This window comes from Salvia miltiorrhiza, chromosome 6 (assembly GCF_028751815.1).
Source record: "Salvia miltiorrhiza cultivar Shanhuang (shh) chromosome 6, IMPLAD_Smil_shh, whole genome shotgun sequence".
Lineage (NCBI taxonomy): Eukaryota > Viridiplantae > Streptophyta > Magnoliopsida > Lamiales > Lamiaceae > Salvia > Salvia miltiorrhiza.
Window position 1 is genome coordinate 40229487 of NC_080392.1, and position 144179 is coordinate 40373665.

Here is a 144179-nt window from a genome sequence, read left to right on the forward strand (position 1 = left end):
GTAGGCCTTGAATTGGTGGACGGAGGGAGTATATTCTATGTATATCTCTCAATAAAATTAGGAATAATGATGATAAAAGAGTTCTAATTGTATTAGGAATCGAATTAATAATAATAATAATAATAATAATAATAATAATAATAATAATAATAATAATAATAATAATAATAATAATAATAATAATAATAATAATAATAATAATAATAATAATAGTCTACATAAAAATTAATGGTGCATATCTATATATATATCATGTAATTATCTAAAAATAATAAGCTATACACGAAAATACTAATAATTAAACTTATATAATAAATCTAAATATTTGGGGTGTTACAAAAATAATATCATTTCTTTCATCAATAACCCGCGCAGGCATTTTATATCATTAATAATCATATCAGTAACTCGTGCCGAGAAGGAGGCCTCCCTCTACGGACACTGTGATCGGCCAACCCGCTAGATGACTCACGATCACAAAGGTGTACACTAATTCCGAAGGGATTTGCGGTCCCATCCAGAATCCGAATTCGATTAACATCAGATAGGCAATTAATAATGAAACATAAAGCATTTGGGCATTGACAATATCATTTAAAATCATAAGCATAAAGTCTTAGCAATTATATAATATGGTTTTAGTTTATACGTAAGAAAAGCCCACCTGATAGTAGACACTCACGGCTAAGCTTTAACTCTTGTGCTTGACCTTTAATTCGAGAAAATAAGGTAAGATTTTAATTCGAGGAAATTCTCAAATAATGAGGATGCGTAATGTAATTATGCATGGCTCATATTCCTTTTTAGTTTATTATTCTGAGATAATAATTAGGGAAACTTTATCACTAGTCCTTGTTATCATATAACAAATAACCTAACTAAGCTTCGTCTCATGAAGTCAAGTAATTAACTATAATAATCCGTTCGCCTTAGGGTGCTCTAGCCCGCCAAATAAATTAAATCTTGTTCGAGGTAGTTTCTTAAAAGTGATAAGTAATTCAGTTTATTCGCTATATACCTTCGCAAGAATAATCGGCTTACAAATAAGAACGGAAATAATATTATGAAACCGAGTAATTAAAAGGCTCAACATAAGATAGCCTAATAATTAATAAAATGAAAGTTGGTAAGATTAAAATAATTAGGAGTGGGCCTGAATATAATAATTGAAATAACTGGGCTCAATCAAATGATAGCAACCCAACTGAAAATTAATTATGGACCCAAAATTAATACATAAGCCCAAAGATTTAAAATAAGGCCCAAAGGAATAAAATATAGGGGTTATTGCCCCTAAATACCTAAACTATGACCAAATTCTAGTTTATAATACCACCTTCAGATTCTACCTCACAATACCTCACCTTTCAAATTCTTCTGAAATCTCCCATGTCTAAATTATGGATATTCGAAAAATTACCCCATTATAAAAATTATTGCATTTGGACCCCTAAAACCTTTGTTTGAAGACATTGTATACCTAAAGGTAAGCTTGAATGGTATATCGGCTGGAAACTTTCCTCGTGCCCGATAGATTACTTTGTAATCTGGGTCTGGACTGTGAGACAATGCCACGTACTTTTAAGCAAAAAACAGTTTAAAAGATCCTTGTTGAAAATGGTATCAGAGCGGGTTTTTATAGAGGAATTATATTATTTTTAATTTATTTTATAATTAACCTATATGGGAGGAGACTCCACTGAAAATTATGGATTTGGACGAGTGTCCGAGATGTGTACGATACAGGAATTCTCTCCAACATTTGGAGGAAGAAACCAGTCGTCTATTAGGCGACCTCAACTGGAACAATCGAGTCCTCGTTACCAACCTACGACGAGGAGGAGATATCGAGTTTATTCGCGAGATTATCGCGAGTATCCAATTCTACCATGAGAACCTCATGAGATTCGCCGCAACCAGAGCGGCGATTGAGCAAACTAGAGACGAGGCCCATCAATCGCACGATTGATGGAACCAAAAAACAAGGCAGGAGTAGCTTATCCAAGCTACCACAAGATCGAGCCAGACTCTTCCGAGAATGTCAACCTACGGGAGATTCAAAAGACGGTGGAGTATTACGGCAACAAGCTGTATGAGCTACCAATGGAGATGAGCAAAATATCACTCAAACAAGAGGAAATACTAACCCTCTTGCGTGATATCCAGAAAAGAATGGAGGAGATCGAAAGGCGAAAACCATGTTCCGGAAAAATTCGGAATCAATGGTCCAAAGACCCAACGTATCCATCTCTATTTGAGGCAACACCCAAGGAGTTGCAGCCGAAGGACATAATCCGAATCATGAAAGGCAAATATCATGAATAGCCTTGACAGAATCGGATTAGAGGATCTACAGGAGTTAGCAGAATCTTTTGCTAACCTCAATATGGTTGATCTAAAGATGAACCAAGGAGATGAGGTGCCCAAAACCGAGCCTCAAGAAGGAGAACCGTCAAAGAAGGGACCAGCTCAAGAAGAAACAAGCCAGTTCCAACGAACCAAACGACGGAGGCCTCGGATGCAGGATACTCCTGTAGGAAAGGTCACCTTAGAACCAATCCATCCATACGGATTGATTCTCAACCTCGACGAAGCCAGTTTCAAAGAATGGGAGGGTCTCATCGACGAATGGGCTTCATCATTAAAAGTCGTGATTGCCACAATTGATTACGACAAAAAAGAATTTGCCAGAATCTTCGAAGCCAGCTTGGCAGGAATGGCAAAACAATACTGGGATAAAATTGAGGTCCCGGCAAGGGAGGAAATGTTTAGTAGCTCGTCAATTTATGATATCATCGATGTAACTACTAAACAAGTTAAAATCCATTTCTTGGGAATGGGATTTTTCGAAGGATCCGCAGAGGAGAAGCGCAAGAAATATCAACAGGCACTTTACAATCTAAGATTGATGGTGCTGGAGCCAAAAGCTCTCGATGAACTTTTGCGCCTATACACCCTATATGTCCATATGTGTCACACCCCAATTCTTGAAGGAATAAATATAATCGAGGTGTGAATAATTCATAGAAATAAACAAGGGAAATACCTTGTTAAAACCCGAAATAGGATAGAAAGTCAGGCTAGGCCCCTTTGGATCACAAGTTTTGTTTCATGCTTCTGACAACCGACGTTCATTAACATAAAACTATAAATTTTAAATTGAAGCTCAAATGAAGTCATCTTAAGTTGAGAAAACAAAAGATGTATAAGAGTAATTGCTACAGCGGAAGTCTAACATAGGAATTTATCTCTAGCCTCAGCTCAGTCCCGTCAGCACCGGCCAGCCAACCTGAAAACATTTGAAAGTATTTTTGGGCTAAGTACTAATGTACTTAGTGGGCATGCATTTTCTGAAACATCTCATATTTTAATAAAGAGCAGTTTATCCAATTATACTTGACATGACTTAGAAGGTTTTAAAATGAAATAACTTCTAAGCATGTTAAAACATTTTTCATTTGTGCGCACATGTCACACTCCCTTTCCGTTACTCGCTGTGATCCCGGACCTTTTAGCCACCGACGGATCCATTACTCCTGCTTTACTTGGACTGAGGGCGTAACCCAGCCAAGTTCCCATTTGGGACCCAATGCTCCGGAACACATCCCGTCGAGCACCCTTATAACGCCTCATACATGATTAGTGCCCGAATGGAGATCAACCCACCGAGTCAGCTAATAGGTGTACACAATTCTCAAATAACGTGTTAGGTCAAGAGAGAACCTCGATCGATTCATTAATGCGAGCCTTAAACGGAGCAGAGTGCACAAAATATTTTATTGGATAAACAATTTGCATTTTACTGAATAAATAATTTGCATATCATTGAAACATTTAGAGCTTAATAACTCAATCATACTTTATACATTTGGAAAGTAAGCCCACCTGGATAGGCAAAGCCTGAAGATCATACACATAAAAACCTGTCTTGGGAAAGCAGCGCTAATCCCCCTGGTCACAAAGCCTACAAGAAATTCTATTCTTAATAGGTCTCGTGAAGCTAATCTTAAGTCATGGTGTTGTGCTTATTATTTTATGATTCACTTAGCCGGGTTTTCAAAATTTAATGAATAAATAATTAAAAATATTTCTTTTGAGTTAAGAACACCAACAATATTCTTACTCGACTTTCTTTAATAATTGATTATAAATAATACCAATTTAAATCATGATGCAAATGCATAGCTCATTTCATACTTTAATAATGTAATAAGTAATTATTTGAAAATATGCACTTCATGATGCTAATAATATTATAATGCAAATCATCTTTAAAATAATTTAATCAAACTAATTATTAGTCTAATTAAATAAAATAGGAAAGCCATTTAAATAGATGAAATAGAGCTCATGCTTAAATAAATAATAGCCCATACCAATTAAAAGATGAGGCCCAATTCAATAAAATAGGGATGGCCCAGACTGAATAAAATAAATCGGGCCCAGCTAAATAAAATTAAAAATCGACCCAACAACTTAAGCTCATTCACTCTTTCCTTCTCCATTTTCCGGCCCAATAGCCAAAGCCCAACAATCCAGGCCCAAAACCCCAAACCCTATTACCTTTCTCCTCCCTCTCTTAATCACACGCACACACACACACACACACATTCAGAACACACACAAAACAAACACACGCACACAGCACACAGCAGCTGCGCTGCAAGGCACCCCCCTTCGCCCTCTTCTCTCCTCCGGCGGTAGGCGTCGCCGGTCACCCCTCTCCCGACTCCCTCGACTTTATTTCACTCAAGGTTGCCCCCACACACACAAACCAACACACGCCGCCCCTCTCTCGACGCCCCTCCTCTTCTCCCTCTCTCTCGGACTTCACGGCCGCGTACCACCATCCCCGGCGACGAGCGCCGCTCTGTCATCCTCACCATCACCCTCGACCCCTCCATTCTCTTTCCTTCCGGCGACTGCAGCAGCAAAAGCCGCCGCCGACCGGTGACTCCGACTCCCATCTCTCTCTCTCCTGGGTCTGATCGGCAGCAACTGAGCCGCCGCCGATGCTCCTCCCTCTCCTCGGCTCAACCTTGGCCGATGGTACCGCCATCGCCGCCCTCAAATTCCCAGCGAGTAGCAGCCACCAAACTGCCACCACCGCCGCCGTCGTTCTCCGCTCAACCCTCCACCCAGACCAACTCCGACCAGCCCACCTCCTTCTCTCCAACCGTGGCCGGGCAGCAGCGGCACAGCCGCCGTGCCCTGCCTCCCTCCACTGAACAGCCCCGCTGTCCAGCCGTCGTCCACCCCCATTTCATCTCTCTCCCTCTCATCTCACGCACACACCAACTATGAGCTCACGCCCAGACACCACCCCTCGTCCGCCTCCCTCCTTGGCAACGGCGAGGGCGCCGCCACCTCCCTCTCGCTCTGCTGCACCGGACGGACAACAGCGATGAGCCGCCGCAGACCGCCGTATCACTCCCCAGACTCGGCTCACACACCCAACAAACATATAGCATTCTTCTTCTTCTCTTTTATTCATTTTCGATTTTAATCATTGTAAAACATTTGATATGTTTGCTTAAACACATATATGAGTTTGTATATATATATAAATGAATGTATGCATATGTGTTTCTCTGTGAATGAACGAAAGGAAACATTACAATTTATAGAGTAGAATTTGGAAGTGAAACTTTTATAAGGATTCTCTGGATTAGTTTCTGTATATGTGTGTGTTTACTGCTATGAATTGAAGAAAAACCTTGATAGGAAAGGCTGAGCTTGTTCTTGATGTTATACCTGAGTGTTCTACTAGTTTGAGGAAGGGCTTTGAGTTGAGCCGTTGAAATCTGAAATGGTTCGATTGCTGAAATGGTTCGATTGCTTGATTTGTGAGGAGAATGAATTGCTTTCTGTCTCAACTTGGCTCAGAAAAATAATTTGTATGTATTGAGTAAAGGAGAGCTTGGATATGGTATACTTATGGATGCAGAGGAGTTATGGAGCACTTGATTGCGTTAAAGTGGTGGTAGTAGGAGTTATGGAGCACTTGATTGCTTTAAAGTGGTGGTAGTGGGTGACAGCTTATTTTGAGGGAGGTAAGTGGTGTATGTTAGGTGAGTAGTAGGTGGATAAATAAAATATAATAAAATAAAGTCTTCCGGGTTGTATTATGAAAACTGTAATAATCGTTCAGGGTACGCTTAAATAAATAGCTCGTGAAAATACTTGAATGCTAAATTAAATAAATATGCAATGCATATAAATTTAATAACTAAATTTATAAATGTTTTTGTAAATCATTTTTGTTGGAATTAAAATAAATTCATTTTCTTTATATCCGGCGTGAATCATCCTGACTTCTAAGTTCAAAATAATTCTAAATTTAGCTAAGAAATAACGGGGTGTTACAATATGGGGATGGTTGAAGATCAGAAGGCCATGGACCTCTTTTTCCCAAAGTTTCCAAGTCCATGGAGGGAGATGCTCATCAATGAGTATGTATCACCAGGAGGATATCCACTTGATAGCGCTTCAAGGAGGATGTCTTATGTCCACAAGAAGCTGTCCGAATGGTGTCAAAAGGCAGCAGATCAGAGGAATCTCAAGAGATTGAGAAGACTCAATAAGAGATCCCCATTGATGTGCGACAACATTGATCTTCCAACAGAGATTGGTGCTGACTTGCTATATCAAAAGAGGAGCCGAAAGAAACATAGGTACCAACCCTATGAAAGAAAGTCTAGAAGAAGTTCTTGGAAGCCAAGAACTATGTGGACCAGACAAAAGGCACGCTCCTACAAATCAGGCCAACGGAGCGGACCATCAAGGAACCGTTTCTCTTCTCAAAAGAGAACCCCGACAAGAAAAACTTTCAGGCGTACTCAAGCCAAAACAAATGAAAGTTTTAAGGATTGCAACTGTTGGACGTGCGGTGCAAAGGGGCATATTTCTACCAATTGCCCAGATAACAAGGAAAAGATGATAAGATTCGAATCCATACCGGATATCGAAGACGCCATCTACCATCAAGAATTGATACCCGTGTATCAGTTCGAAGATATATCCTCTGATGAGAGTATATACGAACAGGAAGAAGTCTTTAGTTCTGAAGATTCGGAAATGACCGATGGATCAACCGGAGACGAGTCAGACTAAAGAAGAACACGAGGTCCACCACATCCAGAAGGAGGATCAGAATGGATTCACTAGCCATTTTCTGATTCCACAGAAAGAAGTGGTAAAGAAGCTCGTGAAAAAACTCAAGAAGGAAACCGAAGAGGTACAAGCATACCAAGGGTTTTCCAATGGGAGATTGAATCGAGTCTTACATAGCTTGATTCCAACCAAAAGGAAGCATCATGTCTATTTTGGCGTTACAAGCCAAGAAATGGCGCTTCCAATTGAGATCACAAGTAATCAGGTGGAAATCCAGCTGGTTCCAGCTGAAGATATCAAGTAGGATCTCAAGAAAATGAAGCCAGAAGTCGCAAGTACGATGAAATGGATTCATATTGGAGCAATTCAATTGGTAATCAAATCCTCCCTCTTCCCAGGGACAGACCAACCAATTGACGTTGCACTTTGCGACAAAAGAATCAGAGATGCCAGAGATTCAATTCTTGGAGCTTTTTCAGGCAATCTCTATGCCAAGAAGATTATAACCGAGTTCTATCCACAAATCGCTTATAATCTGCAAGATTCATCCTTCAGCCGAGCCCTGACTCTCTATCAGGACTACAAAAAGAAGGAATTTATGACGGATAGAAATAGGCCATACTCACTGACTTATCAAGTCTCGTATGCCCTATCAAATTCCCATCACACGGAATTATTTCTGGGAAAAGAATATATTGAAATTCCAGAAATATTCAAGGAGGTTGCCAATGCAGTCAATCCAAACCGAGTGGAGATTCCTAAGATTAGGGAAATCGACATCGACATTGGAGACAAGCCGGTGCTTAGCCATACCCAGAGTCTCAGACTAGGAGCACCAAGGCTATCATTCCAAGGAAATAGGCTAACTTCAGGGCCTATAACAAGGAGTTTCTCTCAGTCTTATGAGAGAAGGGCGATCCAGGAAACACCAGCTCCGGACATAAGAATCAAGCTCAAATGTCCCGAAGGATGGAGACAAGTTTCCACAAGATTTGATACAACAAACAGGGAGAACAAGTTTCCTTGTAGTTCGTTGTATTATTTGGCGAATCCAGGAGATAACCGATACATCGGAACTCTGGAGGTTGGAGGCTTTGAAATCCAGACTGAAGGCCAAGCCGGACAAGAAGCGGACGTCCTGATCTTAGGACGAGATTTCCTTGACAAATATAAACCATGGTCATGGAAATTAGGAATAATGGAGGTTACAATTGGACGCCAAAGATTGATGATCCAATGACAAGTCCATTCTCGATATACATCTCTGTAGGGATGTTATATGAAAAATTCAAAGCAGAATATTTTGCTGCTTACGTGGATTCGGGAGCAGGAATCTGTACAGCAAAATGAGGAGTCTTTCCAGAAGAAGTGGAAGAAGATCTACCTCGAATTGCAGGAAGGGATTTCTCCAAAAAGATCTTACTTCTATCAAAGGGAGTAAAACAAACGGAAATATTGATCGGAGGAGCAGGACAGACACCTTGGTACAAGGTTAAGACTCCACCAATTTATTTCCATGATACCGGAGCAGATATATTATTCGGAAATAATTTTCTGCAAAGCTTCAAGCGGTACATACAAGACAATGAAGCCAGGAGGCTAGTGTTCACAACCAATTGTGACCACAAGATCATTGTGCAAAGGCTCAATGGAGCTTTTCATCGCTCAATGCCAATCAAATTCCGCAGCAAGCGTGGTGATGATGGCAGACTCCAGAGGCCCCAAATGAAGGATCAAAGGAGATTCAGAGAAGCTTTGCTTAAATGCAGAACTGAGGGATTCCCAGATCTCTCCGAGGAAGAAACTCAAATCCTCAAAGCATCCCTGATATCACACAAAGATATCAAGGAAGAAGAACAGGTGTCCATTGCCGACGTCAAAAGGAGAATCCAGAAGTGTTACCACGAGGATCCGTTGGCATGGTGGGACAAGAACCAGCTCAGAGCAACCTTGAAAGTTAAAACTGGAAAGGAGCATGAGTTTGTAAGGTTTAGACCTATCCTGATGAACCCTCGAGATCAACAGGATATGATGAGTATAATCAAGGAACACCTTGATTTAAAGCTGATCGAAGAAGGAAGATCACCCTACAGCAGTCCTGGATTTCTGGTAAGAAATCATGGGGAGATCAAGAGAGGAAAGCTAAGATTAGTCATTAATTATAAAGGGATTAATGACATTCTTGAGTTTGACGGATATTTCATCCCAAGCAGAGAACACCTTATCAACTGCATCAGAAGTGCAAAGGTATTCTCAAAGTTCGACTGCAAGTCAGGTTTTTACCAGATTCGCATGGAGGAAGGGAGTAAGAAGTTCACAGCTTTCTCAACTCCACAAGGACATTATGTCTGGAATGTCATGCCAATGGGGCTAGCCAACGCACCTCAGATATTCCAAAGAAAGATGGATAATCTTTTTAAGGATTATTCTTCGTTTATGTTTGTTTATATTGATGATATTCTCATTGCATCAAAAAACATTCATGAACATGTCAGGCATCTGGAGATCTTTGCGGATGTTTGCCAACAAGAAGGACTAGTGCTGTCTGAAAAGAAGGCAGTCATAGCCACCCAGAAGATGGAGTTTCTGGGAATTGAGATCGATGAATCTGGAATTATTCTACAAGATCATATTGTGGAAAAGGTCCAGAATTTCCCGGAGGATCTCAAAGAAAAGAAACAGCTCCAAAGTTTTCTAGGAGTCGTTAACTTTGCAGGAATGTTTATAAAAAATCTTGCAGAATACCGGAAAGTCTTCAGTCCGTTATTGAAGAAAGATGTTCCATTCATTTGGAAAGAGGAGCATCGGGAGGGTATGAAGAAGTTAAAAGAGATTTGCAAAAATCTCCCAAAACTCTCAATACCACAAGATGAGGATGATCTGATCCTATATACAGACGCAAGTGACTTCTGGTGGGCAGCTGTGCTCGCAAAGATCACCCCCTATGGAGAAGAACCTTGCAGACATTGTAGCGGTCTTTTCTCCGATAATGAAGTTGTGCGATGGCACATCAACGAAAAGGAATTCTTTGCAGTGCGAAAGGCGTTTAAAAAATGGCCGCTTTTCTTACTTGTTAAGAAATTTGTTTTGAAAGTAGATAACACTAATGTTAAAGCTTTCTTAACAAAAAAGATAGAATCTAAACCTGAGAAGGCTAGATTGCTTAGATGGCAAGCAGAATGACAATATTATGATTATGATATTGTCATCTTGAAATCTGATCAAAATGTTCTTGCAGATTTCCTAACAAGTGATGGAGCTCCCTGAAGTGGAGGCCATCGAGGCACAACAGGCGCAGCTCTTTGAAAGTTTAGAGTTGCTACAACAAGAATGGCAAAAGTGTGTTCTACACACCAAACAAGCAGGGAAGATACAAGCAGCTGATGAAGCTCAAGTATCTAACCAAATCGATGCATGCTTCATAAAGATGTTCAATCTTCAAGAAGCAATCAACAAGCCGCTCTTGCGCGCTATCCGAGATAATCGGATTAAAGCAATGCTTTCCGTACAGGGCGGATTACCTGTAGCAGGGGATTCAAGTACCCCTAGCCCAAGTCCTGAGGTAATAGCTTCACAGCTAGACCCTCGAGGAAAAGATGTTGTTAAGGGGTCACACCCTGAATCAACATGTCAACCCTCCACCTCTGGGGTAAAAGAGAAAGAGATCAATCTTAGGCCAATGACAGGCCAAGTTAAGGTTGATACTGATTTTATTGAAATTTCTCATTCTTGGCAGATGTATCAAGACAGGTGGGAGAAACTTCTCACAAGAAAGGGCATTAATCCAGGAAATTGCCGGATTGATGTTGCAGGAAAATATCCTCGCGTTTGGACAACTCTAGGAGCCAATCCAAACGACGTCAAAGAGTGGTATGAGTTTGGGGCGTTGGCCTCAGTTTATACTACCTCTCCAGCCTTCACCGAGATCAAGGGTCTACCCAAATGGATCCAAAAAACGGTGTTTGATGCATGGGAGAACAACGAGTCCCTCAAACGGGGAGATGTTCTGGAATTGTACTTTTTCAGTGCAGCACCAGAGCCAGTTGGAAAAGGAATCCGTGAAGCTTTCCACTTCATCAAGCTTCGGAGACCTGACACGGGAGCCCTGAACCGGATCAAAGTTCCCGATTTTCAGTCCACAATCGTCTCAACATTCAAGGAGGATCAAATCTCCACTAGACGAGCATGGGGCCTATGGGTCTGTCTCACAGAGATGGACAAAATGAAGTCCAGATTCAAGTTCTACCAAAGTTCAGATCTGGGAACGTTCCTGGTTAACACAATGACAGGAACTACGACCCCTTTTGCCGAAAAATCTTTCGAGAATAAACGGCAAATGCTGTGGGAAAACAAGGTAGCGGGGAGCAAGGAGACTCGTCGCAAATTTTGCAACATGGCTCATCTGAGCCATTGGATTGAGAAAGTCTGCGATCAATGTTCATCGCAGAAAGAGCCGGAATTCGGCAAAGGATTCTTCCCGAAGCCTGACAGAAGGAGGTTCCGGTCTGATGAACATGATGAGCATCAGACTCCAAAGGGAAGAAACCCTCGGGCACCAAAAAAGTAAGGTGGCCGACAAAGAAAAGTGAATCATGTGATTCACAGCAAGGATCGCACCCACAAAAGAAACGACAAAAGTGGGTGGAATGACAGAAGGACCACTCACCAAACGCTCCAAGACAAACGTGAGTGGAAGGAAAAAGCAGCCGGCCCCTACCAGCATTATCACAAAACGATAAAGCAAGGGACCAGCACCATGTGATGACACTAACAAGTGTCGGCAATCAAGGCCGACAAAAGAAGGTGGATGTCATATTCAAGAAAGCTGGCCACGAAGATGGAATCCAAGGCCAACAACCGAGCAATTATAGAGGGGATCAAACCTCTATATAAACCTAAGTTCTGGAGAGAAGAAAGCATCTGAAAATTACAACACATTTTCACAAGCACTTTCTCTCTCTAAAAATTATCTTTGTAATCTTTTAATTTTTTGTTTTCAAAGTTTTTCGTTTTTAGCTTTAGTTCCTTTTTATTTTATGTACACAAGTATTAGCTACTATGAGTAGCTAAACAAGTTAGTCTCCTCCCTTGGGGAGTATTTTATGAAATAAATTAATTATTATATAATTCCTCTATAAACGCTTAGTTTTTGTCCAACTATTCCGGTTGAGTAAAAATATTTTCTTTATTTTTCCAACAAAGTATTGAGTCGACACTTAGTGAAGGAGAAGGGTTGCAACCATCTCTTGCGAGAGTGTGGTTGGTGCGTGCCGGGTGGGCAGACGAGCCGTAAAACGCAACAGAACTGACTCCTGAAGAAGACCAGTCGACAAAGGTATAATGTTGGTTTAAATTTAAGATTTATTTCGAAGTGTTACGGAAGCATGTTGGGCCTCATTATTTGTTAAACTGTTTTAAAAACAAAATGGGGTATTCTGTCTTGTTTAATTGATGTCAGGGTTATTATGCAATTTTGATTATACTTGGGGTAGTCTTTGAATTTTCAGAAATATTCAGGGTGAGAAATTAGAAGAATCACAAAAGTGGTGTATTATGGAGCAGAATCTAAAGGTGGTATTATATTCTAGAAAATTGGGAAAGTTAATGTATTTATTGGCCAATACCTCTAAAATATATAAGGTTTCAGCCCACTTTGATAATTAAAGGAATTCATTTATAATCACAGGCCCAATAGCAAAATATGAAAAGGCCCATTCCCCAATCCCCCCAACAACTCGGTTCTCTCTCTCTCTCAATTATCAGAAACGCCTATCTCCCCCTCTCAAAATCGGACGCCGCTCAACATCTCTCTCTCTCTCTCGCTCCGTCTCCTCACGAGCTCCACCGCGAATGGTTCCGGCTAGGGATGCCACGGTTCAACCGGGACCGGCGGGCCGACCCTGAACCGGCCCGAAAGTCAACGGTCCGGGCCCGGACCGTTGACCACGGGCCGGTTCCGGGACCGGCCCGTCAAGGAGCTCGGTCCGGTTACAGTTCAAGGGGAGGGTGGCCCGCGGCCCGCCGGTTCGGCCCTGAACCGCCGGGCCCGACCAATTTTTTTTTTTTTTTTTTTATATTCAAATCTTAATAATTTTAACTAAATGTAGTTTCACTATTTATAGTGTACTACACATGGTAAAGAATCCTACATTTTTCAATGTGGGATAATGTAGCTTCACTATTTATAGTGTACTAAACATGGTAGAGAATCCTACATTTTTCAATGTGGGATAATGTAACTTCACTATCTATAATGTACTACACATTGTAAAGAATCCTACATTTTCAATGTGGGATCACTCAACCTAACTTATAAATATGTAACTTATATTCATGTAATAACTTATAACTTCTAAATATATAACTTATAAATATGTAACTTATAACTTATAAGGTCTAGGGATCAATTAGTTAATATTAGTTAGTTTACTTATTCGATTTTAAAGATTATGTAATTTGTATCCTTGTAATATTTTTTAAAAAACAAAACATATATTTAAAAATTGGGTTAATAGTGTTTTATGTCCCGAACTTTCAGCGTTTTCCACAAAATGTCCCAAACTTTCATTTTCTCCTAAAAAACCCTGAACTTTCAATTTTTTCCATAAAATGTCCCGCTATACAAAATTCAATGACGAAAAGATGATAAAAAATTCCGAACTTTCAGCGTTTTCCAACAATGGTGGTTTCCAATATGATTTTCCAACAATGGTGGTCCCCAAAATATTTCTTTCGGCTAGATAATTCATCTTTTTTTCATCGAATTTTGTATAGTGGGACATTTTATGGAAAAAATTGAAAGTTCAGGGTTTTTTAGGAGAAAATGAAAGTTTGGGACATTTTGTGGAAAACGCTGAAAGTTCGGGACATAAAACACTATTAACCCTTAAAAATTATATATTTATATGACAATAGTATATAAGTTATTAAGTAATTTACGACTTTAAGTTGAGTAATTTTAACATTTTAAGTTTTTAACATCATAATTTATAAAACTATATAGTATAAGTTGAGTAATTTTCATATTTTTTTCAACATTTGTAAAGTAAAAACTATTACATGAATATAAGTTATAAGTTACAAGTTATATTTTTATAAGTTATAAGTTATATATTACATGAATATAAATTATGTAACTTATAACTTATAAGGTCTAGGAATCAATTAGTTAATATTAGTTAGTTTACTTATTCAATTTTAAAGATTATGTAATTTGTATCCTTGTAATATTTTTTGGTACATAGAATAAATTCAATAAAGATATCTATTTTTATGAATTCATTTGAATTTTTGGTTCTCAATGTGTTAATTATTTTTCCTTTATTTTATTTCAATTCAATTGTCATTTAAAAAAAAGATGACATAAAAAATATTATTATATTATTAAGATTTTTAAGTTGAGTAAATTTGAAAATTATTTTACTTGGTAACTTGAGTAATTTCAAGCTTTAAAAAACAAAACATATATTTAAAAATTATATATTTATATGACAATAGTATATAAGTTATTAAGTAATTTAAGACTTTAAGTTGAGTAATTTTAACATTTTAAGTTTTTAACATCATAATTTATAAAACTATATAGTATAAGTTGAGTAATTTTAATATTTTTTTCAACATTTGTAAAGTAAAAACTATTACATGAATATAAGTTATAAGTTACAAGTTATATATTTATAAGTTGTAAGTTATATATTACATGAATATAAGTTCTATATTTATAAGTTAGGTTGAGTGATCCCACATTGAAAAATGTAGTATTCTTTACAATATATAGTACACTATAGATAGTGAAGCTCCATTGAAAAATGTAGGATTCTCTACCATGTGTAGTACACTATAAATACTAAAGCTACATTTAGTTGAAATTAACACAAATCATTTAATTTCATTAAAAATAAAAATAATACAAAAAAAAAGTGAAAAACCGGGAACCGCCGGTTTTCGGCCCGGCCCGGAACCGCCGGTTCAGGGTCCGAAAACCGGCTCTTCACATTTCATCCGGGCCGGTTCCGGTCCGCCAGATTCTTGACCCTGAACCGCCGGGTCGGGCCCGGAACCGGCAGTTCCTGAACCGGCGGCAACACTAGTTCCGGCTAGGCTGCAATCTCTGCCTGAAAAAGTCGTTGCTGCTGTCTCTCAAAATTTAGGGGAGGCCATTCAAAGATTGAGCCCTAATTCTCCTTCTTCCCAAATCGAGCCCTAGCTCATCTCCTTTGTCGAAGTTCCGCCGCCGCTGCAACAGGATGACCGGCGAGATTCGCTGCTCCGTTGCACTGTCTGGAAGTGTCGCTGCCTCTTCGGCGTTCGGCTTCTCTTTTCCTTCTCCGTCAAGCTCCGACAAGCAGCAGGGTTCTGCCTCGTCGTCCTCCATGGTTCGCCGTCATCTGTGAGTTGCCGGCTAGCGCGACGTAGCCATCCTATTTAGTCGACGGAGGTCTAGCCGTCGTCGTTTCGGTCCTGGTGTCCGACAGTCAGCCACCCCCCGTTCGAAGCTAAGTCTAAACTACTCTACTGTAACCTTGGTTTTCTTTTTAAAAAAAAGGTTGTTCAAGTGATATAGTAGAGCTATATACTAAGTCCATTGATGTGTGCATATGATTCATTCCATCTCTTAAACATTTCATAATCAACGTGTGAGGTCCGTGGTTCTGCTTAAATGCATGATACTTACATGACTCTAGCTGTAGATCTAAGTTTTAATGTTATAGTATGATGACAGCATGTGTGGTTTGAATAAGTAGAGGAAAAACTGAGGTAGCATTAGATAGTTTAGTTGGCTGTTGTGGTTGGATTAAATGGTGTCACTGTGATAGGTTAACATATATTGTTTCATCAATCAATGCAGGAAGAACACGTGGAAGAGCTTGAGAGAGAGTTAAAGCATGGCTCACCTTTGAGACCTGGCAGAGTAATGAACAAAGGTTCTTCTCCACTTCTTAAACTTTAGAGGTGACAATTGGGCTGGATAGCTGAAGCAATCAATGGTTGTTGTTCATCAATGCAGGTGAAACATGAACATAAAGGTGGAAGCATTAAAGTCAAGGATTACCTTCTTGAAATTCTTGGCAGAGATGGAGTGAAGGTTCCTGTTGTTTCTGCTGAAGATTCTAAGTATTGAATGGAGGAAGTGGTGGCTTGAGGATTGAAATGTGAAGTTAAACTAGAAGGGCTCGGTTGATGTGCACTTGAGTGTGCTAAAGGGAGGGCATGGTTGTAGTGTGGCTGATGGAAAGCCTAGTTGTACCTTTGGTAAAGCTGTTGTTGACTTGGTTGTAGAGAAGGGTAGCTGATTTGAACCTCTTGTGTACTAAGGCATGGCCTTGAAGTGATGGAAGAGTGGCTGTAGAGGAAGGAGGGAGTGCAGAGTGTAGAGAGGAACTGTTGGGAATTGTAGCAATGGCTGCTTCATGCCCAACGTCCCCCCCCCCTCTTTTTCTTTTCTATTCATTTGTTGCAATTGTGTAATAGAACTGTAGGGAGTACTTTTCCCTTTTTCATTTTCTTTTGTTGCAGATGGTGAATTTGAATAAGCATAGGTGTGTAGGGTTGTAAAGTTGATTGTAAGGGACTAAAAGTTGTGATGTGATCTAAATAAAATCCTTCAGTGTTGGTTGCCCTGTATTTGTAATATCGTTCATCCGCAGTCGAATACTGGTCGCTCTAATAATGTGCTTTTCGATATCTAATTTGTATTGATATATCGATAGATTGCTAAATTAAATCCATAGGTTTAATTCATTCATCGTTCTAATATTTAAATTAAATCCGTAGATTGAACTAGCTTCAAAGTCGGAAGTAATCCACGACTTAAGTAACAATATGAATAAATAGAAATAAACTCCATCTTGATTAATAAATAACACAACTTCGCTAAGTCGGTTATAACTTTGAATAATAATTATTCATCGACTCAATGATTCACGTCGCGGTCTTAATCACGCGAAAATAAATGCATACTGCTAGTGTAATGACTCTGTCTCCAATAATACATAATTCAGAATCATAACTGAATTCATAAAGTGCTTCATTTACTAAAAGATAGATTAATAAACACGCAATACTGGATTTAAATAATAATAAAAGAGCGGATTGTTACAGATACTAAAGTCAAGTATCAGTTAACATTCTTCCTCGGACTGAACCTCCAAAGTTAAAAGGAAGCCACGCACTTCCAAGTACAGCCGCATTAAAAGTAGAGATTCAGAGGATCGTCATTTCTCTTCAGAGCATTCTTTTTTGGTGATTACCTTTTCAGAGGCGCCTTACCTTCTGTACCTGAGTAGCCGTTTCTCACCAAACAAGGAACCTCGAAGATTGAAGCTTCAACAAAATTCGAATTGCTCTCCAACGGATGAATTCTTGAAGACCATCTCCGCCAACGGATCTATTCAAGACCTCTTCTATAAATAGAGCTCGAGGATCACTTCAATCTTTACCGATTTAAATACACAAGCTGAAACGCTGCCGAATTTGCAACTCAACCAATCAAAATCTTCCAAAGTTTGAATCGAAGAAGAGAATCACAAAGCCAAAATCAGTCAATTGTTGATTACATATATTCTCTTAGAACCTTAGGCATATATTATTTATCCAAAACCTAAGTTACTGATTACAGAGAGACTGTTCTCTATGATCTAGTTGGTAGTTTTCGAACCTCATTTCAACTTAGCGAAAAGAGTGTTTGAGTCGAGAGGAGTTCAGACAAGTGTTCTGACTCCAGAGAAATCTTACTGCCCAGTGTGCGCTAAATGTGTTTGAGAAATCCAACCCAGTGTGTTGGTGCTGAAACATGTGGTTTCAATTCAAGGTTTGTTGTGCACCCGTAAGTAGGGATGTCAATCGGGCCAGCCCACTCGATTTCGGGTTATTTTCGGTTCGGACTAGTCGGTTTTTTTATTTTTCGAGCTAAAATTTTTCGACCCTAACCCTAACCCACTCGGTTTCGGGCTAGCCTGTTCGGGCCCACAAGTTTTACGATTTTTTTATATGTTTATTTTTTTTATAGATAATCATATACTTGTAATAAAAATATGTTGTATTTTTTAAATCAAGACATTTCGCTTTATTTTAGATACAAAAATTAGTGTTTTTTTAACATAAGTTTACATAATATCTAACTTTAATTTCGGTTCTGATAAAAATTGTATATAGATTTAACATAAATGGCAATCTTTCTATGACTTTTATATCATAGATTTTTATTATTAACCATTGGAAAAAATCAAAACATATTCTACAAGCATCAAAATGTTATTATCGAATTAAAAAGTAAAGTATTAAAGTTTAAAAATCAATTATTAAGAATGTGTTCGGTTAATCGGGCCAACCCACTCGATTTTCGGGCCAACCCTATCGGGCTCGGGCTATTTTTGGTTCGGGCCATTCGGGCTAAATTTTTTTCGGGCTAAAAAATTTCAGCCCTAACCCACTTTTTTTATCGGTCTATTCGGGTCGACCCGTCGGTTTCAGACTTTTTTCACATCCCTACCCGTAAGCATAAGCCTAGAGTGTTTGTCAGTGTGATCAACTGACCGTGGATGTAGACTTGGATTCTGAACCACGTAAAAATCCCTTTGTCGTTTATCACTTTCAGTTTTACTTTCTTATCTGTGCACAAACGTTCTTAATTGAAACTGGGTAATCGCAAAGTGAAACATAAACCTGACAACGTGTTAATCACAAAGGCTTTTTCAAAAGATAAAACTTTCCGTTGTGTGTGTTATTAGTCTCACTGATAAATCTTTGGATAATCAGTAAGATTCATAACACTTCTCTGTTCAATCCAAGCCTGAAGCTCTACGAGTGTATCAGTTAAAATCTTGACTTTAACTGATATCTTTACTGAAGCGTTTTTCAGTATCAGTCTTCAACCTTTCATTAACTGTTAAAGGTTGTATTGTGTTTGTTGTTTTTTGAAACTGCCCATAGGTGTATTTCCCCCCCCCCCTCATACACCTATTCTAGACCTTTCGGGACCTAACAGATTTAAAATATAATAAAAAGCGTAACAAAATAAAAATAGCACAATATTTACGCACGAACGAGAAAAAAAATTTATGGACGAAAGAAGCATCAATGATAGTAGAGCATGCGCTTCGTGACTGTAAGTGGGTTGAGATGCTTTGGGTTGTTTCTCATTTTCGGCTCTCGCCAATGCAGGCAATATGCTCCATCCCGGTTTGGTTCGACAAAATTCGAAGTTGCCCTCAAAGGGAGACTCATGCGCAACTCGTTACTCTCGCTTGGTCCATTTGGTACGCTAGGAATCTACTGCTATTCCAACAAAAAGAGTTGTCTCATGTGGAGTGTTTGGCGATTGCTTCTCATGCTCAATGGACGTCTCATATGCTCGCTCCTCAACATCAGCTTCGGGCGTCTCAGGTGGCTTGTAGTCAGGAAGGACAGGTGAAGGTTTCGTGTGATGTGGCGGTGAAGGATGATGTTGGTATTGGTATTGGTGTGGTGATGAAAGATGGGGAGAATGATGTGGCGGGTTGTCGTTTTGGTTACAAGATGTGAGTGTTCTCTGCCATTGAAGGTGAAGCTTTGGCGTTGCTCGAAGGCCTCTTTCTTTGCCGGGAACGCGGAGTCAAGGATGCCATTTTGGAAATTGATTGCCAATCTATATACTGGATTGTGTCCAAGCGGGAAGCCGATCTCTCTTATCTTGGAGTTACCTTGACTACAATCTATGAGTTGTTGAGCTCTTTTCGTCATGTTGTTTTTAGTTGATCACCTCATGATAGTAATGTGGAAGCCGATAGATTAGCTTCTTTCGCCTTGTGTAATTCTGCTCCGTTTTCCTCTGCCTCGGAGCTTCCATCTGCTGTAAACTCTTCTTGATTGGTTTTAATGCAATCTGGTTCTAAAAAAAATGATACTAGTAGATAAGTAGAATTCAATTTCAATTTATGAAAAAATTGTCCGCGTAGTGAGTATGCAAAGCATTTACATATTACATAAACGAAAATTATTACTTTTTATTAACTTATATAAACATAGTGAATATGCGTTTGTTGGTCTTAGCAGTACGTGGTTAATGTTCAAGACCTGATGTCCTGAGTTTTAGTCCATCATCGTGCGGTTTATGAATTTCTTTATTTACTTATTTAATTTATCATAAAAAATGAATACTTTCTTTATATTGAAAGTAGACTCAATATATGAAAGTAGCCATTTTTTTAGTAAACTTAAAATTTACCCACTCAAATAAAAACTTAAAAAATTACCCATTCTTTGTGTTAAATGATAAAACTGCGCCTAAAATTAAAATTAAAAAAATATCCACACCTAATTTTATTTTCTTTTACTCCCCCCTCTGCCCACCCCCGACCCCAACCCCTCCTCCCCCAACCCCCAAGCAAAAAAAAAAAATCTTTTACTCTCCCTCTGCCCACCCCACCCTCAAGCCAAAAATAAAAAATCTTTTACTCTCTCCTCTGCCCACCCCCCCAACCCCAACCCCAACCCCAACCCCCCACCTCCCCAACCACCCACCCTCAAGCCAAAAAAAAAAAATGACCCCTCCCCCCAACCGACCACCCACCCTCAAGCCAAAAAAGAAATAAAAATTTCTTTTACTTTTCCACTGCCCACACCCCAGTCATTTTTTTTCCACCCTCCAAGCCAATTTTTTTTATTATTATTATTACTTTCTCACTCCTACGAATTTATTAATGTTTTTGATTTCACAATTAGATATATGAATTCATAATTTAAGGTTCTTGAATTCACAATTTAATTTTCTTGAATTCACAACCAGATTTATAAATTCACAACTTAATGTTTTTGAATTCACGACCACATCTATGAATTCACAACTTAATATTCTTGAATTCACAACCAAATCTATGAATTCACAACCAGATCGATGAATTAACAATTGAATCGTTAGTGTTGGTTGTGAATTCGAGTTTTAAAGCTCGAATTCACAACTAGTTGTTTTGGTTGTGAATTCTCGAATTCACAGCCAGTTTGATGAATTCACAACTGAATTGCTAGTGTTAGTTGTGAATTCGAGTTTTAAATCTCGAATTCACAACCAACTCTATTGCTAGTTGTGAATTCAAGTAGTCGTGAATTTGAGTTTTAAAGTTTGAATTCACGACTAACAATATTTCTAATTGTGAATTCACAACTAATATTTTTAGTTGTGAATTCAAACTTTAAAACTCAAATTCACAACTACTTGAATTCACAACCAAAATAAATTCTGGTTGTGAATTCGACTAGTTGTAAATTCACAACCAAAAAATTTTGGTTGTGAAATGCGCAAATTTTTTAAAGGGTGGTGCTTAAAGGGGTAAAATGGTAAGTGTAGGTATTTTTTAAAGTTTTTATCTTAGTGGGTAATTTTTAAGTTTACTAAAAGAAATAAGTTATTTTCAAAATCCACTCTTTAAAGTATGTGTTTAAATATCATTTAAAAGACTCCGTATATCATGGGTCGGAGTCCTTTTGTGATGAACTTTGGGAAGATTTTGTTCATGTTCGTCGTTACATTGTTTTAGATTTTCTTCACGCTCGCCCTGAGGCTAATCGAGCAGCTCATGCGTTTGCTCGTTTTTTCTTTGTCTTCTTCTGATGTAATGATATGGAAGGCCAATTTTCTTAATTGGCTTCTAGATATTGTTGTTTCCAATTTAGCTTAATAACTATTATATTTTTCCTAAAAAAAATGTCAGTTAAAGACAAAATTGATACTACTATTCAAAGTCTCATGTTTGAATTTTCTCTGGCGCGACATTTAAATTTCTTTATTTAATATTATTAATTTATCAAAAATAAAAAAATACTACTGTTCAATTAAAATAAAGATTTAACGGCCAATCTATTTTAAAATTGTTAAAAGATTTGAAGGCATTGCATTTATACATCGGTTAGAAAAAGTACACCATCTACGACCAGTCTATTTTTTCGAGAAGACCCATGTTTTTCTTAGCCAGACAAATATACATTCAATTTTGTCATCTCATAATTTATTTATATATTATAAATTTTTCTTGCCCCTTCACTACGCCCCCTGCCGTCCGGGCCGGGCTTTCTCCAAGAAACCGGTGACTTAAACCCACCCGAGTCCACTCCTCTTAATCGGGCTTCCTCTCTCTCTCTCTCTCTCTCTCTCTACACTTTATCTCACTAAACATGGCCGATCACCACCACCACCACCACCACCGCCCGAATCGCATCGCTCTCCCCACACGAGCATCCAATGCCGCCTCCGCTGCCGCTACTCCGACCCCCCGCCCCTCTTACCCGGTCTTCCCTTCCACCCCTGCCGCGACTCCCTCCAAAAACCGCCGCCCCATCTCCCGGCTCTCCGGCGCCTCCGCCGCAACCTCCTCCTTCTCCTTCCTCTTCCTCCTCCTCTTCTCCCTCCGCTCCCTCTACTCCCTTTTCCCATTTCTGCGCGCTTCCCCTCCCTCTTTCTCCATCTTCCCTTTCTCTTTCCTCGTCTCTCTCCTCTCCTTCATCCTCACCCTCTCTTTCTCTCTCTTCGCCTCCGTTTTCAGTGGAGACTCTCACACTAGGAAGCCCCAGCGGCCCCTTCTCTCTCTCACTCTAATCACCCAATCCCAGCACAAGCTCCTCGTCGCCAAATCACTCCTCCTCGCTGTCGTTTTCCTGCTCAGATTTCAGGCCTTAAGATACTGCGGCGCGGCGGCGTTGATCCTAGCCGAATTGGCCGGAAATGTGGCGGCTCGTTTCATGGCGGAAGGTAAAAATCGAATCTTTATCGGTAATAATTCAATCGGATCATCCAAATTTCGTGGGTTTATCGCACTTTTATCTGGGTTGATCTTGTTGTCACTTAGCTGGGATCGAATCGAATGCTTTCCTTTATCCCATGTGAATATTATCAGCAAAGGGTTTGTAGCTTTTCCTAATTCGAATTGTTTGAGGATTTGGCCTATGCTGCTGCCATTCTTGTCAGGGTTTTTAGGGTGCTACGAAAGGGTTTTATCAAATTGGGGGGAAATTCGTGAGCTTGGACAGAAAAGGGTTAGATTGATTACATTGTTCTTCACTACAGTTGTTTTGTTCATACCTGCTTGTGTTAGCATGCTCGTGTTTGAAGTCGAGGGCGATAGCATTTCCTTGTCGAGCCTAGGCTGGCCGTTGGCGAATACTGTAGTTTTTGGTGTGCTTTTGAGTGAGAATTACACTGATGAGAGATCAGTAGCTGCATCTAAAGATAATCAGAGGGAGTATTTTGTGACATTTGTGTGTACTCTTGTGTTGGAGCTGTTCTATTTTCCCGAGCTCTCGTTGTGGGGATTGCTTATATGTGGTTTGTTGCTGTGGGTAGCGGTGAGGGAGCTGAATCCTGTTAGTATTAGTTATCCTGAGTTGGGGGTTGAGTCGTCTGAATCACGTGGCATCGAGGTGATGAAACCTATTAGGCACATTTTGAGTGAGCGAAAGTCACGCAAGATTGCTCTGTTTCTGTTGATAAACACTGCTTATATGGTTGTTGAGTTTGTGGCTGGTTTCATGAGTAACAGCCTAGGGCTGATCTCCGATGCTTGTCACATGCTGTTCGATTGTGCTGCTTTGGCGATTGGTTTGTATGCTTCCTACATCTCACGCTTGCCAGCGAATGGTCAGTTTAATTATGGGCGTGGGAGATTTGAGGTTCTCTCTGGATATGTTAATGCTGTTTTTCTGGTTCTTGTTGGAGCGTTGATCACATTGGAGTCGTTTGAGCGGATTTTGGACCCTCAAGAGATTTCTACGAGTAGTTTGCTGTCTGTCTCGGTCGGAGGTTTGGTTGTTAACATGGTGGGGCTTGTCTTCTTTCACGAGGAGCATCATCACGCCCATGGTGGATCTGGGCCGTGTTCACATTCCCATCACTCCCATGAGGAAGCTCATTCCGACTCCCATCATTTACACGAGCATGGCGAGAAGCATCCGGAGCTCGTGGCTGTTGTCCATGACTGCAGTGAGAAATCGTGTTCAAAGCATGAGGACCAATGTAGTGTTGATGTGGGAGACCACAAACACGACGACCATCATCACCACCACCACCACCACCACGTGAAGAATGAGCAGCACGACCATGATCACAAACATGTTGAACTACATAGCCATAATCAGCATCACGCCGATGTAGATGATCAGCACCACCACTTCCTCCACCACCGCCAGAACCATGTTGGCCAATCCGATCATAACCACAGCCATTCCAACCCCCTCTCAGGGGAGAAGGAAAAGCATGACCTCCACCACCAGAATGATCAACTTGACCATCATCAGAAACATGTCGAGCCACACCACCACCACCACCGCCATGTCAATGTAGACGACCAACATCACCACCACCATAATCATGACGGAGAAAAGGAAAAGAAGCATCACCGCCACCACATTGACCACAACATGCAAGGCATTTTCTTGCATGTCTTGGCAGACACCCTGGGAAGTGTTGGAGTTGTTATCTCAACTTTACTGATCAAGTACAAGGGCTGGCTTGTTGCTGATCCCGCCTGCTCAATATTTATCTCAGCACTGATTGTGTCATCTGTGATTCCATTGCTTAGAAATTCTGCAGAAATCTTGCTGCAGAGAGTTCCCAGATCCTACGAGCAGGATCTCAAGGAAGCTCTAAACGACGTGATGAAGCTGAAAGGGGTTGTTGGCTCTCAGAATTTGCACGTCTGGAGCTTCACTAACACAGACATTGTGGGGACCATCCACCTCCATGTTTCAGCAGATTCTGACAAAGCTTCCATCAAGAAACAAGTTTCACACATTATACGCGGAGCTGGGGTCAAGGATTTGGCTGTGCAGGTAGAATGCATCACCTCTAATTTAGAGTCACTTCAACCCTTATGACTCCCTGCCTGCATAATGTGTTGTGGAGTGTTTTTCCAGCCTGCAACGAGCAGAACGTGGTAGAATGTTCCGGTAATTTGCTAACTTTCTTCTAGTAGAATTTAAGCAGAAAGCATGAATGTTATTGCCATTAATTCTATGATTCCAATATGTAAACCAGTCCCTTTTTTAAGCATGTTCTTATTACTAAGGATAGATGCTCCCTCGTGGCCTCAACTAAGGTTGTTGTTTCCCCGGTCATAGGGTTCAATCTGAGACGTCGTGGAGAGGATGGTACGAAGCTACTAACTGTAGAACAAAACCGTCTCAACTAGCAGGCTTTACTTGTACAGGGATTATTTTAGTTGATCACAGAACCCTAGTTTCTCATAGATCAAAAGAAGGGCTAATTTTTTGTTGTTCTTGTGTTGCTGTAATGGTGAGATGTTTCAATAGAAGATGAAGTTAACCTTCTGATACATGACAGGAAATGTATCTGTATTTTTGTAGAATTAAACATCAGTTATAGTAGATTTGCTTATTTCTGTATTTTGTTTGCATTCTGCCTGTATTTTAGAAATGTTTGTATTTTTTTTTAATACATTAACAGTAATAAATAAAGAAATTTAAAGGTCGCGCCACGGGAGACTCGAGTCCAAGACCTTTGGCCTTAGGCATTAAGCCCTTACCGCTTGGCCAACATACGCATACTGAAATGTTTGTATTTTGTTACCATGTGATGTGAATGGTATAACATAAAATCCTTTCTTTTAGCCACATAATATTTTTTTTTATCATGTATGTAAATTCACTATTTCATTCAATTACTTTGTATTTATGGTTGCGTAAGTTTAAATTATTTTTACAATTAATAATTAAATTTAATATACTTTGAAAATAGGTATGAATAGTCATACTGTACGGGTACACCGCTAGTAAAATTTATTTCTTAGTCCTATAATCTACTGTATTAAGCAATACGTCTTTCTACGGTTTTGAAGAAATTTATACTCCACAAGGATGGTTATCGTATATCAAAATAAATAATTTAATATTATATATATATATATATATATATATATATTATTAAATTGCCATTACAAATTGTAATAAATAAAAAAAGAAAAAAGAAATTATGGGTATATATCGAAATGGATAAGAGTGAACTATTGAATATTGGAATGAACGAATTGTATAGATATTCCTTCCAAAAACAGAAAGAATTGTACAGACAAAATATTTTTTCAATATTACTCAATATTGGGTGTGTAATATATCCATGACACTCTAATATATGACTCCCTCCGTCTTGCCCAAGATGCTACATATTTATTTTTAGGTCGTCCCAACGAAGATGATACATTTTTATATTTGGCAAAAATAAGGAATTTGAAAGAGTGAAATCTTATTATAGCCCTCTTTCATAAAAACATAAGTTTTATAACCCTAGTTTATAATAGATAAGTTATATAGCCATTTTAAGTTTAAACATTATAACACCCTTTGACTTTTTTGTACTCGATGGTGTTCTCGATGGCACCATCGAGTATACCATCGAGTACTCGATGGCGCCATCGTGTACACCATCGAGTACTCGTGGTGTCATCGTGTACACCATCGAGTACTTCGATTACTCGATAGTGTTGTAGAAAATCTTCATTTTTTTTCATTACTCGATGGTGTACACGATGGTGCCATTGAGTACTCGAAGTTTCAAAAAAGTCAAAGGGTGTTATAGTCTTTTAAGCCTATATTACTTATCTATTATAAACTAGGGCTATAAAACTTATGTTTCTAACAAAAATGGCTATATGTGATAATTCACACAATTTGAAACACTTAATTAACACTAATTAAGTATTCCCTTATTACATTATCTCTCATGTTTTATCACTTTATTATTATACACTTAAAACACTAATTTACAACTCCTTAAATTCCGTACCGAAAAGCAAATGTATCGTCTTGGCCGGGACGGATGGAGTATTTGATAAGAAATAAAATGAAATATATTACTTCTTACAAATTAAAATTTCGAATATATTGTATTGATTTGAGTGATTCGGTATACCATCTATGTAATACAAATTATAATTATATCTATTATTAACTTTATATAATCTTAATACATCGGATATACTTTTATAGAGATTTTAATGCATTCTATCAAATATGATATTAATATGACATAATAAAAGATTTTTTTTTTTGAAATTATAATGAAAGATATTTCAATCAAATATATCACACTTTATCTCATAACGCATATCAAACGAGTTTTGTACTTTAAATTTTTGTTTTAATTATTTTTAATTTGAGATCCACCGCTCTACTTCCTCCGTCCCACGAATCTTGACACATTTGATTTCAGCACGGGAATTAAGGAATTGTAGATTAGTGTTTTAAATGTGTAGTTAATAAAATATAAAAGTGATAAAGTAGGAGAGAGAAAATAATAAAAGTGATAAAGTAGGAGAGAAAAATTACTTTATTTGAAAATGTGTCAAGATTCGTGGGACGATCCAAAAAGGAAAACGTGTCAAGATTCGTGACAAATTGACAATACCATCGGATCCCCCCGAAAAATAGCTTTAAAATGTCCAAACTACAAGATATGCAGTCCTATAAAAACTTTCATGATGAGATCTCGTCAAAGTTCCTAAAACGGAGTACTAAAGTTTCATAAGCAAATTTTTTATTTTTCTTTTGAGGGAAAAAAAAAGCATATTGTTAATGAGATCTAAAGATAATCTTGTAGAAAAATAGATATCATTAAACTTTTTTTTTTATATTAATATTTTTTTTCTTAGTGAAGCTTTTGTATTTTTCGTAATAATCACCAAATACAGAGAGGGAGCTCAAGAGCGAACAAGACGACACCGTTTTAGGAATTGTCATTTCAACTCAACTCACTGTAACTGTAATACCTAAAGTCTTCGATTTTAGGGTTTAAGAGAGGATTATTACCATTTTCTCATCACCGGAAAATGGACAGCGCCGATGAGAAGGTGGTCGCAGTGATCTTGGTGGCAGGTCCTAGTAAAGGTGCGAATTTTCTGATTCTGTTCTCAATTTCTGTCTAATGCAACAATTCTCCTTTGAATTCACTCTTTCCCCCCCATTTTAATGGCGATTTTGCTCAGGGACTCGATTTAGGCCGCTTTCTTTCAATACTCCAGAGCCTTTATTTCCTCTGGCTGGTCAGCCAATGGTTCATCACCACATCTCCGCCTGCAAAAGAGTATGTTTCAATTGTTTTGGAAGAAAATGATTATTTCTCACTAATGTGATATTTCATTTCATTGGTTTGCGAATGTGGTGAGTTTCTGGTTTGCTATTGAAGCGTGCAGAAGTTGCTTTTGTGAATGTGGCATCTTCCATTTGTGTTGCAAATTTACAATTTGTTAAGCTGGAAGACAAGAGTGTTGTTTTAATAATTGATAGTGTGCAGATGCCCAATTTGGTCCAAGTTTTTCTTATAGGATACTACGACGAGCGGGAATTTGCTCTATATTGCTCTTCAGTGTCTAATGAGCTCAAAGTTCCTGTGAGGTGAATATAAACAGATCTATTCTTGAAATGTGGTTTACTTTTCTGCAGGTTTGAGTTATATAAATCAAGTCTCTGTGTTTACCACGATTCTTTCGTTTTTCAGATATTTGAAGGAAGATAAACCGCATGGCTCAGCAGGAAGCCTATTCTACTTCAGAGATCGAATCATGGAAGAAAACCCTGTATGCATCACTGGTCACTGAGTCATTACTTATTGAATTGCCTCATCAAAGCTCTACTTTTTTCGCCGTAGCATTCTGGTTTCTGAACCTTCCACTTTTGTCTACATATATATAATAAACTGAAATTGTATGCTTTGGTTCCTGCAGTCGCATATTTTTCTGCTGAATTTTGATGTCTGCTGCAACTTTCCCCTGCCTGAGATGCTTGGTAATCATCGACCTTCTTTTTTGTCTTGAAGAATGTTTCTGGTCTTATGTTTGTATTCTAACATCTTAATTTGCAATTGTCTAACTGCAATTTATGTTGTTTTGTAGAGGCTCATAAAGCCTATGGTGGGATTGGCACGTTGCTAGTTATTAAGGTGAGTCTTCTTTCACAAAGTCTTTTACTCTTCTTTTAAGCCGGCTTATTGCACTATAGACCTCAAGTTGTTTCTGTGAAACTGATGGTCGTTTTACCCTCTAGTTTTCCTAAATTCACTTTGCCATGCAAAATACTCTCTCTGAAATTGATTCTGCAGGTTTCCGCTGAATCGGCCAGCCAGTTTGGCGAGTTGGTTGCTGATCCGACTAGTCAAGAAGTGTTGCACTACACTGAGAAACCGGAGACCTTTGTATGCATCACAATAAAATACCACATGGTTTGTTTTAGAAGTTGACTATATCTCCCTTTCTTTGGCTTATAGCATTTTTTTTCCTCTCACAATTACAGGTGAGTAATCTGATTAACTGTGGTATTTATGTCTTCACACCAAACATTTTTAGCGTCATCCAGGAGGTATATCTTCTCCGGGAAGACAAAGGTGAGTCAAGCTACATTATGATACTTATTTTATTTCACAACTACATCAACTTAACAATGACATTAACAACTCAGATTCAAGTATCTCCAAAACCTGTGACGTAAGTAATTTATCACATGATTGTGATATAGAAGTTGTGAAGATCTAGATTATGGATCTACTGCAATTTTACTTTCACTTGTGACTATGATATCAATATTGATGATTATGTTGGATTCTATAAACTGCAGCATACACACGCCACACACCAAGCTATGAGTCCCAGCAATTTGCTATAAGGTATAACTACTTCTGTCTTCTGCACACTAGTGGTATTCGAAGAATCAAGAATCTCACCGTTTTGTATAAACTATTATATTTGGATTTCAGCCTCATTTTAGTTACTGGTTTGATTAATCTTTCATTTAGGTCTCTTCCTACAGATTTTGTTAGGTGGGACCAAGATATTTTGTCGCCTCTTGCTGGTAAGAAGCAATTGTATACGTATGAGACCACAGAGTTTTGGGAACAGATCAAGACCCCTGGGTAAGTCAATCCTCACATGTGGTGTGGCGGTTCCATTATTTCGTGTATCTCAACACTTTAGATCATCTTAACGGACTCAAATATATAACTTGCCAGAATGTCTATCAAGTGTTCTGCCTTGTATCTTTCTCGATTTCGCTCAACCTCTCCACATCTGCTGGCCAGTGGGGATGGAAACAGAAATGCTACCGTTGTAGGAGATGTCTATGTTCATCCATCAGCAAGAGTGCATCCTACTGCAAAGGTGTATTCAACTAAACTCTGCTGCAAGATGTTTTTAAAAAACGGCATTGTAGAATCTAATAAATTTAAGGAGAAGCTTTCGTGCAAGATGTTTGTCGGCATTGTTTTGATTCTTTTCTTTACACAAACAGATTGGACCGAATGTTTCAATATCAGCAAATGTTCGTATAGCGCCTGGTGTAAGACTCAAGAACTGTATCGTGTTAGATGATGTTGAAATCATGGTATGTTAACCAGGTAAAATAAAATGAAGAACTAAAGTTGGTTATACAATTCTGGGAAATTTACATTCACGGATCTTTCTTGGACAGGAAAATGCTGTTGTGGTGAATGCAATTGTCGGGTGGAAGTCGTCTCTTGGAAGATGGTCGCGTGTTCAGGTACTAATCTACCTTAATTTTTACTTGAAGTTGTAAGGGATAACTGGATAAGGTGCAAAAAAAACCGGTTATGAATTAGTTTTCATCGTTTATTCAGGCTGACGGAGACTACGACACCAAGCTAGGGATAACTATATTGGGTATGCCTCTTCGACCACATCTTCCCTATACACAGAAATTTCTTTATGCTTAGGCTAACATCGAATTTTCACTCTCTGATGCAGGGGAATCGGTGACTGTGGAAGACGAGGTTGTCGTGATCAACAGCATCGTTCTTCCGAATAAAGTGCTCAACTTAAGCATGCAGGAAGAAATCATCCTGTGAAGACCATGCTACACAATCAAAAGTTTACTTACATTTGTTTATCTATTGTATCTGTTTCCCAACCAACAATTTTGTTGTGTGATATGAGCTTACTCTGTAACGTGACACTCTTGTTGTCGACAAATTAGTTTATGGTTCGCCTCTTGTGAAAAAAAAAATACTGTTTATCAATAGAAATATGAAAACAGATAGTGTTGTATGATGGGTTAATAGTGTTTTATGTCCTGAATTTTCAGCATTTTCTATAAAATTTCCCGAACTTTCATTTTCTCCTAAAAACTCCGAACTTTCAACGTTTCCACAAAATATCTTGCTATATAAATTTCAGTGATGAAAAGATGATTAAAAAAAAAACTCCTAATTTTTTGTGTTTTCTAATCAAGGTGGTTCCTAATATAATTTTTCAATAATGGCGGTCTCAAAAATATTTCATCCGGTGAGATTAAGTCATCTTTCCATCTCTGACTTTTTTTATGGTGGGATATTTTATCAAAAAATTTGAAAGTTCGAAGTTTTTTAGGAGAAAACGACATTTTAACAAGACCGTTGAAAGTTCAGGACATAAAACATTATTAACCTTTGTATGATTTCTTCTACATAAAATTAGAGTGCAGGTGTATTTATCCAACCATCAGCTAAAAAATAATTTTGGCCATTTCAAAAATTAAGGTTTGGGGATTGCAAATAAACTGCTAATTATGGATCGTACACTAAAAAGGCTGATGAGTAAAATTTTCCCAAGAATTGTTCTGTGCAGGGGACGGACTATAGACTATAGTACACATCTACATTCATCTATCAGCATCCTGTGAATATTAAACATGAGTAAAATATCATCCCATATTTCCTAGGTTTCTGCAGGGGACTTTAGTACACATCTACATTCATCCATCAGACCTTGTTAATATTCAACCAGAGTAGCTCGGCATACCCGATTTTCCTGAAGAAAAGCGATCCTCCGAGAGTTGCCAGAGACGAATTATAAGCCCGCGCCATTGTGACCAGTTAGACTCTCCATCAAACATTCTGAAGGGGGTGAAGGCAATTTCTTCAAAATTTCCAGAGCGTGTGCTGTGAGATCTTTGACTTAGGTTGAACTTTACAGGTCGGAAAGCTCTACTTCTCACGAGACGGGAAGCTGCAAAACGAAGAGAAATAGCAGTTGAACATGTTCCATAATCCATACAACAGCATCAGTGGAGTAACAGCTAAGAGTCAAAAGCATTATTCCACAGGCTTTAGCTGCAACTTGTAAGCCTGTATTTCCATGGGGGGGATAAGGATGTGACCCTCCTGAGCGCCATTTCCAAATTGCTCGCTGTAGCCAAGTACATCAGTATCTTCGTGTAGAAGATTAAGAGAAGTCGCTTTTGCACTCAAAACAGTAAGCCCTTGGAACATGTCAAACAGATTAATTGGCTCGTCAGCTATAGTTGAGCACTGTGACCTAGCTTTTCGACAATATGAATAATCCCAGTGTCGCCTCTGCACAATGAGCGCAAATCTGGGCTCTCCGAGGGGGAGCTGAGTGTATTTCTGAGGTCGGGGAACCTTAAAGTTCAAAATATGCAAATCGCATGGCAGAGAAACTGCCAATGGAGAAAATGATCGAGGAGGGGGCTGCACGGATATTGATTCAGGGTTTTTAGCAATGAACCCGTGAATTGGATAGTTCAGGTGAGCACCAACCACATGCGATAGAAGAGAGGGACTCAAAGGACGAGGATTGGAAACAGGATCCGCAGATAATGAAATGTTAGGCTCCAACAGGATGTGGAAAAGCACATTCATAGGACGGTTATCCATCACCCCTTGGCCCAGACCACGACCATCATCACTCTGAAGTCGACGATCAAGCATGATCTCCAACCACCCATTTTTCAAGCTTGCCACACCCAAGGACTGTTTAGTATGAATAGAGAAGCGCTCTCCATTTACGTCTTGCATAAATGCAAGAGAGGGCATTGGGTAGTAATTTCCCTGCAGAGGTATCTTGTCATAAGTTTCCCTGCGGCTCATCTGGAAACCGTTTAGATCAGTGTAAAATATCCTTTTGTTATTCATATCCGTCTTATACCTTGCTATGATTTCCCTATCATTAAAATCATTACCAAGAAGCTCAACGTGATACTCTTTCTCAATCACAAATTCCTGTATGGTACTTTCTCCATTATATAAACGGGTACTGTGGGAGATTGGTGATTTCTCCCATGCTGTTTTAGGATAAGAGTACACTTCCCGTACCAAATGGCCCTCTGAGATCACCATCGTTCCACTGGATTGAGCGATAGGCTCAGCATCACCATTTGGCTTGAAGAGGTAGGCCCCACTCTCGCTGCTAGAATACATACCTATTTCTTCACCAACAAAATTCATGCGACCATCTGTGTGACTTATTTTGTGCAGAAGTCCATGACTTACATTAAAAGAGAGAGTCTGATGTTGATTGCTAATTTCTACTATGTCACTCTCAATATTTGAGCAAGCATAATGGGCAGGGCATGAAAGCTGCTTCGATGGAGCGAAAATTCTCAGAGTAGCTGGTTTGGCCTTTTCACATCCGACAAACCCATTAGCAACATAAAAAGTCTGCAATCCCATGGCAGGAACAGAAGATTTCCAGTAAAGACGGTGTCTCCCAGTAAATATTTTGTTATTGTCATGGTGCAGTTCAGGAGAGATCTGGCTCTTGACACACGTCCAATTTGAATCCAAAACTGTCACATCAGGTCTCTCAACAACCACCATCACCACCTCATTTCTTGTTTGCTCCAGTGGGTTAAAGAGAACCACAGTCTGGACTGTTCCTTCACGGGCACTAATTGCTTTATGCACTGGCTGAACATCATATCTAGACCTCATTTGTGCTGGTTCAAAATTAGCAGGATGCTGGTCATTTTTTTCATGGCGAATTCCAAGGAGAACCTCAATAGCCTTGGACATAAAAATTTCCAAGTCTTGCAAAGCCATATGCATTCGCGTCCCATAGTCTTCAACCACATGATCCTTGGCTGTACCAGTCACGCCATCATGATGCTGGAAAAGAGCTAAGTTCCTTCTAGCAGAAATCAACTTGTATGAAAAACTAGTGGGCAACTTCTCACACTGTGCTTTCTGGCAATATCCTAACAAAAATGCCATCATCATTTCTGCACCACGGAGTGTTTGCTCCAACACTCGGTCAACAGCCTTGAAGAAAGGCCTTGATACATAGTAGCCACTCCAATAATCTTGATTTCTGTCGGAATATGTAAAGAAATCACCTGATAAAGAAGGGAAGCCACCAATCTCACTAGAGCCAATTTCACCAGTAACTGAATAATTTATTCTGTCAGCCTCTTCACGCAAGGTGCGGAAATAATCATCCAAAGTGCCAAATTTAGCTTCAGCATTCAAGCTAGGATCAGAATTAATATAATCAAACAGCAATTGGTAGTTCCTGAACTGAGCTTCTGCTTCATCAATACTGATGTAGCGAAAATCATCGCCAAGGGGAATAAGGAGCGTGTTTGTTCGGTAAAGCGTGGATTTCTTCCTATATTGATCCAACAACATAAGTGCCCTTTCCTTAACATTTTCATGGTCAGTCTCCACAGGATGTTCTCCCCAGGGACAGCGCTCATACATAAATCCACGCATTCGAGCAAAGTCGAACTGGCAACAAATAGCAGGCTCTGGCCCACAAGTGTGTGGAATATCATAAGAATAAAAGGGCATCATGTGGACAAAGATATCAGTTGATTCCTCAGAATCCCAGCTTTGCCTCCATACATACTCCAGATTCTTGTGCCATGCCAACTCCTTCTTCAACTCATAATGTGTTCTCTGTATAAGCATGTTTTCAAACCCCATGCGACGGAGAAGATAAGCCATGGTGGATGAATAGCCAAATGGATCAATTGACCAAGAATTCTTAGGAATAACCCCTACAGTTTCGTTCAACCACATGTTTCCCTCTGTCATCTGAGACATACAGTTTAAGATCAATACTCCATAGGCAACAAGTTCCACCAATTAAAATTAAAACCTCACCTAGCATTATCATAACATGTGCATAAGAATCAAATCTCTATCATAACCAGCAAATTCAAGTGCATACATCTACATGGGCAGAGTACCTATGTGATGGTAAACATGATACTCTTTTTCTCCTTGGGGGCGGCAGGGTGGATAAGATTCAAGATGGAACTGAATAGAACATATATACACATCATATGAAGCCGAATCATAGTCATAAAAGGCATACTAGGTGGTGGACCAGACCAAGCGCCTGATCAAGGTCTAAGCAGGATCCTAGGCAAGCCGATTCAGGAAAAAATGGTGGGGACTTTTATACCAGTGACTAAACGACATGGCCATATGATACATTCATACACAAGATCTATCATTTCCAAAATTAATAAGAATTCATCAGTGACAGCACCATGATGTGATTCACACCCTTCCTCCCTAACCAAATATATATATATATATATATATATATATATATATATAGATATATATATATATAGGGTGTGGTTCTAGAGAGAACTACATTATTTGTGAGAACGTGAGAACCATCAAATCTAATGCATTCACTGTAAAAATTAATGCACTCAAAAAAATAAAAAATAAATTGCTTCCTTCAAGATTCGAACCCAGGATCTGCATTCATCCAACAAGATGATACATCCACCGTAGATCTTGATAATCGAATGATTGAAAATGGTTCTCCGTTCTTTTTTTATTTATGGTTCTTTCTTGAACCTCTCCCTATATATATATATATATATATATACACACACACAGCCTAGAAGATTTGACGTACTTCATTTAATAGAGTACTATAAGATAGGAAAGAATCAATGAAAGTTATAACTGACTCCCATTTACATCCATGCAGATATTAGATAGTTCACCTTACACATAATGCTAAACTAGAGTCAGTATATAATATACAGAAGAATAACTAACAAAGAAATTGCATAATTACCTGTTCAACGATAGCAAAATAATGTGAATTCGCCTGTACAAAGATTAAAAAAACAACCGTAAGATTTTGCCTATATTAATTACATGAATCCAAATATACAAAATAATGGTGATAAAAGATCTGAAAATACTTTATTTAAAACTCAAATAAAAGGGAGAGCGAGAGAGGGGAATGCATACTGGTGTCCCTTAGCTTCTCAGAAAATAAATTACCTCATCATTCATAACCCATCCACCTGAAACAATTTCCAGCTGTCCATTCTGAACTAAATTGGTGAAGGATTCTCTTTTCACTTCTGAAGAATCCCTCCACCACCTCTCTAAATAAGACATCTCTTCCCAAATAAACTTTCTCCGAGTATCCTACATACAACATCAACCAATCAAGCCTAATTCTTTAAATTTCTAAACTTTCAAGTGCACAAATCAAATTATAGTCTTAAACAAGAATCATCGAAATCAAGGATAAAATAAGATGCAGCTATAGTTCAGCAACATGCAAATATCGAATGCCAGTGACCCTTACCACCTTGAAAAGTAGCATGAACTTATCCAGCTTGCTAAATTAGGCACCAGATAGGTACAATAGACTATAATCCTAATTATACTAATTCCAAAAGCTTAGTATCTAGCAATTCTTAACCAAGAACATAATTCAACTTTATTTTCAATCAAATCGCAATAAACTACAATACGTTTCCTAAAAACTCTGCTCTAAGTTAGATGGAGAAATATTATTAACCTTGGAAAGCGTTTCGACAATAGTATCGAGAATATGTCTAGACTGCCGATCATAATATTCTTCAACCGTGAGTTTCCATCCAGGATCATTATGCGAATGAGGTACCACAAACACCTTCAATTTCTCCTCATCCCACTCATTCCCCCTATAACTCACGCGCCACCCCTGCTTCCACGGCCCGCCGTCCTCATCCAGAAACTGGATCTTATCATACAGCTCCTTAGTAGTAATATCCACATCCGCCGCCAAAATAGTGCTATTCGGCGACTTATGCACGACCGGCTTCCGAGGGCGGGCGGCGCGCCCCCGCGCCGTCGGCGATCGCAACTGGGGCAGCCTGGGGATGGCGGCGAATCGGAAGAGGATGAAGAGGAAGAAGAAGATGGTGATGCAGAGTCCGATTGTGAAGAAATTCGTGATGACGAAATCGCGGAAGGCGGCGGTGGTGCGCCTCCGAGACTTCCGCGGCTGTTTTGATGGGGATTTTGTGGCGGCGGTGGGGAGGAGCGACTGCGCCCAGCCGCCGGCGCCGCGGCGAGTGGAGAATGCCATGGCGGTGGAGCGAGATCCGGCGGTCGTTACGAGCTGGGGTTTTTTTGGGTCGTCGTCTGCAAAGTCGACGACGATTTTTATGTGCCGTTGTTGTCGAGATACTGTTTTAGATCTGTTTCTCACTCCACTACCTTAAGCTATCACATAACTAAAACATACGAGTATTTTTTATTTTATTCATTTTTTTTTTTTTTGAAGAAGGCGAGGATAATTTATTGATCACAAGAACATGGAAAGTGGAGATGACCCACCACAAAGGACGGAGGTTCATTCCATACATGATGTGAAGTAATATCTCTCGCGGCTTTTGCTAAGCTATGAGCAATGACATTGCGATCCCTCTTGACATGACGAACACTAAAACCCGGAAGAGACGAGAGTTCGTGTCGGCAGAATTCAGCAATAATCCCCATCTCCAAAATATTTCTGCCACCCAATGTAACCTCGTCGCAAGCTTTCTTACAATCCGATTCCACAATACCATTAGTATAACCCAATTCTTTGATCCAAGAAAGTGCCTCCTTAATCCCAATCAACTCTCCCTCTTCCACACGACGTCTGCCCAATATTTTCACAGCCTTTCCCCTGATGTAGTTGCCTGCATGATCTCTGAGAACAATCCCAACACCTATAGCTCCGATATCAACAAAGAAGGCAGCATCAACTCCACATAAGACTGATCCCGAAGGCAGTCCGTGCCATCCCACACAGGTGGTCGCCGAAGACAGCTGGGAAGTCGTAGCTGTATCAACTTTTCTTGCTGAGAGCCAGTCCAGCCGCGTATCGGCTGCCCTCGAAACCGAAATCGAAGGGGTCGGATAAGTATTCTTCCAAACAACCACGTTCCTATCCTTCCATATTTGCCAAAGAACCATGCAAATATTAGCTTTAATTTCGCTGTTCGCAATCTCAGTGATCGAAAATAAAGCATGATGGAAGGACTCACTCCGAGCAATAATGGGATCAACCACAGTTCCCAAGTGACTGAGACGCCAACATTCCTCAGCGAACGGGCAATGAAAGAACGTATGCCAAAGGTTTTCAAAGCCACTTTTACACGTGGGGCACTCACCGCCCACCGTAATCCCCCGGGAGAGTAGGTTCTCTTTAGAAGGCAGGTTGTTCCTAGCAGCACGCCACAGGAAATGTCGAATTTTAGGAGGGACGTTAATTTTCCATAAACCATTCCAATTCCCATCCAAGCTATGAGAGATATCAAGAGTGAGTGAGCTCGCAAGATTATAGGCTGATTTCACAGTATAGTTTCCATTTTCAGAGTAGTGCCATACCAGCGTATCATTGCCTGCATTAGGGAGAAGAGGAATGCTGATAGTATTGTGAAAATCCTCTTCGCTGACCACCGATTTGATAAAATCAAAATCCCAGCTGTGTGAACCCGGAATCATCATATCCTGAACTTTTAAACCAGCAAGATTAGGAGGACAGGGGGTGGAGATACGGAAAGAGTCCTCCTTGCGCAGCCAAGGATCTTGAAACACACGGACTCGGGCACCGTCACCGATTCGCCAACGGACACCACGTCGCACAAGGTCCTGTGCTGAGCAGATACTACGCCAAGAGATACTTGGGCTATGCCCAACTTTGGCATTAAGGAAATCAGAGTTAGGGAAGTACTTCGCCTTTAGCACACGGCAAACAAGAGCATCCGGGTCATGGATAAGTCGCCAGCCTGTTTTACCAAGGAGAGCGATATTCAGCAACTGTAAGCTACGAAAGCCCATCCCACCGAGCTTCTTATCTACACATAACCTCTCCCACTTCAGCCAATTAATCCCCCTGCCAGCACCATCTTTATTTCCCCACCAAAAAGTGTTTAAGAGCCGCTCCATCTCATCTGTTAAACTTGTAGGAAGGGCGAAGATCGCCATGCAGAACGAAGGTAAAGATTGCGCCACTCCCTTGATTAAGATCTCTTTACCAGCTTTAGATAGCTTTTTACCATGCCAGCCTTGGATCCGATTCCATATTCTCTCCCGAAGATAGCCAAAGATCTCCTTTTTATTTCTCCCCACCAAAGAAGGCAAACCGAGATATCTTCCTGTATTAAGAGGAGCACTCACACCCAACCAATTTTATTCATTTTTTAGAAATTGTGAAATACTACTATTCATCTTCATTAATGTGTAGATTGATATTTCATATTTGTATCGATTGCCCACCCTACACTTTTGGTAGGGTCGATTTGGAGAAAAATGATAAATTTAGGCACTGTACTGTCATTTTTATAATTTGAGATAATATTAATAAGAAAATCCAAACGTTATGGTACAAAGTTTAAAGAGTACAAATTTAAAATACTCACTTTTATTAATTGTAATGAAAAATGTTATCTTTATAAAATTTTTGTGTTTATATTCAAAACGATTAAATTACGCTTAATGTCTCAATCAATGTACTTGCAAGATAAATAGCTTGCTGTCGAAAAAGTAGGTTGCTGTCCGTGAGGTTGCCGCCCTACTTTTCCTATAACAAGCTATTTTTTTATACATTTGTATTTGTGTGAAAAAAAAAAATCTAAGGCTTTACACAAAAAATAATGTAAAACTATCAATATCTAAAGGCAATTTCTACTCTTTACTTTAACCTGGGTATAGGATTTAATTTTTTTCATAAAAGTTGGCATTTTTAATTACGTATAAGTTATAAATATGAGCATTTTTACCCATTAACACAAGTTTAACCTTATTTAATACTTCATCCGCAGCCAAGGAGGCATAACTCAAGTGGTAAAGTTGAAGCACCTAAAGACTCTCATTTCTGAGAGATTTTGGGTTCAATTATGTCTGTGTGCGATGTAGTTTTCTCACTTTTGTATAAGTGGTGTTGTTTTTCCACTTTTGTATGGATAGTGCGATTATTTTCTCACCTTGTGTTAAAATTGTAAAGTGGGCAGGACCATTTTTTTGTGTAGAGAAAGTAGGAACCACATTTTTTTTAAGTGTCATTATAAATGTGACAAACTAAAAAAGAAAGTGTATCAAGATAAATGAGACGAATTGAGTAAAATAACAACTCTAATAGTTGGGGTATTTACTTTGAAGGATTAATTATAACAAATAAAAATAATAAAATTAATCACTTGTTAACTAAGGGGGGTGTATTCGTTGTGGAATTTGATGGATTTCTATAGATTTTAAAAGTCTGGGTGTATTCGTTCAAGACTTTTAAAAGTCTGTAGAAATCTGGGTGTATTCGTTCAAGACTTTTAAAAGTCCATATAAATCTGGGTGTATTCGTTCAAAACTTTTTAAAATCCATACAAATCTAGGTGTATTCGTTAATCCATTGACTTAAAGTCCGGAATGACTTTCATGGATTTCATCCAAAAAATACACACGATGAAATCCGGCCAAGAACCACGAGAATTGAAATCCATGAAGTTTTAAGCGAGCGCTGAGTTCCAGCGCTCGCTGGAACCCAGCGGTCGCTGGGTAAAAATTTTCAAATTCTATGATGAACACACAAAAGAAGTGCCAAGTGCCGATTGTACGCAAACCGAATTATTATTGCACACGAACAACGATATCATCTCCTCCACCCCCTCGCCCCCCAAGGCGCATCCCACACTTTGGATTCTGCTTCTGCCGCTGGCGTCTCCGGTAAGCGGCGTCAGCCATAAGATTCTCTGCTATTTAATCTTTGTTTATTATCTTCAATTCTGCTCATGCTCTCTGTTTTTTACACAATCAGACGGTCAATAATGCAAAAGACTAGGATCAATTGCTTCTAATCTGAGATAGAAGTTATTTGCTTTCTAGGTTGTCGTTTTATTGAACGGTTAGTGATTTTAATTTTGTTTCTCAGATATTGGAATTAATGATTCTTGGAGGCTGTTGTTCTTATGTGGCACCAGTTATTGAATCTCCTGGTGCTTCCTGATTAGTTGATGAAGGGGTTTCCTGAGAGTGACATCGATTATATTGATAATTCAAGTAGAAAAAATTTCATTTGCACTAATTCACCCAAGGGTTCTGTCTCAGGTGAGGCAGAGCCGGGTATTGGTTGTAGAAAGCATCAAAAGCCGGCAGCACTTTGGTCTGGGATCTGGTCGCCGGCTATATCAATATTTGGGCATTCGAGTGGTAGTCCAAAGAGAAGTGATTGCAGGAGTTGCAGCACTAACAGTAGTATCAGGAAAAAGTCGGCAAGTGGGAAGACCTATTATGAGGGCTGGAGAGCTGCAGTGAGGAGATTCATGATGAATGGTGGATCTATGAGGAGAATTTTAGGTTTTAGGCCATATTCCCAGCGCTCGCTGGAACTCAGCGGTCGCTGGGTTTCCAGCGGGTGCTGGGACTCCGCGGGCGCTGGGTTTCTTCTAGCGGGCGCTGGTTTCATGGAATTCAATTCCAAAATTATCCTGTAAAGTCTTCGAAAATCAGTGAAAATCGGGGTGAAACCCAACCACGAATTCTTTGAAAGTCGTCTGGAATCTATGTGAATTCCATGGAATTTAAATTCCATGGACTTTTTAAAGTCTGTGGAAATCCACAACGAATACACCCCCCTAATATTGATGAGGACAAAAATATGCATCCAAAAATTACGGAGGAAAATAATAGGAGAAGACGAAGATTTAGGGCGAACAGTCTCGTTTGGCCCAAAACAGCCCTGTCTAATCGAAATCGACCTTACGGATAGAGGCACATGTTGTTATCAACAGAATATACCTAAAATTAAGGAGGCAACCTTACCCAAAACCATCTGGAACCAAGATCGACACGAAGATATAAAGATAAGCCCAAAGAGTCCTAGTCCGAATATAAGTCTAAGAAGAGTCTTATTCCTACTATAATTCTTGGTTTTTTACCTATAAATACATGTAAAATCCTAGTGTAAAATAATCTATTATCATTTTTTACTCACTTTCAAAGCCTTATGCTTAAATCAATACAAAACTCAACGTTCCAATGCTTTTCTCGATTTTTCGTTACATTCTGTTACAAGGTGTTATTTTTGGGCACAACATATATGCATTGAAATTTTAGGATATCTTAATATATTTAATTATTTCTATCATTTAATCATTTAATTTAGTTTTGACTATTCATGTCTCATTGAAAAGTTGAGATTGAAGAAATCCTACCATAAAGGATAAAAATATTCAATCATGCAGAGTAAATGTCTATTAAGAGTTAATTATAGCAGCTCACAAAAAATTACTTCATCCGTCCATACAAATTATAGCGTGGTTTGAAGGACAAAAATTTTAATAAATAATTGAAAGATATGTATAAAGTAGAAAAATAGACTCAATCAAAATTGAGTGGATAAATGAACCATTAAAACTAATGTGTTAAATGATCCAACTGAGCCCATGTTTGGTTGGGCCTTTTTAGAGCTTGGAAAGGGATTCACTTAAGCAATGGTTTAACCATTGTAGAGGCTAAAATCTATAATTGAAGCTGACGTTTGCACGTCCGGATAGATTGGGCACTAGCAACCTGTCAACACAAGAACACGTAAGAGCCCTAGGTAGAGCACCGGGTGGGGGTGTCGACCGTAGAGCCTCCGACGCTCAAGTCAGTAACGGAATAACAAAGCGGAATGACAAATGAAATGAAATAAGAAATAAAGACAGGCTGGAATGCGTGGTTATTCCAGGCTGTAGGCGGCGTCGAATGGTGGAAACGGTGACAGTGTGTTGTGATAATGGAATATGGAAGGCAGAGATAGGCCAAGTTGGCTATTTCCAGTTTGGAAGAGTATTCAGCGTGGCGGCAGAGTAGAGAGAATTCAAGAAGTAGCGAGCAAGTAAGATTTTTCGTGTCCTTTTGATGACCTAGTCGGGTTGTTTATATAGTGGACATCCAGCCGCTAGGGTTTCTACAGTCTGGCCTCGTCAGGGCCCTTATCTCCCAGGTCGTTACGATTTGGACGGGATCACAAAGATTTACCCGTCTGACCGCGTCATCTTGGTGGGAGACGTGTTTTAGGGTTTGACAGCTGGGCCTTGTAACTTCGTCATTCTAGGCTGACAATAACCATTGGGCCGTATGCGATATATCCAGCTTAGTTGTGGACTCAAGTCGGTCTATAGCTTTCCATGCTAGATGGACCAATTGGACTTTTTAGGGTCAAGCCAAGTTGGCGAACTAACTTGATGAGTTTAAGCCAAGTGCGAATTATTCAACCGGACTGTTGAGACAAGTTGGACTTGAAGTGGGGTAGTCATCCTAGGTCGGTCCAGGTTGATCTCGAGATAAGTATAACTTGGCTTATCAGGCTGGGTGAACAAGTTTTCTTAAGTAATTGGGTCAGCTTCGTTGCTGATCCAAGTTGGTTCGAAGTTTGTCGGGCTGGATTGACCGGGCTGTTTAACTCATTGGTCCAGCTTGGAAGATTAATTGGGCTTGAGCCAAATTGATGAATTTTGCCCACTACAACCATTAGTTATTATTTGGTTTAAGCAGTAGGTTAACCATTACTTTTACCTAAGGTTAACCCAATCCATCAAATTGTTTTCCCTCGGAATTGGCAGGAAACGAAATCGTTTCCGCTCTGCGCTCTGTTTCCTCATTCTCTTCGCAACTTGTTTTCTCATTTTCACACCTCTTTTTCTTTTGTTTCTCTTCATCCGCATTGAAGATCTCTATCATTTTCGTCGAGCTCATCAAGGTGGTCAGATTTCATTTCAATTTTTACTCTAAATTTCCATCGCTCATACATTTTCATCATACTCTCGATTAATCCAATAAGTTATCTTTAGGTAGATTATTGGTTTGCGCGAGAGGAACTAGATTAGTATTGGATTCATCTTTGTTCAATATATGTTGCAAGTTGTTCGTTAATTTCTTAACACACCGCAAGTGCATGAGTGCAATTGTGTCTAATAACAAGCAATGTCGTATTCCACAGAGATTGATTGTAATTAAGTATTATCCTAAACCGTTATTCTCTATCTGGATAACAGAGTGATGGGTTTGTTTTTAAACAGAGCAAATAAAAAACTACAGAGAAAATAATTCAAATTGATAAGAGAAACTCACATGTAAATAAATTATTTCAAGGTAAAGGTTTCAACATATTCAAATATCCAACAGATTCAATTCAATAAACCAAGATAAATTCTCCTAAGACAATCTCAAAGCTAGTCTATACTCACTCCCGTAGCATACAAACAGTTGATTACATGCAAAGCTACCGTCCCCAGATCACTCTTAAACATGCAACTCCAAATAGTTCCTAGGATTAATGTCCTCACACTTATATCAACTCTCTCTCGAATATCAACAAGTATAATCTATGTTATTCATTCAGGTAATAATTATCATCTCCCGATATCAAATTAAAACATAAGGTCATGCAAAATGGGGGGCCAGTCAACTAAGCAAACAACATGCACAAGAATATGAAAAGGATAAATAAATCTTGATAAATTGAATTAAATAAAGTCAGGAATCCAAATCCGTTTACTTTCTAAATCCTAGGATAAAAACGTTCAACAAAATAAAAATAGTACTTGCCGTTTTTGTGACTACTGCGTGCGACGTTTTTGTTTGCCCAAAATTCCGCAAAAACGCGAACAATACAGCATGTTCAGTGATCGGAATGGCAATTGCCGCCCGGATCGTCAAAATTCTTCATGATCCAAGTGCAAAATCGGTGCTTGCCGTTTTTGTGACTATTGCGTGCGACGTTTTTGTTTCGGCCATATCTTCATCGTCTGAACTCCGATTTGCAGTACGTTTGCACTCACGAACTCATATCGAGAAGATCTACAACTTGTATTTCAGGCTACTCTTCCAAACTTTGCTTCATTATTTCTGAAAATTCATTTAAACAACAAAGAAGTAACAAGTTATTGACAATAAACCAATATATGCTCAAATAACAAACACACAAAATTCTCATAACTAAACATCAAATATGACATACTAAGAGGCAAAAATGCATGTTTATCACAAGTTTGTGCGGCATGATGACCGAGTTCTGATTGTAGAATTTATCTAAAATTCTCCATTTATGTGTTGGATCATTGTGTTTCGCTGCTAGCAATAGTACTTTTTTCCAATTTTTTTGTTGGTTATAATGGACTAGAATTGATTATAATTTCAGGCTTTCAATTTCACCAAAAATCTCTAGGGTTAATTATTGATTTTTTGGTGCAGAAATATTTGGAGCATTTTTGGTGAAATTATGCTGGAAGGGTGTCTGCTGTGTTAGGTGAGTGTTTTCTAACCTGCTCTTCCTATCCCTGCTGTGTTACGTGAACCAAACAGCACTGAGTATGAATGAGTTTAAAATATAAGGGATAGTTAAAAAAAAACTATTCTCTTCGTTCCAATTCAATATGACACAAGGTATGAGCACAAATATTAGGAAATAAATAATTTATAATAAAATAAGAGAGATAAAATAATTTTTTTAGAGTAAATTTGTGGAAAAAAGTAGGAGAGAAAAATGAAGATATTAATTTTTAATTGAAAGAAAGATAATTTTACGGGGGCCACAATAATATTTGATATAAATAATGAATTGTATTTGTGCATATGTGTTTATTATGTATTGATTCTTTACTTTAAAAAGTGATCTATTATATTAGAACATTTAAATAATAAAATATGGTCTATTGAATTAGTACGTACTATTTATCAAAAGCAAAATAAAAATAGTACGGACTAATTGGTATTGAGGGAGTATAATTTTTGTAGATGGATTAAAGTAAAATAAAACTAGTATAATTTAACGAAATATAATAAAATCCGAAAACTTAATGGGACAGACCTATCCAAGTAACCAAACACGTCCTCAATTTATAACGCATATCGCTTGTGCTTTATAGAGTTGTACGATTGCAATTCCCCTCCGTCATTGAGCTGTAGCATTGTCTCCTCACCGATTTCCTCTTCGCACCCGATCTGCTCCGAAGCTCCAATCGACATATTCCTGGTAAATTCTTGCTCGTAAATCCTTCAAATATCTTTTTTTTTGTTCAAAATTGTTTAAGGTATGATTGAATATTTTTAATACTTTTGATCTGTAAACTATGAGATCTGGGATTGGGGAATCTTAGATCTGTTTCACTCATGTTTAAACATGTTCATTTCTGATATCTTTTCGAGATCGAGATGATGTAAATTGGATTTATTTGGTGTAAATACGTTCTCCAAGTAAGTTGCCGAAGAAAATTAGTTTGTACGTATTATGGGCTAGGTTTTGCTGTGCTTTTCATCTATGTTAACTCAGGAAGATTTGACTTCATAGGCTTTGCTTTTAGATTGGGAAGAAAAAACTGAAACTAGCATGTGGCTTGATATTTTTGGGGAAATGGAGCAAGGATCTAATCTAGTTTATTTAGTTTTGTGTGAGCATGCTTGGTTTGATTTGATTCATTGATGTCCTTTAAAGCTCAACTGTGAAAATTGTATGTTTGGAGCTTCGTGCTTTATTAAATACTGTCATGCTAGTTGTTATTTGAATAATTTGCTAGATATTGATGCTGTCATGCTATGAATTTTGAATAATTTGTTGACTTCTTTTGGAAATGTTTAAAGAGTATTTTGTTGGATGCGTGTGTTCTGATATACAGGGGTGTCAAAGCAAACCTTAAAGCAATTCTACCAAGGTCGAAGGTATATAGCCAATAAGAAAGATGCCTCCACAGAAAATAGAAACAGGCCACAATGATGTTGTTCATGATGTGTCGATGGATTATTATGGAAAACGTGTGGCAACGGCTTCATCAGATGGCACTATAAAAATAATTGGCGTGAGCAACAACTCTTCGCAGCATCTGGCTACTCTGACTGGTCATCAAGGTCCGGTATGGCAGGTAATTTGGGCACACCCCAAGTTTGGCTCGACACTGGCTTCTTGTTCTTATGACGGTAAAGTCATCATCTGGAAGGAAGGTAATCCGAATGAATGGTCCCAAGCTCATATTTTTAGTGATCACAAATCTTCAGTCAATTCCATTGCTTGGGCACCCCATGAGCTGGGATTGTGCTTGGCTTGTGGTTCCTCGGACGGGAACATTTCAGTCTACACATCTCGATCTGATGGTGGCTGGGACACTACAAAAATAGACCAAGCTCATCCTGTTGGGGTGACCTCAGTTACATGGGCCCCTTCAATGGCACCAGGTGCGCTCGTTGGTTCTGGAGTATTGGAACCAGTTCAGAAGCTTGCTTCTGGTGGCTGTGATAACACTGTGAAGATTTGGAAGCTCTACAATGGTATATGGAAGATGGACTGCTTCCCAGCCCTCCAAAACCACTCGGATTGGGTGAGAGATGTTTCTTGGGCACCAAACTTGGGACTTCCAAAATCAACCGTCGCGAGTGCCTCTCAAGATGGTACTGTTGTGATATGGACCGTGGCCAAGGAAGGTGATCAGTGGGAAGGGAAAGTCTTGAAGGACTTCAAGACTCCCGTTTGGAGGGTGTCGTGGTCTCTTACTGGAAATCTACTGGCTGTGGCATCTGGCGATAATAATGTCACACTGTGGAAGGAAGCAGTAGATGGGGAGTGGCAAGAGGTAACCACCGTTGACCAATAGAAGTCGGGTCCTTTTTTTAGCAGTCCAAACATAACCAGAAAAGTGAGACATATTTTGTTTGTTTTCATTCATCCATACAAGTTTGGGCATCGTTTAAGACCAATGCTTTTCAGTTTTCATGTACTCTAAATTCATTGTAGTTGAATCATTTTATCTGCATTAGATGATTATGGGAAGGGAATGTGATTATGGTGATCTCCTTGTTTCCAGCTGCTGCATGCAGGTACTATTTATGTTCTCGTTTTTGTATCCATGGTTGGGATATCGCGTCTATATTTATTGAATGCAAATTTACATTTTTGAGCCATCTATGCAATGATCAGCATCTCCCTGCATCTTAAACTTCTCGTTCTTCTTGTGAATGTTTCGCGTCTTGAGCAGGCGCACTGAGAGACCTGTATGGTCTTAAAGGTTTGTGCAATTAGATGCATATTGTGGTATGCGTTTATGTTGTTCGTGTATAATGATCCTCATATGCTTGTCGTTTTTTGGTTGGGCAAGACGATGCTATGTTAGGGAGTCGATTATTTTTGGGATCGTTGCTCTTGGTTTTCCACCATATTTAGCGCGTCTCAAAACTCTGGAACATCTGTAAAAACTGCTGCTGCCTTAGCTTGCATTTAGGATTGTTTTGGCCAAAATGAAGTTTGCAAATTTCATTTTGACATGGGTGGATTTGAATATGGTTTATTGTTGTCCCTTCATATTAAGTTGGGTCACATCTAGTTCTAGGCAATTTTCAATTCTCTTGGTGAAGTATGGATTTTTGGAAAAAAAAATTATTATTTTCATCAAATAGCATTTTCCGATTTCAACTTGAATATTTTCTTCGAAGTAGACGATGTCATTTCAAGCCGACTTCATTCCAAATTTGGCACGACGTGTCCTACAACGAAAATGAGAAGAAAAAAAAAAATACATCAATTAAGCTCTAATGACGAGCCAAAACGTAGACGAATGTGATAATCCGTCACTTAAGATCATATTAAGAACTCGTGGCAGCCAAAATATAAAAGAATATGATCGAATCCTTCAATTAAGTTCTAATTAAGTATATATTCAATCTTGAATCCAGTTATTAGAGAGATATTAGTCATACTCATTGCATATAAACCAAATGATAACGTTGAATGGAGATATACTTAAAAAATACTCTCGGTCCGATTCTAATAGGCTTATTTTTTTGGCATGGAAATTAAGAAACTTGCTTTTTAAGAGAAAAAAATGTGTGAATTAAATATATTTGTTGTACTCAAAATAAAAAATGAGCTTATTCTAATGTCTCAAAATAAAAAATGAGTCCATTCTAGTGGATCTAAAGGAATACATATGTGCGCTTTCTTACTCAAAAGCTAAAATTTATGAGGTATAACAACAAGGACGACCAACTTTCAACATTAAATAATCCATTTGAATAATCAGTACATAACTCCCTTTTTAACAAGAAATAAAATAAAATTGTGGTATATATTGTGCTAAAATAAAATTTATCCGAAATGAAAATCATAGTAAATCATAATTAGAGCAAGAAAAGAAAAGGAAAAAGTGAGTTGTGGATACTGATTAAGCCCGCGCTTCATTCTGAATTCAAATTCCCGCGACGCATTCACACAGTTTGCTCACCTCTTTCCAAATCTATCAATCTAAAAATCTTCAAATTCGAAATCCCTAATTGCGCCATGCCTATCAGTTTATGATTCACTTCCATCTAAATCCAACCGAATTAGATCATCTCTCCAGTTTCTGAAATCGGTTGGTGTAATGGCGTCTCGTGATTCTCGTACAAAAGATGCATTTTACTGCCGCAAGGAGAAGTCTCTCGGTCTCCTATGCACCAAGTAATTCGGAATTTAATCATCTGCACATGATGGAACTCACACACACGCTCACTTTTTGTGATTGTGAAAAGTCTTTTTTTTTTTTTGTCTTATTTCTGGTACTTTGCAGTTTCCTGAGGCTGTACGATCGCGAAGGCGTGGACTCAATCGGATTGGACGCTGCTGCTCTTCAGCTAGGTATGATTCTATTCTTCAATCTGGATATTAGTACATGTTATAATATGATCTGTTGTCGATTTTTTTTTGGAACTCGAGTTTTAGAAAAATCAAAGAACTCGAGTAAATTATGGGAAATTGATTGCGATGCTAATCTATTCATTTATCACTTTTTTTTAAGTATTACTGAGCTGCTTTTTTATATAACAGTATTTTAATAAAGGAAAATAAGATGGAATTGAGTTTTCAATAGCTAACCTGATAGCCTGAATCTGATACAAATTCTGATTGGTGCTAACTTTTTGTGTATCTAGGTGTTGAACGGAGAAGAATATACGACATTGTGAATATTTTGGAAGGCATTGGGGTAGCTTTCTTAATCTTTCAATCCAACCAAACTTCGAATTACGAGAGAATCTAACTATAAGGGAAAAATATTTAGGTTTTACAGAAGAAAGAGAAGAATCAATACACTTGGAAAGGTTTTGCTGCCATTTCTGGGGCTTTAGAGGTGCTCAAGGTAGTCTTGTTTCGACTGGTTTTATGTTAAATGAAAAGTCTAGGAATCTGGCACTAAACTTTTTTTTTTTTTTTTGATGGAATCTGGCACTAAATCTTAATTGCATATTAACTTTATTCTGCATTGTTGCATTACAGGAACAGGGAGAGAAAGAGGAGTTCCATACCTATATCACCAATGTATCTTGCTGGCTTGAATTTATTAAGTTTAAATTGTCTGCTTGCTTTCTTTAGCTTTTCAAACTTCCCTCCTGTTGTTGCACAAGCTGAAGAACGTGCATAAAATACTCGTAGTCATGTTAAACATCACGTGTTATGAAGCGTTGCATAGTCTAGTGTGATGGTAGTACTATATGTCGCCCACAACATATAATGCAGAGTTCTTTCTCCAGGTCTCGAATGAGAAAGAACGTAGTCTGCTCTCTGATTCGAAGACCGAGTGTCCAGACAAGTGCTCAAAATCGGATAAAGGTGGTGAGTCACTGAGTCTAATTTATGTGGAGCTATCATCTTTTTCCTCCTTCGGGTCATTGTGTATATTAACATTGGGGACAAATGATGCATTATATCATATCTTCTCCATCTAACTGAGTTTGAATTTTATTTTTTTTCATGTGGCTGTACAGAACACAGGAGGGAAAAATCACTAGGGCTTCTTACACAGAATTTTGTCAAGCTTTTCCTTTGTTCTGAGGTAAGTATTGCCTCTAACTGGATTTTTAGAAATCAAGTGAATGGGACAGTTTGATCCTAATTTGTTCATCACTTAAGGTGGAGATCATCTCACTGGATGGTGCTGCATTAGCTTTGCTGGGGGATAGCCATGACCGAACAGCTATGAGAAGTAACCATAACCTTTCTCTGAGCTGTGCTTTCATTATAGTGAACACATGGAAATTGTATGTAAACTTATGTCGTACTCTACTCTACTCTTACATTTTGCTTTCTCGTGTGCAGCAAAGGTTAGGCGCTTGTATGATATTGCTAATGTGTTTTCATCAATGGGACTCATTGAAAAGGTTTGTCTGCAATACTACAACTCAATTTTTCCCATGAAAACTCATTTATGAAGCTTAAATTCAACAGATCCTCACTGCGTTCTTCCCCTACATACAGGAAGCTGATCTTTTTATCAACAAATCTTGATATTTCCTTAGGTACGCGACCCTGAGAGTGGAAAACCAGCATTTAGGTGGACAAGTGTAGGAAGAAGCAGAAACAGATCTTCCATTGCATCGGATGGTAAAAATTGCAAGAGAAGGGCATTCGGAGATGATATCACCAATACTTCTGTGAAAAAATGCAAGACTATTGCCTTAACTGAGCAGCATCAGAAATACAGCTCAAAGGATTTTGTGTTTGGTCCCTTTGCACCAAATGTTAGTATGGTAGAGAGCCACGAAACCAGTAAAGATGGGCAGATTCAAAACTGGGACAATCTCTTTTGTGCTCATCGGCCACAGTATAGCAACAAAGGTAACTCTTAACTCCTAATTTCTTAGCTCAATTTTCCTTATTTCAATAAAATGAAACAACTCTTTTCAATGAATCATATTTCATTAATACATGTCACATGGTGTATCTATGAAGTAAACTGTCTGTATTTAGCTTCAAAACATGGATTTGACTGTCTAAATTTATCTTATATCAATGTCGTGGCAGCTGTTGGAGACCTTTTTCATCATTATGCTGAAGCATGGAGCAACTGGCGTGATGAAGCCAAAGATAAGCAGCAGATAGAGCATGGATCCTAATGTGCGTTTCGCCTTTTCCTTCCGATTTTATTTCTATGAAGACTGGAGGTTAGAGTTCTACAGGATGTAATATTTCGATATACAAACTAGAATTTAAACTGAATTTCAGTACCAATTCTTAGTTTTGATTGGTCATTGTATACATGATATAATAGAAATGAAAAACTCAATGGGAGATCAGAAAATGACTGTAACATGCAGTGAAATGAACTATGGCATCATTGATAGAAAAATGGAAGATTAAGCAAAGTCATTCATAAACTGTTGTGAATAGATAGATATTGGTTCTGTCACACTTATTTGTGCTCAATCAAAGCCAAAAGAATGCAATTTTTGTCATTGGTTGTATCTTCAAAACAATTGTACTCATCAATAGATCAAATTTGGGGTATCAATAGATCAATATTTGGGGTCGGAGAAGAAGCCGTTGATGGATGGCATGATCTCAGGGCTCTTGTTACGAACGTACTTCCTAAGAAAATGTTGAGAATACTGCTCCCCTTCCGCATGGTTATCCAAAATACCAGCAGCTCTGTTTTCCTTAGTCACCCTACATTTGGACAAACGTGAAACACGGGTTTTAATAATCTCATCATCTAAAGTCCAAAACTCATGCAAAAGAGAATGAAACACGGGTTTAATAATCTCATCATCTAAGTTCAAAACTGATGCAAAAGAGAATGTGGCAATCGATCACCTCATGATCCGCAAAAGTAAAACAAAAGCAGCACATAAATTTTCATCTTCCAAGAAATGAAAGGTTTATACTTCAAACAAGCACTTGCAATTTCAGCATCTAGGGCACAACACAAGTGTTATTCCATTGTCCGTATCTAGAGAAATTGATTTTCAGAATATTTATCCAATATGATTCCAAACCTCCATGATGAAAATATTGTGCCCTGTATCAGGGGAAGGACCACAAATGAGGTGTGGGATCCCCTTTTTTTTTATTACATATACACAATGTCACCCTCGATTTTCTATTTTGTCAAGACATATACACAAACACAATGGCACCCTAGATTTTAAATTTTGTTAAGACGTGTAGACAATGACACCCTTGTTTTCTATTTCAATGCATTATGCAAATGCCAGAATTAACAAATTATGTGATTGATTTATAAGATATCATGAACCCTAGCTAGTCTGTAAGGCACCAGGCATGCTATTGCACCACCACTATTATTTGATGCACCAGATACTGTAACTAGTGAAATAAATTGAAAAAATAAGAAAAAGATAATATGACTGCATAAAATTGGAAAACAAAATCACAGGTTTGTATTCATACGAGCAGAAAGCAGAACCAAAATCAGGGATAGAAGATCAATATAGAAAATTATTATTATTATTATTATTATTATTATTATTATTATTATTATTATTATTATTATTATTATTATTATTATTATTTCCAAGACATATACACCAGAGCACGACTCCTCAAGGCACACAGATCTATTCTTCATACGTAGTAGCATTAAACGTCCATTAAAACGAGAAACAAAAATTCGAAAGAAATCAGCATCTACAAAATTTTCAGGTCTAGAACAATACCTGACTTCAGGATTTGTGCAAATGTTACGGACCAATTGCATTCCGCAAATCCCCACGGCCACTCCGACGGCGGCGAACAACGGATACACCTAAAATTCGAAAAATTAAAATTAAAATATGAATAAAATACAAAAGAGATCCATTACCGTATAGTTCATCAACCAAAAAAAAAAAAAGAAAAGAAGCCCAAGTAGACGGAGAAAAACATAAACGGAGATCTAAGATAGTAAGTACCTCGGGCCTGAGCCATCTCTTGAGAGCTGATGATGAAGCCATTGCGATTCAACAAACAAAATCCGAAGGATTCAAATTCAATGGAGAAAAGTTAGGAGCGATCGATTCAATGAATATAGAGAGGGTTTTTGAAGTTGCGTGCACTTTATATATTTTATAGAGTAACAGTTGTAGTCACGCTTTTCGGCCGAGGAGGAATATTCGGTGTGGGCTTCCCCTCCCTAGTCAAACTTTGCTTTTTCTATACGCTAATATATTTTTAATTTCGTTTCATTTTTTATTTTTTTCGTCTCAATTTAATAGGTCATATTTTTCTTTATTTGGTTGTCTCATTTAAACAGGTCACTCCTTAAAATGATAAATCAATGCATAACACATGTATTACATAATTTATTATCACAAAAACTTGGATGCAACCAGTTGCACCGTGCAACCGGGTTGACCCGCATCTAAAATAATGTTATTTATACGGTTATGATCATGATATGGATTCAAGTTATGGTACAGATCATGATTTAAGTGAGGGTGCAGCCCAAGACCACCTCATTTATTATTTACACTAAATATCATTGTGACCTACAAATAATTATTTCTCTTTTCACCTAAAGAAATAATATCTTCAATTTTCTCTATTTTTTTTTATAAATATACCCTAAAAACTAATCTCTCTTTTTTATTTTATTATAAATTATTTATTTTTTAATATTGTATTTATATCTTACAACTTATTGAATTGAGACGGTGTGAGAATTAAGTCCTTTCCTTTCTTAGACATTAAATTAACCTAACAACTAATTTTTATTTATAAGAAGAAAACGCTCCATGGTCATACTCAATCCTTATAAAGTACTCATTTCTATACGATAAAATCCTATATTCACTAAAAATACATTTACCGAAATTTATGTACACTCCATGGTCATATTTAATCTATATAAATTACTAGTAATTTTTATATGATGAGATTATTTATCCATTAAAAATATACTAAAACTCATGTCGAACCCAATGTGTTATACTCCTATTTATGAACGGATGAAATATATTCTTTGGGGTGTGAAAATAATAATTTAGAGTCAACTACATTTATCTTTCATACGATGCTCAAATAAGAGATATGGTACAATTTTATAGAATCAAATTAATCATTTGAAGATGAAATTAACTGATAGTTTAAAGACAAATAAAAGTAGTTTAACAGAAAAAATCAAAATTAGAATCTTTTCTTGAAACGTGATCAATTGAGATGTAATGATCATATAAATATTTTACTAATATGATACTAAAAATTGATAAAATAATGAATTAATTACATAATGAAGTTGCCTCTAGGAATCATATAGAGTCAGATTGTCCTACAATTCCACAATATCGATACTGGGCCCATTCATCGAGCCTAAGTTGAAGTAGTCGATACAATTAAATACATGAAAATTGAGTCGGACTAGTATCTAACAATTGGTCCATCATGTAATTTGAAGCCAAATTTGGCCCTAGCATTTTAACTCACTTTGAATTTACGACCACAAATGCATAGTCGATCGGTGTTTCATACTCCAACTAGAACGTCCCTTGATGTGATGCACAACGAACATTAAAATTAAATAATAAAAAAAATATTAAAGAAAATTAAAATATAAACAAATAAAAAATATGTTTTAATAATATAATAAAATAATCTACATCAATTACTCAATAAAATCTTGAATTTGAAATGTATATTTTCAATTTTGTATAAAGTAAAATGATAATTATAGTTATTAAATAAATTTAAATTATTTGAATAAATATTGACATTACACATTACTATTATCATTATTATTATTATAGAGTATTAAGCGTCATAATAAATAAATTAATTTATTCATTTTAAATTCATTTTTGATGATTTTTTGTACCATATTAAAGATCTTTTCACGAACTTAAATTTAAAATGTAGTATATTAAGTATTTTTTTTTCATGACTTAAATTTGATGATATTTAGAAAAAAAATTAAAAAAATAAGGAGAAAAATAGTGAAAAATTAGTGAAAGAAGAGAGCGAAAAATGGAGGAAAAAGTTGGAGGAAAAAAACTCCACTTTAATATATTACATAGATTACATAGATTTGAGTCGGAGTACTTTTTTTTGTGGCGATACATAGTAATAGTCAATTAACTTGATAAAATATAGCATGAGTTTTTTTATCCACTTTCATAAAATTATGAGTTTGGTAACCATTTTTATGTGGAAAGTCTAAAATACCCTTAAAAGTGTTGATGTTTTTTTTGGATGAATATATAATTTTTCCTCATTTATTTTCTTATATTTGGTGGCTGACTTTTTAATAAAATATAAAAAAAAGATAAATCAATCAAAAACTCCTCATTTGTTTTGCAGAACAAATCTGAACATTCATCCTCCTCATTTATGAATTAAATCAAATCTCACCAACAAACATTTAGTTCATTTACTGGGATCGTACATTTCGCATTCATTTAGTTAAAGTTCTTAACTTCATTTTGATTAAGGTTGTTGAAACATAAATCATTCAAAAACCTTAAACTGAGAAACCCAAAAAATGCATCAGAAACACTCCCAACAATTCATTTATTGATTCGTCCACGGTTTGTCGAAGAAAGATAGTAACACTTTTTTTAAAAAAAAAATTGCAATATTAAATAAATAAACTAAAAGGCCGCGCCACAGAGGACTCGAACCCAAGACCTTTGGTCTTAGGCATTAACCCCTTACCGTTTGGCCAACACACGCACACAAAGCAATATAACACTTTAATATGAAGTTGAAGATTCAAGAACAATACCTAAGGTATGGAAATTGTTAAATTTTTATGCGTGTTCTTACGTACACGGTGTACATGATTACTTTTTTTTTTTAGATCGGAGATGTTAATATGATAATTTTATGCTTAAGAAATATTAATTTAATGGCTGAGATCATTTATTGGGAGAATAACACATTAAATTGATATTAATCTAGGTAATAAGGTTAAAAAGTATAACACATTAAATTGATATTAATCTAGGTAATAAGGTTAAAAAGTATCCGTACATGGTTTATGGTTCTTCGGTACACGATTTCATTTATGTGTACACAATTATTATTATTATTTTTTTCATTCTGCATGGTTCCATTTGTATTTTATGTTATAAATAGGACTTGTTAGTTGTTTTGTACTTATTTGTAGTAGTATAGTCAAATTTTATCAAGCGCAAATATAGAACGCAACGTCACACACATTTTATGATTCTTCTCTACACGGATTGTGTACACGGTTCCATTTATATATGCACGGTTATAGTTTTTTTTTAGTTTTGCTTGGTTCCATTTGTATTTTGTGTTACACGTACGACTTGTTATTTGTTGTGGACTATTTTTTAGTAGTATAGTCAAATTTTATTAAGCAAAAATGTAGACAAGCATGTAATATACTAATATTTGTTATTTGTTCCATTTGTAACGAGCATGTAATATAAACAAATGACATAGAAAACATAGTTAGGGTTTGCAAAAATAAACGTAATTTAGACTTTACTCATTTTGCAACAAAGGTATCACCGTTTTAGCGAAAAAATTAATTACTTGACATAGATAATTAACCAAGTAAATTAACTAACATACACATAATCGTATATACGGTGCATAAGAATCGTGCATACCATCCGTTCGTAAATGAACCTAGCCAACCGTGCATATATATACCGTGCATAGATCTATCGTTTGCACCGTGCAATATCTTGTGGGGCCAAAAATGTTTAAACTTTCAACTTTAAAAAAGTATCATCTACTTTTAATTTTGTTTTTTAAAATAGCAGGCTCTTTATTTAAGTGGGACTGATAAGGGTTGTATTGGTCTTTGTACACAATGGTGGCTATCAAACTCATATTTCTATGAAAGTGGATAAAAAAATCATATTATGAAAATGGCTATATGTGAAACTCAGCCCCTTTTTTTTTTCTTATGAGGGAATACGTTTATGCAATTATTCATAAATTTACACATCAATATATAATACGATTAAGGATTTCCGCGCTCTCCTTAATCCGGGGTCCTACGTGGCATAGCTAAGAATTCAGCATTCAAAATCCCTGCAATTCTAGAGCTTTTAGCTCAATTCTGTATCGGTGACGTGACAATATGCATCCACATCACTTATTTTATTTTAAAAAAATACAAAATCTAATAGTATTTCTCTACCCCACTTCCCAAACCCTAAAACCAATTCCCCTTCTCCCATCTCTCACGTCCGGTTCTCCCCTCCCCCGCCGTCGCAATCTGCCCCACCGCGCCCCGCCCCTCCCATCGCTGCGATCTGCTTCGCCGGACCACCCCGCTCCCTTCCACCGCCGCGATTTGCCCTCTCCCATCTCCACACCGGTTCTTTCTCCCCCAAAATTCCCAAATCCTAATTTCACAGACTCTCATCTCCTGCTTCGATTCGTTGTAGTCCGGTCCTCTGAGGCGCGACAAGACCCCGTCGCACCGCCTTCAGCCGCCGTCGCGCTGCCCTGCCCGTCGCGACCAGAGCAGTCCGCCAGTTGCGCGCCAGGTAGGATTCTAATTGTTGGATTCTCCAATGGAATATGCGAACCCCCAGTTTCCATCTTGAGGTCTAATTCCAATTCCACCAACCACAAATTCTGCCCCGAATCGTCCGATAGATCCTACACCAGCATCGGTTCATCTAGGGTCGGCGCCACCTTCAATTCGAAAACGGTTCAATTTTGACAACTTCCGACTGCTGTCTCTCCAACTACTTCTCTGGGTAATTTCCTTTCTCTTTTGATGTGTATTTAATTATGAGAGGCGTGTACGTATTGATGTATTTTTTTTATGATTTTTGTGCGGGTGTTTTTTTGGGGGCTAACATGGAAATGTGTTAAAAAGACCTAGGGTTTTGGAGCTTTAATTTAAAGTTTATTGGGTTGTTGAATACATGAACTGGGTTTAGTAGCTTTGTCGATATTTGGGAACTGAGTCGCGATCGTATTACTTTTTCTGTTTGCTGCTTAACGTGCTAATGAGTTCAGTTATGTATTCTTATTGATCCAAGTATTTGGTGCTTGGGCTTGATTGTTCTATTTTAATCTGTATTTGCATAATCTTCATCCGTCTCCTTATCCAATCGACGTGGTTGCTAAAGGCGCAGGAGATAGATTTAGGTTCTTTTGGGCCAATATGTAGCATTTTGTCTGTTCCCGAAATTCTCTCAGTTGTTTGGAGGTCAGATCTACTAAGGAGTTCTTGGTTGACATTTGATTTGAAGCTCGTAGTTCTAGATTGTGTGCTATTTAGTTGTTGGTGGGATTACAGATTGTCTGGTTTTGATTCTCTATGCTCTAAATGTTCTGTTTCACTCTAAAGTGTTATATGGACAAATTATTTAGTTATATGGGTTATTTCATATATGGACAAATTATTTAGTTATATGGGTTATTTCAATTTAAATATGGGGCTGATTTTCGATTGAAGATGGGCTGATTTTCGATGGATGTTGATGGGTGATTTCAATTTAAATATGGATAGGCTGGATTGAATATTGAAGATACGAGGGAAGAGGAAGAAAAGGAATTGCATTCCGTGTTTTCTCTTAGAAGAGAGTCTCGGTCCTCGATCCGTTTCATAGGTTACAGCAGGTAACTTAATTACGATAGTTTGTTTATTAGAATTCATTTAATTTCACAGACTGAGTGGACCCATATCACCACATATAGGGAAGTTAGAAGCCCTGCAGATTCTGTATGTAACTTTTGATTCTTAATTTCTTATACTTCACATTTTCACAAACCCTTGCTAATGCTGCTTAAACTACTTTTCTATAGGGCTCTTCATGACAACAATTTATATGGGGCAATTTCTCCAGAGCTGGGAAACTGTACACAGTTGCAGTCAGTCGCCGTCAATGACTGCTCCGCCGGTTAGCTTTGAATTGGTTCTTGATCAGCCATGGTAATGGTAGGTAATCTATAAGGAAAGATTACGATTTGACTATATATAGAATGCTTAGTTGTATTTTAGAAAGAACAAATTTTGGAAAAAAAAAATGAATGCATTTGACTATTATAAACATAGAATGATTATTGGTAAACTTTAGAATATCTCTTAGAAGTATGAACTCTCACTTTTGCTTTGTTAGTAAGATGCTTGGGATTTTGGAGTTATGATGAGTGGATATAAAACTATATACTCGGAAAAGCTTCCTGACTTACATGGGTGAGAGAGAAAAAATAGACAACTGGAAGAGCTCAGCATATAGTTTTCTTTCACTTTCGTTTAGATATAAAGGAGAGCTAAGGACCATCTACTTGATGCTCGCTGGATTTTAAATTTCGCAAAGCCCAGCATACCTGTGCTTATAGTACTATGTTGTCTTCTATGTGTTTGTTTGGACTTGCAGTATATATATTCTAACGCGCATATTTATCTGTATTTGATTATGGATTATTGATTAGCTTGATTGAATTGGCATATAGATAGAATGGACACAGCACAATGGAGGGCATCAAAGAGTCCTGTTTATTAAAGAGAGGAGATTATGTTCCAGGGTTTGAAGGTATAATGGGCTTTTTTGTTTCTTATTTACTTTTGCAATATATTTCAAGTTCCAACATATACTCCCTCCGTCCCACTCTAATTCCTTTTTTTTGTGTTTGTTCTTTTTTTGTATTGCTTTATAGTTCTAAGTTGATAACATCTCTTAATTATTAGTTTTTTGTTTATCTAATTGAGAAGATGGTAACAGTGCTAGATTTGCAGGTTTCCCCTGGAATTCGGAGGAGTATCCACTCTGGTTCATCGTTGGTGGCCTTGTGACTTGGCAGCGGCAACATTGAGCTTTGGAATCCTAAGCCCCTGAGCTTTGAAATTATTAGTTTCTCTTTTATTGAAATGTCTCCAATTTTTTTATTTTTTTTATTTCTCATTTTCGTTTTGTAGTTTTTTTTACTGTTATTAATGTCAATAACTGAACAAAAAGGAGCAATGGGAAGAAGGTATGAAAAACAAGAAAAAAAAATGGATACTTTATTTTGACTTATCATTCGACATAAATGGGTGGACTTTTTTTACATTTTTATTTCTTGGGAAAAAGATTTTAGCAAGTTATTAAAAGTATTCCTATAAGTATCAATGGTAATTAACTTAAAAATGATCATTATTGACTTAAATAAAGTAGAATCAACTTAAATGGATAGGTTATTAAGATATCCAAAGTTTCAATTTATCTTATCAAATAAGAAATTATTCTTACTACCTCCGTCCACCAAAGATATACCACAATTTTCTTTTTCGTCCGTCCACAAAAAATATGTCACATCAATTTTTAGTAATAGGGTCCACATCATTCCATTCACATTTAAAGTGAGACCCTTACTCCACTACCAATTTTACTCACATTTTATTAAAACTCGTGCCGAAAGTAAAATGACATAACTTTGATGGACTGAAGAAGTATTTTTTATCAATTGATGTTAAATCTCAAAATAAACGCATTTAATTTGTAACAACATGACTAGATTTAATTAATTAAAATACAAAATTGAAGTCAAAGAATACATGAGCGAAGTGATAGTTATGGAAAATGGCGGATAATTTCATTATATTATTTTCATTAATACTTTTTGCTCGCATTCATAGTTAAGAGAATATGTCTAGATGGATATTCGATGGGTAGTGGGTGGTGAGTATCCAACAGGTAGCGGGTTGGTGGATACTCGACGGGTGACGGGTCTTCGCGGGTAAGGGTAAGGGTGACAAATAGTAGTATACAAGAAGTTGAAATTTTCTCTAAAATTTGCTGCAGTTTTTTGGTGATTTATTTATTGGATGATTTATTGCATTTGTTGGGTGGTTGATTGCAGGATGTCGACGCCGAAAAGCAATAGTGTCCCTACCTCTCAAGCCTCGGCATGTGTTGGGAACCTTGTTGAATATCCTAACCCTTGTTTTGATTATACCAAAAATCATAGGACTTAATTGTAATAGATTAGAATTGTTTAGAACTCAAGTGTTAGAGTTCGTTTCTAGTTTAGTTTGCGGTGTCGAAGACTGAAGACTGAAGAACGAAGGACTGAAGACTGAAGACTGCAGATACCAACTGAAGTATCAGTTGAAGAATCAGTTGAAGACTGATTACTTAATGCGCGCAAAGGACTGATACTAAAGTCAAGTATCAGTTGAATATTCCTCCTCGGACTGATCTTCCAACATTCAGAGGAAGCCACGTACTCACAAAGTACAGCCGCATTAAATGCAGAGATCGCAGGATCTTATCTCTGCAGAGGTCATTCCTATTTGGTGGTTACTTTTCAGAGACGTCACATCTCCTGTCCATCAAAGAGAGCCGTTTCCACCCAGACAAGGAACCTCGAAGATTGAAGCCTCAGCCCAAATTCGAATTGCTCTCCAACGGAAGAAATCTTGAGGATGATTTATGCCAACGGATCTATTCAAGAGTTCTCCTACAAATAGCGCTCGAGGATCACTTCAACCTTCACCGATTCAACAACATAAGCTGAAGCTCTGCCGAAATTGCTACTCAGCCTTAAGCTTAAACTCCCCAAAGCTTGAATCGAAGAAGAGAATTCCAAAGCCAAAATTAGTCACTGCTCATTACATACATTCTCTTAGACCCTAGGCATATATCTGTTTACCCAGAAGCCAAAGGTCAAACTTGCTTCAAAGAACTTGTTCTTTGTAAGTATAGTTGGCACTCGTTCAAACCTCCCCCCCCATAAGAGTGTTTTGAGTGATTCGGAGGTCAGAAGGGTTTTCTGACTCTGAGAGTCTTAGCACGGGTTGTGTTAAGCAAGGAAAATCCTACGCGAGTGAAGCGCGGGTACTGGAGAAGGGTTTTCTTCAGTGTACGGTTGTGTGCACCCGGCAAGCACACGGTTCGGTTTGCAGTGCACCTGTTAAGCACTTGCGGAGTGGATTGTTGGTCTGATCAACCAATCGTGGATGTAGGAAAGGGTTTTTCCGAACCACGTAAAAGTCTTTGTGTTGTTTACAGCTTTCAGTTTTACATTCTTACTTGTGTTATTTCAATTGATAAAACTGAACACTGACTAACTGCAAAGAGAAACCATAACCAACAACTTGCTCTACCGAGGCTATTTTGAAACTAAGTTTAATTTCCGATGCGTATGATATCGGTCTGACTGAACTATCCTCTGATAGTCAGGAAGAGTGATATCATCTCTGTTTTAGCAAACACGACTGAAGCCCTTACTTGCATCAGTTAAGTTCCAGCAACTTAACTGATAACTCTTTACTGAAGAGCTTTCAGTATCAGTCGTCAACCCTATTTGGTCAAAACTGATTTCAGTAAAACAGGCGTCTTTGTTTGCATGAAAAGTTTCGTTTTGATCTCTGACTGAGATCCCTCTGATTGAGGTCGGTAGATTAATTTGAAAATAGCCTATAGGTGTATTCCCCCCCCTCCATACACCTATTCGAGACCCTCAGGACCTAACAGCATGTATCTGACGGGTAGTGGGTGGCACCGTGGCGGGTATCCAACGGGTGGCGGGTATCCGCGGGGCACGAATATGGGTGACAAATAGTAGTGGGTGGCAAATAATTTTTTCAAATATACGTTTCGCTAAGTCATGTTAAGGATAAAAGTCCTCTTTAATTTATTTTTTCATTTGAATTTAATGTGTAACGTAGACCTATATCATATTAACAATTTTTAAGTGAATAATGTCCATAATTTATAAATATATTAAGAAATAAATTTTACGTTTTTTATATAAATTACTCCCTCCGTCCACGAAATGAGTACTCATATTTCCTTTTTCGTCCGTCCACGAAATGAGTACCCATTTCCCTTTTTGGCAAGTGTACCACACACATCTCTTTAATTAATACACTAAAAAAATAGGACCTTTAAACTATTCACACTACACTCCATACATTTCTTAAAACTCGTGCCGTCCACAAATGGGTACTCATTTTGTGGACGGAGGGAGTATAACACCAAATGATTCCCATCGAAATTCGACGGGTTACACACTAGTAAAAGATAAATCGATTTGAATTTAAGCCCCTTCATTTCTAATTTGTAATGTAACAGACTTAGTGTGTGTGCTCTTTATCCCTTTAAATAAAGGAATGATATAATAAGATATAAATTTATTATTTAAAGTAGGGATCACATCTTTTATACGTTGTTTGTTTTAAATGATAATATATTTATCTCACTTTTTATAATATGATATAAAATTATAACTTATCCAAAAAAAATGTATTGGCCAATATTTTATACGGCATGTTCAAATTTTTTATTACGTCAAAGCAAACGAGATGGTGAATGAAGCTTAACGCTTGTATATAGTTCAAAGCAAACATTGTGGACGTCATGAATTATGAGTCTAATTGTTTTAACACATACTTCCTTCATTTACAACAAAATTTGTCACGTTATGAATGACACAAATTTTAATAAAATGGTTAGTAGTGTTGTAAGTGGAGTAAAGATCACTATATATATAATTTTAAATTAAGTGGTTATAAAGTGGAGTGAAAGTCTCATCAATGACGAATTTTGTAAATAATTGGAAATTAAATGTTAATAAGATAATGAGTTATGTGGATCCTACTACAATAAATGGACGTGACAAATTTTTAATGGACTAACCGAAATAAAAATTATGATAACTTTTTGGTGAATGAATGGAGTATAATATGTTACATTAAACTTGAACCTATAAATGTAAAAATCACCACATTTAAGTTCTCCTCGAAATTTCTCTCCCATAAGAGTTAGTCATTACATAAGCACTAATCAAATAATTAACCTAGTTCTAATCTAAGCAGAGTGTGAGATTTCATTATTTAAAATAAAATTGTAATACAAATAAAATTATAAAAGTAAATAACCAATATATAATTTTATCACCCGAGCATTATATAACTCAATGATACTCCTCCTATTTGCTGAAATAGAAATTTTATTAAAAAGAAAAAGAAAAAAAGAGAGACCAGATACAAAGGAAGCAAGCAAAAGCACCCGCAAGAAACCCCGGGAAACCAAAAAACAAACCAAGACTAAGAGAACATTTTAAGAGGGTCGTCCTCGTCTAAATCGTCCTCTTCATCGTCCAACATATCGCCCCATTTTTTCTTCATTTTTGAAGAGGCCACAACCGACATAGCATGGGCTGCATCGGTAGAGTTAGAGGAGTTGATCACAAAGTTTTGCAGTATATGTCCTCGAGACTGAGCATACTTCACTTTATTCAGGAACTCCACAGGCGAAGAAGTGCCAAGACCTGGGCCATGCATATCGTCACGGCGTGCTGAGTTTTGGAAATCCGAAGACATGCCATTGATTATGATACGACGGAGCCTGTGCTTGATAGAAGAATCAGAAACTCTCCCCTTCTTGGTGATAGCCCCTTTCGGACGCCCTCGTGTACGAGAAATGGGTCCTGTCGTCCCAGTCAAAGTTAGCACAGCGTTGTTGTCAGTCACAACAGCAAGCAGCTGAACAATCAGAGGTGCAGAACTCCTCTCGTATTCCTGCTCAACTACCTCAATTTGGCTCTTTTCGTCATCTGACCCAGGGTGTTCCATATCCTTTCTACCCTGACTGTCCTGAGGGATGCAAGCATCTGAAGCTCGGTCTCCATCAGAAGGCGGCTTGTCCATGTTATCATCACCAACAAGTCTCTGTTCATCTTGCAACTCTAGAGAAACCAACACAGCAAAGGGATTGGATGAGGTAGGAGAGTCTGAAGAAGAGTTCAGTTTCTGTCCAACCTAAGGAATTTCCTTTCCAGCCCATGCTGGAGTTTCCTGATTTCCGGTGTAGGGACGAGGATGAACCCTGTGGTCATCTACCTTGGACTGACGACGTTCCTCGGTCGTGGTCGTTTTATTTCTTCTGCATTCGTTAGAATTATGTCCCACAACATTGCAGACGGAGCAGTAATAAGGCAAATTCTCATATCCAAACTTGACAGTAAAATCAATATCGCCACACTTAATATCTAAAGCTTCAGGAATATCAGCCGAAACATCTAACTCAACAAGAATTCTAGCAAAGTGACCCACATGAGCCTGTGCAGACTGACCATCAATCAAGATAGGCGTACCCACTTCTCGTGCGACCCCGGAAAGAACCTCTGGGTGCCAATATTCATGTGGCAAGTTAAAGATTCTAATCCATACCTGAACCAGGGTAGAATTCGCTTTGTAGGGATCAAAATTCGGCACCCAAGCCTGGAGATGGAGTATACCTGAGCGTAAACGCCAAGTCGTTTTAGCGAAAGCCGCTGCCCTATCCTCGTCGGTGGTGAAATTAAAAGTGAAGTAACCTTTTCCGAGCGGATGAATCGACCAACCAGCAGCCGGTTTCCAAAGCTGCTGAAGTTCCTCCCAAAGATCCGCTGCAAACCGAGGTGACTCACCTTTGCGGAGGATCAGCCGGCCGTGAATCGCATGGGCGAAACGCTGGACTTGTCTTTGGTGGAAAGAAGGCTCTAAAACAAGGCAACGTTTGAGATCCACCAACTCTGGTCGGAGGATTGTATAGTCATGAGCGGGGACGTCCCTAGGCTTGGAAACTTGCTCTGTCGGACTGCCATCCCTAGCTTTCAGTTTATCTGCAAAAGAGGCTTTCGGCGGCACCTTCGGAGCAGACAGCGGACTGACCACTTTCGGATGGGCAGTCCCGATCGAGCGAGGCGGGATCAGGCCCTTAGGACCATCGGCCTGAGAAGAGACGCCGACAGTATGGGAAGTCATCACCGCAGCGATTTCCGGGAACGAAACATTAGCAGTAACTCTAGCAGCCTCCGCCGAACGATCTGTGACAGTGATGCTCGGAGGCATCGTGATCCCAGACTCAGGGAAGAGAAGCGCCGTCATTACTGTGGAAGAGTTCATTGTCGTCTGATCAGCAGTGGTGAAAACCCTAGTAGAACTGTGTAGTGGCGATGAAGATCGACTGACAGGAGCAAAATTATTAGACACAATGGGGTAATTTGGGAGGGGAGGCTGGAGCGATGCCATTTCTCACAAATAGTTCAGATCGGCAGCGGAGATTGCAGCGCCGACGTCGAGAGAGCAACGTGCGTTTAGCGACGCCCGCTGCCTTGCCGGAGCAGCTCGCTGTGGAGTAGGCCGCGCGACGTCGATGGCGTCGCTGCTCTCAAGCGGCGGCGGGGCTGATGGGACTGAGCACAGCAGCAGCGAACGGTGGGCCGGCGTGCGGCGAGCAACGCCGGGCTGGTGGCTGTCACGTAGTCCAGGCTGGTGGCGCGTCTCCTTGCCAAGGGCGGATCTGGAGAAATCACCCGAAGCCGCCACTGGAGAAGACTCAACGCCGCTGCTGGGTAACTTCGTGACCGGTGCCGTCGGCTTCGATGGAGGCCCCGCTCACCGAACGATCCGGTGAGTCGGCGCGAGTCGAAATCTGGGCCGTTGGGCGTTGCTGAGGCGGGCGAGCAGCTTGCGGAGTGACAGCGAGGGAAGGTCCAGGCCGTCCGGCGGTCCGATCCGGCGCCCAGATCTGGTGTGAATGGACTCCAGGGGGAGAAGACGCGTGAACGCGTGAATGGACTCCAATGAAAGGATAAGTGTGATGAAACAAGAATCAACAGAGTAAATAAAAACGATAAAGAAGGCTAGGATTACGTGGTTCGATCATGAAGATTTACATCCACGGAAGATTATCGGAGTTTTCACTATGTTTTGTGTGGGATGACATTTACATGATGAGAAGTGGAAGAGGGTCCTCTAATTTAATAATGAAAGTCTTATTTATAAGCATCAAAGTAAAACCTAGCACTTAAGCCCATTAGCTTAAGCAATTAGGCCCGAGCCTTATTACACCGATCTATGTTTGTAGCTGAGTTGTCAGAGTTGATGCTTGACATAGCTGGAGTATCAGGGCCACTATAGAGCTGAGTTGTCAAGGCGAGAGCAGGGTTAAGCTGTCAAGATAATTCTTGATTGACAAAGCCATGTCAAGTCTGCTTAATTAAAAAATTGGGCAAAGGTTCAGATTCCCCCCTGTAGTACACCCCCTAGAGCTTTTAGCCCCCCAAAGTCGGTCAAAGCGCGTTGACCTCCCCAGAGTCCCGGAAGAAGGGTGCAATTAAGTCCACTCGTTAAACGGCCGGTAAACGCCGTTTTCTTTAAATTTTTCTTCTTTTTTTTAATTTCTAGTGGGCCCCACTCCCTCTCTCTCTCCAATGGATTCGCGATGCGCTCTTTTCCACCGCCGCTATCATTCTCGCCGGTGGCCTCTACTGGTTCATCTGAAGGTGGAGAAAGGCTTCGATTTGGATCAAAAGGTTTGTTCTTTGATTCTCACAACGATGTGCCGGCAGCTGAATTACGGCGGCGGCGGTGGTGGTGAAATTTTGAGGTTCTTGGATGATCTGAAAAATCTGGGTTTTAAACTAAAAATTGATGATTTCTTCAATGTAATTACGGTTTTGGTGAAAGGGGGGGAAAGGCATGGATGCGTTGGGATTGCTGAAACAGATGAAGATTGATAAAATTAGGGCTAATGTTATCTGCTAGAATTTGGTGCTTGATTGGTCGATCTGCAACAAGGAGTTTGAGGTTGCAGATAAGGTGTTTGATTGGTTGAATCTGTTGTGCCGCACCTGCCAGTCGCCAACGTCGTGGTCCGCCGCCGGCTCCAAGTTGGAAATGCGTGAGGAGATGGTCGAGAATCACGTCATGCCGTGGTCGCCGCCGTCGGAGAGCTCGCTGAGCGCCGCAGAGGCTGTGGTTCACAGCGAAGATGCGACGATTTTGAGAAAATGCGGCAGGGGCGATCGTTCGATTATTGTATTAAATGAAACTTTCTCGCTCTCTCTCTAAGTTTGAATTTTCGTATCTGAACTAATTGTCACTGATGCGGTGGTGAATTTCAGGACGATCTGAATATCTGCACGCCGTCGTCGGAGACGGCGACTGAGGTGGCAAGCGTCGCCGATTCCGCATCCAGAGGAGTATCGACGCCGTGGCGGAAGCTTCGGAGAACGGACGAAGGCCAAGTTGAAGCTAGAGAGAGAGGGAGTGGGGCCCACTAGAAATAAAAAAAAAAATTAAAGAAAACGGCGTTTACCGGCCGTTTAACGAGTGGACTTAATTGCACCCTTTTTCCGGGACTCTGGGGAGGTCAACGCGCTTTGACTGACTTTGGGGGGCTAAAAGCTCTAGGGGGTGTACTACAGGGGGGAATCTGCACATTTGCCCTAAAAAATTTATTGAGAAACGAAAACAAAAACAAGAAAAAATCAAAGAAAAGAACAATACAAAGCCATGTCTAGTCAGCGCTGCATCAAATAATAATAATAATAATAATAATAATAATAATAATAATAATAATAATAATAATAATAATAATAATAATAATAATTTCAGCTCTGATGTTGCACAACGCTGATGCATATTTTACTCATCATCAAAGTGAACTGAGTACGATCTCAATCTCTCAACTAAAAAAAAAATTCTATATAGAACTCGTTGCACGTTGATGCTTCAATAAACATTAAACAACAATAAATGTTTTTTAATTATTAATAATAATGTTATATATAACGCGTGAGTAGTTTTTCTACCTTTGTGTGAATAATGATTCTGCTTTCGTGTGATTATTTTTTCACCATTTATATGATGTAGAAAAACATTTCCATGAAAATTGCTTATTAATTATATAATAATAGGTCCCTGTCGTAATTCTTAAAAAAAAAATGGTCGGTCAAAATTAGAACACTCGAGATTATAAAGTTATAGAAGGGGACTATAACGCATAGTTTTTTTTTTTTTTTTTTTTTTTTTTTTTTTTTTTTTTTTTTAACGAATAGGTTTTTATCACTACATGACGAATTTCACAAATAAACAAATACATAATTGTGTGATTGACCATAAAAGTGGCAATTGCCATGACAATGGATAAATTGCGCAAGAACTATTAAAATATTACTATTGAAGTTTTGAATAATCAATCAGGATATTGAAATAATTGGTGCAAATTTTAATGGTGTGCGTAAATAGATGTCAATATCAATTTGAATTCGTGCTTAAGATTGGTCGACCAAAATTCAATAGGCCCATAAATTTTCTAGTGTCGAACTCATTGAATCTCAAAATCTAATAATATGGGACCCCGTTTGATATTGGGCGTTCATTTTAATTGTTTTATTTCTCCACATAATATAATACTCCAAGTAAATATGAAGGTTGTAGCATTGATAATTATTATTTTATATTTAAAAATGGGTTAAGGTGCAGATAGGCCCCTTAAGTAGAGGTCCTTGTAGCGTTTCACTCCTCTTACTCACTATGTGTACAATTTAGCCCCTAAAGTACCAAAAATCGAACATTTAACCCCCTCCGCCCTAACTCCGTCAGTCCACCGATAGTCAATTTTTTTTAAATTCGAAAATGAAGGCACTGGAGAATATTCTAAGCACACTCGCAAGCTGCGACGGCCTCACGCGGCGGTGCTCGAAGTCCTCCTACAGCGGGAAGCTCCTCATGCAGAGCGATCTCGACATGCTGTCGCCGAAGCTCGACGCCCACATCACCAGCTTCCGCGAAATCTATGCCGCCAGCCTGCTGGAGTAGAGTCACGCCCTCGTCGTGTCCAGGCCCGCCGCCTCCGCCTCCAAGGCGACGTGCGTTTCTACCTCAACGACGTCGTTTCCATGCTCAAAATCGGGAGCAATGCAATGAAAAGGGAAGCCCTCTTTGCCTTGAACCAAGTCATTTGAGAAGATGATAGATATGTCAAGATTGGCGCTGAGATTTAAGGTTTCTTAAACATTCTTGTCAATTTACTCGATTTTCAAGAGACGGGGGTGCAGGAAGAGGCCGCGAGAGCCGTCTGCTTGATCGCCGGCTTCCCGCCCTGCAAAGCCGAGCTGATCACCGCCGGTGCGATTGCGCTGCTGATCAGAGTGGCGGTGGAGGAGCTAAAGAAATTCATGGTGGAAGACGGCGGCATTGCAGGGGTGGTGGAGCTGGCCGGGAGCAGGGATGAGGCGGCACAGATGAGCTCTCTTGATCTGCTGCAGACCATGGCGTATAGAGACGAATCCATCAGAGAAACGACCATTTTCGAATTAAAAAATAAATAAAAATTGACTAACGGTGGATTGACGGAGTTAGGGCGGATGGGGTTAAATGTTCGATTTTTGGTACTTTAGGGGCTAAATTGCACACATAGTGAGTAAGAGGAGTGAAATGCTATAAGGGCATCCACTTAAAGGGCCTATCTGCACCTTAACTCTTTAAAAAATGACTGAAGCTCAAATTTATTTATTTTACCAAATGAGATTTCATTGTAGTATCTAATACTCATTCACAAAGATTCTCAATTCTCATGGTACATACATACATTAATACACATAAATTTTAAGAGGACATTCATAAGTAGAATATGAGGGCTTCGAGGTTCCTGAAGGTGACAGTGCAGGCGAGAAGCTGCTACTAGATTTGGAGGTGGAGCACAAGATGAACTTAGCGCGTGTGAAAGAGAGAAAGAATATGAGCATATAAAAATGAAGTGTCTTTTTTTAGTTTCAATAGAAATATCATGTAATTTAAAATACTTCACGTCGTGACATGGGGGACATTCATTGAAACACGTAAAAATTCAACCACCAACAAAATTTTGAGGATCACAAATAAAAAAGTATATAGGGTTAATTCTCTCTAAATCCTTAAACTATAGTCATTTTCCGTTTTTTCCCTCAATCTTTGAACTTCCCACAGAAAATCATCAACTTTCAATTTTTTCTAATTATCCCATGTCGGGTTTTCCGGCCAATTTTGGAATTGTAATTTTCTTATGTGGCAATTGTCATTTCATTCGTGGCGGTACGTGGCTCCAACGTGGACTCTTAATCACCTAATACGACGTCGTTTAATGGTTGGGGGGTAAATGGCGCTAAGAATATGAATGGTCACCACCAACTTCTGCAAACACATACCCGCATAACACAAGAGAGGAAGTTGAATCGAAAGCAAAGCAAAGTTCCTCCGGCTCGTTTATGGTTCATCGGCGACGAGGTGCGAAGTGTTGATCGGCGACGAAGTAATGGCAGAAAGGTTACCTGATGATGGTACCGACAACAATAATAACGCCGAAACGGATTGGTCGTCGTCCTCGACATCAAAATCACGGCAGGCACCTTGCAATTTCACATCTGCTGTTGATTTATCTCAAAATCGTGTTTTGAGGTGGAGCTGCCGGAAGATCGATTCAACCCCATGCTAGAGCTGCGAATTCTTCAGTTTTTGGAAACGCACAAGATATTTTTTTCAATCCTTGCAAGATTTCAAGGAATTCGTCAGATTTTTGGAATGAGGGTTTACGTGCGAGAGCCCTAATTTTAATTGAAATAGAACAAGCTAAAAATGACGCCGTTTATGTACATTAGATACTGCGTCGTTTTATTAAGAATCCGACGAGTCCACGTCATTTAATTCCGGTATCCGACATGGGATAATTAGGAAAAATTGAAAGTTGATGATTTTCTGTGGGAAGTTCAAAGACTGAGGGAAAAAACGGAAAATGATTATAGTTTAAAGATTTAGAGAGAATTAACCCAAGTATATATAACGACGAGTATTATCTAAAAATTATTTTAAAATTGAGACATTTTAAAAGAACGTTAAAACAATGAATCATAAAGTACTCCCTTCATCTTGAGAAAATAGCTGTAGGAAGGAGTGACACAGATCCCAATATAAGTGTTCGAGTTTGTTGTGATTGATTTTGTTTTTTTAAGAATATGGTTAATAATGATAATTAATTATAATATAAATAAAAAAATACACAATATAAAATCAAATAAGTAGAATAAATAAATAAACTATTATATTAATAAAACTATTTCTCTAGATACCTCACAAAAATAAAAATTAGGGTTAATAGTATTTTATGTCCCGAACTTTCAGCGTTTTCCATAAAATGTCCCAAATTTATATTTTCTCTTAAAAAATCCCGAATTTTTTTTTTCATAATTTGTCCCGCTATACAAAGATGATGACTAGAATATGACAAAAAAAACTCCGAACTTTTAACGTTTTTTAACAATGGTTGTTTTTAATATGATTTTTCAACAATGATGGTCCCCAAAATATCTCATTCGGCGAGATAAGTTATCTTTTCGTCATTGAATTTTGTATAGCGGGACATTTTATAGAAAAAATTAAAAATTCAAGATTTTTTAGAAGAAAATAAAAGTTCGTGACATTTTATGAAAAATATTGAAAGTTCGGGACATAAAACAATATTAACCCTAAAAATTATTAGGGGTTATGGCCAAAAAATACATGAACTTTAAAAAAAAGTTGTAATTTTCACCTGAATTTTCAATTGAGCCCCAAAATACATGAATTTATATTTTTGTTGTAATTTTCACATAAGTTTGACTTCCAACGAAATTAGAGCTTAATTGACAGTCGAAATTAAGTCAAATATATTAATTTTTGCCTTCTTAGACCTCCTAGTTTCTAAATACTAATCATCATTAGAAGTTAGACCAACATCAAGTGAATTTTCAATTGTCAATTAAACTCTAATTTTGTTGAAATTCAAACTCAAGTGAAAATTGCAACAAAAATATAAATTCATATATTTTGAAATTTAATTGAAAGTTCAGGTGAAAATTACAACTTTATTCAAAGTTCGTCTATTTTTTGGTCATAACCCCAAATTATTAGTGCTCCCCTGAATCCACTTCCCTTCAAAGACAAAGTGACTATTTACTTAAGGAATCTTTTTAGTGAAGTGACGTCACTACTTTCAATGGCGAATCCGTAATTAAGGTGAAGAAGAAGCCCACTTACCTCAGAAATGCCATCACCAAAATGAAATCAATATCAGCAGAAATTGGTGGGCTGAGGCTTATGACGCAGATTTCGAGGTAAGAGCGGGACGCCCCTCCACCACCGCCGGAGAAACCTCGAGAGCAGACGCAGATTCATGGCGGCCTCAGCAGCGGCGAGGGCTGTCCTAATATCACGCGCCGCCGATTTATCGCTTAAACCCACCCTATCTGCTCAGCCGCCGCTCGCGCACCACCTCTTCATCCGTCCCTTGCTACCGGCGGCCCCGAGGAAGCGCGCCGCGATCAGCTGCCTGATTTCCGGCGTCGACGGCGGTGGAGTCTCCGACGAGTTCGTCTCCACCAGGAAATCGGGGTTCGGGCACGAATTCTCCGTCATAGCGAACATGCTGAATAGAATCGAGCCGCTCGACAATTCTGTTATCTCCAAGGGGGTTTCGGATTCGGCTAAGGATTCGATGAAGCAGACGATCTCCACGATGCTCGGGCTTCTGCCTTCGGATCAGTTCTCCGTCACAGTTAGGGTTTCGAAGCACCCGCTTAATCGTCTCCTAGTTTCATCTATCGTCACTGGGTAATTTGATCTTCACTGATTGCGCCTTTCATTAATTGAATTTCTTCAATGGATGTGTGTCGTGCTACACTGTGGAATTAATCGGGTTTAATCTCTCTGTTCATTTGCATATATATGCGCCGGTGCATGTGTGATTCTGTTTTTATGTATATTCCTTGCTGATTGAATGAAAAAGAAGGAAAAATCTTAAAATTAATTATTGTTGAAACTGGGAAGAAATTGAATATGTGAAGCTAGTATGAAGATGATCATGTTTTTACTAGTGGACTGTCAGTTTGGTAGCTGGTGCTACTAAGCATCTGAATACTGTTTTTTTATATTCATCTGTGTAGGTACACTCTGTGGAATGCAGAGTACAGGATATTATTGATGAGGAATTTTGATATTTCGCCGGATAGTTCAAAGAGGTCTGAAAATACGGAGAATGATGGGGCCTCGGAGGTGAGGTGGGAGTCGAGTGATGGTGAAAAGGGTGTTGGTGCCGGAGTTGAAGGTTGTGCGGAAGAATTGGAGAAAATGAATCTTCAAATTTTTGGGGATTTGCCTCCAGAAGCATTAAACTATATTCAGCAATTAGAACTGGAGTTGTCCACAGCCAAGAAGGTTAGTTTATTGTAGATCCACTTGAACCTTTTGTTATATCTAGTTGACGTACATTACACTACAGAAGTAACTACATAGTTTGCCAAGTGAGCATTGATTGATTATACGAAGTTGAACCGGTGGATGAAATTTGCAACTATAGGTCGAGTCAGTCTTAATTAAGTTTTCACTAATAAGTAATTAAAAAAATTGTTAAAAGATCAAAAGACTAAACTTGATTAGAAAAAGAAAAAGCAGAACAGAGAGAAATCAAACTGATTTAAATGACTTTAAGTAACAAATCTACGTGAACATGTAGAAACTTAATATTGTTCTTTAGGTTTCTGTTTGATTCATCTTGATTTAATTAGTGTCCATTGAATTAGTTGAATGACCAGTCACCAGTCATGAAGTCAAAATATATAGTATAAATATTTTAAACTGCAGGCTGGTATATTTAATAATTTTAATTACCCCAGTTATATATAATCTTCACTATTTTATTGGAAATGTTCTTGATATGCACTGTAATGTAGTTACCAGTTTTTGTTATTTTTTTTTTATAAATTATCAGTATTAAATAAAGAAATTCAAAGGCCCCGCCACAGGAAACTCGAACCCAAGACCTTTACCTTAGGCATTATCCTCTTACCACTTGGCCAACACACGCACACACCAGTTTACATTGTTGAATCTTCATAACATGATTACTAGCACATTCGTAGTAACTATGCTTCTTCAAGTTATGCTTGAAATTCCCTAATATTATGGCTCCACACTCTACAGTTGTATTAGTAGTTGATGTTCAGTTTTCTACGTCTGTGGGAGATTAGATCAAACTTGGTGGTCCCCTTACCTATTCTTTTCTGGAAAATCAATTATCCCTTTCAGATATCAGTGTAATGTATTCAGTCTGAAACTTTTTGTCTGATGGAATTCCTATTGATACGTATGTTGATCACTTCTGATCGGATGTTCCCTCAGGAGCTTCATTCTCGGAAACAGGAAAACTTGGAAATAGAGCATATAAGAAAGAGTAATAACAATCTGCTGGAGTACTTGAGGTCCTTGGAGTCTGATATGGTAACGAGTCGATATATTGATGCTTCCGTTCAAATTATGTCCTGATATCTCGAATCTCAACAGTGATATATGTTGACATTTTGCTTCAGGTAACAGAGCTATCTCGACCATCATCACCAGAGGTGGAGGAGATCATCCAGCAACTTGCTCAAAATGCACTGCGGAAATTTTTCAAAGACGATGCCACCCCAGATTATGAGGGGAACATGGCTTTAAGCAGCATGCAGAACTACGAAGATACGGATAAGGCACTTTGTGATGATATCATTGGCACGTCACGGGATTATTTGGCCAAGCTGCTTTTCTGGTAATTTTGCAATTTATTTCCCCTAAATCTAATCCTACTGCTGTCCTTTGTTTCTTGAAGAAGTCTTTCCTTGTTCGATCCATCGTATTCGTTTGTTGCTTGATTGGAAGCAAATAATGTTTGTGTGTGTGTGTGTGTGTGTGTGTCCTACCATTGTTGTAACGAAGGTAATATCGTTTTACGCAGGTGCATGTTACTGGGCCACCATCTAAGAGGGTTGGAGAACAGATTGCATCTAAATTGTGTTGTTGGTTTGTTATAATGAAGTACAAAGAGGGATGTACATTCTTCTTTCACCCTTTTCATGATTTTGCCTTTACTTTTTATTTTTCCAGCTTTATAGTATTACTTACTTTATATTCAAATAATTTAAAAATATATACATCTTCTGTAAATTTTGTGTGGAATACCAAATCCCCAAGTAGACATCATCTTACGTAGACAACAATTAGGCTCTCTCTTATGCTTTTCCTAACAATTAATTAGCTCGAATATCTACTAGCCACATTTAGAAAGTTGCCGAATTCGTCTTCAAATTTATCAAATACTAGCTTCGTCCAAGATTGTGGTTACACATGCTAGTAAGATATCTGCCTAATCATTCGACTCTATATTTTCTGATATTATGATTCTACACATACGTAATTATCTTGCTTATTTAGAATAATTTTCTACACGTATGAAATGCATGCCATCAATCAAAATCTTACTTTCTCGGCAAATGAGGCCTAGCTCAAGTGGCAAAGTTGAGGTACCTAAAGACTATTCTTTGTAAGAGGTCTTGGGTTCAATCTCGCCTGTGTGCAGGTAGTTTTCCTACTTATGTGTGGTAGTGGTTCCGCCTGCGTGCTGGTAGTTATCCTACCTTTGTTTGCTGTAGAAAACTTTTGTAATCCTAAAAAAAAAACATACTTTCTCGGTCCACCATTAGCATAGATAGCATTTCGATTGAACACGAATTTTAATAAAAAAAATTAATGGATGTATTTTTAATAAATAAATGGTCCCAACATGTATAAAATGAGTGGGTGAAATTGAATTAAGTGTAGACTATATGTGATTTCTTTATATATAAAAGTATTTAGAAGAGTAAAATATAAGGATAAATAATGGAAGGGATTATAGCCAAAAAATACACGAACTTTGATAAAAGTTGCAATTTTCACCTGAATTTTCAAATTGGTCAAAATATACCTGAACTTATATTTTTTGTTGTAAATTTCACCTCGACGGAGTTCAATCATTGCAAGTTCAGGTGAAATTTACAACAAAAATATAAGTTCAGGTATATTTTGGCTAATTTGAAAGTTCAGGTGAAAATTGCAACTTTTATCAAAGTTCGTATATTTTTTGGCTATAATCCCATAATGGAACCATGTTCTAAAAAATAAATTGTTACGTACATTGAATGAATGCTAAAAATGGCAAAAGTATTATACTTTTAAAGACAAATGGAGTAATAATTTTGTTAGACCTAAGATGACATTTTCCTTCCTGAAATTCGACATGATATCTTGGTTACAAAACAAGATCAGAGAGAGAGAATATGAAGGATATGATAAGATACCTAGTTAGTCATAGAGACGAAATGAAAGTTACCAAACAATAAATTAAAAGTGAACTATATACACATTTATATATGTATTCAAGAAAAAGATAATGAATAGTTCTGCTATACTATTTCTACCTATCCCCCCAATTTGCCAGCTTTTACATTTCAAGTAGCTCAATACAACACAGTCCAGAAACTCACAAGAAATTCTATTACAGGATGTAACAAGGAAAGGGACTAAAATTTTGGCCCCCCTCTAAACCAACACAATCAAATAAATAGACAACTCTACAATTCAAGGTTAGGGGGGGGGGAACCTTCCTCACTATGTACACAGAAACAGCACTCCTGCGCCATTTCGCTTCATCTCGAGAGATGATTCGATCCCAACCAACTCGATGCTCCCTTGTGGTTATTTGATTCATCGACAAGTAAATAAATAAATTGCTCGAGCAATTATGTACCCATCAAATTCCATAGCGTAAAATCTGCCAAAAAGAACCAGGACACGCGTAAAACACACTACACATAAATAGAACGTTTCAGTTTCGAAAAGGAAGTCTTGAAAGAAAGAAGACCAACACGTTTTTCCAGTTTAAACGAACTCCAAAAGAAAGAAGTAATGAGTAGCATGTAGTTTTCGTTTCATATAAATGTGCACAAATAAAGAAGTAATGAATTCGTACCTACAGGCATCAGAGTGGGACCTCTAACTCACAGAAGACGCTAAAAACTGGCGAAACCGTTCTATCCTTGCCTGGGCTTTCTGTGAATGTCGTTCTTTCAATCTCTCCTTTCTCCTTCCCAGACGAATAAAGAAGTCCTCTGTGTCAAGGACGTATGAGATCTGAAAGCATAGCGATGGGAAATGAGATTTCAACAATATAACAAAAGCACCACCAACCAACTCAACATTGCAAACCACATTTTCCTACTACTCTACCACTACATAGGGAGCTACTTTCATGGGAAAATAATAAAATGCTACTCCTATGTCCCTCTAATATAAGGCAAACTTGGAGTTTTCGAGGGAAAATGGCATTTGTATCACAAGAAGAAAGATGAAAAGGGTCCAGTAGGCTGAGAGATTAAACTTGCATATTGATAGGGGTGGGAATCGGGTCGGGTTCGGGTACCCTACCCGAAAAAATCGGGTACCCGAACCCGAAAATCGGTGAAAAATAGTACCCGATCCCGAACCCGATTACTAAATCGGGTACCCTAATACCCGACTCGGGTATCCGAATCGGGTATTCTGGTACCCTAATTTACCCGAGCTGATTTGAATTGGATGCCCAAAAATCAAAATGCTTGTCCAGATCCAGAAATGTAGGGGTGGGAGAAGAGGCAGAGGACGATGGTCGGAGGCTCGGAGCTCGGAGGCGGCGCGGCGCTGTTGCTGTGGGAGAAGAGGCAGAGGACGAAAAGAACATGGCGGAGGGGGCGGCGGCATGAAAACCTCTCGACGGCGTCGCGGTGGAAGGGAGGGCAGCGGAACACTGGGGGTTGATTCTGGTGGCCGTCGATGGGTGCATAGGGGCGAATCGAACAGGACTCCTGCTGTCGGAGCTAGGAGGCGGCGCCGGCGACTGGAGACTGCTGCTGCTGCGCGGAGGCGACTCGAGACTGCTGCTGCGCGGCTGTGCAGTGGTCAGGTGGGGGAGACCGGCGACGGGGTCGCCGCTCAGGTATGGAGGCGTGCGTGGCCGCGTGGAGGCTGGAGCAGTGCGGCCATGGCGGGAGGGAGTGAATGAGCGACGGCGGGAGTGAGAGATTGAGAGTGACGAGTGAGTAGGGCTGAAAAGCCTAAAATGAACCAGTTTTTTCACACCCTATACCCGATATTTAGTCGGGTAATTCCAATTTCAAATTCCCCCTTATTTTTAATCGGGTAATTCGGGTATACCCGATACCCGATTTTTTCACACCCTAAATACCCGACCCTGACCCCGACCCCGATCCCGAATTTTTCGGGTATAGGGTACCCGATACCCGATTTTTTCGGGTCGGGTAATCGGGTACCCTATACCCGAACCCTATCTTCCCAGCCCTACATATTGAGCAAACTATGTAAAGAAAGAACATGAGCGACTAATGAAGGTTAGAAATGATAAAAATAAAATGCATAACCATAATTGCAGAGAACGCGATCAAGTTCAATATACAATCTCTTGCATAAAGAATGGGGAATTATGTCATTGACAAAAACAAAAAGGCAAATTCTTAGAAATAACTTTTATGATAAGTAGCTCTGCATGAGTGCACGTGGGCGTGTACACGTACACATGTGAGAGACAGAGACCCAGTGTGATAGAGTGAAGGGTTTGAGATAAACCGAAAACACGAGAGTTGAAAGAGAAATAAATTGAAATAAAAAACTGAACAAGGAAATCAAAGAGTAACCCTCCTCTTGCGAGGCCTACAGCAAGAACGTTGTCCCGAACTCCTCTTGCGAGGCCTCCAGCAGAAGCTGTCCAGAATAATACTACGACGATAATCCTAACCCTAACTCACTAATAACTATTTAAAGACCTACAGAAACTTGAGGCCCAAGAAATATCTTAAAGCCCGTACAAAAGTCTGACTCATTACTTTATTCTAGCCCTAAATAACTTAAGCCTAATAACTAAATAAATTAAAGAAACAATTTATAATTAATTAATTATAAATATATACTGATCTGTATCAATTCCTTCGCTCTTCAAAACAGCCTTGTCCTCAAGGCTGTAAGCACTTCAAAAGACTTCCCAAATCTGTCTAGTCTTCAAGCTATTTTGATTAGGAAATTCATATTCCCATTGTTGAACGGTAATCCCTGGAGAGGCTGTATATATTCTGCATAAGTTTCTGGTGTTGAGAAACTCCTTAGTCAATTGACTCAATTCCTTCCAATCTCGATGAGCAAAGCTGGTGTAAATCCTTGTTGGCGCAGGGGTCTTTGTAGGGAGAGAAGCAACCCTTGTAAGAGGTGAAGTTCTTGTAGGGAGAGACGCAGCAAGTATATTTGAAGGTGCAGAAGTCACCACGACTACTGCCTCTATAAGAGAAGTAGGTGTCGTCATGGAAACAAGAGGAAAAGGTGGTGGCGTTGTCAGGGAAACAGGAAGCTGAGGCAGCGGAGGTGGCAGACTTGTAACTAGAACAGGAGGTGGAGGTGGAGGTGGCGGTGGAGTCATCACAGAAACAGGTGGTGGATGCGGCGTGGCTGATTTAGCACTGTCTTGGCTACATGGAACGGGAGAGGCTTCAGTTTGCTTGATCGAATTGTCAGCAACTCCTCAATGCGATTGAGTTTCTCCATTATTCGCTCAAATGTTGTCGAGCTCGAGTTAACAGCCTCAACACCCTTCTCTATCTTCTTCTCCATCATCTTTTTTTTTATCCAGCAGGTCGGATCAATTGATAGAGTGAAGGGTTTGAGATAAATAGAAAACAGGAGAGCTGAAAGAGAAATAAATTGAAATAAAAACTGAACAAGGAAAACAGAGAGTAACCCTCCTCTTGCGAGGCCTACAGCGAGAACGCTGTCCCGAACTCCTCTTGCGAGGCCTACAGCAGAAGCTGTCCAGAATAATACTGCGACGATAATCCTAACCCTAACTCACTAATAACTATTTAAAGACCTACAGAAACTTGAGGCCCAAGAAATATCTTAAAGCCCATACAAAAGTCTGACCCATTACTTTATTCTAGCCCTAAATAACTTGAGCCTAATAACTAAATAAATTAAAGAAACAATTTATAATTAATTAACTATAACTATATACCGATCTGTATCACAGTGCGCGCATGTAGATAATCGGATAGAATCCTATACAATCAAAAACCAGCTCAAACCCAATAAACAAACCATACCTTAGATGAGGTGGCAGCCATCTTACATTCCAAACCATTCATGATCAGGACATTTTCTGTGGCCCTGCAGAAAGCTGTAGATTCATCCAAATTACTATACTTGCGCATATTCCTGCATGTGCCCCAAATAGATCAGAAAATGAATATAACAAGATAATCATTGTTTGATTTCATAAATCCAATTTACTTCTCTTTGATACCCAAGTACAAGAGAAAATGACATAAAAGAACAGGGTATGTTCCGTTTCGTTTCTTCATTTAATTATTAGCCTTTTTGACCTTACTTGAGCTCTTTGCAAATCCAGTTTGAACATTCAATATGTTGCAAAGCGTGACCCACCAAAATTTAAATTGATCCACAGAGTTTTACCCATGTCAAGATAAAAGGATTATAAGAATACCTCTTCAGCATAATTGCAGATGACTCCTTTTTTCCATGATGAACTGAAAGATAATCATTGTGAAGATAGGTTGCAAAATTAGGATCTACTGAAACTGCAACAACTTCAGACTTCTCACATCCATCATCCATCAATTGGATGGATAAGCGGGTTGAATTAGATGTCTGCAGCAAGTATAAAAAAACAGCTTAGCATACAAATAAACTCGGCACATATCAATATATCGATAGAAAGATTTAATCCACATGAAACCTACACATTCAAGCCGGTATATATTCTCTTCATGCAGCATGACATGGACATTTTCATAATAAACTGAATCAACATACTTCTCGGGCTTTCTGGACTTCTCATATTCATACAACTGAAGCAGCTTCAGGTCGTTCTCATCAGTTGCAACAGTTTGGAGCTGCAGAAAGAAACCCATAGATAATATAGGAACTGAATCTTAAACAACCCAAATCAAAGCACAGTAACTTTTTATTAAGATTACCTGTTTCACCAACTTATATATCAACTTATCCAGTGTGAAAAGCACATATGACTGGTTTCCAATCAAAGATCGACAATCATCTTCAAATTTGGCATTATCAGAAGATCCATCAAGTAAACTAAATAAAGCACTCATAAACCTGAAGTAAACGTGATTGCAGACAATTAATAGGAAGCTTGGCTGGTTTTCGAGATGATCAAAAACTAAATTATGCAACTACATTACCTCTCATAAGGATCAGAACTTGCTTCCTTCGTGGTTCTCCATTTTGATTCACGAGATACTGAATTCACCTTAGCGGATAATATTCTTTCATACAGTGTCTGAGGAAATGGAAAAGATATTAACATATCATCAACAGGGGGAGAGGAAGAACAAAAAACTATAAATTGGGAATATCTTTTATGCAATAAGGATGCGGATGTCATGTATCCATCAAAGAGTCACAGACACACAAAAGACCAGGACGGGCAGAAGGGGAACAAGACAGATGCATATCTAATTATCTATGTAGAATTGTAACTAGAAACACAACCAAAAAATAAATTTACCTGATGCAACCTAAAGAGCACATAAAATGTGTCATTCCCATAGAAAACATGTCGATCCTTCTTTTCATCCCCTCCTAATAGGGAAGCCACATGCTTTGATAGAGGCTTGCAGGTCAGCCAAAATCGTTCAGACTGTGGTACCGATGCACCATCTCCACCATGATAGTGAGCTTCACTAGTATTCTCAGCCTCATCTTCACTCTCAACTTTACCATCAATGTCATCATGCTCTCCATCTTCCTCTTCCTCGTGTTCTTCCCTTGAACATTCATCAGCAGCAGACTCGCTGCCTGAAACATCTTCTGCAGCCTCAGAAATATTTTCACTGTCTTCATCATCAGCATCTACATCATTTTCACCAGCAGTATCTACACATATCTCATCATGACTGGCCGCTTGACCTTGCATCCCAACAGTCCCACGATTTTTCTCAGGCAAGGTTTGCAAACTACCGTCTGGATATGCACCAAAATTGTCTTCAAAATCTCCATTAGGAGACAGTTCGCCCTCTTCTTTTTCAATTTTACTAGGATCCGCATGATCCCCATTATATGAAGTAAGTCTAGAACCTTCTGCTAACTCTCCAGTTGTTGATTGATTTAATCTCGATGTCTCCCCGCCCTATGGAAAACAAGGAAACAGAGAATTACGCCTAATTTACAGGAAACTAAATGAAAGAGACGATGTGAAGAACAAGGTTGAACAGAAAGTGGAAGAATGAATCTAGAACTGAACTTGAAAAGTGAAGCCAAACACATGATCTCGTTATACCTCTGAGGAAAACATATTGTCTGTATTAGGTTTCCCTTCATTGCTTTCCTCGATTGGACCATTAATCACTCGTGAAGAATTTCCACTACACCCTTGAATTTCAAAATACATCCAAAATTATGGTAAATATACTTAAAAGGCAAAAATCTAACACCACAGAAAAAGGAGAAGGATATTATAATTTCACAGGGACTGAATTAAATAGTAAATTACAGTAATCTTAAAAAATGAACCTTTTCTGCTCTTGTTTTATACATACCAGGATTAACATCGGGTGCTGAAGTACCAGCTATGTCACAATTTGCTACTCTTTCACCAGATGCCACAGCTATTCCTTCCTTGTTCAACGTACCCACATTGATGAAATCAGTTCTGCTGACATTTGCTCTTTCAGGTGAACTACTGGAGTTACCATTGCAGTTAGATTTTGGCAGCTTCGAGTTCGTGGTTGTAGCATTCCCATTAGGGCTGCCTTCACTTTCAACTAAGTTTGTTGTGCTACCTTTCAGTGTTTGACGTTTAGTGGCAGCATGATCATCATCAGTCTCCGAGTCACGAAGTCGGGAATGAACACCAAGTATTGGCTCAAGAAAAGTTGTCCAGAACCTCAACACTTTATTCAGTTGATCTTTTGTTGAACAGACCTCCTCACAGGAGTACTTGATAATCCTAAAGACATCTTCATGAACATCAGAATCATTGTATTCAAATTCCATGTTTGGACTGATAACATGCCTGCTTCCAGCAGCAATACTAAGAAGTACATCATCCTCCTTCTGTTGTTTCTCCTTGATTTCTTTGATTTCTGCCACTAAAGCTGTCCACAGAAAGCACAAAACAACATGAGAACCAAAAGATAACTCATAAAGGGTCAGAAAAATCCAAGGAGTGCAACTAAACTTACATTTTGTGCTCAAGTTCTTTGAATCTTGTTGCTTGAAATAGAAGCTGCGGTGATCAAGAGACTTGTAGTGGTTCTTAGAATATATTTCAGCCCAAACTTTGTTGAAATCAGATCGACATTTAGTCCACTCCTCTTGCTTCTGCTTCAGACGTGTTAGGATAACAGGCAAAGCCAGAGATTGATTTTTACGCAAAATGTCAGTCACATCAAGACCATGGTCACCATATAGACGTTCAATGCATCTTAAATTGAGAGCTACATGAAATTAGAGGTAAATTTCACTTATCAGTGATTATGCAAATTGTTATCTCGAAAATAGTATAATGAAGTAAGCAAAGTAGCTGTAGAGGAGTTTTAACCAAACTATTATTGTGACAAACCTGTAAAATGGTCCTCTATTCGTATTGGGCCACCTGAACCAATTGAGTTATTATTCATACTGTTCAAGAGTTCCTCTACTCGCTTGGCAGTTGAGGTGACAGACTCCAACAACATGTCCAGCTCAAACCTGAATCCCAAAGAACACAATTAGTAAGATCTTAATACACACACTAAAGGAAATTATAGGAAACACACGCTGTAAGTAATCAAAAATCAATGGCAAGTGAAAACAAACTTTGGAAAAATGATTATTTCACACAGATCCAAAGTCCTTTCATCATTTTTATTTTTAGAAATCAAGAAAAGGAGAGATGAGGATACAGTCTATGGTCCAACAAACCACATTTAGTAAAAACATGAACTAACAATGCTAAGGTTTTAGTAGCTGTCATACAGGAGAGAGCATGAATCCAAAGTTGACAAAGTTCTGTACCTGTCATCTTCGCATCTAAATAGACTTTCTTCATATTGGTTTCTTCGCATGTGCTTAAAAGAGTAATCCTCACTACCAGATGTCACAGACACCCAGTGATCATTTAGAACCTGAGCACCAAGCTCTGACCTCTGGCTAGCTGAGGCTATTGGATACTGCAAAGACAAAGTTTTTTAATGACAATTTTAAGCTGATAATCCCCCCCACCCCACCCCCAAAAAAAAAGAAAAAGAAAAAAAGAAAAAAAGAACTGATGATACATTCCAGATATGCATCAAAAACACTTACGTCTTCAGGAAGAAGCCGATAACTCGGACTGCAACGTTGACAATTGGAAAGGTCGAGCTCCTGAATGGACTTCCCCCAGTATTTTAGAATCTGCCTATCCTTCTCTTTCCCTCCTTCCACTTCACGCTTTGGTTCTTTCTCCTTTTCATCTATCCTCACAGATTTTGAGGAATTTCCTTCATTCCATAATGTTTCTGCTGATAGAAAGATTTTTTAGATAAGGATTTCCAAAAGCTGAGCAATTTTTGATTAAAACACATTGTTTTACTCTATTGGAAAGGGAGGGTGTAACTATTAGAGTTTGGGCAAGACTATAGCACTTCATAATTTTCGTAAGAGTTATTCATAATTGTAGCTGAATGAATACGTACTTTTGCCCATTACACCAGCCAGAAATCCATCTGAAAAATTGGAAACTAGTCAGAAACGAAAATACAAAAGAAAAATATGACTCAAGAAACTGAAAATCAACGACTACCAATCCGCTCACAACGCTCCAAAAATTCATTGAAGCCCTCCATAAGATCTGGATATTTTCCAAGTAAATCAGCAACCTGAAAGAATGTTGTATGAGAGCCACGGAGAGCGGAAAAAAAAAAAAAAAAAATTACCTAAATAATCATAACCCTACCCCCCCCCCCAACCAACACACCCCAAAAGCCGTGGGGTGGGGGGTTAATGAAAAATGAACTAAGACCAACTTCAAGTTGAATAAGCTGCTATCCAATTACAAGCATGTGAGAACGCAACTAGATGTGTGCATAAAAATTGGATATGAAAACTATCAGAGGACATACAAGTGAATTAACTTCTAAGAGAATGAGAAAAATCATATGTATATGTATATAAATGTATATATATCCATATTTTGATACCTTAAAGATTCTGTAAAAGTATTAAACAGTACTTGTATTACGCATATTGTTGATATGGATCATACCAAGCTCTGTAATTCCTTTCTAGTGATGATTTCTGTACTGTAAATGTGAAGGCATTTTAAGAATGCCTGGTAATCATCAGCACTGCGCAACCTCTCTTTGACCTTTTCACAAAATGTGAATTCATGGCTGTACATACCTGGTAAAAAACAACACTTAATGTTATTCCTGATGTATACATTTATAAATACTCATAGAAATGGTAAAAGAAAAGGACACAGAAACATAAGAAGAATATAATAGTGTGGAAGGATCCCATGCTCCTTGTCTAATTTTTGGAAAAAAAAATAATGAATAAAATTACAGAGCTGTTAGATATATACATATACCTAGGATTATCACTTACAAAAGAACATGCCGTATGTCAAACATTTATGGCTGAAAATGGAACTAACTAGTTACTACCCTCAAAGTATACAGCTACGTGATATTAAATGGGCAAACAAGAGGCATTTGTTAACTCACTTTTTAATGCATCTTTATCATCATATGGTGCCAAAGTCGAATTTCCACCAAAGTCTTCAACTTTTCGAGCAGACTTTCTTTTGTCAGAAAGTCGGTGCATACTAATATCGCCATTGTTCTCAGTGTCAGGATCTCTATCATCCTGATCACGGTTTCTCCTATCCCTATTTTCCCTGTCACTATGCTTCTTCTCCTTGTGCAACTTCATAACTGTTTTATCATCATCCGTTTCTGGACGCTCAACACTAAGATCTCTCTCTCCATTAGGGTCAATAACCCTGTCCCTCCGTTGCCGCTGCTAAAAATTGTAGACCAAAACAATTTAGTCAGAAGTAGATGCACTAAAAGAATTAAGTGGAGAGCTCCAAAAAAATAGCAAAGAAAAAAAAAAGAATAAAATGGAGAAAAGACCTTGTCTAAATGTGACTGACGCATTGCAGGCAAGGCAGAGCTCCTATCATCATACCGATTAAAAGGATGTCTACAAAAAGAAGCATGAGGTGCTGGAGCAGTCGCTGAAGTATCAGGTAGAAATCTAGTGAACTCTTCAAGAAGATCAGCATGATCATCAAAAAGTGCTGCAACCTGCGAACAATTAATCAAAACCCTATTTTATGAGAAAGAACAAAAATATTAGGATTGATTTTGGGGGAAATGAATACCTCTTGGTAGACCTCAGTTATCCCCTTGTGTTCCTTCCGGTACATATTCAAGATGTCTAGGAAAGATTTATAAACATGATCATCATTTTGAAAACGTTTCTGCAGGTAAAGAAAACAGATGTATTCTCCATTAACGAACATCCTCTTGAAGAAAATTCAGAAAAGTTGTTTTAACGCAGGTAACGAAAACTCCACCTTAATTTTATTCACAAAACTGATAGCCTCTTCAAACTCAACTGTCCTTTTTGGAGGAGCCTCCTCCTCATCAGTTAGGGTAATTTCATAGCCCTTCGGCAAGAATGTATTAAATCCAAGGATTAGATTAGGGTGTCCTTTAAACAATTCCTTCACCCTCGCAATGACACCAGCAGTATCAATTCTGTTGGGACCAAAGTTAACAGAGTTTTCAGGAAATGACCCATTCACTTCTCAAACATACATGTAGATTCTACCAAGAAAAATCTACTTACCTTTGGGCCTTGAAATCTTTCATAACGTCAAGGAACCTATCATACTTTTCCCTTTGATCTTGGAACATATCCTTAACTTGCTTAAGATAACTTAATGCATCATTCGTAGTTAGTTTTTGTGTACTACCAGCAGCGACACCGGCACCACTGGTACTAACCCCATTCCCACCACCATTACTACTGCCACCACCACCTCCTCCTCCTCCTCCTCCACCACCACCACCACTAGTCCCGCCGCCGCCGCCGCCGCCACCAGCAGTGCCACCGCCGCTGGGAGCTTGTGCTGGTCCGTACCTTCATCAAAAGAATTCAATTAAGCTAAAAAAAACAAACATCAAACAAATGCAAAAATAGGGGCTAAACTATTAACTAATGCATCATGTGAAAATCTCAAACTTTCTCAAATTAAAAAAAAAATTGATTCATAATTCAAAGAAAGATATTGAAATTTTTTTTAAGGACCTTCTTAATTGAGAGAGAGCCATAAACTGATCAATAAAACCCCAGAAAAGAAAAGATAATGCGACACATAAAGATCCAAAATTTTATCCTCCTTAACCCCAGAGAACCCAATAACTTAACCTAATTCATCCCCCCTTTCCTTTCCAAACTCCGAGCCATCTACCAGCGACGACCTAATCCAACTTTAATACACGAAAATCATGAGTTCTCAACCTAATTCCGATCGAAAACACTTTCCATCAAATCCAGTTCATTAACTGCCACCAACATCACAAAACACTCTGTCCTAATATGCTAAACCACAACCTCAAAGCAAAGAAAAACCTTATTTCCAACACAACTAAATCACACGATATTATGCAAGTTCTGGATGCCAATAAAGCTAAAAGTAAATAAAATTAACGAGCTTACGATTCCCCGCGAGACGACGACGAACCAAATGGCCGCTTAAACTGAGGGTTCATAAACACCTCATCCCTCAATCGCTTCATCCCTATACACCCAAAAAAAAAAAAGAACCAACTTCAACGTCAACAAGCAGAAGAAAACAATACAATGATAACCATGTAACGCAAATTCAAATACTACAACTGAAAACATTTCAAATTACTCAAGTAGAAAAAATTTGAGAATTAAACTGACCTGTCAAGTCTCCTCCCTCCAACAAAGGGAAAAGATGAAAAACAGATCTAATCCAATATTAAGTAGAAATTTGTTCCGATCAAAACTATAGTTTGTAATTTCAATAAATTCTTTTCTACAGCTTCAAATTTTTCTCTCTGCAACAAGAATGAAGTTGCGAGAACGTCCAAAACGACTAAGTGAAAATTTTGGAGAGAAAATTTTTTTAGTGAAGTTTTATGTGAAAGAGGAAATCTTACTCTTACTACGTGACCCTCCAGTTTTATATTCATTGAAATTTCGAACACTTTTTAGGCTTTTGCAGAGGCTCCCTCTTTGGGCCAAATGGAATTCAAAAAAAAAAAAAAAAACATTAATGGGCTTTATCTTCTCTAAACCAATCTTCATTTTCCAGCCCAATTCATAAAATACAATGTATTTTCCCCCATTTTACTTTACCCATATTTAGAAGGTGCATTTTGTTTCTTTTCATATGAATTAACTGTTCACTCGTGCATGGCACCGATTCATTATAACAACGTATTTAAAATAGAGTTAGTATATAAAATTGGCCATTTTTCTATAGTTAATTTAAAATTTAGTCTATCAAAAATATAAATTTACCCCTAACATTTTTTTTTGACTTGAGGGAGTTGGGGAGGGGGAGCAGTGGGGTTCGAACTCGGGACCTCACTGTTCACACACAAGAATTAACCTCTCTTTTTTTCCTTCCTTATTCTCTCACCGTCTCGCACTTCTCTCTCTCTTTCATTCTTTTTTTTAGACCGTCTCACACTTCTCTCTCTCTTTCATTCTTTTTTTTGAGACGCTCTCTCTTTCATTCTTCAAGGAATTGATTACACTATTCGGTAAATGAAATATGCCAAAACTTTGTGCTTTCTAAATTCTTAGCCCCGTTTGATAGGTATATTAGGATATGACAAGATAATTTAAATCAAGATAGATATCATATATGATGAGTGATAGGTAATTAGGTATCGTATATTTGCGTTTGGTAGTTAAGATATAATCTTTGAGATAACTAGTATTTTTGTTTGATAGACAACATATAACTTAAGATTAAATTAATAAATTGTCCCAAAACCCCAACTCCGAGCCCTTTCTTCTTCTCAAGCATACAATAGACTTCCCCCGCCCCTTTTTTTGTTTTCGTCGACTCCGTCGCTCCCCAACTGTTGGGTCCCGAAGGGTCACTGAACTGGTGTATGGGGGGGGGAAATACACCAGTAGGCTATTTTTCAAAAATTCTTTTGATAAAACTGAAGTGAGTAGACTGATACAGAAAGGTGTAGACTAAAGTCCACAGTCAGAGAAGTTTCAGTTTAGAAAGAGGCTTAGACTGATACTGAATCAATTTCAGTATTTTGATTTCAGTTAGGCACAAGGCTTTAACTGATAATCCACGTAATGTTTCAATCTTGAATTTTGAAATCAGATGAGTATTATAAATCTTACTGGCTATCCAAGGATTTGTCAGTTAGACTGATAACACTAGCAGCGGTAATAAAGCTTACGAAATAGCCTGAGAGATAAACACTTAATCAGTTTTTAAGTTTCTCTTTTTAGTTTATCAGTTTAAGAGGTAAAGATTTTGAGCACAAGTAAGAAAAAATAAATACTGAAAGCGATAAACAACACGAGATTTTTACGTGGTTCGAAAACAAGTTCCTACGTCCACGGTCAGTTGATCAAACTGACAATCACTCTGGGCTTGTGCTTACGAGTACACAGCAAACCTTAAACTGAAACAAAGTTTCAGTGTCAATACACTGGATTGGACTTCTCGTCTCTTTCTCAACTCGCAGTTGCAATGACTACACTCGCCTTGCTTGCGGGGGCTAAGAACTCTTGAGTTCAGACAATCGTCTAGAACTCTCTCTCTCTCTCTCTCTCATACTCTCTTTTCGCTCTTTTGAAAAAGGGGTTCGAAACACCAACTGGATTACAGATAATAGGCTATCTGTAATCAAAGCTTAGGCTATGGATTTACAAGGAAATTGCCTAAAGATGTAAGAGAATTTGTAAAATCAGTAAACTGATTTGGACTTTAGATATTCTTTTCTTCGATTCAAACTTTGGAAAGCAGTGAGTAGGCTGAGTCGTAATTTCGGCAGAGGTTCAACTTAAGTGTTTGAATCGGTGAAGATTGAAGATGATCCTCGAGCTCTATTTATAGGCGAAGTCTTGAATAGATCCATTGGCGAGATGGTCTTCAAGAATTCAACCATTGTGAGATAGATTTGATTTTTCGGCTGAGGCTTCAATCTTCGAGGCTCCTAGTTTGTTGAGGAATGGGCGTCTCTAGCAGTAGGAGCATGGTGCTTTTGAAAAGTTAGCACGAAATAAAAAAGCTCTGTCAGGAAAGGACGATCTTCATATCTCTGCATTTAATGCGGTTGTACTTGATGTATATGTGGCTTCTTTTGAACTTAAACTTCAGTCCGATGAAGAATGTCAACTGATACTTGACTTATGTATCAATCCGCTATTTCCACGTGGCCAACATTAGTGATTCAGTCATAACTGAATCTTCAGTGAAGACTTCATCCATTAAATACTTCAGTATTTGTCTTCATCCATTTCAGTTGCGATCTTCAGTCAAGCGGTTTTCAGTCTTCAAACTTCAGCTCGCCGGTCTTCAGTCTTCAAAACTTTAATCTAACTAGATAACTGAACTCTAACACTTTAGTTCAAAAAGATCTATTCTAGAAAAATAAAATCTAAGGATTTTGGTATCATCAAAACTATGATAAGGATATTTGATTAATTTTCCAACACCAACACGTCTCCCCTACCCTTTTTCTTCCCCGAGCAAAATATATCGGCTGACCCCCAACACTCCTGTGCCGCCCCAACACTTTTGTCTCCTAATTACACCACCCAATCACACCGTCGTCGCCATGCCTCAATATCTTTGCACCATTTCTTGTTCAATTTTGTGGACAGCGAGGGCCGGGGGGTCGACGAGGGCGGTGGTGGTGGAATATCGCTAATCTCCTTCCAACGACTGTTACCTGGTCGCAATTCATATCTCAACAATGGAGAAGACGAATCCACAACAGCTGTTTATTTTGGTGGAACATGAAAAATGAAGATTTGAAATGATTGAAGGGATAAATTAGTAATTTCAAAATCTAACATTGATCACTGTAGAAGGCTTGTAAATGTAACTAGGGGGACAGGAGTTACAATTTTGAAGTGTAACAGTAAAAAGTATGTGGGCCCTTAGTCAATAGCGGGCCTTCGCTAATGTGTAAAGAGTCTATCAAACACGCAGAAATAACGAGATACCTTTTGTGTCTACCGATATCTGTCCTATCAAACAAGCCCTTAGACTTGTGCTGTAAAAAGTATCATTTCTTCAAGACTGTAACTCTCTCTCTTTCTCTTATCCAGACCTACATAATTGCCTTCTTGTTGGAGCAATTGTGAACGGATTCAATTTATTTGAGATTTTCGACACGGTTCACGATCCACATATTTATTCTTAAATTTGTTGGAGCAATTGTATTTGTTTGGAACTATGTTTTTTTTGTTTGGAAAGGGCCTTTGTATCTACATTCTCATCGTTGGTTTTCTTCCCATCCGTCTACCTTTGCTGCTCCACGTTTCACCCAATAAAATCCAACAACGTTTTGATTTTTCTGATGCCGATGCGCTCTGATGTTGATTTCTCCGTTTCATTTGATTTTTTTTCAATGATGATTTATGAATTTTATTGGAGAGATTTGATAGATTAAAAAAGAAAGAGATTTTGGATAATTGATTAATGTTCTTGAATTCACAATCAGATCTATAAATTCACAACTTAATGTTCTTAAATTCACAACCAGATCTATGAATTCACAACTCAATGTTCCTGAATTCACAACCAACTCGATGAATTCACAACTGAATCGTTAGTGTTGGTTGTGAATTTGAGTTGAAATGGACTAAAATTTATGTATTTACGCTACAATTTTATATAGTTGAAAAATAGCGAAAATGCAAAAAAAATGTGAAATATGGATATATGAAAAGCAATTAAAAGTTCCAAAAAAAATTTCTAGATTAACAGAAATTTAGAAAGATAAAATTTGTAAATATTTTGGTCAAAATTTTAACTAAATAATAATAACCATTAGATAAAAAAGTTTTGTCAAGATCTTGTTCATTTATTTATACATCTCAAACTATAAAATGAATTTATCTTTATTTTAACGTTACTATATTGCTTAGAGCTATTTTATATATTATAATAATTCATAAATTTTATTTTATAATTATAATATTGTGACTAAACTATATTCTTAATTAACTGAGTAGGTATATCTTAAATAGAAAAAATTTGAGAATTAAACTACCCTGTCAAGTGTCCTTGGAAATGGGAAAATATCAAAGCAAAGTAGGTATATCTCAAACAGAAAAATTTTGAGAATTAAACTACTCTGTCAAGTCTCCTTGGAAATGGGAAAATATAAAAAACAAGTCTAATTCAATAATGAGTAAAATTTTGTTCGGATCAAAACTATACTTTGGAATTCCAATAAATTACTCAGCTAATGCTTCAAATTTTCCTCTTTCCAACGAGAATGAAGTTGCGAGAACGTTTAAAATAATTAAGTGGAAAAAAATAGAGAAAAAAATACATAATCTATGCTCGGTCATGTGGTCCGATGCATCACTGCTCGTGAAATCTAGCTCACACTTGAGCAATTGTTCATGTCACAATTCAAAGCTCGTATTATGCAAGTGCGCTTATTACTTCAGTCCACAAAGAAAGGATCTCACTCGATAGAGGAGTTCTTCCTCAAGATGAGAGGCTATGCAGACCAGCTATCAGTTGTTGGTCAAGTCATCACTGGAATGAGCTAATCATGTATATACTTGCAGGATTTGGTCAGAAGTATGAAGCTCTTGTGGTCAACGTTATGCACAATTCCGAGACTCAAAATTTGCAAGAAGTACAGTATGTTTTTCAGGCATATGAATTGCGGTTGCAACAACAACTAATGTTGCTTATCGTGATGGTAGAAGCTCTAATTCTAGCAGAGGAGGTTATGCAAATAGAGGAGACAAATATTCTTCAAATGGCAAGACCATTACCTGTCAACTATGTGGTAGAAATGATCATGTTGCTATCAAATGCTTCAAGCGATTTGATATAAATTTCACTGAAAATACAGCACCACAAGCTCACTACTCTGATGTTACTAATTCAGTTTATGATATTAGCTTTGTCCAAGATAATGTACATGTTGATCCTTCTTGGTATGTTGGCAGTGGAGCAACTGCTCATATTACAAATGACTTGAGCAACCTTGCTATTAGTAATGAGTACACTGGATCTGATTCTCTCATGGTTGGCAACGGTAACTCCCTTCCTATATCTCTTCCATTGGCTCAAACTCCATTACTTATCTCGTACCTTTCTCTAAATCTCTCTTGCTTAACAATATACTCTATGTTCGTCATATTACCAAAAATATGTTAAGCATTTCTCAGTTCACTAAAGATAATAATGTCACCATTGAGTTTAATCAGAATTCTTGTTTTGTTAAGGACATCAAAACCAACAAGACACTGCTGAAGTATATCAATCGATCAACGTTTTGAGCTCACGTTTTGAGCTTACCCTCTGTAACTTACTAGTTGTTAGTTAGTTAGGTTTTCTGCTATGAAAAGTTAGTTAAGCCAACTCACTTTCTGTTAAGTAGCAGTAGCAGTTGTAGTTTATATATATCTTGTAAATGTAAATCTCATTCATTCAGTTCAAAACACAAAATCAAAATTCTCTCAAATCCTCTTCTCACTTTCTCTTTTGCAACCATCTTTAGCTTGTTTCAATAGTGTGTAGTATTTTTACACATTTGTATGGTGTAGAGATTCCACCTACATGCGATGTAGTATATTTTCTACCATTGTATTGTGTGAGGTCCCGACTGCATGCGGATAGTGACTTATTTAATGATATATATATATATATATATATATATATGGAAGTAGGGGTGTAAAATCGAGTACCCGCGGGACGAAAACTGCTGAAAACCCCACCCTCACCCGACCCTCCTCTCCGATGCGGGTACCCGAATATAGGGGTGAGCAAAATATCCGAAATCCGAATATCCGATCCGAACCAAACCTAAATTTAAAATTTGGTTCGGATTTTCGGATCGGATCGGATTGAATTTTAAGCAAATTTTGGATTTTCGGATCGGATCGGATTGGCACCTTAAAAATCCGAAAAAATCCGAAATCCGAATTATATTTATAATATAATTAATATTATAATATTATAAATAAATATATATAATTATTAGTTTTTAAATAGTTAAATATTTCTAAATTCTAACCCTGTACTCCCATTTTGGTTGATTATAATTAATGGCTTGTTAATTATGACCTTAATTTGATTGTAATTATCTAATATGTTAGGTTAACATCTATTTCGGATTTTTTTTGGATTTTTTCGGTTTTTGGATTTTTTTTGACATTTCAAATTTTTTTCACATTTCGGGTTTTTCGGTTCGGATCGGATTTTATCCAAAATTTTTTGGATTTTCGGATTCGGATTTTCGGATAATACGGTTCGGATCGGATTGAATTTTAGGAAAATTTTGGATTTTCGGATCGGATCGGATCAGGCAAAAATCCGATCCGAAATCCGAATGCTCACCCCTACCCGAATACCCGCAGCGGATACCCGCTGCGGGTATGCGGGTACCCTCACAGTCCCGCAATTTTTTTTTAATTGTAATTTTGCGGGTTTTTGGTCCCGCTGGAGGGTATTTCGTCCCGCGAGAGGGTATTTTGTCCCACATTTCACAAAAAAAATGAAAATATCATTTCTATTTTTTTTAATTGTAATAAAATGTTTGGAGAGAAATTCAAGAAGAATCAACACACAAAATGATAGCCAGCAGGCCCAGCACGAAAGATTTGGCTTTTACATCACACTGCTCCACATATAACAAATAAACAAGGAAATGAAAAATCTGGAAGAATTTTGAACATCCACATACAAATATTGTAGGCATTCAATTCATTATACAAAAATTCAATTGGACCTGAACACTAAACTAAACTAATTCAACATTCAGTCAATTTAATCGTATAATCCTGAGTAAATTGAGAACTTACCTTAGTTCTTCCGGAGACGGGAAGAGGCGGGCAATGGCGACTGCGCGAAGGAGGACAGCTCCGAGGGGGGCGGCGACGTGCGGGCGCGAGGCAGCAGCGAGGGTGGGCGGACGCGTGGCAGCAGCGAGGGTGGGCGGCGATGGGCCGGCGCGGGCCAGCGGAGCCGGCGGCGGAGTCGAGAGTGGAGACTGGAGAGAGTCGAGAGGCAGGGAGGAGGAGGACACAGACTCGCAGAGGCAGGCAGCAGAGACAGAGAGATTAGATGAAACTAGGGCTTGGAATTTTTGGTTTAATTCCTATTTCCTAATATTATTAAATAAAATTATTTAATTTTAATTTTTAAATATTTATTGCGGGTACCCGCGGGTACCATCTACCCGCGATTTTTGAGAATTTGATACCCTCACCCGACCCTCCTCTTCAAATTTGTGGGTATCGGGTACCCAATACCCGCGCGAGTATCGGGACGGGTGAGGGTATGCCCGATACCCGCAACCCGAATTTACAGCCCTATATGGAAGAGTTCAATGGAGAACACTAAATATTCAAAGAACAGATAACAAATCTCAGTCGTTGATCTTATCTAATCTACACACACACACACACACACACACACATATACATATATGGTGTGGTTCTAGAGAGAACTATATTATTTGTGAGAACGTGAGTACCATCAAATCTAGTGGATTCATTATAAAAATTAATGCATTCCCTGTTAAAATTAATGCACTAAAAAAAATAAAAAAAAATTACTCCCTTCTGGATTCGAACCTAGGATCTACATTCATCCAACAAGATGATGCATCCACCGTAGATCTTGATGATCGAATGGCCGAAAATGGTTCTCCGTTCTTCTTTTATTTAGTGGATCTTTCTTGAATCTCTCCCTATATATATATATATATATATATATATATATTATATTTATGTATTAACCCCATGTATTTTTTAAAAAGAAATCATCTCCTTGCTCTTAAGTTAATTTTTGTAAAGGAAGTTAGTTTTTCAAATTATTTTCTTTCTATTATTTGTGTTGAAATCTATATAATATATAAAACATGAGTTTAACGTAAACTTTTTCCCACCAAAATTTCTCTCTCTTCACTTTTCTTTTTTTATTTTGTTTCTCTTTTAAAAATCATCAATTTTGACTTATAAAAATATATTCAATATAGATGTTAAATTAAAGATAAAGAAAATATCTTTAATTTGATATAAGAATTATAAAAATTTATTCTAAAATAAATAAGTTATTATCGTTTATAGTCACAAAATTAGTATTTTTTCTCTTCTCTCTCATCTCTCATCTATTCTCTCATCTCTCCTAAATCCATTCTTTTGAATGTCACGTTTATCTTCTTTCTATTTGACTCCTTTTTCTATATTATTTTATTTTATTTTTATATTTTTATTAGATTTCATTTTTAATATTTATGCAACTAAAAAGATTAAACTTATATTTGTTCATTTTAGAACTCTTTAACTTAATAAATTAATTAGTTTTATTTATAAAAATAAATCTAATCTTTTCAGCAAAATCAATTATTTGAATGTGCGTAAGAACTTTATTTTAAAATTTATATTCAAACAAAATGACCGTATAAATATGATTTAAATATTCATTCAAAAATATATTAAACTATATGCAAATAAATAGTTTTGTACATCTTAGAATATTATATGATACATAATGATGCTCATTATCATTTACTTACTTTTGATATTTGATGATTTATATATTTATGCACAATATCAATTATAAATAATTAATTGGTATTTCAAAAATAAAAAAGTTCAAATATTTTAAGATTCATGTATTTATTGAGATTATGTCGTTCATAACTTTAATATTTTTGATTGAGATCCATGTTTACATTTGTTTATATTTAATATGTATATTTATTTATTTATTTATTTATTTAAAATATTGTTTACTTTCAATATCGATCGTGCATCGCACGAGCGGGCATACTAGTATTTTGTGAAATCATGATAGCATAATTGTGTAAATTATCTGAATTTTACTATGCAAAATCGCAAGTATTTGTATTATCATTTTATTTTCTTTCAATATTTTCATGTTTTATTTTTTCATGAGGTATTTTTAGTTTCTTTTTCTGTTATATATATATATATATATATATATATATATATATATATAGAGAGAGAGAGAGAGAGAGAGAGAGAGAGAGAGAGAGAGAGATACAAATTATATAAGTTCATACAATATTCTCACATTCTCACAAAAAACAATATATATAAGGGTGAGCTAAAATAAAAATAATTCTTAAAATAAAAAATAGGAACCATTTTCAGTCCTTAAATCAACAAGATTTACGATTGATTCATCACTTTGTTAGATGAATTCATTGTCCTATATTCAAATCTCATATGTAGCAAAAAAATTAATTTTGAAATTCAGACATTTACACAACGAGTTAATATTATTCTTCATGGAATTCGTACATTTTAGTTGGTTCATGTTTTTTTATTTAAAGAGTTGTTTTTATATTAGCACCTCCCTATATATAGATATATATACATGGGGTGTGGTTCTAGTGAAAACTACATTTTTTGTAAGAACACAAAAATTATTATAATTAATGCATCCTTTGTAAATATTAATACATCCGTTGTAAAATTTAACGCATTCGTTGTTAAATTTACCGCACTTGGAAAAAAAAATCGTTCCCTTCAGGATTCGAATCCAGATGTTGCATTTATTTATCAAGGTAATGCATCCACCGTAAATCTTGTTGATCGAATGACTGAAAATGGTTCTTCATTCCTATTTTATTTAGTGGTTGATACTTGAACCTCAACCTATATACACATATGTATGCATGTAAATAATTTTCATAAAGTATTTGAATCCCCCAATTTTATGTATTGTAAGATTTTTCATAAAAAAATTAAGTGCATTTTAATTTAAAATTTACCAACTTCATAAATTTTTTAGTATGGATATTTCTTAATCTGTGATTTTTATTTCCAAGTTCTTTTCATTCTTAAAAAAATGAGAATAAATAAATTATACTCCCTCCGTCCCAGCCCAATAGGCTCGGTTCTTTTGGGCACGGAGATTAAGAAATTCAATTTTTGATAGATAAATGGTGTGGTCCACATAAATTTAAGCTTTTAAGTATTCCCTTATTTTTTCCTAATCACTTTTGCTCCCTTATCTCATTTTAACCTCTCCATTTAAATTAAATGAATTAGAATCTAGGCTGCTGAAATTAAACGAACAAGCACAACAGCACAGAAATCAACCAAGACACATCACTGATGCAAAATGAAAATTTGAAATTGCATTAGATCATCTCTTCGAAAAAATATTTGATCCTAATCACAAATCTTAAACATTTCCCAACTTAAATTTAATTAGGGGCATTCAGCCACCACCAAATTCATCAGCAACCGAATCAACCAAAAATGAGAAGGGAAAGAAGGCAGAGAGGTGGCCGGGTCGTCGAAAATTGAAGGGGAAGGCGGTGGCTTGTGGCTGTTGTCGCCGAAAATTGAGGAGAGAAGGGAGGGAGATGGCCGCAATTTAGAGATCTGCGAATTTGGGTACCTAGGGCTCGGCGACGGCTGCGGAGTTCCTCCGGTCAGGACGGCGAGCCAGCCACCGCTGGTATATCAAGCAGCACCGCCGCTGTGAACCCTAACCCCTAAATCGCCTCCCTCTCTCTCTTCCTTCGGTCATGTAATGCCCCGCTCTTTTATATATATATTAGATTAAACATGTGCATTAGTTATAAAATTCTTTTAATTATTTATTGTGACTATTTTATTCAGATAATATTATTTCAGCAAAAGTCTGTATAAGAGATACAGAGCTGCGATTTAATATTCAATCATGAATCAAACCAATAATTAAATTATTGGTTTAGCTACACGTTTGAGACCTTGCAGAATAGAGTGTGTGCAACAGCTGCTGCCTGCAAGAACAACTCCCATCAGCTACAATTGAATGTAGCAAGTTCTAGAAAAAAAGGTTGGCTAGATTAACCAACAAATGGGGCATTAAACGTAAATTGAAGGCCACTTCATGAGAAAAAAGGAGAATGCAAACACTAATAAAATATGTTCCACTTTGTTTTCTGGAATGGTATTTTCATATATGGTCATGCTAGGAGCATATCCCCCTCCCAATTCAAAAACATATTCATGTTTGTCAAAAAGGGAAGGCAACAATTGTCAAAAAGGGGCAGCTCAAATTTCCACTTATGCTGCCACCTACCACAGCTCCATTGCCTATAAATTGAGCCCCTCGCAGCAGCATTAGAATCACCCAAAAACCCCAAAACCCCAGAACAACACCAAAGCAGAAAATACTCCTTTCTGTTTGAAAGAGCTCAAGTGAGCTCCCTTCGCCGGGCTGTTTCTTCGCCGACCGGCCACTAGGCTCTGAACCGAGAACGTGTACTCGTTCCTCCATCTTCAGGCTACCAAACCCAACAATCGAAAGGCCGAAGCCTTCTCTATATTTTCCTGACCAAAGGCCGCAATATCCTTCGGCGGCCAACGTCGAATTCCCGACTTAGCCACCGGCCAACTTACGGCTTTCGTTTCTCACTATCCTTACGACGAAAAAGGATCGAGAAACCACCGTTGTGTAGCCTGATCTACCTCGCACGAGGAAAACTAAGTCGTAGACCTTCGCGGCTAAACACCATCGCGGAACGACGACCGGAAAACCCCCGACGAACAACTTCCATTAGTGCTCACTTGGACAAGGGTAAGTTGACGCCCTTATTTCGATGCATTCCCGTTTCTATTATATTATGGGAAATTTCTGGGGTATATATGGGAGTGTGGTAAATATTTGTACAAAGTTTCATGTTATTTGAACTTCGTTTACCACCCTTTTAAAATTTGAGAAGTCTACTGCCCGTATCTGTTGAAACTGTCGTGAGGCAGATGATTAGGTTAATTATTTCAGTAACCATATGTTGATATTTAGCTCTCAAATTTTTATTGTATGAAGATATATGTGTTAGCTATCTTCATATAAAATTTGAGGTTATTCCGGTAACGTTTGCTATTTTTTTCAAAAATCTGGACTTTCAGTTGGCAGAAACTGCCGAATCTGGTAGGCGATGGGAAAATCGCTATATCTCTTAAACTACTTGGAGTTTTTCAACATACTTTTTTTTCAATTAAACTAGACTCAAAGAGGTTTCTATTGACATAAAATTCGACTCCATACGAGTTCGGAGTAAAAGCAGTTTATTAGTTGAAGTTGAATCTATACAGTTTTGTTGAGATGGAAATAATTCAAAATAATTCCTATTAAGGATTTTAAAGTTTTATTGTTGATAAAATATCACTTTTAGATTATAAATGAGCTATCGATGTGTATATATATATTGGTGATTGGCATTATTAAATGGGGAAAAGGAAAACGTTTTATGTTTATAGAATTATTCTTTATTTATAATAGATAAATAAATGAATAATATAAAATGGAATTTCCTACATCCTCAAAGGTACATGAAATATTTTGATGAAGGAAGAACGATTGCATATGAGTTAGATATAGTCGTTTAAGGAAATATGGGTAGTTAGAGAAATGAGTGAATAGTGATTCACTGCATTTGTTGTTATCTTTTCTATTATTCACTCGAACACATGTTTTCGTGTTATCAAAGGTTCAAATAAACAAAAGCGTCTGAGTAACCTATCGCGCTAAGGAAAGAGAATCATTGTCTTAAGTAGCAAAACACTGCAATCAGGTGGGCATTACTTTTACTATACGTATATAGAGATCCCCTGCGTGTCGTAGGCCTCTTATACGAATGAATGCATGAGATGATTTAACTGTTAATTTCAGTTTTATATATCTATCAAATGAGTTTAATGTTACATTTGAGCAAGTTATTTCGTTACAAAATATTTGAGTTAAAGTTATTTCAAGTATTGTCTTGCCATAAAATGTTTAAATTTTAGTATGATATCTATCTGCTTTGGCTTTGCCAATGATGCAATCGAATTCGGGTCCTGAGCAGTTGATAGCTATCCTGCCAGGGCTAGTGTACACCAGTGACCGTGAGTCATCTAGCGGGTTGGCCGGTCAAGTGACCGTGAGAGGTGGCCACCTCTCCGGCACACAGTTCCAGATATGATAGATTACAAGAGAACTTAGACTGCAGTCGAACTTTAAGAATCACAAATGAACTTAGTAAGCTTGGGCCTTTTTAGCGAAAAACTCCCTTGCTGTACTGTTTATGATGGCATGACAATTTACAGTTTTGAAGCATGTATTTTTATACCTAGGCATACGTGCCCACTGAGTGCTTTTGTACTCAGCCCTGCATATGTTTTCTAAATGTGCAGGTTGAGCTGATGTGATGATGGTGCTGCAATGAGCGGAGTCTCCAGGGTTGTTAATAAATAGTTAACCTGTCTAGAATATGTCTTCATACATATGTCTAGCTACTTTCCGCTGCAAGATGTTGTTGATGTTATAGTATGTTACGTCATACTTTGAGTCTTAAGAGAATGGTTTCATATGATGTATAACTTGATTAATGATATTAATTAAGTTTTATGCTGTCTTTCATAGACTATTTTCAATTGAGTATTCATGAATAAAAATGACGAGTTTTATTAAGATGAGTAAGTGTTACGGCTATAAATGACGCCCCTTTTCTTCCCCTTCTTCTTTAACCCCATCCCTAGTCGTAGATCACTCGGCTTAACTATCCTTAGTTAGGGCGGGCTGTGACAGGTCAAGACGGCGACGGAGTCACCGCCACCGACCACCTCATCTCTCTCTCTGCCAACAACCATTGGTCCAACTCCCCACTCAGACGACACCCTCTTCAATTGTCCGGCAATCGCGGCGGCATCGTGGCCTTTGATGAGGAAGGGAAAGTAGCGAGAGAGAGAGAGAGAGAGAGAGAGAGAGAGAGAGAGAGAGAGAGAGAGAGAGAGAGAGAGTGCGGTGAGGAATGAAATTAAAAGTTAGAAATGAATTTAGGGTTTTCAAATTAAAGGGTATATCTATCCTTAATTAAGAATTAAGAACTCCCTAATTATTTTTATTTTAAGACTGAGCCTATTGGGTTGGGCGTCCCAAAAAGGAAAACGAGCCTATTGGGCTGGGACGGAGGGAGTATTAGTATGTTGAGTTCTCCATTCAAATGACTGGAATTTGTTCTGGTATATTTTTCATTCTTTACAATAATTTAATTAGGGTGATTAAAAATTGTCTTATAACACCATTAGTTAATACCGTTAAATTTCAATCGTAAAATTAACATATGTCATTCATCCATTAATGCTAATATAGAAGATGAAATATTAAGCAATAAAGAATTTGGCTCGAGCTTCCTTTTTCTTTCACTAATTCAATTGAAATTTTATAAAAAGTAACAGTTAGAAATTTTTTGACCAACAAACCAATATAGAGAACACAAACAAATAAAAAACAGCACTCAGGAAGATATCATTATTTATTTTGTATATAATTTAAAATAACCTTGCAACATTTTGAAGTTGCAATGCATTGCTTTCTTTCTTCTTCTTTTTTTAAGAAAATCAACATTAATTTACATATATTTAATTTTTTAATTATATAAATTATCTATATATATATATATATATATATATTATATTCAGTATTTATTTTCATAGTAAATTATTATTTTTTAATATATTCTTTTATTACCACTATATAAATTAAATTTTATATTTCTGTCACACCTCAATTCTTGAAACAATAACTATAACTGGGGTACGACTCATCATTTATTATGAACAAGGGAAAAACCTTGTTAAATCCAAATAAAATGGATAATAATCGGGCTTAGCCCCTTTGGATGAAGAAAGACAGGTATTCAAGTGATACAAATCAATCAACAAGCATAATAACTTCAGGATCACAAGTTTAGTGTCATGCTTCAGATAACCAATATTTAAAATGAAATACTTGCAAATTTATAGTCTCGACTCAACAAAAAATATTGTTTAGAGTCACAACATAAAGGTCTTAAGTTAAGGAAAACAAAAGACATATACTGGCTAGTTCTACAACGGAAGTCAAAATAAGGAGTTGAACTCTAGCCTCAGCTCATCCCGTCAGCACCAGCCTTTAACCTGAAAAACATTTGAAGATTTTTGGGCTAAGTACTAATGTACTTAGTGGGCTGCAACTTTTGAAACATTTCATAATCTGAAGAACAGTTTATTCAATCATACTGACATGACTTATAAGGTTTTTGAAGTGAAATAACTTCTAAGCATGTTAACATTTCGTTATATATATATATATATATATATATATATATATATATACTTAATCATTTTGCGCGCATTTGCACACTCCATTCTGTTACTCGCTGTGATCCCAGACCATTTAGTCACCGACAGATCTCTTTCTCTCGCTGACTTGAACTGAGGGCGTAACCCAGCCAAGTAAAATAAACCTCAGAAATTAATCCAGACAGGCCTATCATTTCTATGCTCCGGAACACATCCCGTCGAGCACCCTTATAACGCCTCTGGTTAGTGCCCGATGGAGATCAACCCACTGAGTCAGCTAACAAGTGTACACAATTCTCAAATAACGTGTTAGGCTATAAGATAACCTCAATTGATTTGTTGTGGCGAGCCTTAAACATGGTAGAGTGCACAAAAACATTTTATTGGATAAACAGTTTATATTTTACGAACATTTAAGCTCATTAGCTCAATCATACATTTGGAAAATAAGCCCACCTGAATAGGCAAAGCCTGTCGTTTAACTTATCTCTGAATCGGAATAGCAGTGCTAATCCTCCTGACGTTCAAAGCCTACAAGAAATCTATTCTTAATAGGTCTCTTAAATCAAGGCACGGTAAAATGCTTAACATTCTATGATTCACTTAGCCGGGTTTTCAAAATTTAATGAATAAATAATTGAAAACAATTCTCTTGAGTTAAGAACACCAACAATATTCTTACTCATCTTTCTTTTGTAATTGGAAATTATAAATAACCAATTAAAATATTAAATCATGATGCAATGCATGACTCATTTCATACTTAAAAAAAATGCACAAGTGATCTACTCCATTCTGCTCTGTGATCTAGCTCTGCTCTGCATTCTAGCTCTGGCATTCAGCTCTGACCTCCGAGCAGCCGAGCTCTGGCTCCCAGCTCTGGCCTTCCCAGCTCTGGCTTTCCCAGCTCTAGCCTTCCCAGCTCTGGCCTTCCCAGCTCTGGCATTCCCAGCTCTGGCCTTCCAGCTCTGACCTCCCAGCTCTGACCTTTCCAGCTCTGGACTCTCGCTACTCTGCTCAGCACTCATCTCCCTACTCACCTCTTCATCCCCAACCTCTGAACATACGCCGATTCTCTCTTTCTCAGCCTACCAGTACAGCTCACGCCGATCACCTGTTTGGCAACGGCGAAGCGCCGTCACCTCCCTCTGTTTCCGGCAACCGCAACAAGCCACGGCCGCTACCCTCACTCTCCTCTACTCTCGACTTATCCGCCCACACAGCCAACTCCACAAAACAACACACTCAAAGCTCGATTTACAGCAACATAAATCAAGACTCTACCTTTATCCTTATTCTTATAACACCAACACCCAATATATACAAGCATAAAACATAACAGAGTATGAACATGTATTTTTTTTTTTGAAATCATTTGCTCGATCATGAGTAAGAATGAAAGGGCAAAGGAGTTCATAGATGAAACCTTGGCTTGAATGCTGGACCGCTGTGTGAATCGAGAACGAGCTATGGTTGCTGTTCTTGAAGTTCAGTCCGAGAGAGATGAAGTGAGTGAATGAGAGAAAAATGATTTAGGCGTAGCAGCGGATGAGGTTATATTTGAAGAGGGGGAATAGTGAGGCGGTGGAGGTGGGCTTGATGTGAAGATGGGTTGGGCTTGATTGGAATGGTTTGGGCCGGTTCTCATTCTTTCTTGAAAGCAAATAAAAGCTTGAGGCCCAAACAAAATTAAAGCTCAACTCATGAAATGTTTGAATGCTTAATTAAATAAATATGCAATGCATATAAATTAAATTACTAAATTTACAAATGCTTTTGTAAATGATTTTTGTTGGAATTAAAAATAAATTCTTTTTCTCAATCCGGCGTGAATCATCTTAATTCTAAGTTCAAAATTATTCTAAACTTAGCTCGAGGAAACGGGGTATTACAATTTCAATGCACGTAAGTTTTTATAAACGACATATTTTAGCATTTTAAAAAAATTAAATTTTTTTAAATTATAAATTTATTATGGCGACCCCTCCAGTTTTTACCTTCATTAAAATTTCGAACACTCATTAGTCTTTTGAATTGACTCGTTAGGCCCACTTATCTTTTCTAGGCCCACTTTTTTTCCGGCCCAATTCATAAAATACAATGTCTTTTATATATATTGAAATGACAGTTTTGCCCTCTGTTTGAAAATTTAAAATTGTCACGAGATATCTGCGCGGTTTGACCCTTTATTTTTATTTTTTTTAGAGGTAACAAGAAATCATCAAATATTAATAAAATGGAGTTCTTACAAATCTATTTATTATATGAAAACACAGTTTGTGGCAAAATGGTAATTAAAGAATCATGTTAAGGGTATTTACAAAATTTAACAAATTCTAATTTTATATATTTTCTCTCTCCTCTTTCATCACACGATTTCTTTCAATTTTCTATACATACTCTCTCTCTCATATTCTCTTTTTTATATTTTTGTGATTTTTTTTAAAAACATCAAATTTTATTTAAAAAAAATATTCATTGTATATATCTTAAATTAAAGATAAATGCAAGATCTTTAATTTGGTATAAAAATTATCAAATATGAATTTAAAATAAATAAATTATTATATTTTAAAATTTAAAGATGTTTATTTTTTCTCTCACCTCTTTTTTTTAATCAAATTTTCATATTTTTTTGTCTTTTCTTATTTATATAATTGTTTTAAGGTTGTCGTTATTATTAATGTTTTTTCTCTTTCCTTCTCTACTACAAAATTTTGTTTCTACTCTCTTCTCTTTTGATAAAAAAAAATAATATCATTGAAACATTATATTTATATGTTGAATTATTTTATTAAGCATAACATAAATATACCTTTAATTCTTTTGTGGAAATATCACATCTCCTTAATAATAAACAAACGTTTACTTTTTCTCTTTGGTTACTATTGTATATAAATTTAGTGGCCTTTGCACATCAATTTTGAAATATATATTAAAATTATCCAATTATTATATATTTTTTATTTTGCATACTTGCTTATTTTTTGGTCAAATTTTGTGCTGAAATACTATATGAAATCCTACATACCATATTTGTCGATTACTAATACAATGTTAATTTGGGCATATTAAAACAATGTCATTTACATTTAAAATTAACATCTAACTAAATAAATTAAGAATAGAAGTATTAAATTGAGAGAAAGTGAGATGAATGAAGCTGATGAGAGAAAATGACAAGAAGTAATCCAAGAAATCAAAGTAATAGATAGAAACTCTTTTTGCTGCAAAAAAATATGATTAGATAAGGATTAGGAGAAAACGAAAATAGAAATTAAAATAATTTTAGGGTTTTTAATTGTCTAACAGCTTGAAACGACGTTGTTTCCATCCAACTGACGTTATATCTATTTTACACACAATCATATTTATGTCAAGCTGGGATTATATGAAAAATAGAATTTCAAAAATAATTTTGTTTTATGATTGTGAATGAAGATATTTAATTACTATATAATAATAATGTGTGATGTCAATTGCTATTATAAGTAATTTAAATAGTTTACAAATAATTATAAATATACGTTTATATACCATGTTCAAAATTATAATCAATAAAATTTTATAAACTTTGAAATGATACCTTTTTAGCAAAAAAATGATTTTAGAAATATATTTAAATAAATATGTTTTAAGGAGAAAGCTAAAGCAAAATGATATATTTCATTTTTATTGGGATTTGTTTTTTGGCATCAAATAATTATTCAATACTTTTATTAGTATTCTAAAAAATTCTAATAATATGGAGTAATTTATTTTCCTACTGATCAATTGAAGCTTTTCTAATAAGATGGCATAGGTAATGAGCTAATTTAGAAAAAATAATTTTATGCATGATTAGCTCATGTTTTAAAAATATATATTGTGATGTGAATACTTTTTTTTTTATTATTTCTTCGTTTTTTTTTAATTTGAATGATGTGTTTATTCTATAATTTTAGGGAAGAAAACAAAGTTTTCCATCAAATAGGTGGAAAATTAAAAATGATACTTTTGAAAATTATAAAATAAAATTAAGGATCTTTACTGAGTAATTGATGTAGATTATTTTAATTTTTTAAGAAAAAATAATTTACATTTACTTATATTTTAACTATATTTAATATTTATTTTTTTATTCATTTGATACATCATTTAATTTTTTTATAAATTAATATGATTAAATAAAAAAATTTAAAGGTCGCGCCATAGGGGGCTCGAACTCAAGACCTTCGGTTTTAGACATTAATCCCTAATCACTTAGCCGATACACACACTACATCGTTTAATTTTGAAGCAAAGCTATATTCGCCGTGCATCGCACGGGCGAGTGTACTAGTTTAAAATAAAATGGAGTTGTTACATATATATGTGTTTTATAAACTATTGCAATAATGACATATTCTCTTTTTTATACAAAATAAATATGCTCGAATTTTTCAGCAATCAATAAAAAATCTAATATGTGCTCGTTATGTATCATTTGTCGAGTATTGAGGTCGAAATGATATGGTTGAAAATAATAATAAAAAATAAAACAAAATATTATAGTACGTCCAATAAGAAAAATTTAAGAGAGTTATAGAACCTAATATACAAATTAAATAAAGGTTGTGGATAAACTAGACCATTAAGGTTGAAAACGACACGACATTTACTTCTATTTTTTAAAGCATGAAAGATTTTCGTGCACCTTTAGTTACTAGAAAAATACACGTATACAGTATTACTCACATAGTCCATATAAAACATTTAATACGTGGACCATACTCGCTCGTATATACTAACAAAAATTTATTACATCAAATGAAATATATAAAAGGTTTATGAAATCCTAATAATTACTCCACATCAGATGCTTATAACTAGTGATATGCATATGGTTATTGTAATCTAAACTATTATAAAAATCGAAAGTATTTTTTAATATGAACATGTGAAGCGACAAAGATTATATTTAGGGATGGCAACGGGCCGGATCTGGACCGGGTCTGGCCAATACCAGATCCAGATCCGTTTGCATATACCAGATCCAGATCCGGATCCAGATTCGCGGATCTGAAAATTTTGGATCCAGATCCAGATCCGTCAGATCCGCGGGTCCGCGGGTCCAGATCCATGGATCTACTATTTTTTAATTAATTTAAAAAAATTCAAAAAATCAACAAGTTTCGATAAATCCAATCTGAAATGGTTGAATCAAACAAACTCAATCAAAAACCATAATCTAATCTAACAAAATGGCTGCCAAATCAATGGCTGAAATGAACAAATTTAACGGCTGATATGAGTCAAATGACTGAATCTAACAAACTCAATCTCTCAAAAATGGCTGAAATCAACAATTTTTCTAACAAAATCTAACAATTTAATGGCTGCCAAATCAACAAATCTAACAATAAGTTTCAAATATAGTCTTAAATCTAACAATTTATTTAACAAAATGGCTAACTTTAGATTCTGAGCACTGTGGTGGACATCGACATCCGGCTGACGGTGCGTCGAGAGGTGGCTGTTATGGCGGCGGCCAATGGTGCGGCGCAACGGCGACCGGTGCGTGACGTGAGAGGGAGTTGAGCAGAGAGTTAAAGAGAGAGTGTGAAAGAGAAAGCGGCGACCTGTAACTCCGCCTTCGCCGGTGAACTGAGAGGGAGGCCGACCGCCGACGAACTGGAGGGACGGCAGAGGAGGAGCGTCGTCAGATGGGCAGGGGTGAGGGAGGACGGCGACCTGTGACTTCACCTTCGCCGGTGAACTGGAAGGGAGGCCGGGAGGGAGACGGGCAGGGACGGCCAGATGGGTGAGGGAGGGCGGCGAAATGGAGGCTGGAGAAGGAGGAACCGAGAGATTTGGGAGACAAATGTAGAAACTAGGGTTTGTATTCTATTTGGTGTATTATATATTAATTTTTAATATATTTAATATTATTACTAAATTAAATATAAAAAATAAATAATATATATTAAAATAAACGGGTCCACGGGTCGGATCTGGGTCGGATCCGGATCTAAAATTTTAAGATCCAGATCCAAATCCGTTTTAAAAATTGAGATCCAGATCCGACCCAGATCCGTCGGATCCAAAAAAATGAGATCCAGATCCGTAAAAACGGATCTGGATCCACGGATCTGGACCGGGTCCAGGATCCATTGCCATCTCTAATTATATTCCCTCTTTCCCCCAAAATTATGCATACCTTTCATTTTTCGTACGTCTCTCAAAATTATGCATGTCCTATATTTGGATATTATCCCACATATAATTCTTACTATTTTACTCTTTTAACTTACACTATTTACCCATAATTTACTTTACAATATCCTCAATGTCGGAGTCAACCATGCATAATTTTGGAGGACAAATGGAGTATAATAAATTGGTAAGACGGTTTCCATCCCATCAATAGGTTAGAGATTTGAGTCATCATGGTGGACAAATGAATAATTATTTGCCCTTTGTGCGGTGCACGAGAAATATTTTATATTTATAAAATTCAAAATTATATATGAATGGGAATGCCTTTAAAATCCAAAATTATAAGTGGCTTGTTTTTATAAATGACAAAATTTAACCTATAAAAAATGTATGTCCTACCACTTTTAACCATTTTATATTTTCTTTTTATTTTATATGTAATAAAGTAATTCACCATCTTTAATGGGATGGAGGTAGTACTTTTGGGGGTAGTAGAAAATATTACAACAACAAAAAAAATATTCGCATGATATGGAGTATATGAAACGGAGAATATTTAAAAAAAAAAAAATACAAGAGGCTAGAATCATGTCATGCATTCGGGACAAAATAAATAAAAGATAACGAGCTCCCATTATGATTCACTAAATTTGGAAATGACGAAATAGGATGGAACTGAAAAATACTCTCACCGTCCATGAAAGAACTCCCTATTCTTTTATTTTTGGGATGTCCACAAAAGAACTTCCTACCTATTTTTGGACTACATGCCCCACCACTGATAATCCTCTTACTTTTCACTTTTCACAACTCCCAATATTAATTATAACACCTTTTCACCACTCCCAATACACTCAACTACCTTTTATCCACTCTCAATACACTCAACAATATTTTTTCTTAAAACTTGTGCCACTTCCTCTTAGGAAGTTCTTTCATGGACGGAGGGAGTATGATTTAAAATTTAATTTTTTTCTTTATAAGTTATTTTTAGAAATAAAAAGGTAATCTGAGCGAGAAAACACAAAGTACATGTCATGCAATACTAATATTTTAAGAAACAATGATGTCAAATGGCCACATTGAACATGCAAACACAATATTTGGCCACTAATTGAAAAAACACAAATTATGGCCATTAATTAGGCAATATGCCTAATATACCCCTAATTGGGCGGACTGGGTAGGGTCAGGAGCGTGGGTCGCGTGCCGGGTAGGATCAGGCACGCGGGTCGGGTTAGGCACTTATGGCACTATTAGTGCCATAAGTGCCAACGAATTTTTTTTTTACTCCCCTGCCATGTCTACCCCCAGACCCCCGACCCCACCCACCCCCAGGCCAAAATGAACTTTTTAAACACTTCCCCTAGGGTTTAGATATTCCATTTAGGGTTTAGATTATCCATTTAGGGTTTAAATGTTCCATTTAGGGTTTAGATGATGCTGTTGTTTCTATATTTGTTCTGCATGTTTGGCACTTATGGCACTAATAGTGCCATAAGTGCTAAAAAGACCATTTTACTTTATTTTATTTTGGATTTTCGTTGGCACTTATGGCACTATTAGTGCCATAAAATAAAATAACAAAAGTAAAATTTGATTTATTTTTATCTAGGGGGAGTAAATTTTTTTTTTGTTTTTGGCTTGGGGGTGGGTGGGGTCGGGGTCTGGGGGGGTAGGCAGGGCAGGGGGAGTAAAAAAAAAATTCGTTGGCACTTATGGCACTAATAGTGCCATAAAGTGCCTAACCCGACCCGCGTGCCTGATCCTACCCAGCACGCGACCCGCGCTCCTGACCCTACCCAGTCCGCCCAATTAAGGGCAAAAACGTCACAAAGCTATAAAAATGGCCAAAATTTATGTTTTTTCAATGAGTGGCCATAATTTATGTTTTATGATTCATTTTGGCTATTCCAAAATTTTACTCATATTTTAATTTATGAGAAAAAAAATATAATGAAACCCAAAAAATTATTTTAATACTTATAGACACCAATAGTCATCGTTTTAAGAGACATTTTCATTTTATTAATGGCTACTAGGCTTGTTAGAGCACCCACAGGCCACAGTGGGTGACTCGATAGGTGCCACTCGAGTCATCGAGTCACCCACTGCAGCAAAGGGTGACTCGAGACTGGCACGGAAAATTGGGTAAGGCACGATGGCTTTAAAGCGCGTGTGTGATACGTGCCCAATTAAAAAAAAAATCAATTTTAATTTTGAAAAAAGAGCCGTTGTGACTGACTCAATTTTTTTTATATATAATTCGGTCGAATGACCGTTGTCTCACTTTTTCCTTTTTTTTTGTTTTTTTCTTTCCTTCTTTATATATTCATTCTCTCTTCTTCTTCAAACACCATTCTTCTTCTATCTTCTTCCTCATTCTCTCTCAAATTCTCTAAAAAAAAATGGATCCATACAATCCAAACTACTACGATCCAAATTAGGTTCCCGACCTCTCTAGCGATTATCATCCTGATTTTTCGGGATTCGACTTGGAGGAGGAACCTCATCAAAGCGGCGAGGAGGAGGAGGCACCGCCCGCCCACAGTGCGTCGAAGCCCAAGAAAGGAAGACGACGGAAGGCGATGGCCTTCAAAAAGAAGGCGCCGACTCTTATGCCGGAGGAAGGAAGGACCCCTCATCACACCTGCACCCCCAAGGAGACGGACCTTATTATCCGAATTTGGATAGAGGAGACCAACGACACCGTCCGGGGTGTTGACCAAAAGGGAAAGGCCTATGGGGGACAAATTCTCGACCGGGTGAACTCCCTTATCAGCGTCAACCTCAAAATCCGCCAAGTAAAGGGACACTTCGCTTGGGTGAGTGCGGATGTGAAGTTGTGGGAGAATATCTGGGTGGAGACGTGCGCCAAGTGGCCTTCGGACCATTCTGACGACATGCTCCAACAGAAGGCCCAAATTATCTTCGCCACTAGGAGCCCTTCCGGCAACTTCACCTATTGGAATGCATGGAAGATGCTCCGAGTCAACCGAAGGTTCAAGTCCATGTACCTCGAGGGAGATGTGCATGCCTCCAAGAGGACGAAGACGTCGGAGACGGGCGAGGAAATCACGTCTTCCCGCCTGATTGGAAACAAACCGGCGAAGGCGGCTAAGGGAAAAGGGAAGTCATCGTCATCACAAGCCTTGGAGGCTCCACCTGAGGCCAAGGAGATGTTTGAGAAGTCCGACAACAAGATCACCCGAATCATGGAGATGTACGATAAAAAGAATACCCTCAAGAGGGAGATCCATGACGATCGGGTCATGTTCATGAAGACTTCCGACATGACTCTGGAACAACTCGAATGACACAAGCAATGGGTGACAGAGATCATGGCTCGGCGTAGAGTTATGCATCGGTCGGTTCGGCCGGCCGACCGACCAAAAATCCACGGACCGACCAATCGACTGTTGCTTAAAAAAATAACTGACCGACCGAAGTTTAAATTTTAAACCGACCGAAACCGAACCGTCAAAATTTCAGTTTTTCGGCCGATCGAACCGAATCGACCGACTTGAAGAGGAGGAAAGCATGAGGGCGGCCGGAGCAAGCGAATATCAAAGGGCGACGTTACTGCTGGACTGGAGGGCGTCGCGGACGGAAGCGACATGCGAGGAGGAAGGTGCGACAACGCAGGGGAGCGACGTATGCTGAGGGTTCCTTCGCTCTAAAACCCTTAAAATCGTGGAAGGGGGGTGCCGACGGGAAATTTGGTGGGTGAGAGGGGGTAGCAGACTGCATATTTGGGTGGGGGAGAGCCGACGGGAAATAGGGGGAAGGAGACTTGATTTTGAGGGAAGGTGGAGAGGATTTTGACTGGAGTATGAAATTTTTGGGAGACGTGAACCTTTTTTGGGGAGGGGGAAGGGGACAGGCTGGATTATGGGGAATTGAGTTTTTTGTTGGGGGGTGGAATTGGAAGGAGCATACGAGAATTGGTGGGGTGGGTTTGGAGGGGAAATTGGAAATTATACATATATAATTATATATTCGGTCGGTTCGGTTTTCGACCGACCAAATTCAGAAAAATCGAACCGATCGAAAAAATCGAAATTTTTATAAATTTTCGGCCGAACCGACCGACCAGTATAAAAAAACCGATCGAAAACCGATCGGTTCGGCCCATTTTCGATCGATTTTTTCGGTCGGCTCGGTTTTTGTTCACCCCTAGCTCGGTGGAAACTAGATAGGTTTTTAAAGTAATTTTTAATTAGAGCTAATATATAAAACTATCCACTTTCATATTGTAAAATTAAATCTAGCCTATCAAATAAAAATAATAAAAAATGGCCAGTTTTTGAACAAAAAGTCCAAAATACCCTTCACTTTAAAATATTAAAAAATGGCCACTCACTCTTATCTCTCTCTCCTCTCACTCTCTCTCAATTCAATTCTCCAGCCAATTCACGTCACTCTCTCTCTCTCACTACCAGCGCCGCTGCCACCTCTCCCTTCCTCCGACACCATCTCTCTCTCGGCGCCAGAAATTCGCCACACTCTCCGATGCCGACCTCCGCGCCACCACCTACGAGATCTAGAATAAATGTGTTATGAGGCGCAGATATGGATAAATGCCGACCTCCGCGCCGCAGATCCGATGGAAGTGGAGGAGACGCTGCAGATCCGGAGGCGAGCAAACTGGAGTGGCCCTAATTTCCGTTTGACTCTCTCTCCCTCCCCCTGAAACCCTATCGCCGCCGCCTGAAACCCTAAGATTCTTTGTTTATGGATTGAGAGCCGCAGTCCAGCTCTCTCTGTCTCTCCCCCCCTGCTCTGTTAAGCAACGAGCCCTAATTTATGAGGAGGAAAAGAGAGGGTGGAGGCGAGCAAAGTGGAGGAGGAAAGGGGAAGGCGGAGGCGATAGGTGGAAGTCGGCGAATGGTAAGTTCTACGAATTTATCTGCACTTCCATGGCCGACCTCACCTCACCAGAGGCAGCGACGACGAGTTAAAACTGCAGTTGACTGGCGAATTAGAGGAAGAAGCGATGGTGACGAGGGCGGCGTGAGGCGGCGGTGCGAGTGGTGAAGGCGACAACACGAGTGATTTTTTCTTCGTGGAGTGTTACTGATCTGGGTGGATTAAGATTCTTTGTTAATGGATTGAGAGATAATGAGGCTGAGAATTGATGTAAATTTGGAGTCTGCATCTTGTAAATGGGGGTGGGGATAGAGACTTATCAACATTCGCTAAACCTCAATTCAATTTTACTTTCTTCAAGTTAGTTGAATTGCAATGACTGGAAATTGGGGAAAAGCGTTGGAAATTGGGGAAATTGTGGAAGATCTATGATGCATGTTTATCTAAACCTCAATTCAATTTTACTTTCTTCAAATTAGTTGAATTGCAATGACTGGAAATTGGGGAAAAGAGTTGGAAATTGGGGAAATTGTGGAAGAAGATGATGTGTGAATTGAGAGTATTTTCTAATTATTTTATAATGGTGGTTAGTTAATTAGTTGGAACATTTTGGTTAATGTTCTTGAATTCACGATTAGATCTATGAATTCAGAACTTAATATTATTGAATTCAAAACCAACTCGATGAATTCACAACTTAATATTTTTGAATTCACAATCAAATTTATGAATTCACGGCAGCTTAATATTTTTGAATTCACGACCACATCTATGAATTCACAACTTAATATTCTTGAATTCACAACCAAATCTATTAATTCACAACTAAAACTCGAGTTCACAATCAAAATAAATTCTAGTTTTAGTTGTAAATTCAAACTTTAAAAACTCAAATTCACAACTACTTGAATTCACAACAAAAATAAATTCTAATTGTGAATTAAATTCAGGTTGTGAATTCGGCTGATTGTGAATTCACAACCAACATAAATTTGGTTGTGAATTAAATTTTGGTTGTGAATTCGTTTGTTGTGAATTCACAACCAAAAAATTCTAGTTGTGAATTAAATTTTGGTTGTGAATTCGACTGGTTGTGAATTAAATTTAGGCTGTGAATTCGACTAGTTGTGAATTCACAAATAAAAAATTCTGGTTGTGAATTCGACTGGTTGTGAATTGCGGGATTTTTTAAAGGGGTGATGTAAAGTGGACATTTTTTTAATTTTTAATGTGGAAGGGTATTTTGGTTACAGTGGCCATTTTTTAATATTTTTATCTTAGTGGACAATTTTTAATTTTACAATATGAAAGTGGCCATTTTAAAAATCCACTCTTTTAATTATGTCTTTAGGTTTTTTTTAAGTAATTTTAAATTGTGTCTTTAGGTTTTTTTTTTAACGTAATTTTTAGGTTTTTAAAATTAATTCAATTTGATTTTTAAGTAAATTGTGTGATTTAAAATTTTACAATTAAATTTAAATGAAAAATATAAAAATCAAAACTAAAAAAATCAAGTCAGCTATCATGTCACCTCACTGTGGCCTCCTGACTCATTGTGGTCCCCCCTTCTATCAAGTCAGCTATCATGTCACCTCCACTGTGGATGCTCTTAGGCCATCACTATATGTAATAGAAGTCCTCCAAATATATATAAGAGATTTTGACAAATAAATTATGTAATTTGAACGTGATTTTTGAAATGTGGCGAATTAGATCATCACTTTTTTAATTATTACAATTTTGTCCCTTTAATTTTTTTCGGTGGTCAGAGTGTTGAATTGAAGCTTATATAAATTAATAAAGATGAGGCCTGAGACGTCATTTCGTGCAATTTTAATAAAAAAATTCTCCAATTTATTATGGGATTTATCCTACTTTGTGCCATAATTTCCAATATATATTTAGTAATTTTATTGCAAACGACATCGTAACATGAATATTACTTATAGAACTAATCCACATAAATTTCAACTCAATAATTCGATGATCGAAAAAAATAGGGAGTAATTTAATTTGTTACACTTCAAAACTCATACTATTAAATTTACAAATTCAAAATATTTCGTAATTTTATTTGTCAAAAACGCCTAGATATAAATATTAGCTTCGCAATTCAATTCACACTTAAATTAATCTCCCCTTTCTTCTTTTGCAGATAACATAATGAAGTAAAATACAATTATTATTTTATTTGATATTTTGTCCTGCTAGCCCCATAAACTAATACATCATCATAGTAAAAACATAGTAAAGTTCTTCAAAGTACTCTCGCATGTAAGTAATATTACAACTGACTTTACAAAAATGGTCATTTTTTCTCTATATATATATATAATGAAAACTATGTTCACTTTGGTTTCTATAGGAAGCATTTGAATCTATAAAATTGGTTGAACATAACATCTAAGTAATTAAATTATAGTTTAAAAAAAATCACAACTTTTTGTAAGAACATTTAACTTTGATATTTTTTTCGATTGGAAAGTAGATTGTGTGATTTTTAAACCATATTTCATTTCAAACTTTGCAGACTTGCAGTACACATGAGACTTTAGTGAAATAATAATAAACATTATTTTTAGCCCCATTTATTTTTGTCGGAAACTAAAGTCATGTGGATTTCTAATCATAATTAATTTCCAGCAAGAACAATTTAATTCCTAATTTGACTAACAAGCTAGGGTTCAAGGGCTACAAGGATTAAACCATATATAAAATAAAACTATATCATATCATAACTAATTCTAAAGGCTTCAAAGAGAGAAACTCTTGAGCTTTCTTTTCTTTATCTGTACATCTACACATAACATGTGCAAAAACAATACAGATTAATTCATTTCCATAGCCTCCAAAAATGGAACAAAAAGTCTGCAGATTAATCTCGGACTAATTCATTCCAACACTAAAACAAAAGGCTAATCACTTGATTGTCTGAATATTGGTAGGCCCTCTTTGAAGGCTTATGAGCGAGTAATACACCCCCCTCTCCCCCTTCTCGAGCAGAGAAGCGTGGGTGCCCTTCTCCACCACCTTCCCCTTCTCCACCACCGCGATGGTGTCGCAGTTCTGTATCGTGCTGAGCCTGTGGGCCACCACGATGCTCGTCCGCCCGACCCTCACCCGCTCCAGCGCGTCCTGCACCACCTTCTCCGACTGCGTGTCCAGCGCGCTCGTGGCCTCGTCCAGCAGCAGCACCGCGGGGTCCTTGAGGATGGCCCGGGCGATGGCGATCCTCTGCTTCTGCCCGCCCGACAGCTGCAGCCCCCGGTCCCCGCAGAACGTCTCGTACCCGTCCTTCAACCCGGCAATGAAGTCGTGCGCGTTTGCGGCCTTGGCGGCCTCCACCACCTCCGCCTCCCCGACCCCCTCGGACGCCCCGTAAGTTATATTTTGTCTGATGGTACCCGCGAAAAGCGTAGGCTCTTGGCTCACCAGCGCCACGTGCTTCCTCAACGACCTCAAGTCGTACGACTTGATATCTATCCCATCTATCTTCACAACTCCTTTCAAAGGATCATAAAACCTCTCAATTAGCCCAATGATGGTTGATTTCCCTGACCCACTCTGCCCCACCAAAGCAGTTGATCTCCCTGCCTCTATGCTCAGAGAAAACCCTCTAAAGATCATCGTATCCGGCCTAGCCGGATACGCGAAATCCACGCCCTCAAGCTCAACGAGCCCCGTGAGCTTCCCGGGCTTGCAGCCATCGGGATCCTCGGGCTCAATCAAAGAGTACCTGACAGTTGGAAACTAAATTATTTATAGTGAATTACTTAGCTTTGAGATTTTTGAAAAATATTTATATGTCACGCTTATGAGAACCAAATTTCTTAAATGCATAGTAACATAATTCTTCTTGCGTTTTACAACAATTGTATTTGTATATATTCTTATATTTTCCCATCTTCATGGTATTATATAAGTACAATTTCAAAAAATTAATTTTGATATAATACTATAAGAAGATGAGAAATGTAAAAATGCAATAAAAATTATGTGAACATGTATTTACGAAAATTGGTTCTCATTTTTCACAATAACTTTGATTTTTATGTTAACTCAATCCTATATATAAAAATTATTATTTCATAATTTTCGCATTATACTTTAATTAGATTAGGGTGTTACGGTACCTGTCCAAAACGGCGAAAACGGAGCCGACTGCATCGGCTCCTTTAGCCAGATCGTTGGTCATCGTCCCCGCATCGGCTATGACCCGGCCTGTGCTGACGAGGATCATGAACGTCTGGAACAGCGCCTTGGCGGTGATGAAGCCTTCGTGGATGAGCTTCCCGCCGTACCAGAAATCGAGAGCCCAGGTGCAGGTCATGAGGCTTTGAGATGTCCCAAGGCCGATCCCCGCGAACCAGGACTGGCGTATGCTCTCCTTCTGCGGGCCTCGTTGCGCGTCTTCGAGCATTTTGAGTATGCGAGCTTGGGAGGAGAAGGCGGCAACGGTTCGGAGATTGGAGACTGCTTCGGCTGCGAGCTTGCTGCTGTCTTCCTGAGCTTTGATGGCCTGTTTGGACATGTTCTTGAGCAGGACTCGTTTCAAGTAGTAGCAGATGATGATGAGGGGTTGAACTGCAATCATCACTAATGCCAGCTTCCATGCTATAGCAAGCCCCATTGTGCAGGCTATGATCACTGCCGAGAATGTCTGGATCAACAGCGCCATTCTGTCGCCTACCAGCGACCTCACCTGCACCAAATCAATGGCTCTGTTTGGATATTTAGAAATAAAAAAAAAACTTATCATTATGGCCTTTAAAGTGTAGGAGTGTATTATTGTGGTAAAAAAAAACGTGTACGAGTATATTAGTTCAATTTTAGCTAATGTACGCTTACACGCTTAGCATGTAAGCGTGTATTATTTGCGTTTCGTGTAAAGATAAACATGAGCGTAAGTACATATTTTTGCAGCAATGGTGGCTGCAGCAACATCAACAGCGTGGCGTGACGAAGAGAATGATCGAGTTGGAGACGATGAATATTGTAGACAAGGTTGGGAATGCGGGATTATTTACTAGTAGATTGGGGAAGATGATGTCCGTGGGGATGAAAGTGAGGCAGATGAGATCCTTTATTCCACAATTTATTATGTTTCATCGTATCTCACTTTGAATTCGTTATACTAGTATTTAATTATTTTGGTCAATTGTGTGTTAATATAATTAACTAAGGTTCACTTGTCTAATTAGAATTTATAATTATTTTTTATATTTATTTGAATTATTAATGTATTATTTAGGTTAATTAATTTATAGTAGTATATAATTTTTTAAATTTTATTTTATAGTGATAAATTAATTCGTATAAGATAATGTGATTAAGAGTGGGGCCGGGGCACGATAGGAAATAAGAGTAATAAATTATGGGATAGATGATCTCATTCAGAGGCATGTTATTAAAATTTAGTTTTTTTTTGTTATTTATTTTTTTACATGAAAAATGAGAAGTTTATATGCTTTTTCCAATAAAGGTGGGTATAATTTATTTTTATGAGTTATTGTCGGAAAATACTTCAAGTTTTCTAATTTTAGTATTTACTCATAGAAAAAAAAAAAAAAAAAAAAAAAACATTACCACATTGGCATCTTTGGCAAGTCTAGAGCAGACAGCGCCGGTGGCATTCTGGTCCTGGTCGAACCACCCGATTTCGAAGGTGAGGATCTTGGACAGCATCCTCTCCCTTATCCTCTTGGTGAGGTGCTCCCCCATTGCCGCGAAGTTGTAGTGCTGCAAGATGTTGATCAGCATCGAGAAGACGGCCAGCCCCACGAAGCACAGCGCGTATATCTTGGTCTCCCTCTTGATCTCGCCGTGATCCGTCTCGAAATACACCGATATCATCGATCCCATCGCGAACGCGTACACCGGCTGGATCGCCCCGAACAGTATCGCCCCCACGCACCCCATCGTCGCCTGCTTCCACTCCGGCAGGTTCATCGCCAGCAGCCTCTTGAAAGAAGGCGCGCCAAACACTTGCTCGCGTGCCCCCGCCGACGCCAACTCTCGCGCGACGGAGTTGGCCGAGCTCGACCTGCTCACCGCCGACATCCGCCTGCTGCTCGTGCTGTGGACGTCGGCGGCGGCGGCGATGGGAACGGGACCCGCATTGGTCGGGACGGCGGCGGCAGGGGGGTGGGTGTGTTGGAGGCGGACGAGGGACGTGTAGAGTCCGCCCTCGTCCTCGATGAGGTCGTCGTGGGACCCGATCTCCATCACCTGGCCGCCCTGCACCACCGCGATGAGGTCCGCGTTGCGGATGGTGGAGAGACGGTGGGCGATGGTGATGGTGGTGCGCCCCACGGCGGCCTTGTCGAGGGCCTCCTGCACCACGCGCTCGGACTCCGAGTCCAGGGCGCTGGTGGCCTCGTCCAGGAGGAGGATTTTGGGGGCTTTTATTACAGCTCTGGCTATGGCTATTCTCTGCTTCTGACCTCCAGACATCTGCACACCTCTCTCCCCAACCTGCATTCATAAAATAGATGGTTAATTAAACAACAGATGCATGCTCATGTAACACAATCGTCCCTCCCTGGCTTTGAAAAAGTCTCAAACAAAATCAAGAATTAACATAGAAATAATCGTCTAGACTCTAGAGATGATGACAAATACTCTCTTCGTCCATAAAAAATTTATCATAATTTTCATTTCAATTCGTCCACAAAAAATTTGTCACTTTTATTTATAATATTAAAGTACACACAACTCCACTCACATTTAAGTGAGAGACCCTTTTCTGTTAATAACTCCATACATATTTTATTAAAATCGTGTCGTTCATAACATAACAAATTTTTTTGTCCACATAAGGAATATCAAGTTATAATTATATTGATTAATTTAAGAATGACCACGTATTAAGATATGGCGACAAGAGTTGAGACTATCCCATATTCCACAAAATTAAAGAATAGGATAACAGATAACACAACACATCATCATCATCATCATCATCCAATAATAATGCATTAGCGAAGGCAAGTTGTTGTCACGCTTCCACTTTTAATTTGGTAATAAATCTGTTCCCGTTAATGGGGGTGAAAAAAGAAAAAAATCAACCCTACATGTAAGGTTGCTAGAGTGACAGCACGAAGAATATAACACCAACAAGGCCATTAATCACAGTGGTGAAAACAAGACAAGCTAGCCCACCATGATAGTGCACATTAATTTTTGAGTTGGTTGCCCGTAAATACAAAAAGTATATTTAAATTTTGATTCTCTGAAATTCCCGATGGTTCTCTAATGATACTCATATTGTTAGATTTTGATCAATAAAAAAAAATCGAATAAAAGAAAAAATATAGAATTTCATGACAACCACTTTACCTGAGTGTCGTAACCTTGAGGTAGCTGAGTGATGAATTTATGAGCATTGGAAGCTTTAGCAGCCTCAATAACCTCATCCATGGATGCATCTTCTTTCCCAAACAATATATTCTCTTTAATGGAGGTTGCAAAAAGAGCTGGCTCCTGACTAACCAACCCCATTTGTGATCTCAACCATCTCAGCTGCAACTTATCGATCCCCACTCCATCGAAGAGGATCTCGCCCCCGACAGGATCATAAAACCTCTGCAGCAGAGCTATCACCGTAGATTTCCCCGATCCACTGCCCCCGACCAACGCCACCGTCTTCCCCGCCGGAACCCTCAGGTTGAAGTCCTCGAAGATTATGCTCTCCGGCCGCGACGGGTACGTGAAAGCCACGTGTCGGAACTCCACCTCTCCCGACACGCTCTCCAGCATTAGCCCCTCCATGTTGTCCGAATCGATCTTCGGAACTCTCTTTATCACCTCCCTCACTCTCTCCGCCGCCGCACTTGCTTCGGAAAAGTACTTTAGGTTCGACAGACCCGACCCTAGTGACCTGTCCAACCATCATCAAATTAAAGCCTATGGCTGGTTGAGATCCAATGAGAACGACTATCTCTCTTAAGAAACAAAAGTAACAATAAATCTATAAAATACATGAATAAATCAATATAACACATGAACTACTGCATTTATCTATCATGGATTTTCACTACATTAATGAATACAACATCAATGTATTTCCATTGATTTATTCGTTACGAAAAATAGTCATTATCACTGAATCCATTTTCTACATATATAATACTTACATTTCTCGTATAGAAAAATGAAATTACAGGCATGTAGATAAACATATGAAAATACTAGCCACTTTTACTATTACGCCCATAATAGTAAAAAAAATGATTAGCACTTTCATATTTTTATTTACATGGCTACAATTTCTTTTTACTCTATATATATTGAAAAAAAGAAATTAAGAAGAAAGAATTCTTACAATCCACCAATAGCAATGGCGGCACCGACAGCGAAGACGGTGCCGCCTTCAGCATTGTGGTACATGACGAGGCGACTGCCGTAGTAAGACATGAAGGACCAAATAGCGAAAACGACGCCGTTGCTACCAATGGCGAGGCCCTTAGCGAGACCCTGCCTGAGTCCGAGGGTGACGGTCCCCTGCAGGGCGGCGGAGTAGGCGGCGATGGTCCTGCTCTCGCCGACAAAGGCGTAGACGGTTCGGACGGAGGAGAGCGCCTGCTCCGCGATGACATTGGCCTTGGCGTACTCGTCGCGTATCTTCCGCGCGATGCCCATGAGCGCGCGGCCGTACATGAGGCCCGGTATCACCAGCAACACGATGAACGGGAACCCCACGATGGCTAGTCTCCACAGCATTATGAACGCCGCCACGTACGATCCCAGGAAGGTCGACAGGTTCATCACAAAAACTGGAACCTGTGTGTTTTTTATCATGTTTAATTAATTAATTACATTACGTGATGGAATCTAGGTAGGTTGAAATAGATTCGGACCTTTTCGCTGATGGAATCTTGGATGACGAGGCTGTCGCTGGAGACGCTCTGGATGACCTCGGCCGTGCTGGTCACGTGCAGGTCGAAGTAGCCCACGTCTTGCCTCATTACAGCTTTCAGATACCTGCTCCTCAGCCGTGAAGCTTGTCTCTCTGCTGTTCGTGTCCAGCAATATCCCTCTAAACAAATCCATTATTCATTATTATGTTATTAAAGAAAATATTCAATTCTATCTTTTCCCATATAACAAAAGGAATTTTCATCCATGTAGATAATAAAAATATAAAAATAACACTCATTTTTTATTATTATGTCCTTACATGCTTACATGATATTTTTGTGTAGTCATTGAATTTTTCATGTATGGGTATTAATTAAAGTAAAAAATGACTATTTTTGTCCGCATAGCTATAATTTCTTATTATTACATCTTTTTAAAGCTAGAATGAGGAGTTGCCGCATTATTATTATATTGGACGTTTTTTATTTTATTTTGAAAATTAGTCTGATAGATAAAACGAGTAAAGATGTGTTTACTTTGGTTGTAAAAAATTTCATTGAAAAATGATGGATTAAAAAAGATGAAAAATATATGTTACTAGAGATGAAAATATGATAAAATATTGAAAAATATTTTCACACCACCACTCAAAGATAATATTATCCAATATTGGAGAGAAAAAAAGTGAAAAGAAGGAACCTGAAAAAATATTTCATCCCGCCCAAAAAAAATTCTGTCATAAATATGTGAAAATACTGAAAAATATGTGAAAATTAATATATAGTTTTTCTCATTTTCCATCAAAGTAGACGGACCTGAATCATAATCCCTTGTTTATTGAGATAATTGGAACTTACGGATATTTCAAGACCCTTGATAATTTCAATCATTTGAGCTAATTTTGATTGATCGTATCTCATGGAAAATGTAAAATTGTGGAGAAATTATGATTTTGAAAATAAAAATACTCAATCGTGTATTCCATAAGTGTTGCAAAGTAAACTCTCCTCAAATGTATAATTAAATAAAAGTCAAATTCTACGGTATATATTAGTATTAGATAAACGGAGATTTCACCTACCCAGGAAACAAGCCACCCATTGCACGCAAGCCATGTAGCAGAGAACCAAAGCATTCTGAAAGAGATAAACCAGAAAAAAACAAATGTTTAGTTAGAAAAGGAAAATTGAAAAAATAGGTAAAAATACGGAATTGTTGCAATAGTTTCGAGAATCGGATAAAATAAAATATAGGTTGTGCAGTTAAGTCCTCGACAGACGTAGCTATTAAGGTTGCCATAAATATGTCTGATCATGGTTCCAGTTAATGGTATTAATTATATATATAAAAAAGGTGATGTAAAATTAGAGAGACCTTGTTGATGGAGTGGGTGAAGTTTTGGGAGAGAGAAAGCTGGGAAGAAGTGACGCCGAAGCTGTTCATGAGCTTGCTAGTGACTAAGAGCATGGCAGGCATGGAAACTCCATCGCCGATTGAGCCGACCAAACCCATAGCCATCAACGCCATGTCGTATTTATCGGCATGCATGAAGATGGAGTTGAATGATATGCCTATGCCTATGCCTTTGCCTTTGCCTTTGCTGTTGTTTTTCTTCATCTGCCCCATTTCGGAACTAACCATGCTTCTCCTTTTTTGCCCCACAGATTCCCCTCGACGTGTCTTCGTTAGAGAGAGAGAGAGAGAGTTTAATTTGTCGTTTAAGAGAGATGAAGTACTTCAACCTTGCGATGCCAATGAATGCGATTGTGTGTGTGTGAGTGTGTATATATATAAGCGAGAGATGAAAGAGAAATGTGTACTAAATTTGTGGTGCTAGTTTCTGTGCGAGTATTTTTATATATATTAAAATAAAAGTTATTAATATTAAAAAGGCGTCCTTTAAATTATGCACATTTTACTTTTCACCCATCTGTTGTATATATTTCATCCGTCTTTCATATTTATGCATATTTTTCATTTTCGATACGTCCTTTAAATTATGCATATTTTATTACTGAATAGGAATATTTGCCTTAAAATACACGAACTTTTAATAAATTCTGATTTTTTATAGGGTTAATTACCAAATACCCCCTATCGATGGCGTCCCTATAGCGTACATGACCCTATAGTCAGGGTAACCACTGTTTGCTACCTCAACGTGGAAAAATCGAACCAATTTTCCCCCCGCGTTTTAACGGTGCTTAACACCGTTAGTTTTTTTTTTAATTAAGGTGGGCCCCTATCTTGTGTTTTCCGGCGACAACGAAAGAGGCCGTTGAGCCGCCGAGCCAGAATCTCACCATCGCCGGTCTTCTTCCATCACCATTCTAGGCCACCAAATTCCATTACCATTTCATCGCCGGAATCTCACCAAATTCCTCCATCACCATCAACAAACAACAACAAAAAAACCTCAAATCTTTAGTGAAAAAACAGATCTATTGAATAAAAATAAAAAAACCCCTCTTCCCACTGTGGTGTACCCAAATTCCAGGCCACCTTCGAAATCTCCTCCAAAATTTGGGGCACCGCCGCCGTCAATGGCGTCGTTGCCTACCGCTCGGCTCCTGTGTGCAGATCGATTGCTAGAGCCCCAACCCATAGCATAGATCTACCAGGGAGAAAATGATAGAGAGGGAGAGGGGGAATAAAGAAATTGGGGGAAAATTAAAAAAGGGAATAGATGTCGACTATGGTGTTGGGCCAACGGCGACATCCCTAAAAGTTGAAGGAGCAGGCGGCAATGTCACAGAAGTTGAAGGAGTAGCAGCGGCTATGGCTTCGATGAGTTGTAGAGAGAGAGCAACAGCGATGTCACAGTTTAATTTGGGGATTCATTTTTGTTTCAGTCGATGGAGGATTTGAAGGTGAAGAAGAGGGGGCGGGACGAGTTGGAGGAGGCGGAGGCTTCCGATGATGAACTCGCCGACGGTGTCTTCCTCCTCTTTTTCCGGGGAATTGGAGGGTGAGGCGTGACTGAGTTGGTTCGAGTTGAGTCCCACTCGTCAGAACTTGGGAGTGAGTTCTGACTCGGGGGAGAAAGTTGGGGACTACCTTAATTAAAAATAAAAAATACTCCCTCCGTCCACGAAAGAACTTCCTATCTTTCCTTTTTGGGACGTCCACAAAAGAGCTTCATACCTATTTTTGGACTATACCCCACCACTTATAATCCTCTTACTTTTCATTTTTCACAACTCCCAATATAAATTATAACACTTTTTAACCACTTCCAATACACTCAACTACCTTTTTATCTACTCTCAATACACTCAACAATATTTTTTCTTAAAACCCGTGTCACCCCCTCCTAGGAAGTTCTTTCATGGACGGTGGGAGTATATATTTATTCTAACGGTCTTAAGCACCGTTAAAACGCAAGGAGGAAATTGGTTCGATTTTACCATGTTGAGGTAGTAAACATCACTTACCTTGACTATAGGGTCCTGTACGCGATAGGGACGCCATCGATAGGGGGTATTTGGTACTTAACCCTTTTTTATAACATTTAAAATTTGAAAAAAAAAATACACAATTTTCTTTTTCAAATTTTTCTGATTTTTCCCACGGGTATGAAATATTTCAAATAGAAACTGATTTTAGGACTTTTGACTTAGAATTTTTTATATTCAAGTATGAAGGGTTTCCAATTCACAGATACATCAGCTTTATTATGCACATTTATTATCCCTGATGCTTAGGTATCAAAAAATCTAAGTCAAAAGCTCTAAAATCAGCTTCTATTTGGAGTATTTCAATACACGTGGGAAAGATCAGAAAAAATTGAAAGGTGGTGTATTTTTTTTTTCAAATTTTAAAAGTCAAGGAAAAAATCAAAATTTGTTCAAAGTTCGTATATTTTATGGCAAATATCCCTTTTGAATATTACCTCACACATAATTTGTATTATAACGTACACTATTTATCCACAATCTATTTAATAATACATTTCATATATATGAGGTACTATTTCTCCACTATCAATACTCTAAATAAGTTTTCATTAAAACTAGTATCTAAAGAATATATGCATATTTATGGAGGATGGAGGGAGTAGTAATAAGAAATTGTAATTATACAAATAAAAATATGAAAATAGTAGTCCATCCGTCTCAACGAAGTTGAATTGTATTTCTTTTCGCGTCGTCCCAACGAAGTTGAATCGTTTCTTTTTTTGAAAAAAATTAGAGAAATTAAGACCCTAATTGGCGCCACTAATTAATGTAAAAAAATAATTTACTTAATAAATCAAAAATAAAAATAAAATTCAGATTAATTAATTTAAATTTTGAACTTAAAAATAATTCAAAACCATTAATTATATAAATAATCACTTAACCACAAATCTACAAACATAATAAAACAACTACTCCTTCAATCCTGTGAAGCTTGGGCAAGTATTCCTTTTGGGGTTGTCACGCAAAGTTTTAACATTTTCATTATATGACAAAAGTTTTTTCCTTTATTCACCTTTTCACCTACCACACTTAACACACAAAATACTAACTCTTTAAAACCTATGCTGAAAAAAAATTGCTCAAATTTCGCAGGACGGAGGAAGTAAATACTAATTCCTTAAATTTCATGTCCAAAAGAAACGCCTCAACTTTGGCGGGACGGATGGAGTACTATTTTGGACTTCCTCACTTGGCACAGTAACGTGAAGACTAAGGCGTGAACAGGTAGACTCTACCTTTACACGAATTCGTGTAACAATGTAAATAATATTGTTACACGAATTTTGATTGTATATAAAATTCATGTAAATCGTGTAAGTATATACTGGAATTCTAGTCTAAAATGATTATTATTTCATATTTTTATCTATATGCCAATAATCTCCTTTTGCTACATGATGAGAATAAGGCTTGTATTAATGGAAAAGTAAAAGAGTACAAAACATCCAAGAAAGCGCAAAAGAGAGCAAACAAAAGACCGAGCCTCATTAAAACCTTCTAAGAAGAAGAGACCTTAGAAGGAAAAAGAGTACTCGTGAAAGACTCACATTCGGTTCAGGAGCGGGAAGAGACAACTTCAGGAGTTCCGGCCTAACCATCACCCCTAAGAAGCTCGGCTCAAGAAAACCGGAAGAAGAAGAACCAAGAAAGAAAACAGGAGACCAACAACAAAAGAAAACAACCCAACCAAAGCCTAAGGGAACCAACGAACCTGCTTATATAACCATACGGATATGACTATGCGTCGACATATCCCTTGCAACCGCAATCCTAATCTCCTCAATCGCAAAAGGCCACCAGCCTTCCTGCCGATCATCATTGGCCATAATATCTGCCGGTTGATTACCCTCACGGTAAATATGCGAGACCATCAAAGAAAAATCCCGAAGCAGGCGAAGAGTATGCTGCCAAAACGCCCTAAATCTCCAAGGAACATCACTCGAGCGAGAGTACAAAAGGTGAACCACATACATAGAGTCAGCCTCAACCCACAGATGCCGCCAGCCTCGGGTATGAGCAATGTGAATAGCATAGATCACAGCCAACAATTCCGCCTCGAAAGCAAAGCCGTTGCCGCCTTTAAAATGAAAACAACCTCGGACATGAGACCACTTGTCTCGAAAAACCCCACCCGCAGCAATAACTCCAGGAGCTCCCGCCGCCGAGCCATCTGTATTAACTTTAATCCATTGACCAACGGGAGGCCACCAGTGAACCTCCACCATACAGGGGGGAGGAGCAGCACGGCTCCTCACCCCAATCGCACGAGTGATCGAATAGTCAGCCCAGGAATTAGAAATATTACCCAACTTCCGGAAAACCCCATCAATCTCCATAAAGTAAGCCTTGACAAAGGCCAAAACCGCACGTCTATCAAAGCACAAATCCTCAAAAATAAGCGCATTGCGTCCCGACCAGATACGCCACATCAGAGTGATAATTCCCGCCTTCCAAAAAGAACCAATTTGGGAACTCCAAGAGAGATTCCAAGCCAGAACTAAGAAGGAATGAATATCCATGCACCCCAAGAGATTCTCTTTACCAAACCAACTTAAAAAATCAGTCCAAACAGGGCGAACACACGAGCACTCCCAAAGCACATGCGAAATCGTCTCACTATCTTGGAGACACAAAGAACAAGCATTGGGCGCAATTAACCCTTGCCGGATCAGAACATCAATAGTAGGCAAGCGCCCATGGAGGACACGCCAACAGAGAATAGATCGCCTCATCGAAATAAATTCCTCCCAGATCCATTTGCCCCAGCTAACAGCAGGAAAACGATGGCAAATATTAGAAAAAGCCAAAGAGGCCGAAACCTCACCCTTAACCGACTGTTTCCAATATCTCGTATCCCTCTGGCCGCCCATCGGAATACGCAGAATATCATCCACAATATCAGGAAAACGAGAAACAAAGGATGTCGTGAAATGCCAAACACCATCATAAAAATAATCACTAACCGAGAAGCTCAGAAAATCATGCATATATATCGGAATTTTAAGTTTATCCACAAGCTTGTACCCAAGCCAATCATCCCGCCAAAAGTAAGTATGCTCACCACGGTCAATACAAACATAAGAATCATCCACCAACTGATTGACTTCTTCTTTCATCCCAATCCAAACAGAAGAGTTCGACACCGAATCCTTTACAACCCCAAAATTGTTTAGATATCTCGATCTCAGAATGGAATGCGCCCAAACAGTTCCCTGAATTAACTTCCAAGCCAGCTTCATCAAATAAGATTTGTTCATTAACGTAAAAGATCTAATGCCGAGGCCGCCTTCTTTCAAGGGGGAGCAGACTCTACCCCAACTAACAGCACAGCTGGGCCGTTTATCAATATTTCCCGACCAAACGAAATTACGACATTTCCTGTCAAGGGAGTGCAGTAACGATTTTGGCCATTTGTAAACCATCATGGAGTGAACAATCGAACTCTGAATAACCGACTTGACTAAACAAAGCCTCCCAGCCATAGAAAGATGACGACCTTTCCATCGAGCAAACTTCTGGACAATCCTATCATGAATTGCCTGAAATAAAGAAGCTCTCGGACGCCCAACGAAAATCGTAACTCCCAAGTAATTGAAAGGAAGGTTCCCGGTAGTGAAACTGAGCTCACGATGAATAGCACTTTTCCTGTCATTGAGAACTCCCGAACCAAAGTAAATGCAAGACTTCTCCAGACTACACTGCTGACCCGAAAGAGAGTCATAGTACGAAAAGATCTGATGAATTTTTCTAGCATTCCGAACCGTAGCTTTACAAAAGATCATAACGTCATCCGCATAGAACAAGTGAGTAGGGAACTGAAAAGTTTGACTATAGCGCATAGGTTCTAGATGCCCAGAATCAACGCAGCTGCTAAAAAGCCGACTCAAGATATCCTCCGCAATTCCAAAGAGAATCGGAGAAAGGGGATCTCCCTGACGCACTCCGCGAGAACAAGCAAAATATCCCCGCAGCTGACCATTATAGAGAATAGAGAGCCTCGCCGAGCTGAAAATAATAGAAATCCAGTAAATGAATTTCTCATGATAGTGATTAGCTCGCAAAACTTGCAAGATAAAATCCCATCGAATAGTATCAAAGGCTTTTCGGATGTCAACTTTACAAGCCATATTACGTCCCCTGTCCGTGCGTTTCATACAGTTGAAACCTTCCGAGCTGAGCATGATGCAATCATGAATATTACGCCCGCTAATAAAGCCGAATTGATTGTCAGAAACATGAGACGAAGCCACCACGCCAAGACGAGAGGCAAGAATCTTCGAGATAATCTTGAATAAGAAATTCGAAAGGACAATCGGGCGAAGATCAGCAACAGTGTCGACTGAATCCTTCTTGGGAATCAAAATCATCGTACTGGAATTACACCCAGAAGGTAAATAAGAATGGCGAAAGAAATTCTGAACAGTCGCAATGACATCCGCTTTAATCACATCCCAGCAACTTTGAAAGAAGTTACCAGAGAAACCATCTGGGCCAGGAGCACTTGAAGCATCCATATTAAAAACCGCCGCCGCAATTTCACTCTCATCGGGTATACTCACCAACCGCGCATTCTGATCATCAGACACCCCCGACTTAAAAAGCGCATCAATCTCTAACTGATCTCCAGAAGGTCGACCATCATCAGAGAAAAGAGACGTAAAGTGGTCAATAATATGATTCTCAATAATAGTGGCATCATAAGTCTCTCTACCATCAATCTTGAGGCGAGTGAAAGGCGCATTCCGTTTCTTGAACTTGGTCAAACGGTGAAAAAACTCAGTATTCCTGTCTCCATCCCGAAGCTAGTTCGCACGGCTTTTTTGCTGAAGCAAACAGTTCTTATGTGTCAACGATACATTTAGCTTTGCCTGAAGACTAACCTCTTCATCAAAGAGATCGTTCGTATATCCAGAAGCAGAAATCTTCCCCTGAGTAGTCTCAAGCTGTTTCATGAGAGAAGAAATGGAGGAATCCACATTGCCAAAAACCTCTTTATTCCAAACCCCAATCTCCTTACGAAGCCTTTTCAATTTCAACATAACACATAAAATCGGGCAGCGTGTTCTGACAGTCTCCCTCCAAGATGTCGCCACCATCTCCTGAAAGGTCGGATGCAAGGTCCACATATTAAGAAAACGGAAAGGCCTCCGACCAGTAGGGTTTGTCAATTTGCATTGCAACACCAACGGAGAGTGATCCGAAGTGAGGCGAGGCAGGACAGCAGTAACCAATGACGACCAGAGATCAGCAAAACCCTGCGAAAACAAAGCACGATCTAACACAGATTCCACATGGTGTGGTAAAAATCTACGTCCCGACCAAGTGAATCGAAGCCCCTCCGTAGGGGATTCAATAAAGCCAGAGTCATCAATAAAATCACAAAACTCCTCACAAGAACCTCTATGTGGCGAAGCTAAACTCAGACGCTCATGAGCACCTTTCACCGCATTAAAATCGCCCATGAAAACCATTTTTCCAGAAACGAAACGAAGAAGATCATGCCAGAGATCACGGCGGTCATTTTGGTCATTCGAACCATGAACAAAAGCAATACGAAAATCATAACTATGCCACAGGCAGTCCACCACAACCACCTGATCAGAAGAGAACAAAACATTAGTAACAACAGAAGAGTGAACAAAAACCCAAATATTCGAACAGCGAGGAGACCGGCAGTTTTGATGCACCGGGACAAGATTCAACGAATGCCAGTAACTCTGTCTAACTTTCCGAAACGCCCGTTTCGGTTCAAGAATGCCCAACACCACCGGGCTAAAAGAATTACAATGCTCCTTCAGCAGACGTTTGGATTCATCCGTTAAACCACGGACATTCCATGCAATAATATTCATCAGAATTAATTTATGTTAGCGGAGGCAGCTCCGCTTCTTTCAACCTCTTTCGCCCAGCTCTCTTTGGCGACGCTCTCCATGGCTAGAGCGCTGTCTCTATTACTTGTATCAATCACAAAAGTACGCGACGTATCCCCCGTGTTACGAAGTCTACTTTTAATGCTTGTGTCCGCTGGCCTGTTTGCTTTGTTCTCCGCTGCCCTAGCAGCTTGGTCCTATTTGGATGGTCTTCCTCGTCGCTTAGCAGGAGCAACTGTTTCTGGCATGGGCGCTTTAGCTATCGCCAAAATCTGCTCAAGTCTTTGAGCTTTCAAGGCATTATTAACAGCAATATCATCCGTTGTGGAAACGTACTTCCCACTGCTGTCATAGTTCACTTCTTCATCCTCATCCGAAACCTCCTCCGAGATATGTCCATCATTGATCGCAGAAATGTTGACTAGCTGGTCAAACACCGAGTTTTTACAAGGTTTTAGACACTCGGCCAACCTATCAGGGCCGTAGTGTTCAGCAGAATTGGAATCATCCAAAGATTTACCCCTAGAAAGAGGTACCCGCCGCTGCTGCTCCGGTTCTTCAAGCAATTCAGTGCCTTCGTTATCCAACAGGGCAAAACTGTTGTTCGACGCCGAAACCGGCAAGCTTAACTGTTTATGGTGATCATTTTTCTGAAGTGAGTAACATCCCGGGTCCGAACGAGCTGGGGAAACCTGTATGTCGCTTCTCGAACCCACCTCAACCGGCCTATCTCCCTTGGCTGTCTCCTGCTCATGTTCTCTCTCGTCTCTAGCATCACCAGAGATAGGTTGCCACTGTTTCCCATTTTTAACCAAAGGCATTTGACTTCTATCTTGAACATCCTCTTCCACAACCGTCTTCTTAACGGAGATTTTCCGACACTTTTCGGTGGGATGTCCTGTAAGTTTACATTTTGAGCAATAGAAAGGTAAATTCTCATACGTGAATTCAACATAGAACGAAAAAGAATCGTTATCAATTAAGAGAGTAGTAGGAAAGGATTTGGACATATCTAACTCAATAAGAAGGCGCGCGAACTGCCCAAAATCACGACGGGCCGAGGCTCCGTCTCCTTTTGCTACATGAGAAATGATATAATTGGATATTATCTCTATTAAAAGTTATACTTATATTTCAAAAATATTGAATAAAAAATTACATACTCTAATTTTGGATTTATCAACCCCAATAATTAATTATTAATTAATAAAAGTAAAATTAAATAATAAAAATAATTATATATCCTAATTATATGAAATAAATCATAGTTAATAATAAAAAAATTATAAATTAAATTAAAGCATATAGGTTAAAATTGAAGAAGAAATGTATACAAAGATAAAAACAAAAATAAAAATGGACACAAAGTTGTTGGACACTAAATGTGATATACTAAATATATTTGACACATAGTTTTCGTTATGTACTTGTAATGTTATTTTATGGTAAGTAATATATGTGACAAAGTAATTACTTTAATTATGAGATTAAGCAACTATTGATTTTGTTATATTTTAAGAAATTCGAAGTTCAATGTACGTTATTTTACATGTGACGAGGAGGTTGACTTCTAATTAAATTTAGTTATCGTCATTAATGACGCCGATATGCATCTGATGATCACAGGTAACCAATTATTTGCCGAAAATTAGAATAATAAATTAAAGTTGACCTCCATTTATTTATGATTACTCCAAATATGAAGAACGTGTGCCTATTTTGCAAATAAACGATGTTATGTGGAGAACGCTGTATTAACAATATTTAGTGAAATTTGTTGGGCATAATATGCAGCAACTATGTAGAATTAATATTTACATGACGTATACTCAAACGTGTGTTAGAAAATGACTACTTTTTTACATTGAGCCAAAACCCAAAACCTAATAATAATATAATAAAATGCTTGGCTAAGTTAGGAATATTTTGCAATATAATCCTAAGCTTCGCTCTTACTAGTAGTTCACAATAATATACTACGTATGATCCCTAAAGAGATATCAAACGATATAAACATCAGTATGTAAATAGTTATGTCTAAAAATCAAACCTCATCGTTTCCCATTCTCCAAATAAAATAATACTTTCTCCGTCCCAATTTTTAGTATCCAATTTTCCTTTTTTGATCGTCCCATATTTTAGTATCCATTTTTATTTTTAATTAGTAAAAGTAGGTGAGATCCTTGCTCCACTTTAATTATTTTAACACTAATTTATGTGGGACTCTTATTCACAAATGGATACTAAAAATTAGGACGGAGGGAGTACATTTTTTCGTGAGAATTGAGAACTATGAACAAACACATAAAATACATGAAAAAGAGATAGTCAGATCGTGAACAACTAAATATAACATGTATACAATAATAAAATATATATATATATATATATATATGTATGTATATAACACGTACACATGATCCGGACATTCTTTCTTTATGTATTTATGTATTATTATAATTATTCACGACATGACTATCTCTTGTTCACGTATTTTATGTGTTTGTTCATGATTTTCAGTTCTCACGAAAAAATATGGTTTTCACCTGAGCTAACCCAATATATATATATATATATATATATATAATGAATAATATATATAGATATATAAAACGATAATAATAATAATGAATAAAGAAAATTGTACTATAGTAACATCTTCATTAAAAACTAGCAAGTGGAGCCCAATTAAAAAAGATTATTTATGTGTTATATTGATTAATTTATTAGCAGATTTTATGGATTTATTCATTATCAATTTTCATTTTCACAATATTTAGCATTTTCAATGAACCTTTCACTGTCTCTATATGTATACATTATATATTAAATGGGGCTTCTCTCTCTCTCTCTCTCATATACTTCATCCGTTCCATTGATAATGACTCGCTTTCCTTTTTAGTCTGTCCCATTGACAATGACCTGTTCCATAAAAAGAAACCACTTTCTCTCACAAAAAGTTGTACTTCTATCACTTTTACCCTTAAATCACTCTGCTTTTTAATAGGGGTTATTGCTGGAAAATACATATAGTTTGTCAATTTTCTCGTTTATAACACGACTTTATAATTTGACCAAAAAATACACCAATTTTCAATTTAATTTCAATTATAAAATGACTTTGTAACTTGACCAGAAAATACATCAATTTTCAATTTAATTGTAATTATAACATGACTTTATAATTAATTTAGTATAATAATATTAAATATTTTTAATTTTCTTTTCATCTCACAATATACTATATATATATATATATATATTTGATGAATATACATCTATATGTAAATAATATATAATATTATATTTACCTAAATTATTTATTGGTCCTAATATTTTATAATTTGGTAATTTAAATAGATAAATACTTATTATATATGTAATATATATATTAATAGAATATTAAAATCAAATTTATATATATGCATTTTGTGTGTTGAATATATATTTATATATATATATATATATATATATATATATATTATGAAACAATTAATATAAAATAATTAATCATCAAACTTAATTTTTATAAAAATAAATTAATCAATTAACAATATTTTATACATAAAAAATTAATATGAAGTTACAATAAATATTAATACACCTATGATGAACAATAATCTAAATAAGATCACGTTATAATTGAGATTAAATTGAAACTTGATGTATTTTCTGATCAGACTATAAAATCATTTTATAATTGCGATTAAATTGAAAATTGGTGTATTTTCTGGTCAAATTCGTGTTATAAACTAGAAAATTGACAAACTACATGTGTTTTCCGGCAATAACCCCATTTTTAATAACCGTGCCCAAAAGTAATGAGCTATTATCAATGGGACGGAGGGAGTATTAGGTAACAACGTTCTATCTTAATTAAATTTAAATTAATAATGATTTGTGTATACAATTTTAAATTGACTACTATTCTATTGAAATTTCACATTATTAACAGTTGCTAAGTGTTATATACAACAATACATAGTTGCACTCTTGCAGAGATGTGATCATATGATTATTTTTATTTTTATTTTCTATTTTTTTTCTAACCTAAAGTTTAAGATTGTGTTTTAATTTAAATTAACTGTACAAATTAATCTAACGTCAAATCACTTCATGAAGTTGAAACCAATATTCTGTATTTTGATCAACGTGTACCCAATTCTACAAGTACAGCTCAACTGAAAGACTTGTATATTCTACACCAAAATATTGTTTCATAATCTATACTATTTTATATCAGTTTATTTCCTTAATTATAAAATAAACCAATCTTTAATTATTAAAATTACTGTGGTGTACCCAAGTACTCCCCATAACTCTAGTTAAACTGTTCAAAGATTTTTATTACATTTTATTAAAAGCTTCATGGTTCGTTCTCTTTGATTATAACTTATAATGCATCGCAAAAAAGGGGATAAGAGAAGGTAATAAAATTTCATCATATCAATATATCGGGATAATATTATCATAAAATTTCAGTGCAAAGTGGTTGTTCAAGAAAAATTATTCACCTTAAAAAACATGTGAAGAGTAAAAAAATTGTGAAAAATATTTGTCTTTCAACATTTTCCATAATAGAATGCGCCTTAGGTGCAAAACAAATAAAAATAGATTTCATATAAATTTATGATTTCAAGTAATATAGTACAAAAAATAGATAAATTTAATCATAATTTTAAAAATTCTAGATATAAAAATACTTCTATCCTATATTAAATAATATATCTCTCTCTCTCTCTCTCTCTCTCTATATATATATATATATATATATATATATATTCAATTATTAAATTAATATAAAATTAGAATTATTAAACATACTATAGATAAGATAATGTGCAGTCTGTTCATAAGACGCTTCTCCACTAACCAATAGATCAGGGGTTCGAGTCACTTAGAAGGCTAGAGGGTTCGAGTCACCTACAAGGCTAGAGTTTGAGTGTGTTTTAATTTCTTTTCTTTGAGCGTAACAATTTAAAAAATATATATATATTATAGATAATACCAAAATTGATTAAAATACACACTTTTATAGATTATTACATGTCTACTATACATTGCTCATGATGATGTATACAAATTAAGTACCAGCAGATCATTTATGCAGACGTATTACCTCAAAAAAAAAAAATATATATATATATATATATATATATATATATATATATATGCCGACGTATTCTCTTACGTCAGGTCTATTAGTCGACTTTTTTTATCTTTTGATTTTATTTGATAATTCTACATTATGCTCTCAAGTCAAAAAATGTTAACGGTGCAGAATTAGCAGATAAGCGACGAGAGATATTATTGCTTTGGGAAACAAACAGGTACTTAAATTTAGGTTGCGGAAAACTAGGCTGCATATTAGATGCAGAGAATCATGGAGAAAAATATGCAAGATAAAAAATACTACTAGTTAAATACTTTAAGAATTTTATTTATTTTAAAATTTTGGTTCAAAATTAAAATTAATTTAGTTAATTTTATTATTTATTTCACATTGTAGTTTTTTTTAAATAAATTTTTAACAGTTTTTTTTTTAATTTTTATTATTTGTTTAACTATAAAAATTACAAAAAAAATTAAAATGTGGAGAAAACTAAATTCTTTTTAAATTTGAACCAAAAATTTAAATTAATCGAATTTTTAAAGTATTTACCCCCCCCCTTTTTATCTAAACACATTTTATCCAAATAGCACTACACAATTTATGAAGTATTACACAATTTATGAAGTATTAGAATAAAAATAAATGTTTAAAACAAAAAAAATAATGCTAACGAGGGCTAAACGTGAGTGGTGCTCATATAAGGTGCTCACATAAGAGCATCCACAATGCTTGCACCTAGGGATGACAGTGGATCTTGGACCCGGTCCAGATCCGTGGATCCAGATCCGTTTTTACGGATCTGGGTCTCAATTTTTTGGACCCGACGGATCTGGATCTGGATCTTAGTTTTGAAAACGGATTTGGATCTTGAAATTTTAGATCCGGATCCGGCCCAGATCCGACCCGTGGATCCGTTTTATTTTATATATATTTTTTATATTTTATATTTAGTTTACTAATAATATTAACTAAATTAAAAATAATAAATACATTATATTCAAAAGAATAAAAACTAAAAGTAATTAGATAAAAGTATTTTGTGTTATATTTTTCATGATGAAAATTAGATGTTGTTGATTTTGTAATTTTTTTTAATTTAATTTAAAAATAGTAGATCCATGGATCTGGACCCGTGGACCCGTGGATCTGACGGATCTGGATCTGGATCCATAATTTGTAGATCCACGGATCTGGATCTGGATCTGGTATACGAAAATGGATCTGGATCTGGTATTGGTCAGACCCGGTCCAGATCCGGCCCGTTGCCATCCCTACTTGCACCCATAGTGGGTGCAATAGAATGGGTCCCACTTCTATTGCACCCACTCCAACAATGGTATTGCACCCACCCGGGTGCAATAGATTTTAATTTCATTTTCTCTTTACTTTTATTCTTTTTTCAATTTAAATTAAACAACTTCAATTTTAACAACATAAAATTCATTCAACTAAAAATCCAAACATTACAAATAAAATTAAAAAAACAACAAATATTTACTTGCATTTAAAGCCGTCGAACTACGGGTCAACCAGACCAAAGCGTACCCATATATGCTCAACCAAATCGTCGCGGATGCGAGCATGCAATCGTGCATCCTTCAAGCTTGCATTCCGTGCCAAATAGGCGGCGAACTCCGGTGGTGCTCCGGAATTGAATTGTGTTTGAGGAGTAGAACTTGGTCCCTCGCCGTCGTCACCGTCAAAATTACTTGCATTTCCACCTTCTTCCTCAATGATCATGTTGTGCAATATGATGCATGCAAACATGATCGAACTCATTTGCTCCGCCTTCCACAAACGCGACGGTCCTTTAATTATACCCCACCGAGCCTGAAGAACACCGAAAGCTCGTTCCACATCCTTCCTTGCAGCTTCTTGCATCACCTTGAACCTCCGCTTCTTCTCATCGTTCGGAAACTGGAAGCTCTTCACGAACACCGGCCAGTCCGGATAGATGCTGTCTGTTAAGTAGTATCCTCGAGTGCGGTGAGAATTGTTGGCGAGGAAGTGCACAGCCACTTCATGCCCCGCTAAAACATCGTTGAATAGCGTGGACTGGTGGAGCACGTTGATGTCGTTGTTGGACCCAGCGACTCCAAAGAATGCATGCCAGATCCACAAATCTTGTGAAGCAACGACCTCTAATATAATTGTTGGCTCGCCTTGATCCCCTCGAGTGTAGGCGCTGTGCCAAGCCACAGGACAATTCTTCCATCCCCAATGCATGCAGTCTAGGCTCCCCAACATTCCCGGGAACCCATGGCGGGCTTCGTGCATTGCAGTGATGCGTTGCACATCAGCAGTTGTTGGCCGCCTCAAATACGTGCCGCCAAAGATACGAACGACGGCCTTGCAGAATTTCTTCAAGCATTCCAACGCCGTCGACTCTCCTATACGGAGATATTCGTCACAACAATCAGCAGAAGTTCCGTATGCCAATTGTCGAACAGCAGCAGTGCACTTCTGGATCGGGGAGAAGCTTAAGCGGCCAACAGCATCCGAACGTTGTTGGAAGTAAGGATCGACTTCTAGCGCATTGACAATGCGTAGAAACAACTCCCGGCTCATGCGAAATCGATGGCGAAAGAATTGTGGCCCATAAACAGGCTCGACGGCGAAATAATCGCGATGGAGACGCTCGGCTCCACCTTCACGGTCACGACGAATCACTGCCCGCTTTTTCGTCGGGCGTGGTGGAGGTGGATCGAAACGATATGAACTTGCCACTGTCATAAAATTCACAGCACATCTCATAAAAAATAAATCGGGAGCTTGAGTAGGATCGGGAAGAGGAGGAAGTTGTGCGGGATCAACATGAACTTCTTCGTCGGATGAAGAATTTGAGGAAGAATTATTGTTGGAAGAATTGGTGGATGAAGACATTTTTTTAAGAGTTGAAGAGAATTGGTGGATGTAGTGTTTGTGATTGAGGGAAGGGGATATATATAGGTGAAAAAGGAAAAAAAAGGAAAAAAAAATTCGGCCGAAAGACCGTTGTCTTCAACGGTCAAATGACCGTTTAATTTTTTTTTTTCGGAAATGGGGCGCGTGTAAAACACGCCCCTCCTTCGCTCCCACTATGCACGAGTGCGTTCGAACGCCCCCTCCCTTCGCTCCCGGGTGCGGCAACGGCGCTGGGTGCGATAGGCCGGGTTCGATCCGGCCATCGCACCCAGCGCTGCGGATGCTCTAAGGTATGTAGCATAACATTCATATATATATATAGGGAGAGGTTCAAGAAAGAACCATAAATAAAAGAAGACCGGAGAACCATTTTCAGCCATTCGATCATCAAGATCTACGGTGGATGCATCATCTTGTTGGATGAATGCAGATCCTGGGTTCGAATCCTGAAGGGAGCATTTTTTTTTAATTTTTTTAGTGCATCAATTTTAACAGCGAATGCATTAATTTTTACAGTGATGCATTAGATTTGATGGTTCTCCCGTTCTCACAAATAATGTAGTTCTCTCTAGAACCACACCCTATATATATATATATATATATATATATATATATATATATATAGGGTTGAAATTTAAACTACCTACTTTCATAACCTATCTATCAAATGTACTCACCCTTATAATAAATATACTCAATTTACCCAAAACTAAAGTGACGTTGATAGGTTTGTATTATTTTTTGTAAAAGTTATTACATTTTCTTAAACAAGTAAAGTTGTGTAAGAAAAGTGTAAGATTGTTAGTTGAAAATTGTACAAAATATGAGAAATGTGCATTTATTGCTAATTCACGTCACTTTGTAACCTTAAAATATTGTAGGTTTGAAAATCTGAAAAAATTAGTGCACGTTTGTGTTATAAAAACATTAATACGAAGGCGAAAAAAATACAAACTTATGTATATTATGAAAAAAAAAATCTGAAATAATGGCTTAACAAACCGTCGTCACTAGCCGCGAGGATAATTTCCCAACGACTAGTGATGGCGGTTAAAGGTTATCGACAGGCAACTAGTGATATGTTTATATCTAGAAAAATAATCTACATCTAAATATATCACTAACCGCCGATAACCCTTAGCCGTCGGGGTCGGGAAATTATCTCTGCGATTAGTGACGGTGGCTAAAGATTATTGGCGGCTAGTCAAGCCATTACTTCAATTTTTATTTTCTTTTCATAATATACATAAGTTTGAATTTTTTCCGCCTTCGTATTAATTTTTTTATAATACAAATTTGTCCTAATTTTTTCAAATTTTCAAACCTACAGTATATTAGGGTTACAAAGTGACGTGAGTTAGCAATAAATGCCTCTTTCTCAGATTTTATACAATTTTCAATTAATAATCTTACACAAGTACAATTGTGCAAGAACTTTTACAAAAAACAATGCAAGCCCATCAAAATCGGAAATGTCTAACCTCCACAATGTGCACTACACATCGCCGTTCGGATGGCGACACGTGGAAGCGCCGAATATTTATTTGTTTTGCTTTATGCGGGGCCGGTCCGGGTTTGTAAATGAAAGCCCGCCTCTCCACTGTTCTGGGTTTTTGTTGGTCAAAGACCACTACATTCATAGGATGTTGACACGTGTGCCTAACTATTGCCTAGTCCCTACCTCAGAAAATTAAAATTTTGCTAGGACACGTTTCGGTCCTTCCTTTTTTTTAATTTTCCTGTTCCTTTTTTACAAGCCGTTGGATTAGCTTTGTAAGTGGCTTCGAACAGAAGCTTCTCCAATTTCATGAACACAAGTTTGAAAATTTTGAGAGCTTCGTCACTTGCGTCGGATTTCATGCTCTTCTTCTACAACTTCGACCAAGAGGAATAAATTGAAATGTTTTAAAACGTGAACACGACTCATTATTCGAGCCTGCGGGCAATATCTTGGTTTGTTATTTTTTTTACGGTGTTGTTCGCTGGGAAGGCCTTCGTGAAGTGATTAACGAAGAGAGCTGTGGTTGGCCTTGGTAAAGGTAAGCATTTCCCCTTCTGAGAAGTTACCCATTTGCGTCGTTTGAAAAGTAATGAATTTGTTTTTTT

General features: G+C 37.8%; 9 protein-coding genes and 3 long non-coding RNA genes across 26 annotated transcripts; 7 read left to right on the forward strand and 5 right to left on the reverse strand.

Annotated features, from left to right (window-relative positions):
• Positions 1 to 2971: 2971 nt before the first annotated feature.
• Positions 2972 to 3994, reverse strand: LOC130989514 (uncharacterized). Its single transcript, XR_009090663.1, has 2 exons — positions 3886 to 3994; positions 2972 to 3289 (listed from the first exon to the last, which is right to left on the reverse strand). It is a non-coding gene; the product is annotated as an uncharacterized LOC130989514 (long non-coding RNA).
• Positions 3995 to 22091: 18097 nt separating this feature from the next.
• LOC130989516 (uncharacterized) lies at positions 22092 to 25574 on the forward strand. Of its 2 annotated transcripts, none has more exons than XM_057913482.1 (2): positions 22092 to 25026; positions 25198 to 25574. In XM_057913482.1, the coding sequence occupies exon 1, from the start codon at positions 22261 to 22263 to the stop codon at positions 24952 to 24954; it is 2694 nt and encodes an 897-aa protein (XP_057769465.1). In that variant the 5' UTR covers positions 22092 to 22260; the 3' UTR covers positions 24955 to 25026; positions 25198 to 25574. The 2 variants fall into 2 exon arrangements, with proteins under 2 accessions (XP_057769465.1, XP_057769467.1); XM_057913484.1 differs by having other exon boundaries at positions 22100 to 25026; positions 25151 to 25574.
• A 1941-nt stretch (positions 25575 to 27515) lies between these two features.
• Positions 27516 to 31114, forward strand: LOC130989518 (uncharacterized). Of its 2 annotated transcripts, XM_057913486.1 has the most exons (15): positions 27516 to 27978; positions 28077 to 28174; positions 28385 to 28485; positions 28589 to 28667; positions 28815 to 28875; positions 28983 to 29029; positions 29189 to 29281; positions 29380 to 29470; positions 29701 to 29749; positions 29879 to 29995; positions 30092 to 30239; positions 30370 to 30462; positions 30550 to 30618; positions 30716 to 30758; positions 30843 to 31114. In XM_057913486.1, exons 1-15 carry the CDS (start codon positions 27921 to 27923, stop codon positions 30941 to 30943), a joined length of 1248 nt encoding a protein of 415 aa, XP_057769469.1. In that variant the 5' UTR covers positions 27516 to 27920; the 3' UTR covers positions 30944 to 31114. The 2 variants fall into 2 exon arrangements, 1 of the variants encoding a protein (XP_057769469.1); XR_009090665.1 differs by lacking the exon at positions 30843 to 31114 and having other exon boundaries at positions 27723 to 27978; positions 30370 to 30475; positions 30716 to 30759.
• A 465-nt stretch (positions 31115 to 31579) lies between these two features.
• LOC130989517 (alpha-mannosidase 2) lies at positions 31580 to 37208 on the reverse strand. Its single transcript, XM_057913485.1, has 4 exons — positions 36657 to 37208; positions 36128 to 36277; positions 35916 to 35948; positions 31580 to 34906 (listed from the first exon to the last, which is right to left on the reverse strand). Exons 1-4 carry the CDS (start codon positions 37206 to 37208, stop codon positions 32168 to 32170), a joined length of 3474 nt encoding a protein of 1157 aa, XP_057769468.1. The 3' UTR covers positions 31580 to 32167.
• An 8719-nt stretch (positions 37209 to 45927) lies between these two features.
• LOC130989520 (protein transport protein SEC13 homolog B-like) lies at positions 45928 to 47925 on the forward strand. The gene is made up of 2 exons (XM_057913489.1): positions 45928 to 46121; positions 46762 to 47925. Exon 2 carries the CDS (start codon positions 46825 to 46827, stop codon positions 47728 to 47730), a length of 906 nt encoding a protein of 301 aa, XP_057769472.1. The 5' UTR covers positions 45928 to 46121; positions 46762 to 46824; the 3' UTR covers positions 47731 to 47925.
• A 1036-nt stretch (positions 47926 to 48961) lies between these two features.
• Positions 48962 to 52123, forward strand: LOC130989519 (E2F transcription factor-like E2FE). 2 transcript variants are annotated; one of them, XM_057913488.1, is made up of 11 exons: positions 48962 to 49568; positions 49678 to 49745; positions 50039 to 50091; positions 50167 to 50244; positions 50382 to 50423; positions 50636 to 50714; positions 50870 to 50937; positions 51015 to 51087; positions 51201 to 51262; positions 51401 to 51719; positions 51906 to 52123. In XM_057913488.1, exons 1-11 carry the CDS (start codon positions 49492 to 49494, stop codon positions 51995 to 51997), a joined length of 1011 nt encoding a protein of 336 aa, XP_057769471.1. In that variant the 5' UTR covers positions 48962 to 49491; the 3' UTR covers positions 51998 to 52123. The 2 variants fall into 2 exon arrangements, with proteins under 2 accessions (XP_057769471.1, XP_057769470.1); XM_057913487.1 differs by having other exon boundaries at positions 48979 to 49568; positions 50636 to 50717.
• Positions 52124 to 52198: 75 nt separating this feature from the next.
• On the reverse strand, positions 52199 to 54016 carry LOC130989521 (uncharacterized). The gene is made up of 3 exons (XM_057913490.1): positions 53792 to 54016; positions 53558 to 53646; positions 52199 to 52547 (listed from the first exon to the last, which is right to left on the reverse strand). The coding sequence occupies exons 1-3, from the start codon at positions 53831 to 53833 to the stop codon at positions 52397 to 52399; spliced, it is 282 nt and encodes a 93-aa protein (XP_057769473.1). The 5' UTR covers positions 53834 to 54016; the 3' UTR covers positions 52199 to 52396.
• Positions 54017 to 58005: 3989 nt separating this feature from the next.
• On the forward strand, positions 58006 to 60840 carry LOC130989522 (uncharacterized). Of its 5 annotated transcripts, none has more exons than XR_009090667.1 (5): positions 58006 to 58558; positions 59266 to 59429; positions 59616 to 59748; positions 60267 to 60346; positions 60550 to 60840. It is a non-coding gene; the product is annotated as an uncharacterized LOC130989522 (long non-coding RNA). The 5 variants fall into 5 exon arrangements; XR_009090668.1 differs by having other exon boundaries at positions 59320 to 59532; XR_009090669.1 differs by having other exon boundaries at positions 59320 to 59429; positions 60536 to 60840.
• A 12728-nt stretch (positions 60841 to 73568) lies between these two features.
• LOC130989523 (uncharacterized) lies at positions 73569 to 76557 on the forward strand. Its single transcript, XM_057913492.1, has 5 exons — positions 73569 to 74190; positions 74523 to 74793; positions 75757 to 75855; positions 75945 to 76162; positions 76349 to 76557. Exons 1-5 carry the CDS (start codon positions 73754 to 73756, stop codon positions 76422 to 76424), a joined length of 1101 nt encoding a protein of 366 aa, XP_057769475.1. The 5' UTR covers positions 73569 to 73753; the 3' UTR covers positions 76425 to 76557.
• A 1194-nt stretch (positions 76558 to 77751) lies between these two features.
• On the reverse strand, positions 77752 to 89674 carry LOC130989524 (paired amphipathic helix protein Sin3-like 2). 8 transcript variants are annotated; one of them, XM_057913500.1, is made up of 24 exons: positions 89431 to 89674; positions 89200 to 89281; positions 88327 to 88620; positions 88052 to 88235; positions 87857 to 87955; positions 87606 to 87779; positions 87195 to 87489; positions 86732 to 86868; positions 86270 to 86345; positions 86163 to 86192; positions 85792 to 85985; positions 85504 to 85658; positions 85070 to 85197; positions 84690 to 84944; positions 84045 to 84602; positions 83786 to 83877; positions 83015 to 83635; positions 82689 to 82786; positions 82464 to 82602; positions 82227 to 82379; positions 81971 to 82134; positions 81570 to 81681; positions 78401 to 78561; positions 77752 to 78202 (listed from the first exon to the last, which is right to left on the reverse strand). In XM_057913500.1, the coding sequence occupies exons 2-23, from the start codon at positions 89277 to 89279 to the stop codon at positions 78424 to 78426; spliced, it is 4176 nt and encodes a 1391-aa protein (XP_057769483.1). In that variant the 5' UTR covers positions 89280 to 89281; positions 89431 to 89674; the 3' UTR covers positions 77752 to 78202; positions 78401 to 78423. The 8 variants fall into 8 exon arrangements, with proteins under 8 accessions (XP_057769483.1, XP_057769482.1, XP_057769480.1 ...); XM_057913499.1 differs by having other exon boundaries at positions 86267 to 86345; XM_057913497.1 differs by having other exon boundaries at positions 85792 to 85988; positions 86267 to 86345.
• An 11187-nt stretch (positions 89675 to 100861) lies between these two features.
• On the forward strand, positions 100862 to 103251 carry LOC130989525 (uncharacterized). The gene is made up of 3 exons (XR_009090671.1): positions 100862 to 101293; positions 102207 to 102290; positions 102892 to 103251. It is a non-coding gene; the product is annotated as an uncharacterized LOC130989525 (long non-coding RNA).
• Positions 103252 to 118566: 15315 nt separating this feature from the next.
• LOC130989526 (ABC transporter B family member 15-like) lies at positions 118567 to 126495 on the reverse strand. Its single transcript, XM_057913501.1, has 8 exons — positions 126100 to 126495; positions 125807 to 125861; positions 124725 to 124903; positions 124190 to 124647; positions 123205 to 123745; positions 121453 to 122340; positions 120000 to 120568; positions 118567 to 119602 (listed from the first exon to the last, which is right to left on the reverse strand). The coding sequence occupies exons 1-8, from the start codon at positions 126364 to 126366 to the stop codon at positions 118786 to 118788; spliced, it is 3774 nt and encodes a 1257-aa protein (XP_057769484.1). The 5' UTR covers positions 126367 to 126495; the 3' UTR covers positions 118567 to 118785.
• Between the last annotated feature and the right edge of the window lie 17684 nt (positions 126496 to 144179).

Bases quoted from the DNA above. Each gene is read 5' to 3' on its own strand.
- LOC130989517 (XM_057913485.1), bottom strand. From the start codon at position 37,208: ATGGCATTCTCCACTCGCCGCGGCGCCGGCGGCTGGGCGCAGTCGCTC. The intron at 36,278-36,656 runs GTTAATAATATT...TGTTGTATGTAG, and splicing joins TTGTCGAAACGCTTTCCAAG to GATACTCGGAGAAAGTTTAT. The intron at 34,907-35,915 runs GTAATTATGCAA...TGTATGTCTCAG, and splicing joins ATTTTGCTATCGTTGAACAG to ATGACAGAGGGAAACATGTG.
- LOC130989518 (XM_057913486.1), top strand. From the start codon at position 27,921: ATGGACAGCGCCGATGAGAAGGTGGTCGCAGTGATCTTGGTGGCAGGT. The intron at 29,996-30,091 runs GTAAGTCAATCC...ATAACTTGCCAG, and splicing joins GAACAGATCAAGACCCCTGG to AATGTCTATCAAGTGTTCTG. The intron at 30,240-30,369 runs GTGTATTCAACT...TTACACAAACAG, and splicing joins GAGTGCATCCTACTGCAAAG to ATTGGACCGAATGTTTCAAT.
- LOC130989526 (XM_057913501.1), bottom strand. From the start codon at position 126,366: ATGGTTAGTTCCGAAATGGGGCAGATGAAGAAAAACAACAGCAAAGGC. The intron at 125,862-126,099 runs GTCTCTCTAATT...TATCTCTTTCAG, and splicing joins TCACCCACTCCATCAACAAG to AATGCTTTGGTTCTCTGCTA. The intron at 122,341-123,204 runs GTAAAGTGGTTG...TTATGAATGCAG, and splicing joins CTCAAGGTTACGACACTCAG to GTTGGGGAGAGAGGTGTGCA.
- LOC130989523 (XM_057913492.1), top strand. From the start codon at position 73,754: ATGGCGGCCTCAGCAGCGGCGAGGGCTGTCCTAATATCACGCGCCGCC. The intron at 74,794-75,756 runs GTTAGTTTATTG...ATGTTCCCTCAG, and splicing joins AGTTGTCCACAGCCAAGAAG to GAGCTTCATTCTCGGAAACA. The intron at 76,163-76,348 runs GTAATTTTGCAA...CGTTTTACGCAG, and splicing joins TTGGCCAAGCTGCTTTTCTG to GTGCATGTTACTGGGCCACC.
- LOC130989521 (XM_057913490.1), bottom strand. From the start codon at position 53,833: ATGGCTTCATCATCAGCTCTCAAGAGATGGCTCAGGCCCGAG. The intron at 53,647-53,791 runs GTACTTACTATC...TTCGAATTTTAG, and splicing joins AGAGATGGCTCAGGCCCGAG to GTGTATCCGTTGTTCGCCGC. The intron at 52,548-53,557 runs GTATTGTTCTAG...GTCCAAATGTAG, and splicing joins TGCACAAATCCTGAAGTCAG to GGTGACTAAGGAAAACAGAG.
- LOC130989516 (XM_057913482.1), top strand. From the start codon at position 22,261: ATGGCCGATCACCACCACCACCACCACCACCGCCCGAATCGCATCGCT.
- LOC130989524 (XM_057913494.1), bottom strand. From the start codon at position 89,279: ATGAAGCGATTGAGGGATGAGGTGTTTATGAACCCTCAGTTTAAGCGG. The intron at 85,659-85,791 runs GTAAGTGTTTTT...TTGTCTTTGCAG, and splicing joins ATCGGCTTCTTCCTGAAGAC to TATCCAATAGCCTCAGCTAG. The intron at 78,562-81,569 runs GTATGGTTTGTT...CTATGCTTTCAG, and splicing joins TGGCTGCCACCTCATCTAAG to ATCTCATACGTCCTTGACAC.
- LOC130989519 (XM_057913487.1), top strand. From the start codon at position 49,492: ATGGCGTCTCGTGATTCTCGTACAAAAGATGCATTTTACTGCCGCAAG. The intron at 49,569-49,677 runs GTAATTCGGAAT...GGTACTTTGCAG, and splicing joins CTCGGTCTCCTATGCACCAA to TTTCCTGAGGCTGTACGATC. The intron at 51,263-51,400 runs GTTTGTCTGCAA...ATATTTCCTTAG, and splicing joins CAATGGGACTCATTGAAAAG to GTACGCGACCCTGAGAGTGG.
- LOC130989520 (XM_057913489.1), top strand. From the start codon at position 46,825: ATGCCTCCACAGAAAATAGAAACAGGCCACAATGATGTTGTTCATGAT.